Here is a 120,664-nt window from a genome sequence, read left to right as displayed (position 1 = left end):
TTGCTCCTGACCAGTGCAGTGTCCTACCAGGGGAAAAAATATCTCTGCCACCCTTACACCAACCCACCCCTCTGAGCCACACAAGCCATGGGGTGACAGGGGCAGAGCCCCAGCACTCCCCCAGCCATCCTCGCACTGCGACAGCTCAGGCTGGCACGGCGGCCAAGGGCAGAGAAGCCTGATTACACCTCCCGCCGGTCATTAGTCACAGATCACAGCCCTCCCTCCTCCAACAGGACCAGCTATTATCAGCTATTAAGCAGGCATTTCTATACAGCTGGCTAATTTGATAATGCAGCAATTATCTTGGTTTGTTAACAAGATTAAATTGCTAATTGGTTTGATTAAGCACAGAGCTCCAGGCATGGGGTGCCTCTCAGCTGGGAGCACTCATGGCCCCGCACAGCCCGATGGCTGCCATGCTCAGTGCAGCAGCTCCTCCGCAGAGACAAGGGCAAGGCAGCAGCCCAGGAGGGGTTAATTCTCCCCAAAACTGCTGCCTGGGGCCTCCAGATCTCCATGTGGTGGCCTGGAGAGGTCCCTCCTCCTGCCCTGAGACAGAGCCAGCTTTGCCTGTGTCACCACTGTCACCCAGCTGCTGGCCCAGGCAGGCAGGGGGAGATGGCTTTGGGGCCAGAGGATGCTATGGGGACATCTGGTCTGCCTCAGTCCTGCTTCTCTCTGTTTGGGAGTGCTGGAAGTTAGAAATCCCTGAGGCAATGCACCATGTACATACACCTGCAGCTGCATCAACAAATCCTCTGCCCTCCTCTCCCCAGGCACAGGTCCCTACCACCCTGCATTTCCAGCAACACCCAGCTCACCACCGCAGCTGTACTGGGGAGCTCCCGTCACTGTGGATTAGACTCACCTGTACCCCCCCATGCAGTCTGCACCCGCCTGGGAGGAGCTGGGCAATGCACCAAAACACGCACAGGGCAGGATCGCTGATGGCGGGAAGCTCCTGGCAGCACACTTTGACTGAAAATCCTTTGGATCCAGGTCTCTGGGGAGGAAGGGAATTCCCCTCTGCATCCTAGGTACGTGCCAGCAAGACAGCAGGAAAAGCAGCAAGTCCTGTGCCAGAGAGGAGATGTTTCCATGCTGGTTCTTCCCACGTCATCTGCTTCCTCAGGGCTAGAGCAGCCTGGAGATGGAGGGATTTGTTTTCTCTGCCTGGGGGCTTACCAGAGCTCAGGACTTGCTGCTGTAGGACCTTCTCCTGGGATTAGCCCACCAGGTCTGGTGCTGGGAACGTGGGCAAAGGTTGCACTCAAGGACGCAGCTTTGGGTTAGAAACATGCCTTGTGGCATGTCACAGCAGCAGCATCATTGCAGGGCAGAGAGCAATTCAGCTCCTTTTGCATGCGGCAGGTCTGGCTTACTCCATCTTCCCTCAAAACAGGGGGTTTGGAGCCAGTCACTCTTGGACCAATGCCAAAGGAAACATCCAACGTGCCCCATCATCCCAGGGGATGGGGTCCAGAGTGGCTCCCTGGGGAGTCATCAGCATCATGGAGGCAGCCTTGCTCCATACAGAAAGGCACTTTGGTCCGCACTGAGATGGAGACAGGGCAGAGGATGGAGAAGTAAGATCTCACCCACAGCTCACCCCTTGCACACCTGAACATCTTTTTAATATTTTCTTGGAGCCTTCTCCCTGCCTATTTTCTGCTCTGGCTCAGAAGACCGGGTGATCAGGGTCTGAATACAGAACAGTTTGGTGCTCAAGAGTGATGCGAGACCTTTTCAAGAGATGATTCAAACCAGCCTAATAAGAATTACTATAGCTTTGAAAACCTTTGAAAAGGGAGGGTTATTTAACTAGCCTGGCCCAGGAGCGGGAAGCTGTAGTCCCAGCAGGATGCAGCAATCACATCAAATCCAGAGGAGAAAATACCCTGGGCTGAGCAGATCCACTCAGCAGCGGCTCTGCCCATGGCCGGGTGCTACACACAGCCCTCGTCTCCTCTGCAGAGAAGCAGCAGTATTTCAGGTGGGAAAAGGAGTCAATGCCGTTCTGGTCCCCACCATAAAAGAAATATATATATACACCTCTGCAGAAAAATAAACCATCCTCACACTGCTGAAGGTCAACAGATGTATGAATTCACTCTGTGCGTTCTCTGTGGGATGATTTATATAAACTCAGCTCCTCACCTGGACCAAGTCACCCTCCAGCCACAGGGCGAGGGTGCTCAGGGCCAGAGCTGCCTCACACCAGCTGACGCCCCCCCAGCTTTCTCCTTCTGAAGACACAGGGATGCCTTTTTCCTGCTCAGGAGTCTTTCCATGAACATGCCTTGGCTTGCCTGGCCAGGATGCACCAGTAACCCTTCCTGGTGCCCTCTCACCCTCCCCAAACACAGCAAGGGGGAACACACGGCACCAGCTCCCGCTGGGCTGGGAGGGCAGAGCGGGAGCCACATCCCGGGGTTGCGTGGTGGAGGGCGGCTGCGGCTGCCGCCAGGAAGCCTTTGAGACAGCCGGGGGGGAAGCTGTCCCTTCTGTCTGGCTCCAGCACATCACCCCAGCTGCGCACCGCAGCCAGCCCCCTGCGCGGCGGGGAGCCCCGGAGCAGCGGGGTCTGGCAGGGGACGGGACCGTGGTCGAGGGATGCCAGAGCAGCCCTCTGCGATTTCTCTCCTGCCTGAAGCGCTGCCAAGCCTCGCAAGGTGCTTGTGACAAAGTCCTTCAGTCTGGCACAGAAACGGCTCTGCGTGCCCCATGACGGCCAAGAGGCAGCAGAGCTGTGCCGAGCCGCTTGGCTCCATCCCCAGCCTTCATCCCACCAGGAATCATCACCAGGCTGCTCTCTGCTGCAGCCACACAAGGTTGCACACCCAGGAAGCCTGTCAGATGCTGGCAGGACTTCCCTGAGCCAGGGAACCAAAAGGAAAGGAAGGCAAATAAATGAGGCACTGGCAGCACCCTGTAGCTGGGGGTGATCCCTGCACGCCAGCAGTCCCTTGTCCCCATGCAGAAAGAGAGCAGAGGAGACAGAAACCTCCTTCCTCTGCAGGAAGCCGCACTGCACGAAGGCCTGTGTGAGGGCTCAGCAGGAGGCTGGGCAGCAGCGCAGGCAGGGCTGGGGCTGCCGGGCTCCCTCTCCACAGCCCCAGCTCTCGGCTCCAGGGCCAGACCCGCAGTCCCTCAGATGCAGGCTGATGTCTGCATTCAGCCAAGCAGCTGGGACGTTACACAAGTAACAGCTCTGGCAAAGGCTGGTGAAGCACTTGAAGGCTCACGTGAAGCGGTTTGCAGAGAGGAGAGCACCAGCAGTGAGCAAAGCACCTCCCGTAAGTGCCTGCCCTGCAACAGCCCCTGCTCACGCACCAAATTGCAGCAGAGATCCCAGGTCACAGCTCACACATGTGCTCGGGGCAAGGTCAGGGTCATAAACTCACCATCACCCCAAATCCCCCAGCATAGGCCCCAGGGTACCTGCACACCCCCTCCCAAATAGGGCCACACACCTGCAGAGAGACCCTCCCAGCTGAAACCAGTACCTTCCCATAGCAAAGTGCTTTGGAAGAGGAGGATGGGCTATTTATGCTATAGGGCAGCCCAGGCGAGCTCCTGCCACTCCCCAGCTTCAGCTGCGGAGGGGAAGCTGTTTCCCAGCTCCTTCGGGTCCCAGCACCATCTCCCCGTTAGCACCAGCAGCATCGCACGGGGGAATTCCTGCCTCTCCAGCCCTGGCTGTGCCAAGGCGCACACAGATGCTCCTTTCCCCCACAACTATGTAGGTTAATAACATGCAATGTGATTGCAAGACACAGGGAACCGCAAAGCTATGTCAATATTTAGCTTTTACACATTTGGCTAATTAGAGAGCAACCTGTGATTCCCTCCGAACGAGGCATGGCTGCCTCCGAACGAGGCATGGCTCCCTCCCCTTCTGTATGTTCCCATTTCAGATGGGATAAACGTCAGCTCATTATTTCTGGAGTTCGCTGGTCGCAAACGGTCTGTCCCAAAATGCTATTCCCAGGCACTGGATGTCAGAAATCATTATACTAAATAAAGCTTCATGAATGATTCATGAAGCTGGGTTTCACATTAATCAGGGAGAGATGGGCAAAAGCAGCACAGCACCGCAGACTGCTGTGTCGTGTTCTTGCACAGGCAGGCAAACGGAGAGGTTTGGACCTTCAAGGCACAAATCAGAGAGATGGTGCAAATCAGAGAAACAGCCTGGTCCCAACACGATTGGAGCCTGACCGAGCGGAGACCAAAACCAGGCAGTGGGCCGTTGCCCAAATACCTTTCTGCTTCAGGAGCTCCTGTGACTCGATCACGTTAATGAGCCCAGGGCAGCCTGCTGCTGCTCCGAGCATCCTCAGAGATGCACGACTGCTTTTCACATTAGCCCTGGTCTCCAGCACGGGGCTGGGCCAGTGCTTGGGACTCATGTCCTGACTTCCTGGCCCTGTGCACTATGGCCACTAAAAATAGAAAAATGTTTTTCTTAAATGTCATCGGGAGGCTCCTTCCAGGGCCCAGGCAAACAGGGCTTCTGCCTGGATGCCACGCTGCATCCTAGCACGGGCTGTCCACCAACGGGTATTTTCTTGGGACACAAATACTTCTTCCACTGCTCCAATACTTTGGAAAGAAGGTAGATGTGTCTTCTCTTGGTACCTGAATCTACCTAAAAAGGCAAGCCCTGAACTCTGTAAATCAATGAAAGAGTGAGGGGTGTCCTCAACATGGCAATGTTGGTGGAAGGAGGTGATGAAGCATGGGATCCCGTGTGCATTTTGCAGGACCAAGTGCCTGTGCCTCTCCCGACCAGCCAGGCTCAGCCAGCGAGCTCTCATCCTTGGGTCTGCCCCTGCATCCCTGGCTGCTCCTCTGCCGCTTGCTCAAAGATTCCTGGTAAAAAAACCCCTCAAAACTACAAAAATACAGTGACAGGCCAGCGTACGGCAGGGAAAAATCCGTAGCTGGTGTTGCAAACTCTGGGCTCTGACATGAATACAGTGGTGATTCTCCGTGCAGCAGCGGAGGAATATCTATCAGGAGGCCGAGGAGCTGTCAGACACCTCTGCTCCCCCCACCGCGGCTCTGCAGCCTCCCTGGGCCAGCAGTGAGTCACCAGCCCTGAACCACGGCAGGGCTGATCCACCACCGAGGGCACCTGTGCCACGCTGCAGCTCAGGGGTGGCATGCCACCCTGCTCCCCAACACTCCAGCATCTCGCAGGGCGGATGGCCGATGCTGTAGCTCCGTCAGCCCCAAGTCCTCCTCCTTGGACCAAGGCGTCCTGCCCACGCAGGGATGATGTCTGCAGGAGGGAGAGGCAGAGATAGGGTGCTGGAAGCCAGCAAGTCCCCTGGCATCCCTCAGAGCCTTGAGACCCAAAGACCCTCCACCACCAGAGCCCCTCTCACCACCCCCAGCAGTGCCAAAGCCTCCTGCAGGGAGCCCAAAAGACAGCATCCTTCCAGAAATGGGCAAGCCTCTTCCCCTCAGCCCATGCCCCATTAATCTCCAGCTGTAATTGCTTCTGCTCTCACACCCTCACCAGTGCAGAGGTAGCTGGAGGCAGACCTGCAACGGGAGCCAGGGGCTCACCCAGAGCCTCAAACCAGCAGGGCACTTCCACCTGCAAAATAACAATAGTGACAATTCATCAGCAATTTATCGTTTTGGCTTGAAATTTCTACCTGTGTCATCACAGCCGGGCAGGGACCAAAGGGGCCCAAACCCAGCGGCCACTCTTCGTCCCCAGCTCTGGTGGAGAGGCAGAGCCCCAGGGCAGGTTTGCTGCCCCTGCTCCTGCCGGTGCCAGCCCCTCGCCTGTGTTTGCTATGGGATAAAAGTATCTGCAGGATCACCCATCTCAGGGAAACGGCATCTCCCTTTGTCCTGACCCCCTTATCGCACGGAGAGACTGATTTCCAACTTGTCTCCTTGTATCACCACTAAATATTAATTTATAAGGCAGCACTATTTCTGGAGGGCTCTGAGTTGCCAGGATTTTCAGTATGGGTGAAACTTTTGGCTGCTTGGCACCCATGGTGCAAGCAAAGAGCCCAGGCTGGCTGCGTCCCCGCAGCCCTCACCGAGCCGCGCTCAGCCCGGTCCCGGCACAGCTTCCGCCTGCGCGGCGTCACCATGCCCAGGGCTCCCTGCTCCATCCTGCCCGGCCGTGCCTGGTGGGGTCAGAGACCACACGCACTCCCTCCGTGGCCGTGGCCGTGGCCGTGGCCATGGCCATGCACAGCTATGGAAAGCAAAGTGCAGGGCGAGTGTCTGCACTGCACGAGCCTGTGCAGAGCCAAAGGCTCAGTTGCACTCTTGGTTACTTGCACGGTTTGACCTGCAATATTGTAAGATTTAATTACAATGAAATTTGTGCTTCCATCTTCACCTGTTTCTCTCTTGGCGGAGAAAGCAAGCAGTGAGCCTGTGCTGCCTGTGTGATCCTGGGTACGCTGATTAGTCGCTGTGGCTTTGTCTATACTAGTAAATTAAACGTGCCTGGCTTGACTCTGGCACCAAAGCCAGGCAGCACGGAACAGACCAAGTCCTCGCCATTAACCTCTCCTCTGACACCACGCTGCCTGCCCTTCTGGCAGCATCCCTGCCCGCGGCGGCTCCTAGCCCTGCTGGGAATGGTCTGGAGAGGGCTGCCTGGCCCGCGGGAAGCCCTGGACCAAGATGCTCCAGCAGGTTAACGATGAGCCTGGGAATGGCCCTTGGCTTTGTTGAATTCGATTTTGGGGATGTGTCCTGGGCGTTGGAGGGCAGTGAGACAACCCGGGACAGAGACAGAGTGGAGGGAGGGGATGCAGCACACAGGAGATTGCCAGTTGCTATAGGATGGAGGCAATGCATATCTTCGGGGCATATGGAAACCCTCCAGACAGTAAATCATTGCTCTGAAGTGCCTGACCTTACACTGCAGCATGTCCCTGCTCTCTCTCCAGAGGTCCTCCATCTATATAAAAAATAGCCACCACTGCATTACAACTCTCCAAATTTTCTCATGTTTCTGGTTACAGCATCAGAGCCCAACCGCAAGGCAAGGTCTCCAGCAAGTTCAGCGACCATTCATTAATCTTTCCTGGCTTAGGCACCCACTGGGCTCAGTAAAACTCCAAGCCAGAAAAGTTCCAGGCTGTCAGAGCTGTGGGCTGTTGCCAGGCAATACACCAAGAGCCTGTCCCGTGCCTGCCGCAGACAGATGGCAACACAGTCACCTTACTGCAGGGGGCTGGATGCCGCCGGTGCATCCAGGGGCTCCAGAGTCTGAAGGAGGTTGGTTAAATCATTTCCAGCACGGAGCAGGCTGATATCCCCCCATCAGCAGCACCTACAGACACCCTGTGGCTTTGGGAGGAAGATGGGGATTGTAGGGATGGGACTCCCAGAGCTGGTGGTCCCCACTCCCCTCCTCCTGCTCGGAGGATGCTGCCATCATGGCTTGGCTTTCCCTCCCCGCCACCCCATGGGCTGGCTCCAGGGAGAGGCAAGGCTGCATGGGGACAGCTGATGGCATGGGAACAGGGGCAGCCGATGTCACGGGAAGGAGAAGCCCAAACCCCTCCAGGCAGAGCAACCCCCTCCCAGAGCTCGCAGGAGGCCAGGGGCACAAACACACCAGCAAGCCCCGAAACCACCAGGAAAAAACGAGTATTCAGGAAAGCCCAAACGTCTTTGCCACTGAGAAATGCAAGAGCAGGCTTTTGCGTCTGCCCTAATTTAGCTCTTTCCCTCTGGAAAAGACTATTTGTGAAATGCTTTGTGTTCGTGTCCCGGCATTAATCAGCCCCCGTCAGCAGCCGGCTCCGCGAATCCCCCTGCGCTCGCAGGTGCACTAGTGCTCGCCCCGCTCCATCCCACCCTCCCATGTGGCAGGTACCCAGCGGCTCCGGCCTTTCACAATGGATGTCCAAGGGGCTGAAAAGTGCTTGAAGATTTTTCTTTTAATTAAAGGAGCTCTGCCGACATGTTATATTCATATATATTTTAGCCTATTTTTTTAATTTATTGCTACATCAGCTATTAAAAAAAAAAAAGGCAGAAAGAAGAAAGGAAGGGAGCTGCCACAAGCTGAGCGCCTTTCGGGATGACTCACTGCAGTACTGAAATGGCTGCTGGCTTCAGACTCACCCTGCCTCTGCGATTTGCTTCCAGACTGAAGAAGAGACCACGGCAAGAGGTTTCGCCCCCCATCCCCACGCGGAGGATTTGCCATGTGGTTATCGACATAATCCCCCTCGGGCTTCGGCGGGAGGAGACCTTCCTTCCCCAAGAGAGGAAGATGGGGGTAGACATGAAAGGCGAGGCGTTTCCAGCTGACCTGATTTTCTGCCTGTTCCCGTCTCCACATCACTGCCAGTTAGTTCAGGAGTCGTGGCGGAGGCGCGGGGCTGGCCCGTGCCGTGGGGAGCTACGCCCTCCCAGCGCGGCTGCAAACCCGGCTGCACCGAGTAAGGGCCCTTGCACCTCAGTTTGCTGGGAAAGAGCCTAAAATGGGAGTTTCCCTTTCCTGCCACAGCTTGCCAGTGTCAGTGCGAAGTCAGGCCAACAAGCTCTGGTCGGCTAATGGGAGAGTCAGGCCTTTTGCATCTGAGCTTGTGCAGCAAAGGGAAAATTCACCTCGGGTACCATCGATGCTGCAGCCAAGTCCCCTCTGAAGGATGCTGTGATGCCAGCACAAGCCTAAACAGGGCATCTGCAGCCTGGGAGGTGAACTCTGCTCTCCTGCAGCTGCTTCCAGCCAGGGCTTTGAGCTGCAGCAGGACGCATGGGGGTGTCTCTCCTCCCTGTCTCCCCAGCCCCTTCCCAGGGTGACCCCTCCAGCCTGGGGGCATTACGGGCAGAGCCCTGGCACCTCCCTGACTCGCTTCCCACTCACACTTCAGCTCTTCCACACATGGCCCTGAGCAAACCTCCCGGTGCTGGGAGGGCTGGGTTTTGGGGGGGACAGGGCTCAGGTCTACCTTGTGGCAGTGCAGAGACTCTAGTGCAGAGTCTAGTGCAGACTCTAGTGCAGAGACAAAGTGCCAGATGGAGCGGGCGCCCTCGCAGCGCCTGCATGGCTCCCAAGGCATGGCTCCTTCTCTGAAAAATGGCTGGCTGAGAAATACTTTCAGAAGGGAAAATAAAATTTACCCCAGTCACAGGATGTCAGTGACAGGAGGAGAAAACGCCATGCGGGAGCCAGCCCTCCTCCCACCCCGTGGGCTGCACCCCGCTGGGGCTCAGCACCCACTGTGAGCTGGGCTGAAGACATCTGCTGCAAGTGCCTGGAGCAGGCAAAGCTGGGCATCTTTATCTTGCAGCTTCCAGGGATGCTCAGCCATCCCTAATTGCCATAAAAATAAATGCTTTTTGCTTCATATCATGAAACGGAGGAATTTCCCACAGTTTGTGTTTTTTTTTTCTCCTCAGTTTGTTTTTTTTTCTTTTCTGAGGCCTCCCTCAAAGTCATCCCTTCCCCCTCCCTCCACTGCCTCCTTCTCATGTAAACAAGCACACAGAGCACACAGTCTGACACATCACACACATGGAAACACGCTGATGGCCCCGCCGCGGCAAGCGCTGCCTGGTGCAGGGATGGGGCTGGCAGCACACGCGGCCGTGGAAGGCGGGAGTGCGGGCAGGGGCAAGGATGCTCGCCACCAAAAAGAGCTCTCAGCCAGCCGCGTGCAAGCCCAGAGAAGGGTGAGCGCCCAGAGGCTCCAGCCCTTCGGGCTGGAATCAGCAAGCCGAGGGATCCGATGTGGAGGGTGGTGTGAAGTCTCGCCCCGTGCAAGCTGTCTGTCTGACACAGCCGCTCTGTGCTGGCTGCCAGAGCAATGAGGCATTGCTGTGTGGACATGCAGCCCCAGCCATCACCCCGGGAAGGTCTCCCATCCTCTCTTTTCTGTCTCTCTGCTCCAGCAGCTGACTTCTGGGGGAGTTGGTGTGCTTGCAGCAGTCCCTGGGCCGTGCGGGGATGGCCCCGGCTGGCGGTGGCAGCTCACTGACCTGAAACGCAGCGTGTGCCATGCCTGGGACTCTCTGCCTTCACCCACCTCCCGACGAGCCTTTAAAGAGACAGTGGGAAACTCAACGAGCCGGGGGGGGGTCTTCCCTGGGGGGCTGCCCCGGTGCCCTACGCACCCCCTGTCCCAAGGAGGAAAATGGAGCTGGAACGCATGGAGGGTGACTGCGAGGGCAGAGGCACAGCATCTGCCCGGCACAGGGCGGCACCGCTGCTGGGCCCCTGCTCGGCCTGAACACCCGCAGCACGGGACAGCACGCTGCACCCCGCGTAGCTCCGGGGGCTCAGCCCCCAAGGGCAGCGCTCGCCACCGGGGCGGCTTTGCAAAGAGCCGGGGTAGGCCAGGGCCGGACGAGGCCCGTACCCCCACCGCGGCTCCCACCGGCCGTCCCGCAGGCTCTCCCAGCGCCTCAGGGAGCTTCCAGCAGGTAAGGCGACTGGGGCAGGCGTACCCGCGGCTGGGTGGGTGCGTACCCTGGCCCAGCTTTCCCGCCCCGCTGCCAGCCCCGGCTCGGCCTCGCACGGCCGCCGCAGCGCTGCCTTCGCCGGGGAAGCCGCCCGCCTCGCACCGGAGCGGGGCCGACCCGCCCGCCGGATTTCCCAAGATCGGGTACCCCATCTTGTGGCCCCGGTGGGCTTCCGGGGGACGGGGTGGGCTCCCCCCGGGCACCCCCGGGCATCACCAGCCCTCCCCGCTGCGCGGAGCTCGGGGGCCGCCCCGGAGGACGCGGGGTTCTGCGCTGCTCCGGCCCCACCGCGCCGCCGAGGCGCCCGCGGCAGAGGCAGCCGGGGCGGGGGGCCCGGGGCCCGGCCTCGCCTCCCCGCCCCCCCCCGCCCCGCGGCTCCGCGCGGGCGGGCCGGGGGGCGGCACTCCCGGGAGGGGCGGCGGGCGGGACCCCCCTCCGGCCCCGCGGAGCTTCTGCTGCCGCCGCCGGCCCCGCAGCGCTCCGCGGCTCCGCGCCGGGCGCGCACGCTGCGGCGGGGGCGGCGCCGAGGCAGGTGAGCGGCGGCGCGGGGCCGGGCTCCGGCAGCCGGGGTGCGGCAGGCGCCGGCACCGCGGGGACCCGGGGCTCCGGCAGCCGGGGCGCGGCAGGCACCGGCACCGCGGGGACCCGGGGCTCCGGCGCCCGGGGCGCGGCAGGCACAGGCACCGCGGGGACCCGGGGCTCCGGCGCCCGGGGCGCGGCAGGCACAGGCATCCCGGGGCGGGGCGGGGACCCGAGGCACCGGCATCCCGGGGCGCTACAGGCACCGGCATCCCGGGGACCCGGGGCACCGGCACCCCGGGGCGCGGCGGGGACCGTGAGATCGGCAGCGCAGGGAACAGCAGGGACCGGGGCACCGGCATCCCGGGAACCCGGGGTACCGGCATCCCCGGGCATTGCAGGGATCAGCATCCTGGGGCGCGGCAGGCGCCCGGGGCACCGGCATCCCGGGGTGAGAGGGCAACCGGAGCAGCGGCATGCGGGGGTGAGCAGGGATGGGGGCAGCGGCACAGCGGGATGAGCGGGGAAGCGAGGCACCGACATCCCGGGATGGGCAGGGAGCCGCCGTGCCGGCACCCACATCCCGGGATGCTGCTGGGACCCGGGGCACAGGGATACTCCTCCCGGCCCCTCTGCAGGCGGCGTAGGAAGAGTCCCTCTCCCCGGAGCCTGCCCCCCGCGGGGGCTGCATCTCCTCCTCCCCAGGGAGCAGGGCAGGGCGCGGGGTCCCCTCCGGAGAGCTGTGCACCCACTGCCTGGGACCGGGGAGCGGAGGCTGGCACAGGGCAGGGCACCATCTGCAGCAGGCGCTGGGCTGCCCGCTCGCAGTAGAAACCCGAGCTATCGGTAACCAGCCCCTCCCGCACCCCGAAGCAGGCAGGGAGTCCCCCCGTCATCTGCATCCCCAGCCCCGGGCATGTCGGTGGCCTCGCAGCGTACAGCAGCAGCTTACGCCCTGCCTGCAGGCAGCAGCCGGCAGTGGGAATCCCCCTCCCCTGCTCCCCCCTGCCCGCCTGGCAAAGCCCCCGCCGCCAAAGCCAGGGCTCGGTCCTGAGCATCCTCAGGCCGATGGGTACGGGGACGCTCAGCGACGGGGACGGGGCTCTGCAGGGGCACTTTGGGATGACCAGAAAGCAGGCGTCTCCCCAGTCCTGCCCCAGCGCATGGCTGACGGGGTCACCATCCTGCAGGAGCTGGGAGGTCAGCCAGCCCCACTGCCCCCTCAGGTACCCAGCGGGGGACCCCCAGCCCTACCGCAGCCCCATGGGCATCCTGCTCAGGACTTCTCCGGCGGCTTGCAGCCACCAGCCCTGCACACCTGGGACGTGCAGGGTCGCAGGCCTGGGCTGACAGGGCGTTTGGGACTGGGCTGCAGACAAAGGACAAGGGTTTCCTCCTTCTCTATGCATTTCTAACGGCTCCTTTGAGACAAGGCACACAAGTCCCCGCTGGGAAGCCTCTCTGAGCTGTAAGTACAGGGCTTTTTATTTGGACTGTTAATCTAAATCCATTGTACCTGGTTGGAAAAGCCCCTGTGTGCAATACTCCCTGCACTTGCTGCATCCTCGCTTGAATGTCTATTAGCATCTTCCTTCCACTCCCTTGGGTCCCCTCTGCCAGTTAGAATAAATATACATAACTTCCATTTGAAAGCCTTTAAGAAAAAAATATGTTGTCAAGGGAAACTCTTCTAGCATTTCTTACAGATATGCTTGATCTGTTTTTATATTTTTTACTGTCATAAATGCATATATCAGAGATTTTTTTCTCCACAAGATACATATTCATTTGAACGCCCAACACCCAGCTCACACTGGGCTTGTGTAATTCTGATGGTTTTCTCCTTAAAATAGCTTACAATATCTTTCAAAATTTACCAGAAAGAGACTGGCTTTATCTGTTCTATTTTACCAATCATTTATGGAAATTTTGCTTTAACAAAAGGCAAATTTTGCAAATGCACATTATTCCAGACAGACGCATTTGTATTCTCGTCCATTGTGCTTTAAAATAAAAAAACACCCAACCTTCCTAAAGTAAGCTTTTGTTTCCCAGCAGATACCCCTGCAAATGCGAGACGGACGCACGCTTCGATGATCTCCCAACAGGGGAGATCATGCCAGGTCTTAGTTCAAACCTCAGTTTTGTTCTAAAGCTGAGCTTAGCTAGTCGTGAAACGAGTAGGCAAAAGAGTTCTAAAACTATTAATTGCTGCTTTAGATTCCTAGATGAAAGCCGTATGTGGGCAGAAACAATTTGCTCGAATAGAAGCGAACATCAGAAAGGAGAATCTCAGACAGTTCGCGACCCTTCTCTCTCGGCTTCCTGCGCGGGAGGGAGGGAGGGAGAGGTTTCCCTGGGGTACAAAGGCTTGCAGGGTGCTGACACCCACTTTTTTTTTGAGCTGGGAGAGAGGTGGGAGCTGGCTCCCTCCTGGCCCTCAGGGTTTGGCACGTCTGCCCCAGCGCCGCAGCTGCACAGCACAGCCGTGTGCTGGGGATGGTCCTGCTGAGCTGGATCATCGCTTTAGGCTTGTCCTGCCATGCCAGCACAGCCCCCGGTAGCCACCCGGGCTGCCCTGTGCCCAGCCCAGCCCCAAAACCACCTTTCCTTTGATTTCGGTGACATTTGGCCTGGCCTCCTGGAGTGGCTGCTGTATACGGCTGGTGCGGAGAGAGGCTGAGGATGGGTGTGGGATAAGCTGGATCCCACAGACCCACGCCCACGGCCCCGTGTGTGTTTGTAGCCTGAATGCATGAGCATCCTTCTGGAAGGAACCTGGATTAGTCATCCCCACCCCACAGATGGGCTGTGTGATGTCTTCCCTGGAAAAGCTGTCACAGAAATTCCAATTTATCCCTGAAAAGGAGTGTTCACACCCCTTTTTCTCCCTTGCTTTTGTCTTAAGCATTAAAAGAAGTTGATCCTTCTTTTTTTTTCCTCCCCTTTGAAAGGCAAGACAATGAGTCCATTAAGCTCTGAGGCTTATCACAAGCCGGTTGCCTCCTCCAGACACGGTGTAATAAGAACCGCTGGCTTTGTGGTGCAAAGCCTGTGTCTTTAAGGAGCCCTGGCTCTGAGATGCAGTGGAGTTAGCAGATGCCTTTGCCAGGCTATTTCGCACAAATCTGGCATTTGCTGCACCCACAGCCCCGATCAGCCTAAAAACATACCTCTGGGGTTTATTTCTAACCATGACTCCACTACCTGTTCCTCTCCAGCTCTGCTCTGACCTCCAGATTTAGATGTGCAAATGACCCCCAGGTCCCTCCTGGTCTGACAAACCTTTTACGCTGCATTTCTCAGACACTGGAAAACATGCAGAGCCCTTCCCTTGCTTTGGTGTTTGCCCGATGAACCCCATGAGATGTCTGGTGAGCAACGTGGGGCTGCGGTGTAATGGGGTCTGCAGGGGGACCGGGATTCCCTTGGGCAGGGGGGGACCCGCCTTGTGTCACTGGCCTGGCCTGGGCCCTCGGTGGCTGCTGTCGGACCGGACTGTCCTGTGTGGGGTCTGGTGGCACCTCAGCATCACTGCGGGGGCTGCTGCAGCCTTTTCCCTCGTCTCCCACTGCCTGTCCGTGGCCTCTGTCCCTGTGTCACCTAAAAGTTTGAAAACTTCAGCAGGCGAAGGAGGTGAGGAGGTGAGGGATTCTTCTAATAAGCAGCTGGCTGATTAAAACGAGGGAGGGAAGCCTTTGAGATGGGAGACAGGCTAGTCTGGAGGTCACAAATGCCTCAGTGACCGCTGCAGCAAAAGCATCAGCGGCTGCAGAAGTCGTGTCGGTACCAGCAGCGACTGTGGAAGTGTGAGCAGAGCTCAGGAGCAAGTCACACCTAATAGCGGGATTTTTCCAACGTAGCCAGTGCGTGGGGAAAAATGTAATTCCTCAACCAAGAGAGCAAATGCAGTGTCCCTCCTGAGGACACCCAACGCTCCCGTGCCAGGAGCGGGGGGACCGCGTGGGTACAGGGCTGCTCCGCGCGTCCCCAGGCGTCTTGATGAATAAGGTAGGTGGGGGAGTCTGATTTCAAGGTGACACAGGAAGATGACAAACCTTTTTATTTGCCTTTTTATTCTAAGCTTCTGGTCAAGAGGGGTGAATGCATTTGAAGACGTGGGAATGTTTCTCTTTGTGAGATGCTTTAACTGCTTCGCGTTAGAAAATGGAATTTCTGTTGGATGGAAAAGCCCAGCTCCCCGAAACTTCTAAAATCCTGAAACACAACAGAAATCAAAACTTTGATTTTTATTTCCCTACCAATGTACAGGTTTTTAATTCAGAGTCATCAATGATTCTGAATCATGTTTTTGTTATGTTTCAACATTAAAAAAATAATCTTAATATTTTACATGACAGAACACACAAGAGGAAACAAAGCAGGCAGATGAATTGTTTTGACACTTCTTCCACTGAAATTCTCCCTAAAACTGACACTTTCCATGAAAACACTTTGATTTTGGCAAAACTGCCTTTGCTGCTGGGAAGACTGCACCATCTAAGGACTTTTTGACCAGGTCTAATTAGCAACGTAGTAGTTGGGCTACAAAGCTCTTTGGTGGAATCACTGCAGCGGTGATTTGATGAGCACGGGGCAGCGTGAGATCTGTTTTTTCCACAGGGGAGGCTCTTTGGGGGATAAATCCTCTCTTCAGTCACTAATTGCCTGTTTGAACAAGGAAAGCCCCATGGATGAGGTGCCGGAGGTGCAGTAAACTGCCTTCCTTAGGCCATTAGCAAAGGGAGAAACTTTAAGATGTTTAAAAAAAAGCAAGGAAAAGTTTGACTGGGAAAAATCATTGGCGCTTTTTTTTCCCCCCTCTCTTCCATACCACCGAAGAACAACTGCCCAAAGCTGTTTCTCTCCCCTCCCCTCTCCCTGGTCCTCACTTTTCAAAATGCAAACATCCCTCCTCGCTCCCCAGGGTGCTTCTGGCCCTTTCCCCCCGGGGAGCACCCGGAGCAGGGGAGCCCTGTGTCCCCTCCAGCCCCGCTGTGTCTCGCCCGCAGGTGGAACCAGCTCCCGTTCTGCTGATCATGGTCAACAAGACCTTAAATTACTGGGGTCCCGATTTTGAGGAGGACGTTATCAACATCAACGTGGGGGGTCTGAGAAGGCGGCTCAGCTCCAGCGCCCTCTCCAAGTTCCCCGACACCCGCCTGGGACGCCTGCTCTCCTGCGACTCGGAGGAGTCCATCCTGCAGCTCTGCGATGACTACGACGTGAGCGCCAGGGAGTTCTACTTCGACCGAAACCCCGGCTTCTTCCTCTACGTGCTCCACTTCTACCAGACGGGGAAGCTGCATGTCATGGAGGAGCTGTGCGTCTTCTCCTTCTGCCAGGAGATCGAGTACTGGGGCATCAACGAGTTCTTCCTGGACTCCTGCTGCAGCTACCGCTACCACGAGCGCAAGCTGGAGAGCCGGCACCACAACTGGGATGAGGAGAGCGAGGTCAGCAGCGTGGACACGTCCCCTGATGAGATCTCCGACATCAACCACGACCTGCTGCGCTACAGCACGCTGCGCTGCGGCAACGTGCGCAAACGCCTCTGGCTCACCATGGAGAACCCCGGCTACTCCATCCCCAGCAAACTCTTCAGCTTCGTGTCCATCAGTGTGGTGCTGGTTTCCATAGCCACCATGTGCATCCACAGCATGCCCGAGTACCAGGAGGTGGATGAGAATGGCAACGTGCTCGATGAACCCGTCCTGCACAAGCTGGAGTATTTCTGCATCTCCTGGTTCACCTTCGAAGTGTCTTCCCGCCTCCTGCTCTCCCCCAACCCGAGGAAGTTCTTCAAGCACCCGCTGAACCTGATTGACATTGTCTCAGTACTGCCCTTCTACTTCACCCTCTTGGTGGACGTGACCATGGGCAGTGACTCGGAGCTGGGCAACCTGGGCAAGGTCGTGCAGGTATTCCGGCTCATGAGGATATTCCGGGTGCTGAAGCTGGCTCGGCACTCCACCGGACTGAGGTCGTTGGGGGCCACCTTGAAGGTAAACCGGCTCTCTATCTCCTTATCTACTCCTATAGTCTATGGGTGAGAAAGAGACCTCTGGTATGGCTGGGGGATGTGGACATTCCCGTTCCCAGTGAGCTACCATCTCTGGCTAGAGTCTGGCGAGTGTGCTTGGGGTGGTGGGCTGGGTTGTTTGTGTGTCTGCTAAAGCAACCAAGTGTGAGGAGCACTGCATGAGTCCTCTTTGTACACACACTCGGAGCAAACAGCAATTCACCCCATTGCTTGTAGACTTTGCTTCATGCAGAACTGGTGCTTCCAGGGACTCAGCCACCCCTTCGCCACCATGGTGTGCAAGCCCCGTTGCACGGTGTTGGAATGGACTCAGCCATGCATGGGTGGATGGTGATGTCCCACCAGAAGTGGGTCAGTGCCTAGCCGGGCTGCAAGCGACCTGCTGAGCAGGGACCGGGCCAGCCAGCAGCTGCTGGGTATACCAGTGCCGGCGTGTGTGGCTTGGAGCTGCTCCTGTCCCCAGTCTGGGAGAAGGGGGAACCTCCTAAGGTTCCTGGCTGGAGGTCAGCATCCAACCCTTGGTGTCTGCCCATCTAGGGAGACATAGAGATCCCTGTCCAGCTGAGCTGACACTTGGATGCTCCAGGGTATGATGAGGTTGGGACTGGCACATGGTTAACCATGGGTGGCGCAGAGCAGCAATAGAAAAGCAGAAGTTTGGCTGCAGAGCCTGGGACAACCAGCCCAAGGCAGGGTGCGTGTCCCCAGCAGAGCCTGGGCTGCCAGCAGCTGCCCCTCAGTGTGCTGGAGAGGCTCAGGGAAAGCATGACATGCAGGGCTGGGGGAAGCCAGCCCCAGGACCATGCAGTCAGGAGGAAGAGCTGGATGAGGAGAAGCTGAAACAGTAAAGGACCAGGGTCCAGGCATGCTGGGAGGTGGCATCCCTGCAGGTTTGGTGAGAGGAGGTCCTCATCTTCCATGGCATGCCCCAAGGCTGTGTATCTCCAGACCCCCTCTGCAGCACCCCCAGCTTCCTTTGTCAGACCAAGATCAGCTGTGACAAGAGTCAAAGCACGAAGCTATCGTGAAATCCTCACCAGCCTGGTGCTGTGGGCCTGACCTCCGTCGCTGCAGGTCGGCTGCGCAGCATGGACCAGCCACGGTGCCCTGGGCAGCTCTCAGCTGTCCCCCCCTTCCCTCCCTCCTCCATCCCCCTCGTGCTGAGGGCCACGTGCCTGAATCTGGGGAGGGTGAAACTGTCCCCTCACCTCCTGCGCTGACACAGAAAATCCAGCCTGACGCAGAGGCCAGTTAGACTCAGCCTCCAATTGTCTCTGATTCTTGGCAACCACATCAAGAGAAATCCTAAAGCCGATCCTCAAGCCTGCCAAGGCACAGAGTGATACATGCTCCCGATGCCCCACCACACATGGGGCTTGTGCTGGGCACAGGGAGGGGGTCACCAGGGCAAACATCTCCTCGCCTTGTGGGACCACCTCTGGTCCCCACATTTAAACCAGAAGACTGGTTTTCAAGCACTGCTCATGAAATATCCCTGTACTTTTTCCTCCTTCAAACAAAGGCTATGCCAAACAAATGGCCAAGAAAAGCAATCTTCATAACAGAGCTTGAAATTCAACCAAAGGGATGCTCTCCTCCCACTCAGCGCCTGGCAGGGACCAGAGCCGCAGCTCCTGGTGCTGCTCCCACTGAAGGGCCATCGCGGGGATGAAGCGGGCACAGCTGCGCCTGGGGACACCCCGTTTCTCACTGCTGCAGCCACGGCAGGGCCGGCATGGGATGTCCTGGCGTTGGCAGGACTTGACTGCCAGGGTTGGACCTATTCCCGTGGGTGAGCCATGGAGAAAAACAACCAACCCTCAAGCATGGCTGGGGATGAGGATGGGCAGTAGGAAATGTCTTCTGCCAACTTCTGCTGTGAAACAGGACCAGCCCAGCACTAATCCTGCAAATCCCACAGAGCATAAGAAAAAAAATGGGGGATAAAAATTCCTGGCATCCTCAAAGCCTGCTGAAAACGGTGTCCAGGGAGGGTTATTTGAAATGAAGATGCCTGAAGTCCTACCTGCATCATACTTACTTCTGAACACTCACCTTGAAAGAGCAATTAGCAAGTGACAGACCCATGTAACATTGCCTGAGGAATTTAAATAAAATTGTACATGTGGGAAGGGCTCCCTGAACCCTTTCTGTGCTCCATTTAAGCGTGAACAACACGTTGCAGCAGAGCAGGGACTGATGGGCTCATCTGCATGTTATTAAGCAGCAGACGAGATCTGGGGAGCCGGCAGCGTCCCGGCTCTGGCCTCTGCCGAGCCGCTGATTCACCGAGTGACGTGCGGGAAAGTGCCGCTTCCCGGGGACTCCAGAGCCAGCTGTAAATGGGGATGAGCGAAGACACAAATCTGACGCAGCAGCTTGGCATTGTGATTTACTGGGCACATAAATTACAACGTCTTGTTAATCATAATTTACTTCCTATTGCAAGAGCATAAAGCAGCAGCAGAGGAGTAAAGGCTGTTAACAGCCAGGAAGTGGGAGCGATGGCTCTAGCAAGCCAAGTAATTGTTCCCCTGCTACGAAAGTGCTAGCAGAGGGATTTCTGTCATTTGTGCATCGTAAACTCTGAACTGTCTTCAGATTGCCTGGGGCCTGATCCAAGGTCTATTTAATTTGAGGAGAGGCTTCCCAAGCTCTCTGCTCTTCCTCCCTGCCGTGCATGACATCCATTACCGTTACTGCACCTTCCCGGGTGCGGGTTTGGTGCCTGTCTCCCACTGGCAGTCAATAGGTGTTAGGCACTGAGTAATTTAGGCATCTGCAGGGACCTACAGGAGTTGCTGTCTGTCCCCTTAGGAGCCTAAATACACAAATAGGTTGGAAAAGCCGGAGCTGCACGTCCCCAGACAGCAGATGCATCACTCTGCTGTCGCTACCGCGGGCCACCTCTGGGCTCAGTCCCCACACTGGTACCTCCAGCCAGGCTCAAGCTGGGCTCTTCCATTTCATTTGTCTTCTGCTGTACTGGAGGAAAGATGTGCATTGAGCAGGGGAAGGAGCCCATGTACGGCCCACGGCTGTCCCAAGGGCAGGCAGAGCCAAGGCAGGAGCCCAAAGAGACTGCTGCTGGGGTGGCAGTTTCCCTGGAGCCTTTTATTACCCAGCATCGCCTCCCCCAAGGCTGGCTGCTTGCTAAGCCTGCATCCCACCCGAACGCCGGCTAAGCCTGCATCCCACCCAAACCATGGCTGAAACTGCATCCTCACCCAAACCCCAGCTGTGGCTGCCTGCCCCTGGATCAATGGGCAAACCACACGTTTTGAGGATAAATGGCTGCAAATAGGTGGCAGCTGGTGCCTGAGGATCAGCTGGGAGATTCCTGGAGCCTCCCCTCTGCCACAAGCCCTGACCCTGCTTGTAAATTAAAGCAGTAGGAGTTATCAAGCGGCCTGACTTCCCCCTCGCCTTCACCCTCCAACACATCCCAGGGTCATAACTAATACTCTTTAAAAATGTATAAGGTTATTTGGCTCTGCTGCTCCCCAGCTGGGACGTACAGACATGCTGTTAAGCTCCAGCCAGGAGCAAGCTTTTCATGGCCAAGTGATACATCCTTGAGACTCGGTGACTCTGAGTTGTTTGTCCTTCCCAAGGAGCTCCCTCGGAGCTGCTATAGGGCATTTGCAGCCACAGGCAGCGGTGGAGGAGGAGGAGATTATTTCCCCTTGGTATTATTGGCATTAGCTGAGCAGCTTTTGTCAGCAGTCTAAACAAAGTCTTCTCGCTCCCTGCCGTGAATCCACCTCCTTTATGTCTCATCTTGACCGTGGAAGCTCTTTTCCCACGTCTTCTGCTGTTTGCTTTGCTCAAATGTTGTTTCGTTTAGTCATTATGTGGTCTCCAATAAAGCATTCTCTGGCTGTTGGGAGACTGGAGGAAAAAAACCCATGATCAGAGCTCTGCTTTCCTTTCCCCAAAAGATGAAGAGCAAGCTGGCAGATCAGTGGGCAGAAACTTCCAAGAAATTCGCTTGTGACAATCAAAAAGCCAGTGGACTAGCCATGCTGTGAGGACAGCGGTGGCTTTGGCACTGGCAGGTGGTTAGCCCAGCCCTGCCAGAAAACGGGGGCTCTGCGGTCCCCTCCCAGTCTGCGAGGCTTTAAGAGCAGGCTGTGCCGCGGGTCCCCGTCCCCGCTGCGTGCAGGGCTCTCGGCGTGCAGGGGAGGGGTCCCCGTCCCCTCCCGTTGCAGGGCAGGGCCAGGAGCTGCGTGCTGGATTTGGCCCACGTGCCAACGCTGGCCCATGGCAGTTTGCCTGGTCCCAGCTTGTCCTCTGTCAGTCCCCTTCCCGGCGTCACTTGCTGCCTTGTCCCCTAAGTGCCCGCTGCCTTTTCCCACCCCAGGTTTTTGGCACGGGTTTATATTTTGCTCAAAAATTAAGAATATCCAGAGAAAGATTGCAAGAAAAATGTTTTAGTTTGAAACCAGGGAAATGATGGCTTCTTCGAGGAGCATTGCACACCTTTGCTGTCAATCTGTCCCCCTGGGTCCCACGCACCTGCCTGGGAGGTTGGATGTCCCATGGCCCCGTTCCTGCCGGGGGTCCCAGACCCCTTTGGGGGGGGGCTTGGCGAGCTGGGGGGTGCAGCACCCCATGGGGGTGGGTGCTGAGACCAGCCCACGCTGACACTGGATGGATCCCTGGACTGACCTGATGACCAGGGCTGCTTGGATTCATGTCAGCTCAGAGGTTCACTTTGAGTCTCCCCTAGAGAAGCAGCAAAACGTGAAGGGAAATGTAATTCTCTCGGAAATGGCAGTTTCTGCAAGAAAACTCTCCCCCTGGAACAAGCCCCTCTGCCCTTGGGCCGTCCTGCAGACACCGCCAGAGACCTCTCGCCGGGCTCGTTGGGTGCTGCGCAGGTGTCAACAGCCGACCCCTAACCCGTCACCCAGCCCTGGGGCTGGGGTGCTGAGCCAGGAGAAATTTGCTGCCGGGCTGGTGCCTGCCAAGTCAGATCAGCCGGAGTTTTGCCTCTAGTAGCCATGAAACGTCATTTCATTTGGTGGCTGGAACAGAGCGGGCAGGGCTGGCTGCCTCCAACCAGGTTTCTTTCTGCAACAAGGCAGTGCAGAGACACCCCCCCTACTGCATCTGGGTCCTGCACCCATGGGTGCTGGGGGAGGGATGGGAGGCTGACCCTGCTGCGGGGTGCTGCAGGGCCACCGGAGCTGCCACCCAGCCCGGCTGAGCAACAGAGCAGCAGCAGCCGCGCCGCAGCGAGCCCAGCCCGCGGCTGCCTTGTGTTGCGGTAGGATTGTTGGTGGCTTATAGCCAGCTCAAACACAAGTTAAAGTCGCCTAGAACCTCAGGTCAAGTGTCCCCAGGAATGGGACCACAGGGGACAGAAACTGGGGCAGGAGGTAGTTTCTGCCTCCCCTGGAGCTGTGTCCCAGGAGTGCAATATCCCTCCCCGGCGTGTAAGAGCAAAAGCCTCCTGAACTCTGCTAGCTGGAGCACCCCGATCCCTCCTATCCAGGTGTGTCACAAAGGGTTAAATGGACCCTGGGACTGTAGATGGGGTTGGGGTATAGGAGGGAGCAGGTGAGTCCCTGGGGGTCTGGTTGTGGGGTCCCCGGGGCTGAAGAGCTAGAGCTGAGCCTGCAGCAGAGGCGCACGCCCTCCCTGCGAGCACATCGCCAGCGTCTCGGGAAAATACAAATCGCTTCGCTTAGAGGCTGCCTATTAGGTGGTTTCTGGGGACCTGCCAAGATAAAAGGAAAATGTGTCTACATATCGTTAGCCGAGATCAGGTCAGAGCGAGTGCTGGAGGCAGGGGAGCAGCCTCTGCCTGGGAGCCCTGGCTGGGAAGCACCGGTCCCCTTTCCCTCCCGGCATTGCCTCCCCCTCGCAGGCTGGTGGAGGGCAGAGGGGCGGCTGTGGGTGCCAGGGCTGATTTCCCGGCTGCCCACTCGCTCCGGGTGTGGGTCACCCACGCACCCCCCAACCTGCCTCAGCCCAGCCCCACAGCGGGACATCCCATGGCAGAGATGGGTAGAGGCACCGAGATCCCCGACGGAGGCATGCAAGGAATCTGCGTGCAGGGCTGTATTTGCACTGCAGGATCCCAGTGTCCTGGCCGCGACGGGTGCGGTGGCCCCTGCTGACCACTGCTCTGCTTTGCCTTCCAGCACAGCTACCGGGAAGTGGGCATCCTGCTGCTCTACCTGGCCGTGGGGGTCTCCGTCTTCTCCGGCGTGGCCTACACTGCTGAGAAGGAGGAAGATGTTGGCTTTGACACCATCCCGGCGTGCTGGTGGTGGGGCACGGTCAGCATGACTACCGTGGGCTATGGCGACGTGGTGCCCGTCACTGTGGCGGGCAAGCTGGCTGCCTCAGGCTGCATCCTGGGGGGCATCCTGGTCGTGGCACTGCCCATCACCATCATCTTCAACAAGTTCTCCCACTTCTACCGCAAGCAGAAGGCGCTGGAAGCAGCTGTGAGGAACAGCGGGAAGAAAGACCCCGAGGACGTGGAGAGCACCTCCAGCCATGACCGAGACTCGGAGGCTCTGAGCGAGACCTCCCTGGGCAGAGGCAGCCCCGACCGCCGCGGTCTGACCCCCGGCGCCCACCCTGCACCCTGACCCCACTGTGCCGCGGCACCAGGGCGCACGCGGGACCCGCTTGCTCACCGCAAGCACGGCACGGCTGTTGCACTGGGACACGGTGGAGGAGCCAGGCTCTCCCCGTCTCGCACCGTGCCTGGCATCGCCCCTGCCCTGCAAAGGACACGAGGGGTTGGAGGAGATGCCCAGCGGGTGCCGGCTGCTTCCAGCCCCCGGGACGCAGCGGCTGGGTCCACCTGGACGTGTCTCAGCCCTCACCCAGCGACGGCCCTGCTCCCCCGTGGCTGGAAACGGAGGCTGTGGTGCTGGACATACCCCTGCCAGAAAGGGAGTGAGAAAAAAAAGAAATACAGGTGACTCCCAGCTGCGTGAAGGGGGATTTTCCTTTGCCCTGAGGTTTTACGTTGTCCAGGGTGAGGTTAAATAGCTTGAGGGTGAGGCAGCCCCTGACCAGGCTGGCTGCCCTTGCAGGTCCTGTGCCAGGTCGGCATCAGCTCCAGCCCCAACCTCATCCTACCCCCAGCTGGAAACAGCCTCGAAAGGCTCAGCTGCCCCGCTGGCCATGGGGGAAGGGGGGTTGGAGTCTGCATGGGAGGAGATGTGGTGTCCACCTCAGGGTGAGCCCCACTGTCCCCAGCCCCTGCAGCAGGACTGACTGGACCTCACCTTCCTCCCATTGCAGGTGGGGTTTAACCACTCTCCTGCACTGCCACCGCCGGGACCCCCAGGGATCTGGGTCTGGGGGCTGTGCCGGGAGCGTGGCACAGCTGGGAGCACTGTCCGTGCAGCGGGGACGGCAGCCAGAGAAGAGCAGGGAAAAGGGCTACTGTCCTCCGAGGCAGGAGCAGCTGGAGGGGATCAAGCTGGGGGAGCCGAGGGGCCACCCCCGGTGGGGGTCTCCCCACCAAGCCCTTTGCTCCACGGGGTTCCCTTGCTGTGGGGCATTTGTTTCAGAGGGGTGGCTGGTCTCTGTGGCCGCTGGCACCCAGCCCCCAGGGCAGAGAGGAGGCAGAGTCCCTGCAAAGGGCTGTCGGGGAGCAGGCATGGGGGGACGCTCCTGGGCATGGAGAAGCTGCCTCTGCCGTTGCCATATGTTCGTGATTTCCACTGTGGGAAGAGCTGCCAGGGAGCTCAGGGGCTGCAGCAGCCCATGATGGGGTGGAAGAGATGACCAAAGCCAGCTGGGTTCAGTACATGCCCTGGTCCCCCTCGCCACAACCCCCAGCCCGGCTTCGCTCTGCTGCCTCGTCCCTGCCTGCCTTGGGGCCAGGATCGCTGTAAAGAGGGGGGCTCACACTGCCCCGGGCATCACCTCTGTGTCCGCAGGGAGCCGAGCTCCCCGGGTGCCAATGCAGTCCCCTGCCCTCTGCAGGGAGGGAGCACCCCCATGTCCGCGGGAGAGCCGGGGCAGAGGGGACCTTGCTCTGCTCCTTGTCACCGCAGCCTCTGAGCCCCTCACAGCCTGGCAGGGAGGTCCGCCCGGAGTGCCGGGCCCCCTTTCTGCCCGGATCCCCCACCTGGCTGAGCATGTTCGGGGCTGCTCCCAGCACAGCATTAATTCCCTATGGAGTTTTTCCTTGACCCCCAGTTCTCTGTTTGGAAGTGGTGCAGCTCCTTTGTGCACAGGGGAATACACCCAGCAATGCCTGTTCCAGGAGAAACGCGCACCCTGCAATCACCTCATCAGCTCAAAAATATTTCGATGGCTGCAGGATGGCCCCAGGCACCTAGATCGTGGTGTTTGCTGCTGGTTGTCCTGGCTGGCTTTTGGCACAGCCGCAGCTGCCGGTGCTGGCTCTGCCTGTAGCGATCTGCTGATCATGAGGAAGAAAAGACAAACCAAGACCTGTACGGCTCCAGCCTTTCTGAACCCCAGTGGGACTCGGGGAGGGGTCCCCAGGGAACAGCGGTGTGGGATGGGAGGGTGCTCACACTCCTGGTGTCATCAAGTCTTCCGGTGTCGACGGTTTGTGGTCCGCTCTGTGCTCATTCTTACTGCGAGCTGGGACCAGCAAGCTCCATCACCTGCTCCAACCAGCTCCCGCTGCACTGTTACTTGAATAAAAGAAGGATTTTCCCCTTCTCTCCATAAATATTCCAGTAGCAAAATGTATTAAAATGTGAAGACTAAATTACATGTATTAATTAAAAAGCATTATGCAAATAATTAAAAGAGCATGTAAATTAATTTTCTATCTATGCATGGGATGCATACTGTATATTTTATTAAAGACCTAAGTGACCCGCTGTGGAGGCTGGTTTTCTGTTTCGCGGCAGCTCGGCGTGCCTGTGCTGGTACAGCACATCGGCTGGCTGGGGCCGGGTCAGTGGGCCAGTGCAAGCAGCCCCGGGAGCAGGAGCAGCCAGGCTGCTCCCACAGCGACTGCAGGTCCCCGTCAGCCAGCTCCAGGCACTGCCTCGGAGCACGGCGGAGCTCCCACCCAGACAGCCCCCGTGTCATCCCTGCCCCGATGGTCCGTGCCTGGACTGCTGGCGTCATCCTAGCTGGAGCATTTTGGATAACCCATCTGCCGGGAGGCCCAGTGAACCGGGTGTCCCCGGGGTGCGAGGGAATGGGTCGGAGCTGCAGGGCACTGGGAAGAGCCGCACAGGGAGCCAGGCATTGCAGCTGGGAGGGAGGGAAGCACAGAGCAGCTTTCAGAGGGAGAGGAAAGGATTGTAATTAACATAAAAAATGCAGGATGATTCCCAAAGCAAAGAGCTTGCCCCATCCAAGCGTGGTTCGTTCCTCCATCCCATTCATTATGCACCCATGAAATCTGGGAAGCAGGTGGGGGGGAGCAGAATTTGCAGAAACGCACGCACTGCGATCAGCAACACCGAGGGACGCGAGATCTGAGCCACCGGCGTGAGCAAACCCAGCGCTGGGAGCCGAGGAGCAGCAGCCGGCCGTTATTTCCCCTAATAGCCACTCTTGTTTTAAGAAACTAATTTTAACCCCAGGCTTGTGGGCCATGTTTTGGACTAAAAGTAGAAAAGGCTCCGTTTTAAAAGAAAATACAGTTTAGGTAGCAAGTGTTAATTGCTTAACTTGGTTAAACAACGTTTTAGGTACACCTTTGCCAGCAGAAGGCTGGAGAACGTGTGTGCACGTTCCCTGCCGGCTTCCCAGACGCTTTGCTTGCAGCTGTGACTGTTAGCAAGGGCAGGGGATCAGTGCCTGCGATGAGGAGGGGATACAGCACACCGCAGCTCCGGAGACCGAGAGGAGCCGGTCCGTCACACTGACAGCTGTGCTCATCCCCGCTGCATCCCTGCTGCTTTCATTAGCTCCAAGTATTAAAGCCAGAAGTTCAGGCTAGCTTGTGCAGGCCAGCAGCTGCTCAAACACCACACCTGTGTTCAAATCCCATCTCCTGGCATGGAGAACGTCCCCTCGGCTTTAGCGGCCCTAATCACATCCAGCCTCCGCTGCTTTCCTTGCTGCAAAGGCAAAGCTCAGACCGGCTTCCAGCGTCCAGCCAGCAAACTGCCCATGACAGGGGCTGCGGTCATCAGGAGATGAGAGCTATCACTAATTAAGCTACGTTATCACAGGCTGCCTCTGCCCAACACTGCTTGTATTGCTTAGAAAAGGCCAGTAGCCCCTTGGGAGGTTTAGAAGAGCCCTAAGGACAGCACCACACAGCACCAGGCTGCCTAAGGAAATACCTCTGTGCCTGCAGAGGGTTTTAAGCCCCCAAGCAGAGGCCGAGCACACAAGGAGCAGCATCCCTAGCCAAGCTGAGCAAACCCAGCACCAATTTGCTCTCCAGAGAGGAGACATCCCACCAGCGTGTCCGCCTACTTCAAGGGGGTGGCTGCTCTTTGGCAGCTGGCTCTCCTGTGTTTCAGGGGGTGTAGTTTGTGCTCTGGCGCTGCTTGGGCTTTGTCCTCCTTTATCCTGAAGGCAGCATAAAAGGCTGAGCTTGTTCTGATGCTGTTACATGGCCTCTGATGCTCTGAAGCGAGGGGGGTGTCTCCAGGCTGCTTGTCTGCAGGGGACTGGCTGGGGAGGGGAAGGCTTACTGCTGCTCTCCCTGCATCAAGTGCATTCCTCCACTAGATGTGATAGGAGGGGAGGATTAAAAATAGAGTTTAATCTTTATTCCTTTGGGAGTTTTTCCATTAAAAAAAAAACCAACACATGCTGCTAATCTTTCCAAGGCAAAAGCTCCCCCAACTTGGTGGTGAAAAGCAAGGTGGGGGGGATCCTCCTGTGAGCCCCTCTGCCGCGCTGCAAACGGCGGCTGCCCTCGGAGGGGGCTGGTGTGCGAGAGCTTCGGGCTCGGGTTTGGGAAAGCCACGAAAGAAGTTTTCTTTTTTTAGCCTCCTGCTCTCTGTGAAGACATTAGGATTTGTATGGCTATGAGTAACTGCACTAGGAAAATCCTCCCACTGCTGTGCAGGCAGATTGAGCAGAGCTTGAGTTCTGCAGAGCAGGGAAGAACTGGGTGCAGGAAGGTGCCCAGCACCAGAGGAGTGGGTGATCACAGCCCACGTTCATGTTGGCAAGACACTTCTGTGCAGCAATGGGTTGCCAGGACCGGTCTAACTTACTATTTCTAAGGCAAGTAGGAAATTCATGTTCTTTCCCTGATCCCTAATCAGTTTTCCTGAGAGTGACTGCATTTTCATTGGGTACAGCGGGTAAATCAATTAAACACTTTATCAGGTTATTTCTACAAAATCTGCTCTCCACACTCACAAAATGATTGATGGAAGAGTGACTCTTCTGCCTCCAGGGAATGGTGATTAAGGAGTGACCTCATTAAGCTATTTCATGTAGCTGGGAATTAGACAACTCTGCTCAAAGACACAAAATAAACTTCATTACTTTTGTTTAAAACTTCTTTGCCAACTTTCAGATCCGTGATGACCCTGAGCGTGGTCTGTGCACCCGACTGGTTATTGGATAAACTGGGAGATTTTACCAGGCTTGATCTGTAGGAGGAAAGACTCCTCGCTGGCAGCGTTTCTGGGATCTGTCCAGCTCGTAGGCTCCTACAGCTCTGCTGATCTCGGTTCAGAGAGTCAAAAATCAGAGCTAACTGCTTGAGTATGTAAGTGTTAAATCAGCGTTACTTGTAATTCCTGTATTTGCTGAACTATGTATGGAGACATAGTAAAGACAGTGCTGTAATTCAAATTTTTTTTTACAGAATTATGCTAAAACTTTCTCCTTGTAGTAAGAAAGCCCCAAGGTCTGCATACACTCATGAGTTCACTTCAGCCTTTATCTGAACCATAGCTATTAACTTAGATGCAGGAAGCACATAAACTCAAGGCTTTCGTTCTAACCGTTCGAGGTAGCTAGATGAATAGCCATGAAGGCGTGGAATAAAGTTAACCAAGTATGCCTAGACAGGTCACACAATCTCAGGAAATGAAAAGCGCAGGTCAGGCATGCAGGGAAGCACAGCACCAGCCATGCACGTTCACAGCCAGACATCGAATCTGGTGAGAGCAGCAGAGAGGGAAAAGTGCCCCGTACCTTTGTTTCAAGGTCATCCTCTCTATGCTCAACGAGTGATGGTCCAGAGCTTGTGAGCCTCTCGAGGCTGAGGAAAGGCCACCCTACAGCTCAGCCACCTGTTGATGGTGCAGAGGCAGGTCTGCAAGAGGCTATTCTGCTGCTGTGACCACCCTGGATGGGACTCAGGGACTCTGGGATCCCCCCACTTCCAGCACTGTATTGATTTTAATAGTGACAACCTGTAGGGGAGCAGAACAGACTGTGCTTCATAGATGGAATTGAATTGTTTTAAAGTTTTTAAACAAGTTGGCTGTCTTCCTGGACTCTTAAATTAAAGGGTAATTAAGTCACTTTCAGTCTGGAAAGAGCTGATGGGTGTTTCCTGGTTTGACTCTTTAAAATTTTGCCAGAGTGATTAATGCAATGAAAAATTGTCATCTCTCAAGTCAGGGCAGTCAGCCAACGCTCAAAGCATTTATCTAAAGCACATGCTCAGACTCTTTTGGCCTGTGGACAGGAGGAAATGGGACAAAATGAGGGTGTAGGAAAGAGTAGCTGGGCATAAAGGACACTGGCACAGCAACACCTGTACCTTAGTACTGATAATTATTATGGGAGGAGGAGAAAAACTGCTGGTGCTATGGACTTCATGGGAAGTTCCCTTTTCCCCCAATGGGGGAGAAAAACCTGGCTAAACATCAGCCCCAGCTCGTGGCTACTTGTCAGTGCTGGCTTTGTTAGTTATATGCAATTAATATTTGTGCAGCAGGTGCACTGCTCCCAGCATGAAGGGAGCGCACAGGAACACTCCTGGTACAGCTGCAGTGCTGCTGCTGCTGCACTGGGAGGGCAACCTCCCCTTCGTGCTGGGGCTCCACAATATCCTGCTACTGTTGCTGAGAATATGCAAGAGCTCCAGGCTTTCCCAGTTACTAGAAGTGCCCGCAGTCTCCCTCCCTTTGATTTCCACGCTCCTTCCTAACATTTAAAAGCTCAAATCTATTTTGTTTCTTCCGGGATTGCTAACCAAAGCTGACTCCTGAATGAATTCTGTCTCTGCTTCGGTTAGTCATCCCCTCAGGACAGATTTAGTAACTGCTCAGGGAAACCACACAGAAGCCAACAGTTCACCATTGGAAGGCAGCTCCCACTCACTGTCAACTTCATCTTTTTCCGAGCTAGAAAGCTGAAAGTGCAGCAAGTCAGCCAGAATTAGGCGAGCGAGCCTCTAGCCTCCCCTGTTGTGTAGGAAGACGGATAAATTGATACGTACGTAGTCCCAAACCTGACTGCAGGCTCCAGAAAGTTGCTGCAGTGTGAAATAACAGAGCAGAGATAGCAAGTACCTACAGCAGAGCTCACCCTCCCCATCTGCCGGAGCACCCCTTGGGGCAAACGAACCTCCTGTGCTATTGCAGCTCCGGGAATGGGTTTCCACGCTCCTTGGTGTGTGGGGAAACAGCCTGAACTTCCACCGCGCATCCTTCTGAACTGCCAGAGCTGGCAGCACGCCGACCTGCCCCCGAACAGAAGGAAATCTCTCCTTGAGGTGCAGAATTAGTAATGTTTTAAGGCTAAAGAATTGCCTGTTCAAAAATGTATTTCTGACATGTTTACTGCTTGTGTTTATTAAAGCTTGTATGCTCCTCCAGAATTTTGCATAACATTGCTGGACGAGAGGCACGTAATGTTAAAACTTGTCCTGATAAGCAATAATACACCAGAGAGTTAATGCATAAATATGAGTCATGACACTGATGCTTTCAGGTAAGAACAGTTTATTTGCCCCTTTGAACAAATAAGGCAAGTTATTTGAGAAAGATCAAACAAAATCTCCTGTATCAAACTCAGAGGAATGCAATAAAATTTACTATTTCATACATATACAAACTAATGACCCAACACTATTATATACAAACAGCCAGATCTTACAAAATAGCATTTCAAGTCAGCACTTTATGCCAGTGTTGCTAGTTTCTTTGTTACAAAAAAGTTAAAGCTACAAACTTCACATTTTTAAGTCTCACGTGACTGACATCATCAGTATCTCTGGGTTTCAGAAGCAAAGATAATGGTTTGTCCAGAACACTTTCAGCAATGCAGATGGGGACCCAAGGAGCACACAAATGCAGCTTCATAATTAAGCAAGCTTTTTGCTTAAAAACTTTGTTGGAACAGCTTTCCCTTATGGTACAAGCCTTGGTCTTAGCCTGGAGGACTCTGAGAAGTGAGCAAGTACTATGCTCCCAGATACTCTACAAAGGGACCAAAAAGGGAATTATTTTCTCTAAGAGATTGAAAATCAGTGAAGGAGAAAATAATTCCTCTGCATTAGAGCTCCAAGTGCAAGAAACATCATCAAGTCTCAGCCACTGCAAGCATTTAAGAAAGGTTCAAAGACAGTTAAGCCATTGGACCAGTTTTACTTATTTTGGTTCATGTGCTGTATTTTAAGACAATCACATCAGCAAAGCAGAGTATTTCAAGAGTGCTTACATTCAGTTACAGCAGTCACAGGTTGCATATTCCATAAATAGACACCACCCTGTGGTGTTTCACCTAAAACTTGGGTTTTCTAATGCCCTCCCATCACTAGAAAGTTACCTACACAGTGCAGAGGTAAAACTACTCCCAGCAGAATCTGCTTGATCCACAGCACATGCAAGCAGTGCACGGTTTACCATGTCACATATCCATATGTCTATCACACCAGAGGCGTCGGGCCAGATACATCCAAGTGACTAACACAAGATCCAATGCTTGACCAGAGAACTCCCTCCTAAGTTGTGGGAGTTTCTTTGATGGAAAGGACGCTCACAAATATTGCTCATAATAAACACATGTTTAGGGCAAAACGTATTGCACAGATTTCAGACGAGCACTGTATGAGCCCTGATGTTCACACAGCACTTCACTAGAAAGTCTTCATTAGAAAGTCTGGACTAAGGGATTTTAGCCCGTTAACAACAACAAAGCTTTTAATTACTTGGTTTTCCTAATTCAAAACTTTCCCAATACTTGAGGCTATCAAGCAGCTGGTTATCCCAGGATGTACTCTTACTTCAGCACCCTAGATACGCTGCTTACCGCCTCCCTTTTCCCTTAGGGACAGCTGGTTTGCCGATCTCTGGAACAGCTGTGTTCGCACTGCGTATCGAACCGAGAAAAACCGATGCAACCAGATCTGCAGAGGGGGTAAAAATGGCTTGGTTCCTTTCACAGCAATGGAGTATACCTGTTAACAGTAGCCAAGAGTCTGCTCTAAGGGGAAGAAAAGAGCCTACGGAGGCGTGAAATAAACACTTCACCTCTCTAGCAGCATTTGATTCAGGAGACACTGCTATTTAGTTTAATTATCTGGGTGATGTACCAAGGCCTATTTCAGAAGAATGACATGGAAACTGTTCCCTCTATCAGAGCAAAATAAAAATAAATCAGTAGAAGTACTTGCTCTGTCCAAACAGTTCATCATATGCCAGATACAGCTAAAACTATGTAACTCTGCTGCTACAGCCCATGGGACAGAGGCATTACTTGGTCTCTGCCCTGCAACTAGGCTGACCTCTTTGCTGCTTCTGTTTTGTGCTTCTCTCCACTCTACTGGTGTGAGTTAATTGCACCATCCTCACAGCGATTGTACACGCTGGGGCATTTTCATTGATTGAGCTATACTGGGCAGGAATGTCAGGGAAATTTAAAGAAAGAACACAAGAGCATCCAAAGAAACTGGAAGAGAAGAGACTGAATCTCTTCCAGTAGGACATCAGTAATTGTCTTCTCATCCAGATCAACTCCGCCTTTGCTCCACCACCATAAATGCATGTCTTTGTTAATTCAACAAAGTCTTTACTTTCAGTTCAACTTTTCTGATGTGCTAAACCTTGCAGAAATGTGAAGGATTGTGAAATTAAGTTTTTATTCAAGCATCTAAAAATGTAAATTTAAAATGAAGCCTATAAAATATTTCACAAACTGTGGAGATTTTTAAGTCCTCTCAGACACAGAAGATGTACCTAATTCCTGAGAGAGGTTCACACAACTTCCACCCATTCGAATACTGTTTCCTTTTCCTGTACTCCACCGTCAGCAGGGTCTCCCTGAAGGAGATTTCCAAACAGACAGACAAAGGGGAATCAGATCACTGACTGGCTTTTGGTTTTAAGTCGGTGTGGATTTTAAATTACAGAACGTAATTTCTGATGGAGGCACAACATGCTTTATCTACTCGTATTAATTCATAAAGTACACAAAAAGAGGACAAAACTGAGGTCTTGAAGAAACCATACTTGCTTAAAGCACATAGTGTAAGGCATGGGGCTTATTACAGGCTTTTTAAAAAATGAGATTTAAGTTTCTTTCAAAAGGCTGGAACAGTTTGTACATGTGACCTAAAACTTATCAGTACCTTAACAGTAGAAAGATACAGTTAACAGCTTGAAACTGAGTCTGTACATTCACAAAGAAAAAACAAAAAACACAAAAGATGCAGCTGTTAAATACCACAATCCATATTAACTTAAAACAAAATGGACTACTGAAGTTCAGTTGAAAAGAGAGTAAGCCGACTTTCGTTAGCCTATTTCTATCTGTTCCTCTGATTTAAAAACAATCCCTCTAAAAACAGTAACAAAACTCCTTCGGAATAATGTTTTAAATATATGTCTAACATTAAAACATACCATCAGGATTTTCCACTTAATGGCATTCCTGAGTTCACAAAGGTGCTATGGAAAAATAAATGAGCAGAAGTATTGCCCTCTCTTTTGCTAGCGTATTTCAATAGAAATCAATCTGTTTAGTAGTCATAAAAGCAAGGAGCTGATTGTTTGAGGATGGAAGAATTGTCTACCAGTGGCTCAGAAGTTCTGCTGCCGCCGCTTCTTGGCTTCAATGGCATCGAGGATTGGTTGCCGCTTTGACTGGTACTTCTGGCGGATTTCTTCAATCTCCTGCTCCATCATGGGGTCCAGGGCTGAGAGCCTCCTCTGAAGTTCATCGACACTCCAAGTCTTTAGCTAGCAGGGAGACGAAAGAAGAACAGACATTGGCATCAGTACAGCCACCATCCACACAACTACAGGGATTCTGCTGCCCATCTGATGGTCACAGGGCATCTTCCAGCAGAAGGTGGAAGAGTTCTATTCCAGGCTGCCGGGCTCCTCTCTCAATGAGACTGGCATGAGCCTCAGGATACTGGGCTGCTTTTGCTCATTTTACAGCTATATTACATGCTCTGTTTAGTGACAGCGTGAGTGTATAAAACAACCAGTGAAATGTTTCCCCCACTGAGTTGTTTTTCTAACGCTTCATTTTGCAGGCTTAGAACAGAAATACTATATTGAGATAGAATAGAAGTGAAGTTCTCCTTCCCTCCCCTTTCCTTGAAACTAAACTTCCTTCTGCTAAGTGAAACAGGGAGACAGAAGGGAATAGGAAGAAAAAAAAAAAATCACTGACAAAAGTTGCATTTGGGGGGAAAAAAAAAGCATTTATGTACAATCAGGCTGAACCTCAATCACGGTGAGGAATTCAAACTCCTCTAAGTTAGAAATCCCAGAACACACACGACAGGTCACTTTGGGTCAGCCTCATCCTGGTATAATATGCAAGTACAATTTGTCTTTTACTGTACATGTGAAGATGTCAGGCTAGTCTGGACAAGCTTCCCTTCACTGAATTCCCTCTCTGCCTGCCCTTTGTTTAATTGGTTCTCTTGTTCGTGCCAATTTGCTGAGAACTGGCACAGAAAAGTTTTATTCTGTGATTAGAGATGCTGAGTGTGGCCTGGGACAGTTTAGATTGTCCATAGCCACACCCTTATTATAATATTATAACCTGTGGAACAGACAGAATTTTAGGATGATGGTAAAAAAATATGGACACTGGAAGTGCTTCAAATGATCCCCTAAGCACCAGTCCTTTTCCCATCCAAGACCAAGTGACCCCCAGAAACACACGGGAGACACTGTTTCCCAGCCGCTGCAGCAGGATGTGAATGACTATTTGCACCACCTGCTTTCAGTGACCACCTGCTGTGGAAACTAAGAACATGCAAAATAATTTGGGGGTTTTTTTGTGAACAAAGAAGTGTCAATTTTTAGACTTTCAACAAAGAAAGTCAAAGCACTTTTAGAAAGACAAAGCACTTCCTCCACAAAGATATACATTATTTATACACATTAATGCAACTTTACCAGACAGCAGTTTAAGTTGATGCATGGCACCAGTTGCCTTTTCACACTAAATTATTATGGAGCAGGTGATTATTCAACCTTCCCCTTCCTCACAGTCCAGGGAATTGAACAGTCAAATAAAAATGCAAAAAAGAAGAAAACATTAATTCAAGTACTGAACACATATACTAAGCAGCTATATCGGATCAAATGGCTGTCAGCTCTCACAGAGTACCCAGCGCTAGAATACTAAAAGAGTTTTGGAATGGATCTAAACCACCTTGCTCATGGCTTAAGCCAGCTATTAGGTGTCAAGAAATTGTCCCAAGGCTGCAGTCTTCCATGGACACCTTTTGAGCATTCTCCGTCATCCTCCCAAAGTGCTGGGTGCTGCTTAAGGCCAGAGGCAAACTGCCAGAGTCAGGGGACCAGAGAGCAGAGCAGATTTACAGCAATGGTCTCTCCAGACCCCAAGAACATGGTAGTAAGAAGAAAAAACTGCCCTATGAATGTTCTTGAACATGATCTAGCATCATGGGACATCCTCTGTGGATACCAACACGCAAAGTCTTTCTCCTAACTATAAGCAACTGCTTGCCAAGGGACACAATGGCTTTGACAATTCCTGGGTCTGTGTGTCTGTCAGGACAGATGGCTAACAGTATGGAAGATGCTTAGAGTACAGCTAAGTCTGGAGTGGGCAAAAGCCTACAGATACATATTCATATGAGCAAATTGGGAAGTGGGTTACCTGCGCGGTTGCGTGATGCAGAATAAAGTAGCTACTTAAGGAGACTGATCATGGGTTAAACAGAACAGGGATGGTGGGAGAAGGAAGACAGGTGAGTCGACGCAGCGCAAAAATCTAAGAGCACAGAAACACATCCTGTGCGTAATGCTGTGTGTTGATGAGGATGAACTAATTACAGAGTTTTTATCTGCAATAACGTCAGCGTGACTGTGAATGCCATACTATTCCTAAAAGAGGCAGAGAAGCCAAAGGGCAACAGTAGTAAAAGGTCCAGAACGTGACTGTTCACCGCAGATGAGCCGATAAGAGACTGACAGGAGTCCGATTACTAATGAATGAGCGCCAAGCGCCCACGCAGTTGCAGAGGATGCCTAGTCCTCTGCTCCCACTGTGCTTCAGGCCCATGATAACACGGGCCCTGGGACCTGGGCTGGGCTATTACTCAGCTTGTCCTTCCACTTGCACATGCATCTTGAAAAGGAAAAAAAAAAAAAAAAAAAAAGACAACTGCTTAAAACACGATGGCCTCCATTTCACTTTGCTGCGTGGCATTTCACTGTTAGCCAATGCCACAGACAGACTTTCTCCCAGAAATGAAGTTTTTAAACTCTAGCATATCTGTCTCTGCAGTGGTAGACCCCTGGGATACTGACGTTATTCTCTTAGAGAAACACCCGAAGCAAAATAAGAAAAGAAGGACAAGGACAGAGCATCTCATGACAGATGGCTACTGAGGGTAAAGTCTCAGTGCTGAACAGCTGCAATTAGAGCTGGTTTTAGCCACAGGCTCAGTCCCATCCCTCTCCTCACTTCTCCTCAGCGATTCTTCTGTTGTAAGAAGTCTAAGTGTCTTTGTAAAAGCTATCTATTTTTGTCCACAGTGATCAAATAGCTAAAGACAAACTTTTAAAGGAAGGAATCTCATTTCAGATGTAAAGACTGATACAAAATACTTGTTCTAAGGTTGGTCAAACACATCTATCAACAGGGAGAGGCAGCAGGGCAGTGAAACTGTTCAAGCAAGGTTGTATGTGCAGAAAGCTAATTTTTAACTGTTTAATTAACAGTTGTATTTTTATTCAAGGTTTTGAGAATGATCTTAACTCTGTAAAAATGCCCAACTGAAGACAAACGTCAGAGGTGCAAGTCTTCACCTGACAGCCTCTCGCCCACAGTCGTCCGTGCATGCTGTTCATCACTCCTCAGGCTGCGGACACCACTGACAGCAACATCTTGTTTTACTATGCTGATGATTTATACTCCTTAATTCAGAAGGACATATATAATTACGTCCTTCAGAATGATATAACCTACGGCCTTTCCATGCATATGCAGTAATGATGGACAAATCGGGAACAGATCATTTGATATACAATTTATTCCTCAAGGAAAAGATTTGTAAGCTATTCATGACATCCCTTTGCCAGCATTTCAGACAGACTTGTGGATAACTACTCTGCTGAACAATGTTCACCTCAGCAAACTGCTTCTGAGTTGCCATCCTTTCAAATCAGCATTTTAGAAATAGGGAAAAAAAACCCACCTGAATTTGTTACAGTCAGGTAAAGTGTCACTGCAACATGATATTCTACTGAACGTAAATGAATCTAAGCAGCAAAAGGAGAATAAATAAAGGCTCTCTGCAGACACGTAAGACATAGCCACAGGTTCGATATTCAAGGGCACCATGGTCTGAAATTTATACCTATGCGGTTCTGTCCTGAGCAAGAGGCGGTCTAAAAACCTGCCACAGTATTTTTAAACAGACCATGCCAGATTTATATTTCACACAAGATCTACTGTAAACCACAAAGCCTAGAGAATTAGCTCAGCCCCTTCCCTGTCCCCAAGAAAACCAAACAAAAAACCCAAACAGTGAAAACTTTTTGAACCAGAAGCCGATGAAAATTATTTATCACAGTTCTCTTGGTATCCATAGTCCTTACGCTGAAGAGCACCCATGCCTAGTTTTCCTACAGCAGGGTCTGTAGCTTGACCAGTTTGGGACCTAGCACACTCTTCTGGTCCCTGAACGGCGCTTCAGCAGCACAAGGTCACCACTGGCTCGGACCAGTCTGCACTACTGACATAAATACGATGTTGTCCAGGAATCCCCGAGTCACTTCAGCTATCATTCTTATTTACTCCTCTACCAAAAACACTGCCAGCAAAATCCTCTTGCTGCATGAATTATGAGCATCAAATAGAAACGAGCTGTTTCCCAGCAGCTTTCACACATTTCTCCCCCAACAAAGAGTTTCGGCAGAGCACTAACTCACCGGCTGCACAGGAATCAAAAAATATTATCTTGGGGCAAGTGAAAAACATGCTCCTCCTGCAACTTTCTTTTTACTGCTGACACTGAATCTGATCCCTAGATTTAGCACAAAGCCTTTTCTTTGCAACGTTTCATGCTATCTGGGCTTTGTTTTAAAATACTGTCTTAGAAGTCCTGAAGCTTGTGCCAAACACAAACCTTCCATCTCCAGGGAGGGGGTGCAGTTGTTCTACCATCATCTTTCAAACGTGCAGATGGACCCTGATTTCTGGAACAAAATCGGAATATATATGACATTGGTGAGATGGGGTTATTTTCCTCACGGTGAAAGTATTTGAACAGTTTTGCAGGAGGAGGATATTTTCAAGTCTTGTTACTACAGCAAATCCTACAAATAAAATTAGGAAGTTGTTCTCTCCTTCCTTAGCCCTCTACCATAATTTCTGCGAGTCCGAACACTTGTCTTCCACATGCTCACACAGAGTACTTTCTGAATATCCTCCCACCTTGATCACCAATAGCCTGTGGCTTTTTAGAAAGGAAACACCCAGCTGCAGCAATCAGTCTGCCTTTCACCCAGATATTCCAGGTGGCATTTACTGCTCAACATAGCTTGATGTCAAACTTTTAAGTTTTAAATAGCCTTTAGAAAAACTGGCTTTAGCAATTATCACTTCATAAGGGGCAGTGGGAGTTTGAAGACTAAAATACAGAAGTAATAAAATTGCAGCTTCCCACGCTACACAGGGAAGTAAATTCTTAGTGGAAAAGATATGAGCTAGATGGGAACTACAGAAAAAACAAGTTAATTGTCTATTTAGCATAGCTTTTATTGTTATAGCTTCCTTTTCTGACTAGTTTTACACTGCAATCTAACAGTTCTTGACTGCATGCCCAGTGATCAAAGCCCCCCAAAGAAACTCAAGACATCTTGAATCATATTAGTAGGGAGCACAACTCATTTACTTGTGTGTATTCAGACAGGCAAAATCTAAACGTGGCTTGAGAAGGGTTTTTATCCAAACCAAGTTATCCAAGCTACGCTAAACATTAAATGCCAAACAGGAATTTGCTGCTAGAGGGAATGAAAACTGTTACCACTGTAATATAGTAGCAGCAGGCTACTTTGGAAAAACAAAACAAAACCAAAACAACCAACTGGGACTACAACTGTAAGGAAGCACATCAGAGCCCCTCACAGGAGGCTATTGATTATCACACTCAACATCAGAAGTGGCTACATATCAGAGATAAGTAGAAAAGAATTCCTACAAATAGTCTATTAAGTGTTCAGATGTTCTCTGGGAAGGGAGGCTCTTCACAGAAGAGACTAATTAAACTCTTACTTCACTTGACCTTGGCTATCAGCAATGCTATCAAGATGCTTCCCTTCCGATAAAACCAAGGGCACACTTGTACTTCCTCTCCAGGATCCTGCGGATTAGTTTGATGCATACCCACCTAAACTTCTGAACTTTTCTTCTATCACCTCCTCAAGCAGGGTTTTATTTTTGGGAGGCAATCACCCATTGGATGCCACTTGCTGCGACTATTTGTAGCAACCACCTCGGAGTGTAATTCAGCCTGCAGCATGCGAGAGTGCATGGGTGCTATAGAAGTCCATGAGCTAGGGAGAGGTGTCAGATCTCAAGGATTCATGAATGTGAGCTCTGACAAGTGTAAGAACTGAGATTATTCTGGAATTAGCCTTCTGTAACTTGAAAGACTGGTTAAACACAGTATCAATTAAATGCTTGTATCAAATACACTCTGAGGGAACAGATTACTGAATAGTACTATGCACTTTTTTTAAACCAGCAAAAAAAGCATTCGATTTCTGTGGCCAAAATTAAATGAAGAGGGTGATTTCTCATGCTAAGCAGTGCTCCAGACTTTAGGTCTTGAAAACGGTGATATAAATTGGTGTTGGAATAGCATGCCATTTTTTTCCTTAGCATTTTTCCTGAAATGCTGGCTCAATACCATTTGGCATACTTTCAATCACTGATCTAAAAATTAAGTGCCTTGTTCTCATTTATGTTTCTAGCATAAGGAGGCCTGCATGTAACGTATGAGCAGGCATTAACTATTTATTCACTGTAAGTTGTCCAATGCAAGGGACACAAGAATCTAAGAACCTACAGGTACTTACTGTCCACTTTTCATTGAGATTGTCAAGTCCCTACAACTTCACAAATCTGCCAAGCAGCCATGCTACAGAGGGGCTACAGCAAATCAGAACAAACCTCAGTGCCTACACAAACATTCATTATCTTGATTCTCCCCCGTTTTAGCATTAGCATGTCAGTGAAATTTCTCACTGTTATGAAAGCAGTGGATGAAATGCACTCACTGTGGGATTTCATGCAAGATTAAAAATACAGATATTAATCTTTCAAAGGATTTGAAAAATAAGTCTCAGCAGCACAGGCTTCTGCTTTTAATGCATCTTAATTATTTAGGCAATGTGCTAGCAGAACACATCATGGGCTGCAGCATCCAACATAAGTCGAAACAGCACTGCGGCTAGAACTTCCCAAAGAAAGTGAACGGGATCTGTGATCAGTGCACATCTGGAGACAGCTGTTTCAGGCCACCTCATCTGGACAGCAGATGACTTCCCACAAAGCAATAACACTCAACTTTCAACTAGATCATCATATGCTCTAGACACCAGGTCAACTTAAGTCAGTGGAAGTCAGGCAGCTAAATGAGTACAATCACATCATCACGTTCTGTAGAGGAAAGACAGACACTAACACACACTCAGCATTTGATCCCTAGCCAAACTGGAAAAAAGTATTTTAATAGAGAGTTATATCAGAGGAGACCCAGGCCTTCTCAGATGATGTGTTTGGGTTAGCTCTACCTTACTTTCACAAACGTGGAGTTTTATGGCTACTGAAAGTGAAACATCTTACTGCTACAATGCCAGCAAGGATCCTAGTTATTTTCTATGTAGCTCTGCTTATTTGATTAAAATAAAGGTGCGTGATACCAGGCCATTGTATCTGTACTATTCCTTCAGAATTACTAGAAGGCAGTGTGTGCCATTCTCCTTCCTGCCCTGCTCCCTGCCAGACCACGTTGTGAAGATCACGTCTAACCGGAAACTTCCCTCTGTCCGGCATCTGCAGGAAGGACTGCTGCCAAGACCGCTCTTTTCAGCTTAGCATCTTGCTAGCAGCTTAGCAAGGCCTCTCTCAAGCTGCCACACGATCACAGCCTGATGGGCTTCTTGGGAAGCTGCTCCTCCGTTCGAGGCGCTGCTGCTCATGGCATCAGTACCGTTTGACTGATGGAGTCTCACTCACCGGTGCCTGCCGAGGCCGCTGCTCTTCTCTAGCAAGAACTGCCACAGTTTTATTACTCAACTATCTCTTATTTCAGGCTATATTTACACCCATAACGTTCGATCCTGCTGGTTCAGCAAGGACCTTCCTCGACCACACTTTCAGTAGCTAATTCCTGTGACAGCTATGGAAGAGACATACATACATGCTTTAGATATGCAACTGCTCCTTCACCAGCTAAGAGGCATCTTTTCGTTACTTTCTCACCCTCCCCACAGTCTGTAAGTTTTCCCCCATTTCCCAAAAGCCTGTAAGAGCCAGGGGGCAGCTTTGCTCTTGGCAAGATGTCAGAAAATTCCCAATACAGAAACCAATTTCAGAGGATTATAGCAAACACACAGATCTCCCTGGCTACCCAGACATAACTACACAGCGATTATGCAGAGCGGTTACCCACAGAGCAGAGAAGATTGCACAACTGCAGGAACACCGTAGCCTGCATCAATAACTCTGGCATCCCTGAGTTGCTCTTAGCCAAGAATTGCACTTTATCAACCCTTACTGTAATCCCTAAAAGGCTCAAGAAAGTTTTGGTGTTACAGCCAGCACAACCCTAGAACCTCTGCATACTGTTATTACCCTCAGCAATGTACAGAAATTATATTAAGGAAGAAAAGCCATCCAAAGCTCTACTCATTGATGTGAGTGGTCATTAAAAAAAAAAAAAAGTCCTTTTTAAAAAGACCAACGCATTTTAATCTTCTGAGCTCCAAGATTAAATTTCCTTTTTTAGCCTTAGTATCAATTATGAGTATGAATAACTGTATTCACTTCCAGAATCATCCCAAGTACCATACACACTTAATCTAAACAAAGGAAATGCCAAATTGTGTCACTGTTATTCTGCAGCACTGAATTTCAAGAAGTCCAAACCTTAAAATGCTTTAGGAACTTAGAAAGTGGCTGACTAATCCTGTAACCACAAAGACAAGTTATCTCACTGTTTTTTTTCTTTCAGTAACTGACTTAGAAACCAAGCTAAAAGGTCAACCTGTCTGGACAAGCAAAAAAAGAAAAAAGAAAAAAAAACAGAAGAGCAAAAAAGGAGCATCATTTGCTTATAAAACACACTTGCTTGCCAGAGATTTGATTAAGGAAAAACATAGCAGAGGTTTTTTTTCCTTCTCTAAGTGATTATGCTTTAATTTTCTTAAGTAAGAGTACCAAAATACCTCTGGACATGCTAAAATAAATCACGTCATTGGGCTTTGAAGATCCAGCTAGCTGCACAAATCAACTGTAAAGTACACAGCTGACCAACATAGGTTGGGGGTTTCTTGGTTTTGTGTGTGTGTGTTGTTTTTTGTTTTGTTTTGTTTTAAAAAAAAAAGCAATCTGTCAGAAAATGCTGATTCCTTTAAACCAAATGAATTTTTCTACAAATCTGAGAGGTTTAACTAAGTTCTGCCAGGAAGGGTATGTGGGTCTGTAATGGAGCTTCCTTCCAATCCAACATACCCTTTCCTCCTCTCTCCCTTGCTCTGAAGGGCTCTGCTCACTTAAGGATTAACGATTTATTTATTCAGGATCACTTATCCTGAATAAAGCAGAACTCCTGAAGAAGTAGAAGTAAGAATACCTGAAGTAAGAGTGATTCCTTCACACAATATTGCTCGGTGTACTATCACCATGAAACACAAATGTGATGAAGCGGTAATCAATTTGTTAACACTAAATCAGTATGTGAATACAGTCTTCATTAACAATGTGCAGTGAGAAGTTTGCTACTGGAATATTAGTATCATTAACTTATCTGAAGACTTCACACACTTAAATCTGCAATGCACAATGAAGGCTTAAGACATGGTAAGTAGCCATTATAGTTTTAAACAACTTTGGCCTAACACTTAAAAGTATTAACCTTTATTCAACAAATGTTTTTAATTTGTGTCTTAGTCTCCCAATTTATTTCTGACTCCAGGAGAGCTGCTGCAGGGAGTTTGTTCCAGGAAGACCACACCAGTTCCCCTACCTCGTGTACCCAAAAGTGAGGTTCCCGGTCCAATGCTGCTCTGCCTCCCCTCCTTCACTAAGGGAAAGAAAGCAATAGCCTCAATTTGAAGTCAAGGAAGACGGGAGAGAGAATTAAAAGCTTTCTGAGGAAAGACTGAACTATAGAGATTTCCAGGGCATTTTGAAAAATTAATAGCTGCATGACTGTAGGAGAGGCTGTTGTCTTTAAAACCAGGGGCATATGTTTAGTATCGCAGAGACAAATATTTTTTTGGGACAGTCCTCCAGTGAACCATCTCCATAAAACCCATGTCGCATGAACCTGCACGCCTCGCCATGCAAGGCTTTCCCAAGTGTGCACTATTACTTGGGCATCTATTTCTAATGAACCTGCATGATGGCAAGACACAAAACACAAAGGAATTAAGCACTTAATTTCTGAATAATATTCCTTTCAGACTACATCAGTCTTTATGTATTAAGCTAGTCTTTCTCCCTCTTTCTTGAAGGTCAAAGCTTGGGTTCGGAAGCTATCTGGTCACTGAGGTTACTGAAATAAGAGCTAAGGCAAACCTCCCAGGATACCCTGGCCACTGGAAGCAGCCACAGCCAACTGCAAACTCCATTACCTTCTCTGTATAAGCAAGACCTCAAACATGCCTCACACATGATGAAACTCCCCCTGCAAAGTCTCCTGGTGAGGTAAGCAGGGAGACACCCAGTAATTACACGCACCAAGTAACACTGGCAATAAGCAACATCTAGATTTTTCTGCAGGTTTTATAGTACCACAAGAAGAGGGTACACAAAGGCAAATGCACCAGGTCCAGAAGTCAGAGCTGAGATAACTTTGCTCCTCCACAGTACATCATTTCAGGCACTTGTCTGGATGAGACCCTGCCCATTGGAAAGTATTCAGAGAGGCTTGATGGAGACTTTATCCCCAGGCTTTTCCCTTATGGTCCAGAGATACCATCCTCCAAGAGGCAATCCAGAGCAGCTATATTAGGCTCCTGATGCAGAGAGTCCCCGAAAGGAGCCCTTTTTGCTACAGATAAGAAAAACCTGGACAAGCTTGTCTTTTTAAGCTACATTACCCTTTACAAACATTTGTGCTGACAGATGAGTTGCAAGAAGATTTTAGAAGCATTTCAAATAGATCTCATTTGAGCAGCAGTGTTCTTTCTTCAAGGGAAATGCTGTGCCAAGAACACACCCAGCCTTGAAAACAGATCTCAAGGCGTAACAAGGCTCAAACAGGTTTTCTAAAGAATTCAGTATGCTCAGAGACTTTTCCAACATCACACCTTCAATTATTAATTCCTCTTCCCTTTCTCCCAAAGCAGAAATGCACGTTGCAGCCTGACCTTAAACATACAGCAGTAGTGGAACAAATCCCATGATCAAAGACCCTGGCTGAAGTTCCGTTAGTTACTTAATTCATCCACAAAACTTTCAGTCAACGTCTCAGCTGATTAAATACTACAGTAGGAAAGGGGCCTCAAAGGTAGTCCAGGATGTTGAATTTACAAGTCTGAATACTCTCATATAAAGTTGATTTCACCTTTCATTATTTCAGTTTCCACTAAGGACTATGACCTAAGCAATTCAGCACAAACATCAGCAACTCATTTTACTTCCCACTCACCGCAAGTTTCATTTAAAAGCCTTATGTCACAGAAGGCCTGCTATATACAAAAATATAGCAAAAATGAAATTTTGACAGCAAGTTGTGGCAGTAAGTGCTTTGCAATCAATGTCAGTATGCACCAAAGTGAAAGCAGGTGGTGAACAATGACCCTGTTACCAAACATAAGACAGCAGAAATCCATTCTCTTCCACAACAGAGATAAGAGTCAAGCCACTGAACTACCTTTTTCAATTTCAAATATTGCTAACAAATTTTAAAACCAAATGTGGTATCTTCTGGGGTTTTTTGTGTTGTTACAAAGGGAATTTAGAAACGTTTACAAAACCTACATACATAGAGCTTGCTGTAAATCACACTGGTGGTTTGAAGCAGCCATGAATTCAATGAGGTTTGCAGTAAGGTTCAGAGCGTCTTCCTCATGCAAATGTTACAGAAGATTCAAGATCACTTAACAAACAATAAAAGAGATAAACAAGCTGTTCCTGGGTTTATTTTTAAAATGACTGTATGTTTGATTACAAGGTGACAAAATGAACCATTTTTCCTTAATAAAGATGTCACTAGTTAAAAGTATTTGCTGGGAAGAACATACTAAATATGCTGAAAAGGTAATGCTTAGAAGAAACACAACAATTAGCAGAGCTTTAAAAATTCTTGGCAGATGGCTGAAGGAAAAAAAAAGGAAATTCATTTAAGGGACATCAATGTTATGAATCAAGGCAGGTGACATTTAAAACCAATGAATAAAACATCACACAAACCTGTCTCTTTATAAATCATACTTCACAGTGGAAATTACAGCTAGGTACTGCACTTTAAGATCTCCCTCAATTAGCAGGAGATACCATGGGGTTTGGAAATTAATAGCTGTCTATTCTGGACTGTCTTCTGTTGTCAGAAAAATATTCTTTTTAGAATCCGGTTCCCCCCCCCCCCCCCCCAAAAAAAAAAAATTATGGTCTTAATGCTCTCCCATTGAACAAAAGCTTTATTTTAGATTCAGCACAGCACAAACAAGTTTACTTGTTTCCCAACTAGGAATCAGCCCTAGTTCCATAGGACCTACACAGGGTTATCTATCAGCCATCCCAGATCTGGCTTTATCTCTCAAACTGATGAATGCCCTAGCAAATAAATTCGCTTTATGATCAAAGTAAGACTATTGGAAGAAATCAGTGCCTGAGAAGTAATTTTTATTCCAGACACCACTGGGAAAAAGGGGAGTTCAGGACAGATGAAGGGAAGAAACTTTTGGACAGAGAAATCCCTGAAGATTCACTCGAAATGTTTGGTTTAGTCTTGGAAAAAATGTTACTGAAAAAAACTCTACTTTAACCAAACTTTTTTTTCTTCTACACAAAACTATACATATTCAAATGAATTTCTGGAACAGTCAATCTTCATTCATCACACAAGGGTCAGAGTAACTTGCTCTCTTAGAAAAGAAAGAACGTATTGCAAGTTTCATAATAATTCAATAGAAATCTCAAGATTCTCAAATAATCCCATTTAAATGACCTGCAAATGTGCACTCTCTAATAAAGCTTTTTTTGCTCCTGTCCAAGTGGATAGACTTTCTGGAGTCTTAGTAACCAGCTTGGATTATTTACTTGAGTAATTTGGATGGGGGAAAGGAGGAAGAGAAAGATTAGTGTAGAGGCCCATATCTGACACCTTTACCAAGCTGCTTAAAAGACAGAAGTAAAAAGAAGATAAAGCTCAGAGGATCACAGTAGAGTCAGGAAACACTATAAAATGATAAACTATAAAAAGTCACTCAACAGCAGCTTACCCATATAATACAAGTGCTTTTCTTCTAGCATCTGCCTTATTCATGTATCCTCAGCATGCCTTCTTCCTACTGCTAGAAAAGACCCAAATACCAGCTCCAACAAAATGAGGGCCAATTATTTAGCCTGCCATCATTTTCAAAGCCTGCAATTGTACAGAAAATACTCCCAAGTTTTTAATCGATCGAACTTTTACAAGGACAGACAAAAGGCAGTAAAGCTATAAAGCATCAATATTAGATTGCTAATAAATGCTATCCAAATGAATGTTCAAGAGAAACCAAAGACATTGAATGTTCCAGGTACTGGTAGACAACAAGCTGTTCACAAGACAAATGACACCTTCACAGACAGTATACAATAAATTAGAGACTCTGGTCATTGTAAAGCAGAACGTGTTTACTGTTATTGATATGCAATAAATCACCTGCCCTCTAACAGTTCCTCCCTATAAATCACTTCCAGTGAAAGAAACAGATGGTTCCAGTATGCAGCCATTCTTCACCACAGTCCTGAGCTGGGAGAAGAAATACACTGTGCTGAGTGATCTCCATTTTTAACTGTAGTTGTTCTATAGTGGTGCTGGGGAAGCAGCAGAGCAATACAAGAGACGTTCACACTGTGCACCGTGAGGTACCAGCTGCAACGTTTGCAGATTCACGGCAGGGCTGAGCAGCATACAGAGCTGCAGTCTGCATCAGTCACCGCACTTCCCTGGTTTGGACTCCCGCCTGCAGTGATCCATCGCGGTTGGCATCCTCACTGCCTGGACCACACCTGATATGCATAAGTAGACTCTGATCTGCAGGCATTGTCAGGCTGGTGTCTACCACCAGACTCAAGAATACAATATGATCCTAATGCGATTTGACTTGCTTTGAAAGAATTAAGCTTTCTGTAAACTTTTCAGTAAGAACTTCAGTCTCTTGCTATCACACCAATACCTAATTTGTCTAACTAGAAGGAAAAGGATTCACATTCATTATTTCACCGCAAACCAACAGCCATTTGTCCAACTGAACAAGCTGAAGACACCATTGGACTAACACACTTTCCTTCTCTGCTGGTAAAGAGGCCAGAGGTGGTTTTACTTATTTATTTTAAAATCTTTGTTTCCAATGTAATGTTTCAAACTACTAAGTAAAAGCATAGAAATGAGAAATTAATAAAAAACAGTATAGCCCAGGTGAGAGCAGCATAATGAAACATTGTCTCAATAAACAGAAAATTACTACTTCAAGAAAAAGAATTATACTTCCACTCAGGTAAGAGGAAGGCTTGCTTTCATTTACATTATACTTGTAAAAAAGAAAGATCTAAGCAGTAGCTGTTAAAAGCTCTGGATAGAAGCTGCTTATAGACAGACAAAAAAAATATCATGGTTTCCTATCAAGTAAGTACAAATGGACATACAGTTATTCACAGTTATTTAAAGGAGGCTGCAGTTGCGACACCAACTTTTAGAAACTGGACTTTATTAAAATTTAAGTGGTTTCTTGATGTTTTGCTTCAACTGTTTGCCAGACTATTGGTTTATCTCTTATCTGAACAAATTGCAATCGCAAGTGTGAAATATGTTTCTATTGCTCACTCCTTTCTCCCGCTGGCTTGGTGAACCATCTAACTCCTAGAGCTTCCCGCTCCAGGGAACCCCTCTGAGGATTCCGTGTAAGGAAGAGGAATGCTGGCTGGAGCAAGAGCTTCTAAACAAAACCAAAGACCACAGTAAGCAGTCTACAGACACTTCTGAAACAAAGATGCCTCACTGCAAAATTAGTGAATTTTAAGGAGCACAGTCCACGGAGAAGTCAGGTATTGACAGCAAGCTGTGGCCCAAGCACTTTGGAAGCAACAGGCTAGACAACTGGTTACTGGAAAGAGATCTGTAGCTGTGCGATCAAACCCAGCCCTTCTTCCAACCCCTGTAACTCAGAAAGTCCCTTCTCCGCCCGTCTCTGTCTAGCAGATGGTGAGGTGGAGACAAGAACTGTTGCTTGTACATGAGGGCTCTGACTGTACAGCCCTGACAAAAGTGGCAGCTGATCAGCACCTGCATTCTTCCCCCCAGTCAGAGGCAGTAACACCTCCTGCTCAGCCTTCCTTCCTTTTGCCCTGCAAAAATTTCAGAAGCAACAGTTCTACTGCTTGCAGGACAGTCTTCCCCAGCAGTAGAGAAACAGATGACACTGTGCACTGAAAAGTGATAAAGTCTGTTTTGGAACTGGGGGAAATCACACCAATCTTTCCTGTCCAAAGAAATTCCCATCAGCAGCCAACGAGACACTTCTCAAAGGGAGCTAAAAAGATGAACTAGTGCACAGAATAGCACTCACAGCATGGAAACACAAGACCTGAAACACAGGTTTGCTCACGGCAGACTGAAGCGCGGTGAACCTGTGAACAAAGGCCATGACAACAGCCATCTTCCACAGTCCTTCCACAGAAAGCTGAGAAATTTGCTATGTCTACTCTTTCTACTGCAAACCTTGACACTCTCAAGGATATACGTTAATTTTATTTTTGTAAGGAAAAAAGTTCTGCTCCAAAGTTTTTCTGCTTCAATGAGAGAACCTGTGAAGGCAGTCCCCCTTCATTAAGCCAAGGAGTGAGAAGGAAAGACCCAAACTACTGGCTGTTGGCAATTGTAGGAAGAGGAAAGGTCTGTTTCACCAAGACGTAGCAGATGCAAGCAAATCAAGGTCTTCCCAAAGGAAGCAGGATACTTCTTAGGAAAGAGACATAAACCTTGTTTCTGAATGTTAGCTTCCTTCCCAGAGCTGCAGCAGCAGCATGGAGATTGCCAGTGCAGAAAATGACTGCTGATGGTTGCAGTTCTCCACTGAGGTTCTGCAGGTGAATGGCAAAGCTTTCCTTCAAAAGCTCAGCTATCACCTGGTGTTCTTCCAGTGAAGCACAGATAGCTAGAGCAGCTAAAGACAACATAAAAGTGTCTGTACCAATTAAGCTCTTGACAGGCCGCCTTACACAGGCCAGGAATGGTTGGCAGATACACAGGTGCTGGAATCAAAAAAGCCTTGGAGCAAACAGCTTCAACTCCTTGTGTAAAGCCTGCGGAAAGACTTGATGTCCTGCAGTACTCGTGCTGTAGTGTCTGTTAAAAGTTCAGGTCCTATTTGACTCCACATCCAAAACAAGCCCTTAGGGTACTTAATTAGCATAGATTCACTGATATGTGAAAAATTACGAATTAGAGTTACAGTAAAACCTAAGCGCAACACTACAGGTACTAAAAAAACAGCAGTTGCATCATGATGGCAAAATTCAAGATTGACAGGGGCTCTACTGCCACTCATTTTCACCAGTGAAACCACACTCATGAAGAAATAAAACTGAAAAGGTTTCAGTATTGTCATAGCTACCATAAGCTATGAACAGCTGGAACCTGCTAATTTGCTAACAAAATAGGCTTTCAATAAAATGATTAGTGATATAATACACAACATTCATGACTTGATGAAGCACAAATATGTGCTACAATAGGTTTGGCAAGACTGAAGGCCACAATAAAAAAAAAGTGATCCCACTTTAGCCACGAGTGATATTAGAATACTGACCTGCTCAGAGTAGTTAAAAGGCTTTTAAAATAGGAATAAGCAAAGGGTTTGTTGTGTCTAAGGGCAGGAAACTGCACAATTAATTTTGCCATGTGTTACAGTACCACTGAAAGATTAAAGTGAAAAAATGTATGACATTGTCTAAACAAATCTTCTAGCATTATTAATTTAAGTCTGTGCAACAGCATGTGACTAATGTTCACTGGCAAAATTAAATTCAACTACAAAAATTTTGAGATCTGATTATGGCAATTAGGAATTCTACATACAATGCAGCCTGCCCATTAACAGCCTACCCCTGCAGCATTTTTGTATTAGAGTTTGTTATATTCTTCCTCAAAGCAAGAATTTTTGCCCATAATTAGTATTTTTGCCTCCATGTTAAATAGATCATAATGTTCTTGAAAACTTTTTTTGTAATCAAGCAGGGCTTAAATCTTTAGAGATCCTTGTTCAAACATGAGTAGGGATAAACATTAACACCACTGGGCATTGACTAATCAGTTATTAACTTCCACCTCAGAAATCCGAGGCTAGAAATACACTGTTGGAAATACACTGGGTTTATGCCACCTCCAACCACAACCAGGACATAGCCAGAGCATTATGTCTGGGAGGAATGGAGTTCACCACCTTTTAGAACAGGATCTCTGGGTTTTCAGCTCTGCAGTGGCTGACTTGCTCTAACCCTTATCTAACATGACATTGCCATTGTGATATAAATAGTGTCTTAGTTGCCTGCTTCAGAGGAACAAAGTTAGTCAAGAAAAGGTCAAACGGTTTTGCCACAGGGGAAAAGAGCAAAAATCTTTTGTAATTTAATATTGCCTTTTTTTTTTTTTTGGGGGGGGAAGACAGGAAGCTCCAGGTGCTAGTCACATAGGAGGGAGAGGAATACAGAAGAGAAGACAAGGCATATTTATCTAGTCTGCAGTAGCACAAAGCAATAATATTTCAATCATTTCTTAAGGCCCAGGAGGAACTCATATTCACCTAGCATCTCACTGATCTCATCTTTACTTGGAATCCTGCAAACTCTATAGACAAAGTCTGCTCAAACCTGCCTACTTTGGCAATGCAGAAATAAGTCATAGCTGCAGGCAAGTCTAGGACAGATGTACTTGATACACCTACTAGTGAATGCATATTTTCTCATTCCACAACGCTTATTGCATTGATGCTTTCAATTAATAAAGCATTAATAAACATGACTTTTACCCATAGCTAGCCAAATCGATCTATTTTTAGCCAAACAGGAAAAATACCCAGTTTTAAGTCTTTGAATATATTACACAACCTGAGGTTACTGCTACTAACCCTCAGATAAGCACCACAGAAATACACACATGTATTTATTAAGGTTGCTTTCAAGCAGTTTTCTTACCCTACAGAAAAGCAAGCAGCTCTGTTACAAAATTTGCATGCAAGACAGGCTGGTATATTCATACACAGTTGAACTAGAGAAATACATACAGCTGGGAAGCAAAATTTCTACAAATTACTACATGAAGGTGACCCAAAGCCCGATTTATTGCTAGCTTTTATTGCTTGCTTTTATTGCTTCCAGCGCACTGGTAATCTATGCACATGGCAATACTTCAGTACTAATGGCAATCAGTAAACAAGGTCACATGCGTGTCAAACAGTTACTTTGCACATTCTAAAAATACTTGTAGGTCCTGTTTGCTAGAATGGCACTGACCTCTCCTTGTGTCATCCGCGCTGCCTGTGCCCCTCACTGGGTGTAGCCTGCACCTATAGCTCACGGTATGCATGGCAGAATACATCCTACTCAGTGGAAATAAGGGTAACTGCTAAACTTGTTAGCAACCAAATTAGAAAGTAAAATAATTACAGCAAATTTCCCCTTGGGCCATCTTCTGCAGCCTACAAAAGGCTTCTAAGATACTCCAAACCAGCCCATCTTTCCTGGGAAATACCACACATTGAAAAATAATTGTTTATCATTAAATTAAGTTACAGCATGTAAGGTGAATGAGATAAACGGAGTATCTGATTTGACTGGAATCGTGTGTTTGGCCCAGACCCTGTGATACACAGGCAGCTTGCAGGTTATTTTTGCAGAACATGTTTATGCAGTAACTTTAAGCCTTCAGGCTAAACATAATAGTAGTGCAAAGCACTGCAAGAGAGGGAATGCAGCAGGTCCCCTCAGCTAGCCATCCTTTTCAATCTAAATAGGAAAATTTGAGATGCAGCAGCAAAGACAACAAAATACATGTAACAGCAGTAGTCTATACAATCTGTACAAAGAGAATGAAGGGCTCCAGCTATTATTCCAGCCTTAAAGTAAAGCATCTCCTTGAGTCGTGACTAGCAAAGGGATTTCGCTTTCCACGCTGCTTTGTGAAGGTGGAGTGAATCTCACCAACTACTGAATGCAGCATGACAACCTGAACCACGGGCAACACGAACAGACATCATAAGGGCGCACAATGCACTTAAAGTAAAAAGTGCTTGCAGTGAAGTATCATTGAAAGAAAATGCAGCAGATGGAACAGTGTTCAGCAGAGCATGCATCTTCTGGCATTTTGAACTCAAACCAGAAATTTTCCATCCTCACGAAAAGAATTAAATAATAAAATGTATGAACAATAGATCTTTCTTTGGACTTCTGAAAAATTCCTGAAAATTCTGAACATGTGAACTTTAGTCAGGAAGACTGAAATTGAGGATTTGAGAGAGAAATGAAGACAAGCTCGATGTTTACATAATAAAACGAAACCCAGTGCCAAAGCTTGAGAAAAACCAAGGAAATTCAATGGTTCTAACACTGTTCTTTGTCAAACACTACACAGTCAGGATTTGCATTTTCCAACTGCCATCTGGAATTCTATTTTTTTAAATTTTAAATGCATAATGGGGAAGTAAAGCAAGATAGCTTGTACCTTCATGTCCTCAGGCTTTTTTTTTTTTTAATTTTGCTTGTTTTTAAACAAGGAAAGTATACAGATAATGACTGGTTATGATTACCAAGAAATACCTAAAGAAAATGAGTTTTTCAAAATGCCTCATCCAAACGCATTAGCAATTAGAGTCTCCTCAAGTTTCCATTAGTCCGTCAAAACAAGAAATAATCTTATAGCAGCTCTGACTAAAACTCTTAAAGATTGTCACATTGATTGAATTTCAAAGTATAGACTTACAAATTCGTAGTCTCCATCCTGTGGTACTTTCCAATCAGATGAATTTTTTGTCTGGCCAGACACATTCTTCCCAAAGCTATTGATTTGATTCTCCTTCTCCTTCTGCTCAAAATATTCAAGGAATGATGGTTTGGCTGGCTGCATCGTTTCATCCCTCCCTGGAAATATTTAAAAAAACAATTGTTTTGAAAAATATATTTTTGGTTATACTGCCTTACATCATGCCCAGAAGTGATTTTATTTTTTTAGCACACACTAAATCACGTAGTACTGCTGAAGTGCTATTTTTTCAGAAGCTTTTCAAACATAAAACTGACTGTACAGTGAGAAAATTGGAGAAGGGAAGCTTAAAGCCCACCACACAAGTGATTACAATGCTGGAGGCCTTGGCCTCTAGACCTGCAATCCATCCATCAAAGCACACTACCACGTAACTGAGCTTCATGCACTGAATGCTAGAACTAAACTGCTACCAACTAGAGAGGTTGGGTTTTTTTCATCCCAGCCAGGTTGCATGCACTGCAAAATATGCAAAATTCCAAAACTAAACAGTGTTGTTTTACAAGCAGAAACTCATCTTTATATTTATAAATGGAATAGTACGAAAGTGAGGCTTTCAGAGACCATGTCTACCATACAAATATCACATAACTTGCCTTGCATAGAAGTAGTAAAGTTCTACATTTCTTGGGTAGAAAGGATTAATTAGTTTGCAAAGCTTCCTTTTTTCTTTTTATAAACAGTCAGTTAGTAAGTTTTCAAGTTTACTGCCCTAGTTTTCTTTTTGTAAGTTAAATTCCTCTGAACACACTTCCTTATTGGATTACTCAAACAAGTCAGATACATAGATTAAGCATTCATTCTAGACTGCATTTAAGACACTCGAGGTAATAAGAAATGGGCAAGGGTACAAAGAGACAGAGGAGTCAAAATAACCCCCTAAATATGAATACTTTGATTTTTAAGAGCAGGTCTCATAAGCCTCCCAAGCACCATTCTCAATAACAAAGAGTTCACCCATTCTGATGGGTGAACTAAGGATATAGCCAAGAGCACAAAGCTTTAGCACAACTAGATTTACATTATTTTTATTTGTCTAAATTATTCTTTAGAACAAGCAGACGTTAAAAGAAAAGGAAGAACGCTGCTGATCCATTAAGAGCAATGAGCTAGTAAAACATTGTCATAGGGTGCCTAGGTATGTTGGGTAGTTGGTGGGCTTAGGGATACGAGCACTAATGTATCCCTTCTTCCTTCAGCCATCACACTATCCGAATCCCTGCTCATGTGACTTAAGTACCATTACATACAAATAAATCTAGCAACCCATTCAGCAAAAAGGTTTCCATCACTGAAGGAAGAAATGCAAGGTCACAAGTTCCCAGATCAAAGCAGATCCCCAGTGCTGTTTGGAGAGAGAGGAGGTGGGCTCTATGAACAGAGGCAGCTTCAGCTGTAGGGTGACGACAGCGCAATAGGGAAGGAAGTGATGAAAAGCGAGAGGATGAAAATACTGATTCCTAGCACAGACTGCATGAAGGCAAATACAGGAAGAAAACACAAAATTTAACTTCACAGCAAGACCGAAAGACCTTCACTATCTCCAAGGGAGGATTTCTTTACTAGTGCAAGCAGTGCAGCATCAGATGCTGCCCAGACTATTCACACTTAAAACTGGCCTGTCCTTGTCTCACAAGGTATTAGTGCAGCTAATACCTTGTGAAGAGTCTCAATGTAAATGAAGAGGCAGGCTTGCACAGGAAACATGCTTTAACAGGGCTGCACTACAACACCATGACAGCTGCAAACGCAGCTAAAGGCTACTCGCAGCTTAATGCCTTTGTGCTGCTCTTTACGATAAAATGCTTCACAAAAACCTGTGAGCATAATGGAAGTAAGCACTATAACAATACCTAGTAAAATGTTTTTGTTCTGATAAATATGGTTCTCTAGACACTGGAGTAGGTTAATCATACTTGAAACATATGTTTTTAGGCAATGCAGAAACCATCTTTTTCAGAAAGCAGGATTAGGACTAGAGTTAACAGAAAATGGCATCAGAATAGCCTAATTCTGGACTGTGGAAACAAGTTCACTGTCGAATGCTGTACATTTGAAACAAATATAATCTGTCAGGCAAGCAATCAACCAAAAGTTTAGAGCTTCAGACAAGCACACAGGGAATGGAGCCATCCTTTGAGGGGTTTGTGGGGTCTGCATAATGCAGAGACTCTCCTACAAGAGTTTGCACAGAAGGCAGGCTATCACAAGACAGTACTCACTAAGGACATTCAGCAGTGCTTTCCTCTTGAAAAAATATTAGCTACTCTGGAAACCCATTAAGATTTAATCACCAAGTATTATTCTTGCACATAAAATTGCCATCCAGTGATCCAGAACTTCCCTGGCAGACTCTGTCTGATCCTCAGACAAGTGTATGAATTCCGTGGTCAGCTCCGAGATACTTTAGGAAGTTATTTGTCTACAGACATGTTAAATACAGAACAAATTTCCGCAAAGTATGAGAAATCTTGGCAGGATATTTGGGTTGTGATACTGAGAGAACTGTGGTTCTACACAGCCTGAAATGTCATGATGCATTTTGAAAAAGCGCTGCATCGTACTACTGCCTCTCCAGGGTCAGCTAAAAGCTCAAGCATGAACTGAAGTGCTTATACTTTTGCACCATGTCAACTAGAGCAAAGACAAATTATTCTACCCTGGCAGTAGTTCCCCTTTTTTTAAAAAACAAAACCAAAAACCTCATTGTACAGAATTAGATCAAGACAGACACCTTCAGACAGGCTGCGTGAAGGTCAGTCAGGGAACACGTCTGCGAAGTGGAGAACAGATTTGCTGTTGGGAATAATTACTGAAATACAATAGCAATCCAATTACTGCTAAGTGATAAAATATTTATTTAGAATGAAGTAAATACACCCCCCTTGTATTCTGCTGCAGTCCAGCATGCTTGAAGCAGGAGGTAAGTTGTTATGGCCAATCGTGGCAATGTTTAACACAAAGAGATTTTGTAGAAATAGAGGAATTAGTAACTACCTAGGCTAACCTATACACAGCTTACCAACAGCCAGTCTAGGCCTCAGTAATTCAGGCTTCCTAGGAAAAAAAAAGAAAATCTACATCAAGCTTGTACTCTCTGTTTTGAAAACAGCTGTTTGCAGCATAGGAGACTTTGAAAGCAAGTGTTTCACTCCAGTGACACTGGCTTACTAATTTCTTTTCTACTTATTTACTTATTTTTTTAAAGACTGAATTAAGCTCTGGCATGAGCGAACAGAGTGTCACTTAAAGTAACCACGCTCATTTCCCCACATCTTGTATTTTACCAAGAACTGCAACATTTGTAAACAACTAGTTACATCTACTGAACAACAACCTATTGCAGCATCACTGACTTATCAAAAGGCATAGCCAAACCCAAGCTTTATTTAATAAAACGTCTGTTTTCATGCCGCAGTGAAACAGACAAAGAAGGAAGCACATGAAGTGGTGGGGATAGTTTATAATCCTGAGGAGTACAACTGGATTTTCAGCCCCCCAGTACAAGTGACCAAAAAGCTGGGGGGCTGCAGAAGGCTGCCGGGACACCGAAGGGGTCTCTGCCATGCTGAGAGGGTGGGAAGGAAGGGGGTTTGTTCAGCCTGGGGAGGGCAGGAGGGGCTTTAGCTGCAGTCTCCCACCCCAACAGACCATCAGAGCCCCGCTCTCCCCAGCGAAAGGATGAGAGGAACGATCTGAACTGCAGCAAGGGCAACTCGGCTGAACATAAGGAAGAAAGTTTTCACAACAGGGATGGTTGTGCAACGGAGCAGGGCTGCAGCGACTGTGCAAGGCCCTGAGCAACCGGATCTGACATTGCACTTGGTCCCAGCCATCACACAGGGAACTGCGCTGATGACCTCCAGAGGCCCCTGCCAAGCCAAGCTCTGCTGCGACCCTCACTCTTCACACCTGCTGTCAGACACCTCTAACCCTGCAGTCACCCCAGGCCTTTCAAATGCATGCAACATTTAGTCACCAATTTTAGTACCTTTCTACACATCAACATGTAACACTGCATCTTTAGTTAATGTTGTTTTGGGTTTTGTTTGGGCAGGTTTTTTGTGTTTGTTTTTTTTTTTTTCCGGAACTGATTAAAATAGAGGTTGCTAACTGACAAACAAAAAATGGAAAAAAGCTAATATAAAATGAAAAATATCTGGAATAAAGATCTAAAATGTCTGAAATTTTAGTTGCTGCTATGATCTCAGTAGGGGTGCGTATGCAGCAAGACCAACAGAAACGCTCCCAGAGACAGAAAGACATTACACCAAATCAATTATCATCCCAGCATGACTGGATTTCTTTTAGTCAATCCTGGCACTTAACAACAGAGTCGTCTTTCCAAAGATGATCTGCTATTAATTCAACACAAGAATCACACTGCTATATCTTTAAGATTTTGATAACAGGCAGCTGAAGACAAAAATTGATCACTGCTATTTGCAGAAGCAGAGCTGCTGAAAGATGACACTGCACTGAACATGTCTGTGCCAAAAAGCATTTAACTTCCTAGTTTTATAGGGTTAGACTAAAATACGAACATTTGACAGAAAGGGAGATCACAAGCGTGGCAGAGAAGAGCCTTTTATGAGAAGGTCACCCTGCGGTGACAAGAAAGGCTTCACCGTGCATTTATTTTGGAACCTAAAGAGTTGCTTATAAGGATGAGCTGCGAGAGCTCCCTGGAGCCATTAACGGTCTACCATTTAGATACGCAGTCATCATTTTAGGAGCTATATTAATTACACAAATGGAACACCACAGCTCTGCTGGAGCTGGTCCAGCTGACTGCAGAATCGCAGGTTTGGGCTAGCTGTACAGAGCCACAGGCGCTGGGAGGACTGCTCGTCATTCAACCTGCTGTGCGGTGAAGAGCAGAAACCCTCCACGGAAAACTCACCAAGCGCTGCCTGGTATTAAGTCATGTTTAGAAAAGTATAAGAACATCAGTATTGTTGTGTGTGAGAACAGAAAAAGATGTGGAACTGGTGGGTCCAAAGGTAGAGAATGCTGTAAATTGTGAACAACAAATATCCCTTTAGATTTTGATTTTTAAAGAAGCACCATGCTAAGCTTACTACTGGTTTCAGTAATAGTGTTACCCTTTCAGCACTGGAAAGCAAAGTCCAACTGCATCTGGTACCATGCAAGCTGGGACAGTCCCTACTCAAAGCACAAACAGCCCAGACAAGCCAAAAGACGACTGACGGATACAGGCAGGGCACTGCAAGAAGCTAGTGAGGCAACATCAGCGACAGCCTGTGGCCTCAGCATACTGGATCTTCTCCCCTGCTAGGCTGCAGCAAGGGCAAGTTTTAAGAAAAGACTAAACCAATGTGTTCCCTCCCAAAAAATGTCATCTGTCTGAATATTTGAGGGAATGAAAGAGGTCAGTCTTAGTGGCTGACTGCAGCATACAGACCTCCTTACATCAAGCAGAAGATGACAAAGAAGGTGTGGAGAGCCTTCAAGACATTTGTATTTCCATATGATGCTGCAAAGAAAGCAGAATAATAAAGAAGAAACAGCACAGTCAATTAAACCAGCAACAGGTTTACTTTTTTTTTCCCAGCAGTAAAGAATATCTGTGAAACCAGATCATTCAGTATCATCTAGTCCCAGAAATCAAAGCACTCATTTTGCTGATTTTGTCAAAGTAGCTTGCGCAATTGAAAACTTTGAGAAGCTCATGAGCTTCAAAGGACGCCTTCAAAAGGAAAGCAGGATTTACAAAGTCCTTCTATCTATCTGAACAAGCTTGCTGAGTAATGAAACTAGAACTTCTGCTTTTCTCTAAAATTATTCTTCTCTACTCAAACTTGACAGCAGAAGGATCCTTGTTTTGTTATTCTTTCCTCTTGAAAGAGATTGCTATTATCTACCTAGGGTGAATTCTAGAGTCACAAAGCTTGTCATGAGAGAGAAAGATGACCTCAGGAACACATTTTGTCTGCTCGTTACTCAAGTCAGTCAAGTTAATACAGTTAATACTTAAAATACCTATTCTTGAAGCCACGGTGAGAGGTTTCCTCCCTTATATCACAAAAATTGGAGCTAGAGTTGTGGCTGGGAACAGTCAGGAGATCATGCTACAAATTCATCTACAAAGAAGGTAATGTAAATCAACAACAATGAAATGATCAATTCCTACATCAGCAATATAAAACTAAAATGTGATACTTGGTACAGGTATATGTATTTGTCAAGATTTTAGGAGGCTGCAATCTTTAGAAAGACAACTGGCCTCAGCTCTGGAGAACACCTGTGTTTACAAGAATGAGGTGTCAGGAGCTACAAAACCAAAAATTAAGTTGACTTGTGCTAGGAAAGTATCATGAACGCCCTGCACAAAGCTCAGGAAGTTGCACCCCTGTGAGCAGGAGCTCAAAACAGCTCTGCAGAGATGCAGAAGGGCACTCACATTAACTTTAAAGAAAGCAGAGCTACCATTGCCTTTAGTCAGACATAATGCCAGAAAGGATCCCCTGGGACGAGCAGCACAGTCTTCTGCTATCATATACAAGATTATATTGTCCCTTTCACAGAGGGATCAAGATCTATTGTAAAGCAATTGGTTTGCTTTGTTCTTGCTGTTGACAAGCTTGCTGCTCTCCTGGAGTTATAAACCCTCTCATTTCCAGTCTGAAGTTTATGGGTAGCCAGCGTATATGCACTTGTTCTTGAGCAAGCCTCAGCTCTTTGGCATTCAAACCATTATCCTCTACAGTGTTCACCTTCCCTCCTTGCCCTTTTTAAGTTTTTTAGGAGTCCAATGCCATCTTTCATTTTAGTGGTCTAAATAAGCATAGATCTTCCACTGACTTCTCACGTAACAGGCTTAGTCCCCAGTAGTCTCAGTAAGTTTGTCTGCTTTAGATTGAATTATGAAACTTTAAGGCTTAAAATGCACACGTGTTTAGGATGCACAAAACAGCGCCTGATGATTATGTGCAAGCAACACTTCATTAATATTAAATTTCAAATGGAATTGCAGTTTTATTTGCTTTAGGCTATTTCTTAGAGATCACAGATGAACTTTAGCAGCTGGACAGCATAATTTGTACAGTATGAACAGGACTGAGTCATTTTATGCAGCAGAGCAGAGAGATGCCAATTTATTCAACCAGAGCAAAAAGTGCTCCATCATTAACGAATTCACCCCATGGCATCACAAGCTGAGATTTCCTCACATTAAAAGCAGACCACGTAACACTTCATATATATTGAAGCTTATGAGGACAAGTCTTCCCATAATTATGGCCTATCTCAAACTAAATCAAAGCAGAACATACCTGACAGGTCCTGCTATTAAGAAGGAGCTCCTAAATGACCATAAAAATCAACTCTAGGTATCTTAACTAGTCTCTTTTAATGAATATAAAACATCAAAGTAATCTAAGGAGGAGAGTACCAACACTCATCCAAAGCTGTGGTGTATCTAATTGAGGACTCTTTCTGAAAGAGGAGGAAATCCTCACAGTAATGAAAGCTGTTTAAGACCAGGTTACCTCCTTTTGGATCTCTTTCACATAAAAACTCAGAAAATATTATAAATATATAGCAGCTTTCTTCCTCCATCACAAATTTTCAGTGGACACCTTACGTCTTTCACCTCATTAGCCTGAATTGCTAATTTAGTCCAGCAACCACAGTACATGACACAGGCAGTGACATGCAAAGGTGCATCAAGAAAGAAGGGAACATTTCATATCCTGCATCATCTGGCTCAGGTTCTGATGAATCTTAACGAGAAACAACCTCATTGACAGGGATGCAGTCTTCAGGTCCAGCACGCTGTGGGTAACAGCTCAGGCTCCCCAAAGGGCATATAATCAAGTAAGCGTTTGTTAACACCCTTCCTATTCATAACCCGGAAACTTATTTGCTTATCTAGAGAGAACAGAAAACAACACGGCAATGAACATTTTTTTCCTGAAGCTTGAAAATCTGCTGGTAAAAATTAATTTGGTTTTAAGCTTCTGCAATTAAGGAATTTAAGAGTTTACAGAGTTTTCCTCATTCCTGCTCAGGAGGAAAGCTTTCTCCAAAGTTTGTTTTGATCCAGTAGGAAGTGAGTTTATTCTTAGAAGAGACAGGTAGGTTACAGTTTGCCTGTACGTGCAAATATATGCATGCGTATGGGACAGATATCCTTACTAAGTGATTTACTACCACTCTGTCTCTTGGTTGAGTCTCCTGAAATATATTGCCTCCTGTATGCTGTTCAGGACTCTGTTACCCATACTCTCCTTCTTTCTCAAGGCAATGCTTCTGTCCAGAAAAAAAAAAAATCCCCCTACTTTCTATCCCCCACCATCACAAATGCAGGGGTGCTTAATAATCAAGTGTTAGGAACCACAAAAATAGCTGTGTTAAACACGTACATCTCTTTCTCCAATTTCAGTGTCTCTGAAAATATAAATATTAACAGATGATTAACTTTGTCTTAGCATTAAAGCTTTGTCAAATATTCAGGACAACCAAAAGTGAACAAGCATCCAACTTAGATCCTGGACTTAACTTTTCTTCATGCACAGAACCACTATTTCAATTGCTAACACACTGCACAGAACTCCAGTAGCCTACCACTATTCAAACAGAAAACACAAAACTCACAGCAAAAACCCAACAACAAGATGACAGCATATACAACTCCTCCCATTGCTCAAAGATAGTGTCTGCATGTCTGCACAACTTGATATAAACTCTTAAACAAAAGGTGCTGGCCACTGTTTATGTCACGTTTGCCAGCAAGGCTGCTATTAAGATAAAAGTAAAAAAGTAACACAGCTAGAAGACTTATCTATGAAGCTTTGTATTCTCCACACCTCAAGAGTGGCAGTACAATGCTTCTTACAGTTCGAGAAGAATTTAATCAATGTAGGTGTTTCTATAAACAGTGTGTTATTTTAATGCATAACGCTAAGAGTGTTTTATGGTCCAATTATGCCTAGATGGACCAGTTTATTTTAAACATGGAACTGTACCACTGGACATTAATAACACTAAGTAGCGGGAAGCTGCTCTGAAGAGCTATTGTCTATGGAGAAAATCAGAGGCAAAACACAGCCAATATCTTTGACATACACATGATGTAAATCCTGACAAAATGTGGAGCTATTCTCTACAGTACCTGCATCAGCTATTCAGATAACATGCATCCACACATTTTTGGACAACTACTGATATTACACCACCTATAGCTACCTCAGCTACATACCAGTAATACTTTATTCAATTATAATATTAATGCAATCACATAAACCTTCTGCCATCCATATTCATTCTGCTGTTCACATTACAGATTTTACAGTCATTGCTTCACATGAAAAATTACAGGTTAATTAGTGGAGACAGAAAGTTTCCCGAATCTTGGCAGTAACACTTCTCTGGTTTAGGTTTAAGTGTCACCAACTGGATGCTTCACAAAGCCACCAAGACTAACAAGCTTACTTTAAATCATTTTTTCTAATAGGAAAATTGCCAAGTTTGCATCCCAGCTCATTTAATTTGCTAATGAAACCCAATCTCCCCTCAAAAGGGGAAATACCTTTTTAAAAGGACACAACCATGCTTAGCAGCATGGGCATGGTAAAAGCATAACAAGACCCAATCCACCCCTAACTTTATTGTAAGAATTAAGCCTAGAATTGTTTATTTTAAACATTCTCAAACTATTAAGAATTTTTACGTACACATTACATTATCAAGGTAGAGGCAACAGCGTTATTAGAGCTTCTGGTCTACCCCTGCACCAGATGCTCTACTCAACGCGTGCCACATTAACAAAAACCCCACACCCACAATTCTCCCACCCTCTCCAAATCCCTCATTCACCTCGACCCAAAAACCAGACAGTGCAACTCACGCCACTGTTGGCAGTTCTACATTCTCCAGTGTAATTTTATTTGGTGTTTAAACAAGCAAGAGGCACTTTAACATACAAAGTAGGACAGATTATAGTACTAGACAAACTAGATTCTATTTCACTTGGATCTGATCGTATTGCAGAGTCCAAGGAAGGCAATATGTTTATCTGCTTTATCATAAAATTATGTTCCACTCTTTACATCAAAGAGAAACTCATGCCAAGTTTCCACTGTCTAAAAACCTACAACAAATAAAGCAGAAAAAGCAAAAAAATAAAGAGTAAAAAAAAGCTGCACTGTTTACTAGCACTATATATTCTCTCATAGAAAAATCACAAAAAGATTATTTCAGACATATTCACAGTTCAAAAGTTATTCCCGCTCTCAAGCACAGTGGAAAACGTCTCTTATTACAAATGACTGTTCATCTATAGTTCTTCAGCTACTTCCAAAGTTTTCCTGGAACGATTTAACTGCATACATAAGCGATCTGTTAGCAATCAATTTATAAGTAAAATGTGTCGCAGCGCAATTTAGGATCTGCGGTTTCAGGCAATCACTTGAGTGCTTTCACAATGCGTAACAGAATGTGATAGTGACATTTTTAATGCTGCCTGAATATTTATATTGAGTGCCCAGAAAAAAATAATTTAAATGAAAGAATGAAAATGAAAAGAACTGAAAGAATTTAATGAAAGAATGAAAGAATTTAAGCAAACAGAATTACAGCTCAATTGACTACAAAACAAAACTTCCCCTACAATGTAAAATAGTAGAATTTAAGAATGCTTTCCCTCTGAGCCTGAAAAGTCATAAATTGATTTATGCAAGAATCACTTGCAAGGCTATTGGAAGTTGTTTGCTAGAGATTTCTAAGACAATCCGGCCTAAAGCATCATATTTCAATGTCCTCTAAACACTTTTTACATTAAAAAAACCCAAACAAACAAACCAAAAACTGTTGAAGACACAGATTTATTTTTTTTAAATTAGGAGGAAGGGCTAGAACACAAGCTCAGAAGCCTGCAGTTAAAAAGCCCCAGACACCTAGGAAAGCTAAATTCTCTTACTAATGTTGTGCAAGAAAAATCAGATCTTTTTTATTGACTTAAAACAGGTTTTATTGTGAGTCATAACACAAGCTGCCAAGTGAAATATAGACTTCTTCAACAATATGAATCAATGAAGCTTCTTCAAACTCAGTGGTTTCCAAACAGCATTATTACATTTATATTTAAGATTACAAAAAGAACTTGCTCCAGAGAGTTCTGCAGCAGGCTGATGAGCTTTACAGTTAAATCAATTTAACTGAATGTTAAGAGAACATGAATATGGAAATGGCAAGCTGAAAAATGGAGCTACAGGCAATTCACATGAAGGGCAAGCTGCTCAAAGACACTGCCTTGCAGTGCGTCCAAGAAAAACACAGAACTGCTCTGTGCTGTAGCAAGAATTTCAGCATTACACTGCTGGGGAAGGAGGAGAATAAGGTATTAAGGAAAAGTTAAGTTTTAGTCTGGTAGAATCATTTTCATTAACATCAGATTTCTTGGAATCAAGGTACAAGTTATCAAAATGCAGCACACCCTGCAGCAGAGTGCTGAGGGCAGCTGGGTTTCACTAGATACTACTGTGTGAAACCCAAATCGACATGAAAGCAGTACCACTGTCAACTATCACTTGCACCCAGGATCCCAAAATGCTTCCTCCAGAAGGCAGAGCTGCTCAAGCACTTCTGCCGCATACTCAGCTTTGAACACTGTTACACAGCAGCAGGTGAAGAACAGAGTGTTTAAGAAGTCTGAAGTCTAAGAGGGGCTTAAAATAAAAAACCGACTCTCTAGTCACAGAGATCTAGAGCTCTTAGAGCTTGTTCTGGAGCTCCCTCTTGAGGTTAGATACACTATATTAAAGACATTGCTATATCCTCATAACTGATTCTACTCAAAATGAGAGTATGTCCTTGCAAAAGAGATATTATCAAAGGCATCTCCTCAAACCTTTGTACACTACTTCATAGAGAGCATTAGATGCTTTTGAGTTACAAGCACTGCAGTCTTAAAAAGATGGTGAGAAGATAAGCACATGGTAAACGCAGGAAGATAAACTGAAGAGGCACTTTACTTACACACCTTTGGTAGCCAGTGCAGGAGCACCACAGACAGTAAAACCTCTGTCATCAGGAAATGGAACAGTACACACTGATGATGAGAAACTAACAGTGTTGTCTATTTGTACAGAAACCGCAACTTCCCTAGGTTTATTTAAGGCTGTTAACATGTCCCACTCTTTGGGTGACCTTTTAGCTACTCTAAGCATCCATCTGTTTCCTTGCTAGAGCTACCTTGTTCCACAAAACCCGATGGTATTACTCCATTGTCTTTGTTGCCCTAAGCTGCTACATGGGCTGACACCTCTGTCTTTTAATGTGCTGAATCAGTGTTTGACAAAGTTTGGAAGACACTTTAAACGGGTTCTGCTGAAATTTCACTCTCAAAAACAGTATCTTCCCACAAGCTCTAGAGGGCCCCCACATGGAAGAAGCTTTCAACACCAAAATTCCTGAGAAAAGGACTTCTCCAAACTCCTGTTGAGAATTTTTTCTTCTCCCACAATAGCTAAAGGTTCAAAATCAGATGGCCAAGGAAGTCTTTGGAAGCAGTGCAAGGGCCAAAAGAGCAAGCCTCGCCTATGGTGGCCGTATTTTACTACTGCTGAGCCCCCACTCAGCACTTTCTCAGTCCTTGAACAAACATCCATGCTGGCCAACTGAGTCACCTAGGATTATCTCTGCCTCAATATTGTTGAGAGTACCCAGTCAGTGAGAAGGGATTTCTATGAGAATCCATAATTGAGAAAATATTGTTTTTCTTCTAGTCATACTTTTCCAAGGAGGCTCTCCCTGCCATCTCTTTAATAAAAATAAAAAGAGATTTTGAACCCTTTTCCAGGTCAAGCTGTGAGGTCTTCACAGGGATCAAAGTCCCATCATTTTAAATCTTACATCTTATGACAAGGCTTGTAGTTTTAGTAAGCTTTCCTATTTTAGGGCAGAATGGATTTCAACTTGAATGGCTCAGAACAGCAACACACAGTTTATTCAGTTGTCCTTAGTGATTAAAGTAACACTAAAGAAACACACAAGTCTAGAGAGATGCTAGGTCCTCCCACTGCATGCCTTGCTGTGCTTGAAATGTGCAAGATATCTGTCATTTCATAAACGTATCCCTTAATTTGATGCATCAATTCTTAAACAGACTTGCTGTTTTCAGATGCCAGGTTACAGCCAGATCACCTTCTAAAGTAACACAAATTTTTTTTTATTAACCCTATGCTAGAGTCTCCCTCCTCTACATTCTGTGAAAAGAGACAAAACAGACCAAAAAAGAATCAACAAAAAAACCATACAAGCTAGAATCAGATCTTACTCGATCAGCACAGAAGCTTGTGGAAATTGTGCACAACTCATCAGCTATACCAAGTGCAAGACTAAAAAGAATGGCTTGAAACTTGCACCTAGAAAGGGTCTCTTCTCTACTGCCACTGGGCATTGGCCTAAGAGTTTTAGCTCCCTACAACTAAAAGACATCACAATAAGCTACCAAAAATATCAAAGCAGGTTGGGAATACATATCGTAGCCCACATTAGGTCCTAAGTAATTTTCTAGAAGTTAAAGATATTTTCTTACTTTTCATCGTGCCCTCCTCCTCTTCCTCTTCTGTGTTTATGACCATTGTACCCAACTGGGATTCCAAGGTGCCATCATGTTCTATCATTGTGTTGGCTCCATCACTCATCGTGTTGATAGCTCTTATGGTACCAGTTTCATCTCCACTCGCCCTCACCATGGTACCTGAATCAGTTTCATCTTCTTCCTGTACAAGGATGCCATAAATACATTTTTACTGATGGTGGTGAAGTCCTATGAAGAGTGGCTGTATTCAAGGACACTAGCAAGCCTTACTAATTCAGAGATTTTTACAAATACACACGGAAGCAAACGACATTTTGTTTTATGCACTTAGTTCTCTCCCTGTCATCCCCAAGCAGGTAACGAAAAGTCTTCATACTTTTCTGCAAGCGTGATAAATAAGAGAACAGATAAATAATCAACAGAAGCTTCTCAATGCAACATGTATCTCATTTCTGACCTGGTGACCTGTCCGTAAGAGTAGATTAAATACTCATTCAGTCAGTAGGGTTTCTATTCATGCTGCCACTTTTAACAGTTGACCTAAATCCCCTATGTCAAATGGTACAGTTCACTGAGGAGTTATTAGACAGCAACAGGTCTAAGTCTGGAGTGCATGTGGCACACCAAAGAAAAATGGTCACCCTATTTTTTAGGAGTCTGTCTTTAACATTTAGGTAGTTTTACTTGCTATAAACTTCAGAAGCACTGAAGAAAAATGAACTGATTTGCAAATCTTTAAAAAAGAATGAAATAAGTTACCAAAGTCTAGTCATTTTTTCAGAAGAAAATTGTTTCTTATCTTTTCATTTGTTAACAGGTATTAATAGTATAGAAGTTTGAATTTTTGCTGTCAAGGCTCAAGAGACTGACTCTGTAGGAAAACACAAGCTCCTGAAACAAATCCTGGTAGGATAACTTCCTGGCAGATAGTTATGTTAGCTGGTGGTAGTAGTTTCAGTAGGTGGTAGTAGTGTAGTTTCATTAGGTGTTGTGTGCTTCACTAAGTATATATTGCGACTAGGATCTAATGAAGAACAAGGTCAAAATTTCCACAATCTAGTTGCTTGGAAATACGGACCAGCTATCCAACTACAAGAACAGAAATCACTTCCTAGGTTTACTGTAGAGTTTCTAGGCATCTCACCTTGGATGAGATGCTCGTGTTTTGTTGTAAGGATGAAGTTCACAGTTCTTTATGTGTGACCATGGGCTTACTGATCTGTATTAGCATTAGGGGGAAAACACAGGTCTCGCGCATCAAGCTGTAATACCTCCATCTCAATGTCATTGAAAGAAAGAAGTACACCCCTCCACGTTCTGATGTTCCATGCATTTTATCTGTTCTGTCAAGGGTGTCTATATAATTTACTTCCCAACCTCAAAACCAATAGCAAGAGGAGGAGAAAACTACATGAGATGTTAATGGAGGAAAAGTAATTTTATGTGGAGATGAGTGGGTGAGAAGAAGTAATAAATTTGTTAGCTACACATCATTTAACAAAGGACTACAGCAGAGATTTCCACAGCACTTGGGAAGTGCTTGGGAACACTTTTCTGCTAGCAGACACGGAGTAGAGAAGCTTCAGGAAAACACACACACTGACAGAGACCACTCAACTCCGCTACAAAGACACCATCTCTCAGCAATGTGACTCCAGATCAGTCAGAAACAAAGGAGAGAGGGTAGGGACAATACTCTTAGAGTCAACATCATGGCAACATGACCAATGTTACTTCCACACTGAACAAATAGGCAGTCCTAAACTGGAAAACTACATGAACAATGTCTTCAGCATAGATACTGTGGACCATGCTATTCAAGTCTAACCTCTGAAAAGGACTCTGGCATACAATGCCTTTTGTTGCCCATTTCATTTATTCAGGTTGAAGCAGGCAGAGGCTCAAAAAACAGCTTTCAACATGCTTTCCATATCACATGCTGTAACCGCTGAAACAAGGAGCCCGAACTTAAATTCACAGCAATCTCCTGAACACTTGTCATGCCCTCACCTCAGGTTTCTGTCGGTTGTTCTTGTGTAGCAGAAAGTTTCTATAAGGGGGGTTCTAAAGCACAACAATAGTAAAACAACAGAACATACTTATATCATAGTGCATCACAGATGATATTATTATTTTATACTAGGAGAGCAGTCTAAGAACTGAATCTACAATGAAAAATTCTCATTACTGCATAAATAATATAATCCAACTGGGAAAACGTATCAAGTCTTTTGCATACGCTACTTTGTAGACTTATTCAATCACAGGTCTTTAGCTACACTCTAAGCTAAACAGTAAGCCATACATGCTGGCTATCCCACTCAAATATAAAGATTGAGCAGAGAGCAAGCATCGGGTTAAGCAGTCATAAAGTAGAATACTCAAGAACTAAGTCAAATCCACAGGCAATTGGACAAAATACTGCAAAACCAAAAACCAAAGCAGCTACGCCTTATGAAAGGAGCAAGAGTTTGGACTTCATACACTGTTGCTATTAAATACTCACTGAATTTTCTTCATCATCTTGATCTAGTTCACGCTGTTGCGCCTCTTGACGTTTCAGCTTGACATCCATTGCTTCATTAATCAAGTCCCGCAGAATTGACACTCCTTTGGCACTTTTAACAAACGGATGCTGAGAAGTAGTTTAAAAACAAATCAGCACTGCATCCAAACCAAGATATAACAGTAAAACACTGTTACTGTGGCCTACTTCAAATCAAAATTAAGGTTTAACTCAATACATTACTAAAACAAAAATCCAGTACTTCTGTTTGGCACAGGAGGGAGACCTCTCACCCTCCAAACGTGCTCCAAAGGCACTACTGCTGTGAGACCTTGGGCTCATTCCCCTCCCACAACTCTACTTATTTCTCTCCTTAGCAGCTTAGCTGTCAAGAACCAATTACACAGATCATCACCATGCCTACACCGTTTTGAGCAATCACTTTCCTTTAGCCTCCCCTTTTTAGTGTTTTAAGAGGCAGTTTCTTGGCAGTGCTGGTGAGAATTTGAAAGTAAAAGCCAAAATAAACAAAAGCCAAACAAACAAAAAACAACCCAGAGAAGACAAAGATAGGAAGCTGGACTGGTTCTTAGAGAAGAACTGAAAAGTTGAAGTCGAGTGTAAGATTTGTAGAATCAGGTATTAAAAAGTAAAATCTGTAGTGAGCAAGAGCAAGAAATGAAACCAACATCTCAACAGACACACAGCACTGCCTACCCCAGCAAGCCTTCTCTAGAGCTTATGTTCTTGTAAGAAAAGGCAGACCTGCAGAAGCTGTGTTGCAGTGGCACGCTGCTCCGGGCTCTTAACAAGACACTGTTTTACAAAGTCCATAAAATTGTCTGACCAGAGCTCTGGTTTCCGGAATGTTGGAGGCGGATTGGTAGGAATCATGAAAATTGCCTGAAAACAGAAGAATATTCCAGATTTCCAAACAAAGTTTAAAGCTTTCCAACAATACAACATAAATACAAACAAACATACACTGGTACTAAAGAACGACAGACTTTTCAAGTTTGCTGCTTCTGAAGAGTTTGTGCCAATATTATACATAAATTTGCTCAGAGGGATCAAGTAGCAAGAAATCAGACTTTTCTCACCAGGTGCTTACACCTCTGTCTGAGCCATTATATGCCCCAAAAGGTGTGAATCTGCCATTTTTAAGTGTTAAAAATTTGTGCTTGCATAGAAAAAATCGCTTTGGGTAATACAGCTGAAAATATGTTTCTTCACACCCACCATAGGGAGCTTCAGCTATGTCTTAACAGAAGAAGATCGTGATTTTCCTTGCCATGCAGATTCTCCTTCTCAAAGACCTGTTTTTCATTTCATCAGCAGTACAAAGAACTGACAGAAAACAAATCATTTACTCTAAATTAAAAGCAAGATGGTATGTTAACATGTTATTCAGCCAGCTATAACAGCAAATCCTTCCCATACAGCAATATGTTTTAAAAGGCCACAGTCCTTACCCTCATAGGATGAATATCTGCATATGGTGGCTTGCCTTCAGCCATTTCTATTGCAGTGATTCCCAGAGACCAGATGTCTGCAACACAGTTATACCCAATTTCTTGAATCACTTCTGGAGCCATCCAAAATGGAGTACCTATAACTGTGTTCCGCTTTGCCATGGTGTCCTGAGAAGAGGAGCAGGATAAAGATCCAGACAATGGCAACTGTATTAGGCACACACATTCATTAATGAATTATCACCCTAATTATCTTTCACTTGCACACATGCACATTATTAGATTCAGCAAGACTGAGATAAGGAGGTCTGCACAGAGGAATTGAAATATGCTTACAGAAGTTACAAATATCCTGAAGAAAACAGCAAATGCTATTGCCATCCATTACTTGGGTATAGCAACTTACACAGAGGAAGCTCTACTCTAATCTCTGGCTGGTTTAGCATCTCATTATGTTGACGTAAAGCGCTAAAAACCAGTTTAGAACATTTTCTCAAAGTCTTCACAAGCACGTCATACTCACATGCAGGTTAAAAAGATAAACTGAAGTGTACACAACCATCTTGGTTTTACTTACTGTAAGTTGTCCTGCCACTCCAAAATCTGCAAGTTTAGCATGTCCCTCTGTATTTAGCAATATATTTCCAGCTTTGATGTCCCTGTGTATTTTCCTCATAAAATGCAGGTACTCTAGTCCTTTCAGTGTTGATTGCACTATTGTAGCAATTTCCTCCTCTGTGAGCTAAAGAAAAGAAGAGTTACTGCCAACCTAACAGTTGCTGAGACTTAACACTATTGTGTTTCAGTCTATGTTTTCCTGAGATTCACTAATTGCCATTTGACTGCCTTCACTAAAGGTTGCCATACTAATGGGAAATTAGTTAGCAACTTGCAGCATTATGTAGTAGAATTAGATTACAACCAGCATACATATACACACGTACTGTATTTCACATACCATAACCCCTTCTCAACTAGTAATCCTTATCCTGCAATAACCAAAGTAAGGCAAAGTAGAGTCTGTTATTCAGAATCGGTCTGGGTTTTCAGGAAAGCCAACAAAGCAAAATCTGCTCCACCAATTACATTATCCAGATAACCAAAACTCGACAAATGTAATCAGCTTTCCCATTTTCAGAGGAACAAAGGACCTGCATCTCAAGTTATGGCCAATGGATGCGTCAGGCATTGAATACCGTGAGAATTATGCCCAAATGCCAGTGCACGAACTACTTGGCTTCCTCGAGCTGCTGGACACCCCTATTTCCCATTCATACTTTCAAAGGAGAAAGGACGTACAGTTTTATTTCGTAATCGAATAATATCAGACACAGATCCAGCGCCGCAGTATTCCATGACTATCCACAGGTCTGTGTTCTTAAAATAGCTGCCGTAATATTTCACCACATGAGGACTATGAAATGTGAAAAAAGGAGAAGAAAACAAAGGGTCAAATACCAGTAACCAGCATAAGTGAATAACCAAAATACACTGCAGAGTCCCTAAGTATGTTTTAAAAATTCAGAGCTGAAGTGCCACTGAAACTCTGATCAAAAGTATTCCAAAACAATCTGAACTTGCACAGGGCTACTGCCGTCCTGCCAAGCCTCTTCCCCACAGCAGTGCTCGTCTGACCTGCCAATAAGTCAGTTCAGAGAGCTAACCTGTCTGAAAATAAATCCTATAGAAATAAGGAGCGATCAGCCTTCAATCTGGTTTAGCTCCCTGAACCAGATTACAACAAGGTCAGTGCTGTGGCAAGCAAGAAGGCAGGACAAGGGAATGAGAAACAGACCATGGCAGTCCCTGGTAAAGTTGCTGCAGAGCATTTGCAACCAAATGGAAACATTAAATAAGGTCCAAAGTTTGCTGGAAAATAGCTATCATGTCCACTAAGAGGAATGTTCCCCCACTACCACATGCACCTACTTGTTTCTACAATTTAGTCCAGCATGTATTTTAGGAATCCAGTACAACCTAAGACTGTCTCTCACAGTCAGCTATCTGGCTGCCCAAAAAATCAACCAACCTGGTAAAGTGTATTGGTCAGAATAACCATCTGTCCTCGGGAAAAGGTAAAGCAGAAAACAAACAGCAAGACTGTTTCCGATTTTGTGGGAATGGAGCTAAAGAACAAAAGTGCACTTAATCTATTCTCTGCTGAATATTTTCTAATGAAAAACTGTAAAACTAGCAAGTCGGTCACACCGCAGTGTCCCGTAATGCTTGCACAGAAAACGTGATGCTCCAGTGATCCACTCCCTCTGCTGTTCATAACTGTAAGGTCTCATTTTAGGCCTTACAATGTTAATATTTAATTTCGTTTAGGAAAGACACACCTAGTAATGCTTTCCAAGTTACACAGTAAGATTTTTCACTAACAAATTCTTTTAAAGTTACATTTTGCTGTCTGCCACCAGTCACTGTCATTTAAAGATAGTGAGAGTGAAGTGCAATAGAATAAGTGACTGGAACCATCATTTTATATTGCTAATGTAATTTATTTTATATGGTTTTCCATGCCTGAAGTCCATCAAAGTAGTGTTTCGTAAGGCTAAATTCATAATACCAGAAGAAATTAGTGTATTTTAAACTTCCAGTCTAGGACACACTTTGAGAGGAGGTCTTCTGCACCCACGAGCTCTTCATTAGCTAAGTTAGTACATCATCTTTTCCCATAAGAAACATGCAAAGACAATCCAGAGAGCCAACCATCAGCCCGCAGAGCTGCCAGCAAGTTATTCTGGGAATGCTCAGATCAGCAGACAGCTTGTACCGCACTAGAACCTGCGCAGGCAGAAAATGGCCAGGAAGGACAATTCTGCTGCCCAAGCAGATGACAGCACGTAGATTATGCACATGCCTGAGCAGTCATGCATTAGTGGCTCTCATCCGCGTGCCCCTTAAAAACAAACAAAAACCCCTCTTCTAACAGTTTTCTATGTCCATACCAAAACTTGTTTAGAATTCATTACCCCTTTGGACATGGGAACTGCTGTTCTAGCACACAATCAAGTTACCACTGTTCAACAAGTGATGGTGTGTGAGGAGAACTGCAGTAACTGCTCAGACGCTTGGCTCTTTGCTGGCAGCAAGTGCAAGGTTATTCAACTTAGCTTAATGCTCTCTTGTCGCAAGCTGAATTTTTGTTTTCTTACCTTCGCTTGGATTAACACTACCCAAATGGTCAGTTAACATGACTCAGTTGGTACGAAGTAACTTGATCGTACAAGTCCAGCCTTTTAAAAAACATTTAAGGCAACATCATGGCTTTTATTTGATTAAATGCCAGATCATAGACAATACTTTTCTTTGCATACAGATAATGGGTTTTGCAGTTTACATTTACCTGTCGCATTGCTGCATTATGGATATTTCCTTTATAATCTCTTGCAGGTCAGATTCCACAGGAACTTGTTTAATTGCAACAACTTGACCCGTTTCTTTATGAATGGCTTTGAACACACTGCCATAGGAACTATGAAACAAAATATTAAACAAACACTGAATACACTAACATTTTAAAAATGCAAATGTTATGGTTTTGCTTTTTGCAAGCACAGCCATCAGGTAAAAAATTAACTATCCTTCTGCTAAAAATATTTTGTATTTTAATGTAAATAATCAGTCCAGTAGCTTCTAAACACTATAATAATACAAATAAGTCACAGCACACTGAGATGGTCAGAAAGGAGCCAACCATCACTACACTGCCTATAGCTTTGGAAGGGCCTTTTCCACTAATCCACCAAATACAATTCTCTCTTTTTCCAGCACACAGTACCGGCTGAGAATCAGTAAGAACTACAGCTCTGGTCAGAGAGGTTTGCTTGTTCTTGTCAGATATTATCTGTCTTGTTTCCAGCTTCTTTACTTACAGCAGCCAGGCAGATTTACAAATCAGTTTTTTCAACCGAACTGCTTAAGAAGGCAAACATGTCACTCACTGAGCATTCCCATGCTGCTCTGGCTTACCAAGTGGCACAATGCAACAGAAGTTCATTTCCACCATACAGATCTTCCACAAGAGGTACCAGGGATGAACTACAAAACCTCTTGAGTTCCCACAGAGCCCTATCAACTCCAGATTGGCATTTTTCAACAGTGTTTTAACTCCATACTGCTGAGCCATAAGCTACTGTTTGGATTAAGATATCTTACTCTTGGGAAACAAATTCTTTATTCTGTTACTAACCAAACACTGTCACTAGGTTAGTACATACCTTTGCAGTAACAGGATCATAACAGAAGTGAAAAATCAGAGATCACTGAACAGACACCCATTACATAGATTTGTTCTTAGAGAAACGTACATTGGGCACATTGGAACAGAACACATACCCTTCTCCAAGCTTCTCCAATACATCAAATACTTCTTCAGGTTGTTTGGTTAAACTGTCTTCATCTAACTTCTTCAGCTGCCTGTATATGTAAGAAGAGAGAAATTATTAAATTAATTTTACGGCAGTTTGGGCTTTGTCGAAACAGAATAATAAATAGCACTGCTTAAACATACACAAGGCTTAGCATGAAGTAAATTGATTATGAAGTCAGTTTATTTCAAGTTTATTTCCGACCAGGAGACTGAATATTATTAGCATCCAATAGCAAAAGAGGACTGGGAATTACAGAGAACAGAATTTGATCAGGCACACAAATCTACAGTTCCTCTTGGTGGAAATGCATCTCAGGATCTATACGGTCAATTTGACCACGCTGTGGTCAAATCCCAACACAGCACTGCAAATTCTTGCAGCTATTGATATATCTGCTAAAGTTCAATATCTTGAATGGAAAGATATGTACTGAGGCCATGCAAAAGGGAACATAGTCTTCACTGATGCCTTAGGGTATGTGTGGAACACATTTGTTGGGAGGAAGGAGGCAATACTGATCTCACCTGTACATTTTTAACATCAGAAGTTCAGATCTTAACTTTGTGGGCCTGGACATATACTAGGAAAATTCTATCAAGGGAAAAAAACAAAAGGAAAGGAAACTGATATCTGACTCTTTCAGGATCTTAATGCTGCTTGGTCCATCCCTCTTAACTGCATTGCTAATAAGAGTCAGCTGAAATACTTCCTAGGGAAAAAATCCCATGCTATGTACTGTGATTCTTCACTTAGCCCCCCTCGCCCCCAGTACAACTTTCAGGGAGATTTGGTATACAAAGCAACAAGACCAACCACATTTGTTTTGGTCCCCCTCTACCACACCGGAGAGCTGTTCACCAAGAAACCTGCTGAAATAGCTGAGGACTGCATAAAAAAAACCATTCTGAAAACAAACTATCTTACTGTCGAACAAACAGTATCCAATAGCCCACAAACTAGTGTTCCTTCATTTTCACACCAACTAAAAAAAAAAATCTGAAACAACGACAAAAAATTACACAAAACACACCCAAACAAAAAAACCTCCAAACTCCCCAAACCAGCGCATACAAGTTTTTGAAATACAGAAACTTATTAGTCTCGGAGTTTTCAGAACTTACTGGTCTCACAGCAAGTAGCATTTAAAATGAAACACGTGCCGTCGCCTGCAACTGCAAATTACTACTGAAAGCTCTTACTGCTGCTGTTGAAGAGCATGACTCCAGCCACAGGCATGCTAATTTTTATACTAAATATATAATTTTTTTCCCCAATTTCCTCAGAAACAGAGTGAGAAACCACTCGTTGATCCCTGACTATTATGTTTATGCACAAAAGCCATATAGGAAGAGCAGCTCACGCATGGAGTACATACAATGGCTTCCTGAAGCAAAGAAAACATTATAAAGAAGCAGACTCAGGAAGTGGTGAAATACTGAAAGTAGTCACTAGCTTCCCTGCAAAGATAAGCGTTAACCAACAGAATGTTACTTGTCCTTGTGAAAATGGGGAGGGAGGAAGGTGTGGGAAGAGGAGAAAAGGGAAAAAAAAAAAGTATCAGTGACCACACAAACTGCCATTTCCAAGGAGCCCAAAAAGTAGCGATGCAAGAAGCAGATCCTTCTTGCTGAAGTTAAGATGAGGCCTAAATTCTGTTAAAAAAAAAAAAAAGGGGGCTTTTCATATACCCAAACACAATAACCGGACAACTACTGCACTTGCATCAAACTAGCTCATTTCTGCTATAGTCCAGGAGCTCAATTACTTTGCACTGTCCAGTTTGTCCAGAGCACTCGCTGCTGCCAAAGACACACTCTGCCTTTTTACTGCATGTTTATACAACACGGATGGAACAGCAACACAAAACCAATCTCGCCTAAGTTGTTATTCAGATCTAATCTGAATGACCTTCCAGTTAAACACTGGCATAAGCAATTATAGAATAAAAACAGACTTTTTTTTTTTAATAGAAGACACATTGCCGTTTTGTTGTTTAACAAGAAAAGACTATGTCACTGAAGACCAGAGCCGGCAGCTTCCTTTGTTCGCTGCCGAAAGCGCTCCCTGGGACCCAGCTGCAGACCACTGATAGTATTCTGCCAGACCGACACTTCATTCAAACTGCTGCTGATCTCTAAAGTACTCCCTCCGCAGACCCGCTCCGCTGCAGCCTGGCGTTCAGAGATAGGTGGCTCACGGCTTCGTTCGGAGGTCGCCCCGAAACCCCTCGACGAGCCGGGCTCGCACCTCGCCGGTGTGACTGGGCCCAGCGCGGGGCAGCGGAAAGCAGGCAGCGCCCGCGCTGTGCGCCAAGGCCGGGCACGGCACCAGAGGGCGGCCAAACCTGCCCGAAACTCACCCAAAGAGAGACGAGAGGAAAGAGCGAGCTCTTGGGGCTCTGCCACTGCACCGGCACGGGTCAGCACATCCCCCCGTACGGCCACGTTAACCGGTGTGACCTTCCGCAGGCGCCGCAGCCAACGCCTTCTCCGCAGGCCCTGGTATTTCAGTTTTAGCCATTTTTCCAGCACCTGAGCTCGGTGCTGTCTCGGCACGGACCTACCGGCGCTGCCCGGTTCGTCCCGGTGCGAAGCGACTAAGGCCAACGGCCCCGCGGCCCCCGGCACCGCTCCAGCCGCTGCCTGCCAGCTCGGGGCGCCGGCAGGGCCCCGGAGGGGCGAAGGGGCAGGAGCTCAGCGCGGCCGGCTGCCCCGCTCCCGCCGGCGCCAGGCCCCGCGCCGACACCCCTCAGGCCCGGGACGCGGCGGCCACAGGAAGGCCGCGGCCCCCACGCGGGCCGGCCGGACCGCGGCGCCCCCGGTCCCCGCGGGGATACGCGCCCCACGCTTACCGGCGCGGGTTCCGCAGCTGCACCGTCTCCATGGCGCTGCGGGGCGGCGGTCGGTGGGTCGCTCGGTCAGCCGGCCGGTCACTCCCTCACTCCTCCATGACAGCCCGCCGCGCCGCGCCGCCGCTTCCGCCCGCCGCCGGAAGCCAGCGGGGAGCGCCCGCCCCCGCCCCACCGCCCCGGCAGAGGGGTGTGGCCTGCCCAGGCCCCGCCCCGCCGCCCCGGCAGAGAGGGGCGTGGCCTCGCCCAGCCCCGGCCCGGCGCGGCGCGGCGGCAGCGGCGCGATGGCGGCGTCGCCCAGCGCCAGCGCCAGCGCCCTGCGTCGGGCCGGCAACGAGGAGTTCCGCCGCGGGCAGTACGGGCCGGCCGCCGCGCTCTACACCCGCGCGCTGGCGCTGCTGGAGGCCGCAGGTACGGCGCGTCCCGGGCCGGGCCGGGCCGGGCCGGGCGGGGAGCGGGCGGCGGGCGGACCCTGGGCTGAGCCTCTCTCCCGCTTGTGTCCCGGCGCAGGGGAGGCCGCCGCCGAGGAGCGGAGCGTGCTGCTCGCCAACCGCGCCGCCTGCCACCTCAAGGACGGCGCCTGCCGCCTCTGCGTCGCCGACTGCAGCGGGTGAGCGGCGGCGGGGCCGGGGGTGGCGGGGCCGGGGGGGGGGGCCCGTTCGCTTGCTCCCCCGCCGTTAGGTTAGGGCGGGAGGCGAGGCGGGGACGGCGACGGCCCCGGAGCAACGCCGGCCCGGCCCGGCCCGGCCGCGCCGTGCCCGGGGCTGGGCCGTCACAGGGCTCCGCGGCCCTGCCCGAGGCCACCCGGCCCTCCCAAGCCGCCCCGGGCTCACGCCGTGCCGGGCGGCTCTCTCCCCTCTGTCGCAGCGCCCTCGAGCTGGTCCCGTTTGGGATCAAGCCCCTCCTCAGGCGGGCCGCGGCCTACGAGGCCCTGGAGAGCTACCAGCTGGCCTACGTGGACTACAAGACCGTGCTGCAGGTGGACTGCTCCATACAGGCGGCACACGACGGCGTCAACAGGTAACGCTACGCGGTGCTCTCGGCGGATAATACCAAAAGGCTTGGGAACGCGGCGGCTCGCTTAGCCGCTTCTGCGAGTCTTGCTTTGTTTCTGCAGCCGTGCCGGGAGCAAGCTGGGTCCCGAGCACACGGATGAAGCAACCGAGGCCCCTGATGCTTCGCGCAAGACGCAGGCCTGGCCGTGCTCCCTTTGTCTCCTAGCACCCTGAGTTCCTTTCAAGATCCTGGTTGAGGGCTGGGAATAAATTCCCTGGGACCGTTTCTGCTTTGCTCAGTGCCTGTTTTAAAACAACTAATAAACTACAGGCTCCAGTGCCCTGTCCATTAAGCCTCCCCGTGCTGACTGGGCTTACAGGCTGCCATAGTCCTTTTCTCTTCCTGGAGCTGTCTGCTTCGCTTCATCGCTTGCCCAGCCGAGGAGTGGCACGCACATCTCTTGCTGGGCTGAGCGCTGACAGTTCCAGCCCTCGTCCTGAGGTATTTCCAGCCCTGCTGACGTGAAGAAGCTCCTTTCATTAATGTCCTGGAGAGATGCTGTCCTCAATACGTGAGCCAGGTTAAAAAGTGACCCTACTGGCTCCTGCATGGCCCGTCCAGCCAACAGAGGGGGTGACTGCCAGCTGTCTCTTCCAGGATGACTAAAGCCCTGCTGGAGAGGGATGGCGTGAACTGGCGCCAGAAGCTCCCGCCAATCCCCACGGTCCCTGTTTCTGCCCAGACAAGGTGGAGCGTTCCTTCTGCCGGAGCCCGCGGGGCAAACACTCCTCCTGCAACTGCACCACAGGGAGGACCAGGTGAGAGCGTGCGCTTGGGCTGGGCACAGAGCCCTGCAGCTCAGAGGGGTGATGAACAAGGCAGCTGCCATGCTTGCTTAGCATGTCTGCAGCTGGGGCTGAGGCCTGGAGAAACCTGGGCCTGGTTCTGCCACAGCCTTTTTGGTTGATTCGGGATCCTTTGATGTCTCCGTGTCTCACATCTGGTATGGGGATATTTGCTTTCTGAGAGGCTGTGCTGATCTTGTCAGTTTTATAGTGTGTTCTGTATTCTTTCATGCTGTTTCCAGACCAGACTGCTGCTGGCACAGAGAGAGCTCGAACTCTGAAGGAAGAAGGAAATGAACTTGTAAAGAAAGGAAACCATAAAAAAGCAGTTGAGAAGTACAGTGAGAGTTTAAAGCTCAACCAGGAATGCGCAACTTATACCAACAGGTACTACTCGGCTCTTTGCCCAAGTACTTCTTGGCCCTTTATGAAGGCCACCATGGTACTTCTGACAGAGCTGTCTAATGTTTGCTCCCAAATAAATGAATAAAACAAAAACACCCATGTGTGTTCGCCCCAAGTGCAGTCTTCCCTGTAGTTTGTATAACGTTCTTTGATCAGGTATTGCCAAAAACCCTTGGAGACACTCAGCTTAGGGCTAGTAAGGGATTTCTCCCTTTAATGCTTGTCTGCCAGGACTCTGTTATTTTGACTAGTGTCTGCTGCCCCATGAACCACAAATTGCAGACTGCTATACTTAAAGACTCCTAAGGCAACTGCAGCAAGCAGAGCATATTCTGGACTGGTGTAGCTAGGAACCTGCATGCTTGAAGTCCAGGTTTTTAGCTTTAGAGTAGGTTACTCTCAAAATACTCTTTTTCTTTCAGACTGAAAAACTGTTTGCTTTCCCCTCCCCTTTTAACTGAAACAAACTTGAGCTCAAGAAGTAAGATTACATAACATATGAGGCTAAAGACTGCTTCGGAGCCCCCCGCTGCGCAGGGGTTGGCTGAGATCTGTTATGTATGTTGCAGCTTTTAGCCAAAGGTCTCTAACCAGGTAATTGTATTGCAGAGCTCTCTGTTACCTGACCCTGAAGCAATACAAGGAAGCAGTACAGGACTGCACGGAAGCTCTGAGGTTAGATCCTAAAAACGTGAAGGCACTCTACAGGCGTGCTCAAGCACTTAAAGAACTGAAGGTAAGTCAGGAGGTCTTGAACAGTTTTAGGCTAGGACTAGAAGCCTGTAAATGCATGATCAGGGCACGAGATGCTGTTTAGAACTTGTTTCTGTGCTGGACAACATCTGCCATCAGATAGCTGAGACCTGTGTGGACTGGGGGGATTTTCTTTAACACCACTATTTGCTGGTTGGATCTCGTGAGTTTCTCAGCACCAGATCCTCTTTCTGGAGATGCTGGAAGCAGCTACATGTTGTGTTGAGCTTTATCTTTTCATGTCTGGTGAGAGATTCTCTAGGCAGTACTGGAAGACTTATTGCATTGGTGTTGGACTTGGCACCCACTTGAGTGATGAAATTATCTTATCAGCCCTAGTTTAAGCATGTTTTAGAACAGCTACATTGATGCCAGTGCTTAAGCAATTATACAGAGGGAGTCACGGGCTTAGTTGTGTTGCGGGGTAGTAATTCTGCAGCAAGAGCCTTAGACTGCATTTTCAGTCTACTAATACATAAAAAATATTCTCCTTCTAGGATTACAAATCAAGTATTGCCGATATCAAGAGCTTGTTGAAAACTGAACCAAAGAACACAGCTGCACTGAGATTACTGCAAGAACTGAACAGAGCCTAGGGTAACCAAGCAACAAGGAAAGCTTTGTTTTCCACTGCAGAAGAAAGCTTTTTCCCTTCTGATGTTGTTGCAGGGACCAATCTGAAAGCAGGATCAGTACTGAAATCTATCTTCCACTGCTGCTGAGATGTAACAGGTTCTGTGCCAGCACAATGAAATGTTAAGACACACAATCTGCATCAAACTCTATTATCTGGCTCTAAGATCATCCACAGTTTTAGTGCCCCTCCCTGAGAGGCATATAGGTTAACTTCCCTGATTGAAGTCAACTTGCCTGTAACTATTGGCCTCAGGGACTCTTTCCATGTTGGCTAAGATGCATGTGAAGTAGCTGTTCTCTTTCTGAAGAGCTACAAACAGAGGGGTTTTTGTCCTTATTCAGGTGACAGTTTTGCTGCATTTGTGCTGCTATTACTTAAATAAGGTTGCTGCAGGAACTGCTGCAGTTGCTCTAGTACCATTCTTGTAACAGAGGCACAGTTACTTGCACAGGGCTGAGCTTGTTCCCTCTCCCACTTGATGCTTGCTGGCCCTTAGCTGAGTTTCTGCTGCTTAGTGTGGCTGGGCAGATGTTTACAGTAGCAGCTCTCTTATTTTTAATTATTCTGCACATTTAAGAAAACAGCAGCAAGTTAAGCCTGCCTTGTTACACTGTGCACTACTTGTTTCAGATTCTGGGTGCTTGGGAATTTCACAATTAGTTTTTGTGTTGTTTTTTGGTTTGTTTTTTAAAAACCACTTTAGCTCCTCTGTGCCTTTTGGAACAGTTGCTACAGGGTGTTACAGGGAGGAAGATATGCAGTAACATCCCAGCTGAGGTCTGGCTTACTACTTCAATGCATGTTTATACTTTTTGATCTTATCTGGTATTGATGGCACTGACTTAAAATGGTAGGTAAAGAGATATTCTATGAACCATTAAAACCAGTTCTCATTAAAGTCATGTTTATTTTCACTTTAGAGCTGTGTTTTTTACGTGATGGATGGTATAGAGGAACTGGAACACTTTAACCGCATTACTTCATACTGTCCCCCCTTTTTGTCAGAGGACTTCAAACGCTGCTGTATAACACCTTGCTTTGGAAGCCAGCTGTAATGGATAGAGTGCTTTTAACTAGTAAGTCAAGATGCTGGACAACACTAGACCTGAGCCAGCTGCTTACAGTACAGACCAAGAGAGAAGCCAGGCCATATCTGTTTCCCACCTTACTTGCTTCTCCCAGCAGTCAGGGTTTCAGGCAGGTACCCCACTGAACTGAATTTAAAAAGCAGGCATCACTTTAATGCCATTGAAGATGGACAAAGATTTCTTATCTTGGCCTGACACTAAGTAGTTTTTTGTAGGTCCCAGGGCTGTACTCCATCAGCTGTAATGGGCCAGGGCTTGAAACAACTCCTCCCTGAGGGGCACAAATTGCTCCATTCACTACACTCCCACTTCTAAGCACCACAGCTCCATTGATTCTGCAACCAGCGCTTGCCCAAGCTTTTAGCAAGTAAGTGTGATTGATTTCTCAGGGTGGGGAAGCACAGGCCAGCAGTACACAGATAAGCAGAGGAAGGTCACAGAGTACAGGAGGAAGACTGGCTTCACTTAGTTAAGAGCTATCCTTTTAAGAGCCCTGCTGTTATCTGGAGTGGCAGATACCTGCACTGTTCAACTACAATTCATTACAACACTCCAAGCAGCAGCATTCACCATCTCTTTCCCCTCTCAGCAACAGCAGTGTGTTTTTGTACCTTCTAAGACTTTTTCCACCAGGTAGACAAGGATCAAGCACAGCAACAAGACATACCAGTTCAAGCCCAGGGTCACTTCTGCTCCTGTCTTCCCTTCTGTTCCAGCAACGGTGCTGCTGTCTGTGCAGGACGCTTCCCAGGCATGCAAAGGTAGTGCTGTCCACAGGGGCAGCTGGACAGTGCTTGTCAGAGGCACACCTTCATCCACCCCTTTCAAAAGCCACAGCAACTGTTCCAAACTAGAGACTCCAGATTCACATTTGCATTGCTGCTCCTGCCTCAACTCCCTAAAGCCTCAGACTTCCCTGAGGAGTTCAGCCAGGGGGCTACTCTGAAAACTTTCCAGTATCCTCCAGCATACACAGGGATCCAAGCTCCAACTTCACCTTTTCTGACAACCTTTTGAAAGACCCTGGTCCTTGATCATGTCCTTTTTTAGGCTATTCTGATGTCCCTGTGTTCCTTGGCCCCACTCTGCATTCTCTCTAGCTTTACAGCAGTCTTTGCAAGCCAAACCAACTAGCATTATAGGTAGTGTCACAGGCGCATCTGAACTGGCCTGTTACACCTGAAAAAAAGGTTGCAGACAAGCTAGCCAACAGCAGAATGAGGTTTACCTGTACAGTTCAGTTCCAGCTTCTTATATGCATTACTCATGCAGATATACATTTTTCCTCTAGAGACAAAGCATAAAAGCTTCCAGCCAGTTACACTTTGGGAGAACTTAAATGAAGGTCCTGTATATTAAGTGGATGAAAATCCTTTAAGCATCTCACTGAGAAGGAGATATCCAAATAGCACGCAGTTCAAGCATCCACTATGAGGAAAAGAAATATGTAAGGAGGTCAGAGGAAGAACTGGCAAAAAAAAGGCAAGAAAAAGGAATGAGGAAAAGCCCCAGGGAAGAGTCCCAGCTGAGCAGAGCAGACACCATGCAGGAGCAAATGTGTAAGTGATTCTATTAAAATGCTGGAAGGAAAACAAGAGGTAGGAGGGATGACTCAGCAGTGAGCTGAAGTGAGAGTATGATACAGCACAGAAGGAAGATTGAGACAGCAACACTAGCACACAAGTTGGACAGAAAGAAGGTAGGTGGTGCTGATGGACATGTGCTCCTGCCAGCTCAAGGAAGCAGTCAAGTAAGGTCAATACATTGCCAGTCTCAAGTATCAAGGAGCCTCTAGGGACTGAAATTCCTTTCCTAATGGGAAGAGCAAAGCATTAAGGCCAGGATGATGACAGCAACATGCTGTAGGAGAGGCCTAGAGAGCAGAACACAGTAATAACAGGTCCCAGCTACTCCTGTGAGGAGGGAGTATCCCAGTGGGACGCAACACAGTTATGAATGTTTTCAGGCCCATCAGTGACTCTTTGAAACCACTAGTCAGGAACACACATTGGAGAAGCAGCTTTTGATTTACAGCTACTCCGCCATACCTCAAAAGCTAGGTCTTGTGCTCTACAGGCACACAGACAGAGTGTGTTGACCAGCAGAAGACACTTGGTGCCAGTACTCCTGCAGGCGTACAAGGTCCATTACAAAAGGAGAACCACAGGAAGATTATGCCTTTTAAAAGGAAGTTAAAAATGGCTAGCTAGAAAAGAAAATCCATGTAGATGGTATGAGATTTGCTTAAAGCCATCCTCCCAGAGAGTCAGAAAGGATCAGGAGAGCCTGTTGGTTGGCAATTTGTTCATTTAATCCTATATGTCTCTTCCTGTCAGCTCTCAGGACTGCTGCCCCACCAGCATCACAAGCTTTAAACACTAATTACAGCAGCCTGACCTAAGTCCATCCCTCTACCTGCATGAAACAGAGAAAAAGTATTTGCTGTCTTTCTGAAAGGGAACTAACCCATGTTTAGGGGGTGGAAGCATCAGTTCTTTATTAGTGTCAGCTACAGGAACAAATAAAACTACAGAACCCAATAAATTCACTAAAAATGATGATTCATCAGCACTTGTCATTTCCTGGGCAACTGAACCAGGCTGGGTTCCACACTGCATTTCACAAGATGCTTTCAGTAGCAAGAAGAGAATTAATGTGGGTATTTTTTACAGGTGCAGGAAGAAGCAATTCTGCAAGGTTTACAATACACACAAAAAAATAGGATGGGGCATTGAAGACAAGCCAGGGTCACTGTACAGGCACAATTCCAAAAGCATGGTGGGATTGCTGCTGCTGTTCTTCAAAGGCAATGTTCTCAGGGCTCACTCTAAGTCCTGAAGTCTACAAAAAAAAAAAACAACCAAAGAACCCACATATGCAATTTTCAACTGCTAAAGGAACAATTTCATCCAGACAAGAATTCACCTGAACTTGGATTAACACAGTTTCCTTGCTATCACAAAAAAATATTATCTTCAAAGGGGTACGTGAAAGTCCAAACTGCTCGTTAATGGGTCTGTCCCACCCTCAGCAGCAGGGCCAGCTCTCCTGATCAAGCGCACCCAGGGCCACCAACATTTTTAGGTTATCTACTGACAAGGTTCTGCAAAAACCACTGGGAAATCTCAGGAAAGATTGTGCTGGTCCCCACTAGACTACAGAAAAGCAAGGTCCTTTTCTGTCTTCCTTCCTGGTTGCACAGTCATTGCCCTTGTGAACACAGAAAAACCACACAGAACGGTGTCTCTGCAGTACAATTAAGTCTGGAAAATGGACAATGTGATTTAAGAAGTGGAATATTACAGTCAAAGATACTTACATTGCTCATCAAGTCATACTTGCTCTGGACAAGAAACCCACTCCCCAGTTTCAGACTCAGAAACCAGAGACCCTGAGCACACCACGCACATGCCGACACTTGCAACAGCTCCCTGCACCTACCCGGGGTCACTGCAGGAACGCCACAGCACTGCTCTTGTGCGACGTCTCGGTAGCCTGGTGCGCTTGGAGAACAGCAACCGCTTCCTCGATCTTACGACAGAGAGCACAAGGGGAGAAGAAGTTGAGTTGCTCCAGCATAGGAGCACACTGCACAAGAAATGCAATATTCCAGGTCCTGTCCTCCGCACAGACCCACTTCCAAGAGGTAAAGGACTTAATAATCATCATAAAATCCAAGGCTGCTGCTTCTGCAGGAGGCTGCTCAGCTCGTAGATCTCTTCTGTCTCTTCCCTAGGAAGATGCTGGGGCATCTCTCCCTTTCTATAGGAGTCAGAACTGTCCAGAGAGAAATCAAACTTCTCCGTATGTGGAGCTGCCTGACACCACCCAGCAGAGCCCACGCTCCTTCAAAAAAATGTCAGTGAAAGGGTAAAGGTGAATCCTGCCTCCAAGGAGCAACAAGGCGATGCAGTCAATTCACTGCAACTGTTTTGACGGAAACCAATGCTAAATATTCACCAGGATTAAAGAGGAAACTGAAGAAATGCTTCAGAGAGGCAGCATTTATCTGGCTTCTATTCTCAGGAAAGAGCATTTCCCCCTCTCCTTCCAGGGAGTGACACCTGCCCTGCTTTTTCCCCCTCTCACTTCCCAGCCATCTCCAAACTACCCACGGAACTTGGCCCTTTTGCTGAAGGCAGGCAGGTGTTCAGGCACTGGGTGCAGTGCCATCTACCTGGGGCCCTTTCTGCTCATTTTTCTCTTAAAAAAAGCAGCTACTTGCTCTTCCTGCGACTATCGATGTCATTGGCCCATCTTCTGGGCCACGATCACCTTTCCTTGCAGCAGCAGGTGGTTAGCCCCTTGGGATGCTATTTGCTTGGGCACTGAGCGCCTCCTACCTTGGAGTGCAGGGAGTCAGGGGACTCCAGGAGCAGCAGCAGCTCGGAGTTGTCTATCTCCAGCAGCATCCCAGTGATCTTGCCGGCCAGCGAGGGATGCATCGCGTGGATCAGAGGGTAGAGGCGCTCACCTGCTCCAAACACCAGGGAGGACATCACCACTATGCAAGACCTCCAGCATTTTCAAACCCAGTGCAAGCCCTCCTGCCCTCCCAGCTCTGTCCTTTCAACTGAAAAGGGGTACGAGGATGGTGATGGAAAAAAAAAAAAAAAATCACTGCTCACAAGGAAACCTACTCCAGCAGGTCACAGCAACAGTGTTTGTAGGCAGGGAAGCTGCCGGGTGAAGCCGGACAGCAGCAGGCACCTGCCGTGGGAGCAGGGCAGTGGAACGGGGAGCACTGCCCGCCAGCCCACCAGCGTGCACGTGAAGGGGTCTGCTTCTGCAGGAGCAGCTTCCTCCCGGGGAGGGAAGAGCTGGTCCGCGACCTGCTGTGCTTTTGCCGGGCGGAGCAGGGCAGCCTCCCTGCAGCAGGGTGAGCGATCCTCTCCACGCCACAGGCGCTGGCCGCCCCACCAGCAGGATGCCAGACGGCACCCGAAGCCCAAGGACTGTGCGGCAGAGCTGACCCTAACCCCCACGGCCACCAAGCTGTTCATCAGCCCCTGAGAACGGCGATGCAGGATGGCTCAGAGTTCAGGGGAATCGCAAATGCCCTGGTGCGGCCTGGCAGCACGGGCATGATGGAGCTCTGCCGCTCCTGCAGAGCTTTGCCAGATGCTGTCTCACTGCCAGGCAGCCAATACAGACAGGGAGTGGTTTTGCTGCTTCCATACCCTTCCAACACAGCCTGAATTTTTTTTTTTTTTTAAAGCAGCATAATATTAGAGCAATCCCACAAAAGCTTACAGCTTCTCCTAGCAGCTAAGTTTTCCCTGGTGCATGCAAGCCCACATGCCCTCCCATGCATGCACAGCCCCACAGCTGGACCTACTCCAGCAGAGCAGCCGTGACACCCACCTATCATTTGCTTCTGCTCCTGAGGAGGGGCTGCTGCAAGCATGGATGCCGTCAGCGGCTCCTGCCCCTGGACATGCACAGCAGGTTCTCCCAGCTGGAGGAAGAAACCAGAGAAGAGCAGCAATCAAAGGCTGGAAGCGATGTGAGAGCTACCTGGCTTGGAGGAATGGTGCTGGTGGAGCATTTCACCTTTCCGAGATGCTGATGCAGGCTCTGGCATTGCCTGTTTGTATCCAAACGCCAGCTTCCAGGAAAGCCAGAGCCAGGCATCACAGCCGTGTGGCTACTGGATCCGTAGCCCCAGTTACCCCAGCAGCCCCCAGGAAAGGTTCCCATAGCACCAGTCAAACAGAGCCATGGGGCTGCCTGGGGTCAGCAGTCACGTTAGCCCAGAGCAGGACCAGGACTGATGCACGTTGTGGTGGCCATGCCGAAGCTGGGAGCCCGCAGGGTGGTTACCTGCGGGGCCACCACGGGCGGCACATGCCCCATCGGCTGGACATTCCTGATGGCCGAGGAGTACTTGTACTGCGGGGCACCCCGTGGCAGGGTGTTCGAGGAGGGCACCCGAGCGCTGACCGTCTGCGTCCCGATGTTGGCTGCAACGGGGATGGGAACATTTCTAAGGAGGAGCCCATTAAATGCATGCCTGCACTGGGGAGGCTGAAGCCACAAGGGCAGCGTGCTCAGCCAGAGGGCCCGAAAAATCCCCCCCATGGGCTCAAAGCAGCCCCCAGGTCAAAGGCAGCTTTCCCAGGACGGGCAGGGCACTGCCATCCTCCCTGCTCGGCTGGAGTTGCCTGGTTTTGTGCAGAGGGCAGGAGAGCTGGCAAGGGTACCTACGCCTCGTTGTCTCTCCTCCAGAAATGCCCGTCTGCATCAGCAGCTGGCGGACGGGCACAGCACCAAGGAGGGTGGGCTGCAAGAGCACATGCCCTCAGCTCACCCTGGCTCCCCTCCTGCAGGGAGGCGAGGGCAGAGAAACGAGGGGACAAGGGCAAAAGTAGAGGGGACAAACCAGAGACAGCCCTCCTGATCCCCCTGCTCGTTTCACTGATAAGACACTCAACACCGAAGACCACCTTGGGCTAAATCACATGAAGACGTGAGGGTTGTAGGTAGACACTGCCCCACCAGATGGTCCCATGTTTTGGGGGACCTCAGACCTTCACCCGCTCACCAGGTGGGCAACTTCCACCCTGGGCTACTTCTGCCTCTCCTCAAAGCCTGTCCATGGAGGACCCTCAGAGGGGGCTACGCTGCAAGCCCTGGCAAGCATCCTCCTCCTCCTCACTCACACGAAAGGCAGAGGGGTGATGGGACAGACACGAGGTTAAAGCACTCTTGGGGTGAGGAGTGCTCTGGGCACCGCGTGCAGGACAGCAGCTCGGTTACCACCCTGCCAGCCCTGCAGGAGCACAGCCATGTCATGCTGGCAAGGTGGAGGGGACACCCCAGGACACAGGGACAGCCCCAGCACAGGCACTGGGGATGCCAGCAAGGTCTGGTGCTTGGGCCATAGCTCCCAACACCTCTAACATGAGCGTGTTTTACTGGGGGCTTGGCCTGGGCAGCAGTTCAGCTAGAGCCGGTGAGAACCTCCACTTCTGCCCAAGAGGTCCTTTCCCAACTTCCACCTCAGTCTGAGTACTAAGCCTAGGGTGTCATGGCTGCATCATCATCTTTAATGAACGTATTCAAGGAGCAATGCCCAACAAGACCAATCTGCGTATGAGAGACCTGTCCCGTTACCTGAAAGACCACAACCTTCCCCAAAAGTTACACACTTATTTACTACAGACACTGCTCCAGTCCCATCACATCCAAGGGCACCATCCGGACTCCTCCACGGGCAATCCCACAAACCGATCCATCTTCAGAGGCAGACCCAAGCTCGCAGCGAGCACCCTCACCCACGCACAGCCACTATGGCGATGTCCGAGGCGGGTCCTTCCCCCACTCACCCACTCTCTGGGCCTGGGGGGGCACGCGGGGCACCTGGGTGGAAGCCTGTCTCATGGTGCTGATGTTGGACAGCAGGCGCCGGGGCGGCGCGGCGGCCCTCAGGATGGGGGTAGCTGCAGGATACGCTGCTGTAGAGATGGAGCACGATTAATAAAGCTTCTTGGCAGCAAAGGCATGGAAGGAGACATGGAGGGGAAGTGACCACAGCTGGGGAAACCTCAGGAGCACCTCACCTCTGGGGTCGACCCTAACCATCCCCCAGTGCCCATCACCATGACCCCTGCACCAAACCCCCACGCACTTCTCCAGGCAATGGCCCCCCCGTGATTACACGCTTTGTGCTGATTTTAGAGACCCTCAGTCCCTAACCGAGCCCAGCTCGCACCGAGAGCCCGCGGGGAGAGACAGGCTGACTCACGGGGAGGCCGGGAGGGCTGCGCACTCCAGCGAGTGGCAGGACGGACTGGGACAACTGGGCTGGGGCTGTAGAAGGTAGCTCTGGTTTGTGGCTAAGAAAGGAGAACATGTTATCCAAGGTGACTTGGGAGCTGAGCCAGATTTAACGCAGAGCATCTCAGCGGCCACCATGCACAGACAGGCGAGCCAAAACCATACTCTGCAGCATGCCGGAGCGCTTTGAAGATTGACCTCCAGTCCTGCTGCCTGCGTGTCCTCCAGCAGCTCCGCTTACCTCCTCCCCACGAGCTTTTGCTCCTCTGCAACCCTTCTCCCTCCCCTCCTTTCATCAGAGGACTCTTCCTCCATGCTCACACCCTCCCACCAAACTCCTCCTTGGTGACCTCTGAGGAGCAGTCGGTGGCTACTAAACCCCCAGCCCACTGCCTGGAGCACCTGCACCCCACCAGCGCTTTGGCAAGCCCTGCCGCTTATGCAGAAGCCCAGCGCCGATCCCACCGATCCCATGCCAGCGTGCGCTTGGGTCTGCACAAACCGAGATAGGCTCCTCAGCCCAACTGCCTCCCCGCTCCTCCAGCCCCGGGCAAATTCAGGTCCCCGTGCGAGGCTCCCATTCGGGAGCAGGGACTCACCTGGGGGATGGCGGGTAGGAAGTACCCCGGGGGGGGCTGGAAGGAGCCCAGGAGAGGGCCAGGCAGAGCCCTCATGGTGGCTAATCTCTGCATGTACTGGTTGGTGAGGATTGCTTTCCGCTCTTCTTTCCTTTGAGCGAGCGCGACGTAGAGAGGCTTGGTGCTGACGATCCGCCCGTTCATTTCCGTCACGGCCTTGGTAGCCTCTTCTGGGGAGGAAAAACATACAAACCCAAACCCTTTGCTGTGGCCACCCTCTGTCATCACCTAAAATTGGATTAGAACAAGACAGCTAAGTCCACAGATCGCTGCAGCACCCACAAAACACGGCGTGGCGGGGGGGCGCGTGGGACCCGCAGGCACCCCATTGCAGCCCCCACACCTAGGGTGGGACGGATGGGGCTGCGCCCACGGGGCTCCACGGAAAGGTTTCTCCGAGGAAGGGGAGGATTTGCTCAGGCAAGACCAGTAGGTTCGGGAAATGAAGATGGCAGAGTCTGGGCAAGCCCAAGATCTGCAGCCTGTGATCTTCCAAGGGGTCTGTGCCCCAGCCCCGCAGGGCCCACGGGCCAGCAACACTCTGGTGTTTAGTGCCGCAGGGGCCAGCAAGGGCTGGGGATCGGTGGGACACTGCGCCCTGCCCGAGGGCCAGGCAGCATCTGTCCCCAGCCCACGTTACAGGTGTCTGACCTTAAAGCCAGACCATCCCTCTACACCCATATGCACGGCCTTCAGGAGAAGCTTGACACCAGGCTTGGTGGCAAGACCGATACTTTTAATGTTTTTCTAAAGGGCCAAACACCAGCCTGTCAGCCAGGCAAACCCCACTCTCCCCAGAGTGAGGTGGCTTTTGGGTCATTTCCATTTCTATTAGTGTCACATTGGTTCCGAACCGCAGAGCAGCTGTGCAATATTCAGAATGGTGTGGCTTTAAGGTCCCATACCCTGCACCTCACCAGGGCTAGGGTAACTCAGCAAAGCTACAACATATTTGCTGAATCAATAAGCTCCTCAGGACAGCGTGGTAGGTATGAGTGGCATGTCCTTCACACTTGGCTTGCGATACAAGCCATCAGCAGGGAACCATAGCTCAACAGGATGATAATCCCGACCCATTTCCAAGGGCTGAGTGCACCGTCCAGCTGACCCCAGGAGCCCCAGCGACAGCCCCGGTCCCTCACCTTGGCACTGGTGATGGTGCCGTAGGGAGAGAACTCCTTCCTCAGCCTCTCGTCATCTATCCCATCGTCCAGGTTCTTCACGTACAGGTTGACCCCCTGCAAACAAGCAGAAAAGCAGCTTGGCCTCTGGGCTCCAAAGTTTACAGCAGCTTTTCAAGCTGGATGCCTGTTTCACCCGCAGCTCAGCCAGCAGGTGGGACATCGCACAAACGCGTCCTCTCCAGAGCTGCTGCGGGACCAGTGATATGGAGAGGAGCCAGGACCACGCATGTGCTCCACTCATAGGCGAGACACCCTGAGTGAAGAGGATTGCTATGAAGCTGCTCCAAAACCTCAGGAAGCCACCTCATTTCCAGACTAATATTTTAATATCTGGAAGAGAGCAGACCTGTTTGTTCACCTGTCAAGATCATCCTGGGTTTCGATCTCTCTCCTCTTTCCTGATACTGCTTCCCAGGACATTACCAGGCAGTGACTGGACCCCTGTGTGGGTCATTAATTGCAGAAGGGACCCAGGACACTGATCTGCTCTGGAGAGCCCTGTGCTGTCCCCAAGCCGAGATGTCCCAGGATGCCCCGGTGTGGACCTGCAGGACGGCGCACCCCGCTCTCCCCTTACCTGGTACCTGCTCACTCGCTCCTGCTTGATCTGCTCAAATTTCCGCTTCAGCTCGCTCTGGCGCTCCAGCCGCTTCTGGGCTCGGCCCACGTACAACATCCGCCCGTTGATCTCCTTCCCGTTCATGTCGGCCACCGCCTGCCAGCGGAGGGAAGGGCTCTGAGCGCCATGGGAAGCTGACAGCCACAGCCCTGCTCTCCACCCACCGTGAGCAGAGACTCCCGGGCAAGGAAGCAGCTCTGCTCCCCTTTGCCAGGTCCTGCCCATCCAGGCAGCCCTGCCAGTGCCAGCGCCCAGGCAGGCACGGAGCCGGTGAGGTTCCCCCTCCGAGGAGAGGTGGGAACATCAGCAGGGGACAAGCTCGGGGCTGAGACAGCAGATGGGCAGCGAGGAGCCTCTTGCCTTTTGGGCTTCTTCGTGCTTCTCGAAGTTGACAAATCCGAAGCCCTTCGAGCGGCCGGTGTTGTCCATCATGACTTTGACACTTAGCGTCTTTCCTGCAAGAGGAGAGGAAAGTATCGGTCTGAAGAAGGGTGCCCAGCGAGGGGGTGCCGCCGGCACACAGCACCACGCTCAGGAGCCACGACGAGATGCCAGTCCAGCGAGGAGACCAGACGGCTGTGGCAGCACGGAAGAGCCAAACAGGAGGACAGACAGCGGGATCCCCGCTGCAAGGCAGGAATGGGAGGCTGCGCGTGTCGGTGAGGGCAATCCCTCCCACCCTGGATGCTGCTCTCATCGCTGTTGGCTTTTCAGTTTCTCCAGCCAGCGCACCGAGTTCCTTTGGCCAGAAGTTCTCATCTCCTTTACGTATGAACACATGTATTGGGTTCGTATGAAGGGTGTTCACAAATTACCTGCACTAATATTGGCTAAGCATGGACAGTATGGCCCGTGGGTTGGCACAACACTAAAACCCGTCCCAAGAGGCATTCTCCAGTAATGGACTAAACTGAAAAGCCTTTTTTGCTTTAAGTTCAGACTCAGCATCTCTTATTCCCAGGGCTCCTATAAACAGACAGCAGGCTGGTTTCAAGACAATTTAAAAAACTAACAAAACAAAAAACCCCTGCTTTTGTTACCCAAGCAAGTAAAAAACTTCTTTTTTTCAGGAGAGCACCTAATACAAGTTATACTCCATCTTAGCAGGAAAGCACACGTAATGTCCTGATGATTTCAGCCACTGTGGTCCTCTGGTGAGGTGGAGTTTAAGCAAGTCAGATCCCATCGAGAGAACGGGCTCGGTATTTCAATCAAGCCCTCTCTCCAGCTTTCTTTGCAGTTGCCCAAACTCCAGTTTATCAGACATGAGGATACTTTGCTTCAACAAAGCGAACTTCAACTCACCAAACTTGGAGAATATTTCCCGCAGTCTGTCATCATCCATGTCATCCCCAAAGTTTTTGATGTAGACATTGGTGAACTCCATCGCCCTAGCCCCAAACTCTGCCTCGCGCTCCTTGCGGGATTTGAAATGGCCAACAAACCTGCAGGAAGCAAGGAAAGGGACATGAAACCCTCCACGTCCCCTGCAGAGGGAAGATGGACACAGGCACATCTGTCTCGGTACAGGCCAAGGGAGACCCCGTCACCTCAGGCCATGCTTTGCTCGCCTGTAAACCCACCCCGTGTTTCACATCCACCAACTTCAGCATGTCCCACCCGGGTGTTCCCCTACCCAGACCCCACTTGGCACTACTGAAATGGGGAGAGCGGTAACAGAGGGTGCAGGCCCATGCTGAGGGTGTCACCCCAGGGGACCCCAAAAGACCCCAAGGGATGCCACCAAGTGCCAGCTCTCTTCCTCCAAGGTATCCCCAAGCCCTTTGGGCAGCCGCTTGCCTCTGCGGAGACAGGGATGTAGAGAATAAGGTGACGCAATGTAAGTGGAGAGCTGAAGAACAACAAAACCCCTTCCTGCCCAGATTATCTGATGCCGACAGCCAGGATCGAGGACCAGCCCTGCTTTGTGGGCACTCATTACACCGCCTCAGCAACAAAACACAGCCCGGGGTTGGACTTCTTCCCCACGGCCAGGAACAGCTCCAAACCACTATCACACTTCCACCAGCATCGACCACGAGTGACTCACTGCCGCGGAGAGCAGCGGAGCCGCCGTGCCCAGCAGGGAGGGAATGGGAAGCGGGGAGAAAACAGAGAGCAGCAGGAGGTGGCAGCCCAAGCAGGGCAGGTGTTTGCTCCCCAGCGTGCACCAAGGCAAGGGAGGAGCAGAGCCAAGCGCAGAGCTGAGGAGACACTCTCCTCTGCAGCACTTACACCTTCCGGTCGTTGAGCAACATCCCATTCATGGTCTCGATGGCCCGAGTCGCTGCCTCGTGAGTCTCAAAGTGAACAAAGCCATAGCCACGGGATCCATTTTCATCACAAACCACCTACAAACGCAGAGCAAGGAGAGCAGGGGTAGGGGGGAGGGGAAAAAAAAAAGAAAAAAAGGAGGGGGGAAAAAAAAAAAAGAGAGACAGACACTGGTTTTCTCCAGGCTTGCACACAAGCAAGTCGCAGGAAAGCCCACCCTCATTTTCCAGGGGCATTTACCCTCCCTGACATCCAGCTCCCACAAGAGCTGAGCTGCACTGGGGTGCTGGCAGCAGGTCAGGGAGCCAGGCAAGAGCTCTGCCCCGGGCCAGATGCCCTGCTGGGGCCAAGGGTGCCCTCCAGCACCCGGGGCATCATATAAAGCACAAGAGCTTGTGGCTTACTGAGACCCGAGTGCCACTGGTGCACGGAGCTCAGACAGGACAGCAGACAACATCTCTGTGCAGGGACTGGGAAGAAGGGGGGCATGCGGGTGGAAACCCCCCATTCCCAAGAGAAACACAGTGGGGCCTTTTGGCTTCAAAGCAGGTGGGAATTTAGAGGAAACTTTGTAGGAAGCAGAACAAGAAAGTGAATTTCACCTGGCTGGAGCACGCTGCCAAGAATGTGGGAAAGCTCTGCAGCAAGCCCTTTCCTGCAGGGCCCACAGGTGTGCGTACCTTGCACGACAGGATGTTTCCGAAGGCGGAGAACGTGTCGTACAGGGCTTTGTTATCAATGGAGTCGTCCAGGTTCTTGATAAAGATGTTTCCAACGCCCGACTTCCGGAGCCCGGGGTCCCGCTGGGACCACATGATGCGGATGGGACGGCCTTTGATCACTTCAAAGTTCATGGTGTCCAGGGCTCGCTCAGCTGGCAAAGAAGCAAAGACAGGGGGAGAGAGGAGAGTACCACACAGATCCCCTTCACATCGTACAGCAGCTGAGACGGGCGCAGGAATCAGGGATGCTGTTGGACAGGGGCTTGTTAACCTAAATGAGCCAGGCAGCTCTGCCTCCCAGGGCAGCAGGGCCAGGCAGGGGCTGCTCTCCTCTCCTCCCCACCAGCCACACCACTCCTTCCTTCTTAATTTTTTTCCCCCCTCTCCAAAGCATGTCTGACTCCCACGGGATCATTCATTTCATGCAAGCTCCAGTTTGGCAGATGCCCAACTCGTGTACCCAGGAAGGATTTTGGTCTCCAGGGCAACTAACCCAACACCTTCCCATCACCGCTGCCTCGCTCCAGCACGAAACGCCTGTTGGGTACCACGCCATGCAGTGCTGTACCACTGCAATCCCTGCCAGGAGAGGGGCCTCGCTTCACACCGCAAGCCAGTGGGCAGCTGGCTGCCCCGGGGAAGGGCAGAAGGGGTTTTGGTGCCCTTCTCCATCAGCTCATGGGGGGAGGCAACTCTTGCAAGTCACCTTCCTCCCCCGCAAGCCCAAAGCCCAGCTGCCGCATCCTCTCCCAGTCCCTAAGAAGAGATGGGAGTGGGATGGGTCACCCCATTGGGACTGGGATTAGTTACAACCAAAACCCAACAGTAGCAGAAGAATATTGCTGAGCCGTAACAGCTGAGGCATCCACTCAAACAACTGCTCCCCCCTTTTCCACTGCCTGCCCATCCTTCTCTTGCACACCCCGAGTCCCCGTTGCAAGGCAGGTCCTCAGGGCTGCGTTACAGGGAGCGTACCGTCCACAGGCTGCTGGAAGTTTATGTAGGCATAGCCCAGTGATCGGCGCGTGGCAACGTCCCGACAGACTCGGATGGACATGATGGGCCCAGCGGGTGAGAACTTCTCGTAGAGCATGGCTTCAGTCACATCCGGGTGGAGGTCTCCCACGTAGAGAGAGGCTAACGGATAGCCAGGGCCGCTAGCATTCATGGTCAACCACAAAGCTCAGCTGCAGAGGAAGACAGACCCAAGGCTGCAGGACACAGGTTTCGGATTGCATACAGCAACCACGGACGCGCGCTGGGGCTGGCCCCACCACAGCCGTGCAAGCCGTGCCCTTCTCACCAGCAGCGGTAGGACCAGGAACGCCCCAAGGATGCTGCAGTTCCCAAATTTTTCAGGGACATTTCAATGTTGGTGCAAAAGCCAAGCCAGGGCGATCTGCACATCACAGCCCTCGCACGCACCCAGGGAGAGGCCAGAGGGACACAACACACCACACACACCAATTTGCTCCTTTCAACACTCAAAACCCAAGAGAAATAAAACAGAGTTTAATTCCTCAGAAGGTAAAACAGCCCTTCTCCACCACAGACTTCCATTTTAATTCCTCCAGCCGGCTGCTCAGCCAGAGCAAACCCGAGGAGCGCAGGTTTGCTTTGATGCACGGCGCTGCCCTGCCAGGGGAGCAGCTTCCCACGAGCAGCCCTGCAGCCTGCAGCGCTGCAGCCAGCGCTCCCAGCAACCGCCTCCATCTCTAACAAGGCAAACACAGGTTTTTAGCCAGCCCTTCCCAATTTCTCAGCTTGCTGACGAGGCCCCCAAAGCAGGAAAATTGATGCTCAGTCTCTCAGGGGTTTTTGTTGGGTATAAAGTTGTGTGTGAAGATGACGGTCACTGCTTGAGACCCCCCCAGGTACTGCCCAGGAAAACAGAGATGCAGCTCCTGCCCTAAAAGCTTGTAAGCCCATCTTTGAGACTCTTAAAGCTCAAAAGACCCGAGACACTTGTTAAGATACCCTATGGATGCCCAAAATAAATGCACCCACAGAGGAGAGGTGCATTAAGCAATCTCTCAGTCAAAGGCAAGCCACCGCCGAGGGGAGAACACGGAAGAGCCGTGCATCAGCTGCGTGAGACAGCCCCGCTCCTCCTGCACCCAAGATGCTCCTCCCGAGGCCCTCACAGCAACGCCGACAGCAAAATAAGTACAGGCTGACAGAGCAAACACAGCGTCCTCTGCAGCTGGCGGGGCGAAGAGCCAGGGAAGGGAGCTCAGGAAGGAGAGGACCAAGCCAGCGCGGTGAGGACCAAGCAGGGACCCGGCGCAGGGCGAGGCGCGGAGCGGAGCGGCCCCACCACGGCGGCAGGAGCCGCTCGCCCGGCAGCGGCGCGGGGCCGAGCACACGCAGCCGGCGACGGGCCAGAGCCGGGCCGGAGCCGCAGAGCAGCCAGCCGCTCGCCCTGCCCGGCCCGGCCCCGCTCCGCTCCGCTCCGCCGGCGGGGACCACCGGCCGCCCCCGCTCCGCGCCCGGCGACCGAGACCCCGGGAGAAACCGCCCTCGCCGGCCCGGAGCCGGGCGGCGGGACCCCGGCCCCGCACTCACGCCGAGCGCTCCGGCGGGCTCGGCTGGGCTCGCAGCGCAGCTCAGCACCGCTCCGGCCGCGGCTGCCGGCACCGCCCGCCTCTTCCCGCGGCGGCGCCGGGGGCGGGACGGGGCCGGGCCCTCCCCGCCCTCCGCCAGCTGCCGCCCGGCCCGGCCCGGCCCCGCCCCGCCCCGAGCGGCGCCCGGCGCGGCGGCATCCCCCGCCGGCAGGGCCGGGCCGGGCCGGGCCGGGCCGCCGTAGCCCCGCGCCCCGCCGAGCGAAGGGGTTTGGGCAGAGAGCCAGCGCTTGCACCGCCCGATTTCTGCAAGCGGCAGCTCGGGCAGCTGCCCGCCCGCCCGCCTCGTGTCCTTTCCGACGAACGGAAGGGTAACGGTGCTGCGCTTTGCCCTTGAGCGCGGACAGCACTTGCTAACGCTGCGTGTCCCACCCACATATTTTTAGGAAATCACCTGCAAGTTCTGGGAGGTAATTCCCCGAAGTTACGAAATCCAGGCAGGAGCCGGTAAGGTACACACAGCTCGGTACAAACCCCTCATCGTTAGACACTCACGCAAACGCCCTCAACACCCAACGGAGACCCGCGGGATACAGAACCTGGCCTCTGCCATCACCTTTTGTCTGGATGACACACGAGTGTTGCAAGGTCACCTTCATGCACAGACATCACAGCCCAGCTGTGCTGGGCGTACTGGTACGTGTACGAGAGGTGATGAGTTGTCATTAAACAACTCGCTGTGCAGCTGAAACGCTGATGAAAAAGCACAGGAGCCTCGGGCAGCGGGCAGGGCAGCTCCACCAGCAGCTTCCCCAACAGGGCTGTGTTTGCAGGGCTGTGCTGGGCCCGAGCCACCACCATCTCCGTGTTTCAGCCAGACCCGTTCCCCATGGCCACGCTCCCGCTGCTTCCACACTTTTAAGCTGGGAAGCTAGTGCAGCAGGACAAGTGTCTCACATTGACTTCAGCTGAACAGGTCTGCTGGATTTCACGAAAAAAGGCGGTTCCTCTGCTGCCACGGAGTCCTTGAACGCTGCTCAGGAGCCATGCCAGCCTGCTCCAGGCAGCCCACGCCATGCAGCACCATGGTCCCACACCTTAAAGCAAAACCAAGCGTGGTTGCTCGGCTCCACCCCATCCCGTACTCTCGGAAGGGTCAGCTGCAGTGCAGATGAGAAGTCTTAACTTCCCAAAAGCCTTCTGGTGGTTTCCCACACCAAACTGCCTCACCCAGAGGTCAGACGAGCATCAGTGCCAGGAACGAGAAGCCACAGCAGCACCAATTAGGTCAGTTAAAAATGTGGAGTACACCCAGACTCTTACTGTGGCTGGGCCAGCTGGCATGCCCTTTCCCAAAATGATACAATTACTTGAAAAATTAAGATAGTCCCTTAAGTCATCACTGCTGCAGCCCAGTCTCCTAGGCTCATCATTTCCCCCAAAAGAGAAAGTAAGGACAGGAGATGTCATCTGATAGAACTGAGGCAGGACAAGTGCTCTATGAACAGGAGGGGCTAGCAGGACCTGGGATTTTTTTCTTCTTGGAGCTGCCAATGTCATCAGCATGAATCAGACTGGGAGTTAGTGTGCACTATAAAATAATTTAAGAGCAAGTATGCCTATAAAGGCTGAAGAAAATGACAAAGTAGCAGTAATTACAGATACAAACAGAGCGACCACCACATAACACCACGGCACAGAACAGATCAGGGCTTGATCAGCAGCTAGTTAGATTTTGGCCAACGCCTTTGTAGTGGTCAATCAAAAGAAGCCGAGTGACACTACCCACAGAGCACGCTGCGTCGTCCTACTGCAGGAGTGAGAGAGGCTCCGAGAGCAGGAAGGACACTCGCCTCGGCCCCAACCAACCTCCTCGGCGCTTTTAGGCTCGCTGGTATCAACCAGCCTGGCTATTGCTGTCCATCTCTCCAAGCACCTTATTTGCAGGAAGACACCTCCGCTTGCACTGGAACGTGCATTTGCACTCCCAGCAGTGCTTTTGCACAGCACCAGCTGGGCAGAGCGGAGTTACCTGGAGCGTACGCAGGCGAGTTCACTCGTGCAGCTGGGTGTGCAAACAGATGACTGCCAGAGGGCAGCCGAAGAGCTAACCCTGCGTTCAGAAGTGTGCCTTTAAAGGATTCCCCAAGGAAAAAGCTTTAAATGTAACCAACAGACTTTTCTCATGTACGGTGTGTTCAACCATACAATATGCAATGACTTGTGGCAAGTTAAATAGACATTTACAGTTGCATTTCTTTTAAGTCCTGCTATCACAATATATTGTAAGTATGACCTCAACAAAAATGAAGAGAACCGGTGTTCTCTACTACAAATCTGGAGGGGTGTGTAGGGGGAAGTCTCTCTGCAAAGGGATGAGTAATTAAGTATTCACACCATTTGGTAACCATGAATCAATTCACAAAATCCAAGATCTGTACATTTATTAAAGTAAGTGGTGATTTTACTACCACAAGCTTTTTGCCACTAGTATGGCAAAGATAACAGACACAAACAACTGATAAAATTTTTTTTTATTATTCACTTTTGAATTCTTTTACACTTTCCTGATTATTTTGTGTAAGGTGAAACTAGAACTGTTTAAAAGACATACACGAATCTAGTACATCAATAACCAGGTATTTCTTTTTGCTATACTATTCTCACAACCACGTGTGTGCTAGGCAATATAACCGTCACAGAAGCAAACTTTAGGCAGAATACTGGTCAGTAAAAACAAAGCGAAAAGAGCTACCAGATATACAGACAGGCTCGGTTCCACATTCACTACTGCATTTATCAAGCGCCAAGTATTAACTGCACAATTTGTTCAGCTAGTAGAGGGGAGTTTTAAAATCAGTGCATGAAATTCTCTTCAGCAGACAGATGGACAGACAAACAGATGGATCCTATACCTAAGTGGAATGTGAAAGTAAGGGGGATGATACCACGAGACTGATAGGTGACTATTCCTAATCTTCTCCACTGCATTATTCACGCAACTCTTAACTAGGTTTTATTTAATGGGACATGTTTGAAACATAACTAGGTGAGGACGTTTGGAGCTCAAATATTACAAGCGTTACAAATGTGTAGGTCTGCATTCCAGTACAATAAATGGGAAATCCTGAATAGTTGAGCCAGATCCTGGTACTACCAAAAAAACGGCAGACGAGCTGAAGACTGCAACAGCACTGGCAGCTCTCAAACATCCAAGAGAGAAACCTGTCCTCAAGCAGACTCAGGTCTCACCCACCATCCTGACATCATCCATAATCAAAGAAAGGATGACGCGTATGTGGGAGTCCAAAATTGCTTTAATGGAGTTTAAACAGGTGAGAGGGTCAAGGATGAACAGAGTCCAATGGGAGAAAAACTTCTATAAAGCGAACTTAAAGATGGCTCAGTGGATTACTTAAGAAATTTTCAGGAAAATTCAAAATGGGAATACCATGGAGATTTCGATTCACCTAAGAGTAAAGTAATGCAAAAGTGGCAGATCACTTCATGGTATCATCCAAACTAATAAGGCCATTCAAAAAATTGAATCTTCTGCTATTGCAAGTCCATGGTAGTGAACCAAAAATTCTCACTACTGAAAAATATCTAAGGTATAATTAGGTACGTTATTGCTGTGGGAAGGGGCTTAGTCATGCATGTCATATGAGCATGAAAGCACTTTTAGAAGTCAAATCCCAGTTATCTGCCAGTGTAAAGAATTTGGAAATCAAGCTGCTAACTCCCCCGTTACCCTCCCCCCCAAACAAACCCCAATCCCCAGAAAGATAGGATTGACAAAGTGAGCTTTTGACTGAAAGCGGTGCCTCAGACTTGGTTACAAATGTCTACAGAGTGTGCCTGTTAAACTAATTCATAGCCGTGTTACTAACTGGAATGCCATACATCGGATTGTTTTCCTTCCATGCCCCAGTGTCACAATAGAATCTCTATAACTTTCTGTACAACTTTACAACAGAATTGTACTTCGACTATTTTGGTGCCAAATTAAGCTCGCCAGAGTTACATAATTGATGTCTACTTTTCTACCAATAAGAGTTTTGTAAAGTCAATTGCAATCACAAAACCCATAATCACAGTGTTCAGTTAAAAATATAAACACGGTAATCATAACTGTAAATGTTCATAATAGGAAAGTTCAGAATGCCATTATAATAACCGACCTCCGCTTTAAGTACACAGAACACCAACCAACCGATTTTACCCCACAGACAGTTTTTGCTACGTTGAGGTTGTGAAAGTCGATGTACTATTCTTTTTGCTTGTCGCACAAAGGGATATATGTGTAGGATACAGGGTGACATTGAACATATAGTGAAGCGTGACAGCCATTAGTTCTCTCCCTCCCCAGCATCCCCTTCATCTCCCTGGTTTTCCGACGTCCATAGCTGTAAGAAAACACAAACATGTTTATGCTGAAAGCACACAGTTAATTACAATTGTCAGGAAAGGGAAGACAGCATAATTAGCAGTAGCTGTGCAATTTTCTCAGCCAAGAGCAACACAGAACTGAACTTAACAGTAAAGCTAAAGAATAACGAACTAGAAAATGGGCAGAGGATTACAAGTAAAAAGCCAGCAAAAGTTTGCAAGCTCAACGCAAAGACAAGCTGGCTGTTGAGAACAGACAAAGTGGACTTTCTGTTACAAAAAACCTGAGTTTGTTGCAGTGGTTAACAAGTAAATTCTGGTTTAAACAAGCAAGTCTAACTGGTCTGGTTACAAAAAGCAGTGCAGTTAAGCCATGCAGTTAATGTCTCTGAAAAGGCTTTTAATAGCACAGAACCACCTAAGTCTTCAGATGCTGAGTCCCACTTAGTGGAGTCCAGCGGCCTAAAGAAGTACCAGCGCTCGGCGCAGCGGTTTGCCCCGTGATACTTACGGTGAGGTTGTCTCTAAGCAGCTGCATGATGAGAGTGCTGTCTTTGTAAGACTCTTCATTCAGCGTGTCCAGCTCTGCTATCGCTTCATCAAATGCCTAAAAATATGCAAGACAGCACTTTCACATTCTGCACTCTGAATTCACTTCTGCTTACACAGAGCTTACAAATTTGCCACATTACCATGCAAATTCTGTGACAAAAGCTCCCAATATTTTTCTTTTCCACCAAGAGAAGAAACGTAAAACAAAGTGAGCACCAGATCACTAGACAACCAGTGGGAAAATAGAAGTCTTCAGGGGGGTCCAGATTAAAGCTCAGAACAACTTTTCTGCCATGCCAATACCAAGTACCGAAAAGGCAAGCACACTCTCTGTCATACTGAAGAATGATTCACACAGCTTGCAGTCAGGTTTAAGAGGAACACTTAAAAGCAATACTTTCATTAAAAATGAAGGCCTCACTGGTCCAAATTGGCAGTAAAAGACAAAGGTACCATTAAATTGATCTATGTATTGCACGGGAGTAAGTAGGAAAGAAAATGGAAGACAAGGGTTTTTTGACAGTGGGGTGGAAGGTTTTGGATTTCGTTTCAAAAGAGCACAGGAAATCAGCCATTCTTCCTATCGATCTGTTACACATGAAAGCCCAAGCTGCAAGCCTGAGAGCTGAGAGCCATGAGTAAGTGCTATTTCTTCATTCAGGTTTCAAACAGATGCAAGCATGTTAACTAAAAAGCCGGAACAGCAGCTTTGCACAGCAAAACATTACTTGTTACAAAGTATTATTAAAGCACATATTAAGAACACAAAGATTCACCTAATGCCATATATTCAAGTTACTACCAGATAACTTTCACAGATGCAAAAAGCTCCATTTAGAAGGCTCTAATCGTATTTTAAGGAGAAGGCTAAGACAAAAATGACTAGCTATTTGTTTGGCACAACCCATCACACAAGCTTTTTAGTCTCTGGAGAGAGGGGCACACACACACGCAGCTACACAAGGACATTTAGGGCTACGACTGTAGTCACAAAGATGACACTGTGTATTTGCTAAATGTTCAAATTTAAATATTTCACTTTAGAAGTGCTAAATTAATCCAAGTGTTTTCAAATTTGACACAAGCGCATTGTAACAGAATTACATGGAAATAAGAAGAGGCACTTTGTCTCCCCTTTCACTGGATCAACTGCACTAGCAAATTAGCTTTTCTTAAAGCTAAGCTAGTCTAGCTAACTAACTTACCTGAAAATATACTACAATGACAATACTTTAAAGATGACAGCATTTTTAAGGAATTTGATATGAAAAAGCATAGTCATCTACAAAGTGTTATTGCAACCATGTAATTATCTCCTTAGCCTCCACAAAAATTGGTAATATGAAGAGTCTGCTTACCGTCTTTGCCAGATTACAGGCTTTTTCAGGAGAATTTAGTATCTCGTAGTAGAAGACAGAGAAATTTAGAGCCAAACCGAGTCGAATGGGGTGTGTTGGCTGCATCTCTTTCTTACTAATTTCAAATGCCTCCTGGTAAGCTTGCTGAGAGTTTGCTACCGTTGCTGCAAGAAGTAATTACAAGCACATTAATGCACAGTACATCGCTGTACTTCATAGGGGAAGCTATTATATTCTTGGTCCAAACTATCGTGCCACCAGAAATTCATACAATTACATATGCACAGACACTTCTTTCAATGTTTTTAAATGTAAAAGTCTACCACTGGCTGAACTACTAAGGCAGAAATATTTGTTCAGATAAAGCTTTGAGCTACGGAAATTGAATTCAACATTTTAAGAGTCTTAAAATGAAATTTATTCAAAATAAATTCCAACCAATCCGAATGCACATAAGCTCTACCTAAGTCAAAGTGTACTGCGATTAAACACTCACTTCCAGCCTAGCTGAAGAAGCAGTAGTTCTGAATAATAAATCCAGACAAAACCATATGGGGAAGATGACGTATCTAAACTACCTATTTAAACTGAACGAAACATTTAGCAGGTGGGTCACAAACTTTGTATTTCAGTTTGGCGTTTCAGAGGAGAGACAACAGTCCCTTCCTGGCTAATGGGTAACAATAAGCTCCAGAATGGCGTCAAACTAAGTTTGCAAGACATGGACTACATCAGACACTCACCAGGAATTCAGGCACAGTTCAGCATTGCTTTACCATTTCAGGATTAATTGGCTTAGGACCCAGTAACCCAATATCCCATATTTGCACGCAGAAAGCTTGCTAACAGCGAAGACTTGCGAGCTAAATTCATAGTTTAAACAAGAGATGATAGGAACAAAGCATTTTCCATGAGAAAAAACATATTCTCCAGGAAAAGGATTTTACACTGACAAATATGCTTGAAAATCAGTCACTGAGGTCAGGGGCTGCAAGCAGAATTTGACTGGTTTGATGAACATCTGTCAATCACTTTTATTAATTTCAGTGAAGTCTTTCTCTAAAAGTGCCTTGCACTGCACCTGTCTTCAATACTACAGAGCAATAGCAAAAAGAAATAAATACTTCATGTTAGGGGAAAAGAACACAAGTATTTTTTATACTTTATTCTGCTCGGTCCCCAGCAGAATGAGAGATTTCATCTCTACTTACTTTGCTTATTGTCCCCAGATGCCACCTCTGAGAGGTATCTGTAGTAATCGCCTTTCATTTTCAAATAGAAGACCTTGCTTTCTGGCTGTGTGGCATTGACAATAAGGTATTTATCCAGGAGTTCCTGAGAAAGGAAACATCACTTTTTTCCCCCAAGTCATAAAAACGTCTGAAACAGAGCCTTTGTTACAATTGTAAGCATGAACTGTTAAAACATTGACAATGACTTACGTACAACCACATGTTAATCACTTTGCCTACTGTTGTCTAAACTCAGAAAAAAAGAGAAACTACTTGTACCTTAATCCCTGGAAAGCAGAAAACTTGCTGTATTGAGGCCATCCAGAGTTCACTCCTGCAGAACCTAATGGCTAGCAGGGCTTAAGACTGCAAAGATTTTCCTTGAAAGACACTGATTCAAACTTACGTCCACAACCAAGCTAATGAAAAGCAGCAGCTTGATGTTAGCACAAGTCTGGTCACTTTTGCTGCCACAAATTTGAATTCTACACAGAGCAGTGAAATTATCCACAACTGATTCTATCTGCAACTGCAGCTGAAAAGCTGAATAGTAGCACAGTCAGCACACGTGCATTCAGAGAGAGATGCAAAGACTGACAGTACTGACAGCAACTGCTCCTGACAGATCTTTAGCAAACTGAACAGCAAGAAAAAGAATCCCTCTCATCTAAGTGAAAGAAACAGCAAAACCGGTTTGGGGGAAGAAGTACACACCTTCTCCATCCAAAAAAAGTACTAAACAAGCCTCAGGACATCAGCATTCATTAACGAAATAATTTAAATGGTAGGCTTTTTAGCAGGACTCATGCCAGTGCCCCAGATCTACATTTGTTTTCATAACTGCTGGCCAGGGGTCTTCAACATTGCCTAGTCTGCTTTTTTCTATTAAAAAATACTATTTTGTAACAAGTAAGAATCCAGCAAATTCCCTAAGAAACAAACTAGATGACTTAGGAGCTAGAACCGGCTATGCAAAATTTCCTTGCTAAGGTGCTGCAGTGTCTTACAGCCCTACTAAGATTCCTTAAGCCTCTCTGAAGAATGCTGCAGTACTAACTACTGTTATTTTTGCTGTTGGATTATTACCAGAACATCATTGCAGATATCCTGCAATTCAGCCTCAATTTTCTCACGATATTCTCTTCCCATCTGCTGTTTCTTCTCATTCCTCTCTGTTTTCTGTTCAATGCTGGAAATTACACGCCAGGACGAGCGACGGGCACCAACCACATTCTTGTAGGCAACTGAGAGTAGATTCCTTTCTTCATTGGACAGTTCATGTCCTTGCTCAGTGACAGCCTTCATAGCAGCAGCCATGTCATCGTAACGCTCAGCCTGTTCAGCCAGTTTGGCTTTCTGTACCAACTCACTTTTATCCATGTCTCTCCTGTAATTAGTGGGGAATAAAAATAGAGAAAAATGTCTCTTGATTGTCTGCACTGTGGAAGTTAAGGCTGACGGGTGAAGCAGAACTCACAGTCACTAGTAAGTGGGAAATCTATCAACTCTAATAAAGTAACATGAAGGGTTTCTTTTTAAGAATGTATGTGACCTTTTTCCAAATAAGTATAATTTCTATGTGTAAATGACTAATCACAATCCTGAAGATATGTAAGCATTATGCTTCAAAATGCAGGAAAATTCATATTGGCATTAAGCACAGCACATCGATATGTTTCCTGTGTAAATCTCTCCCCTTTTCTATACTGGCCACAGCTCAGTCTGGGAGACACTGCATGTTCTAACCCAGAAACCACCAGTTTTGGTTGTTTTTTGGGTTTTTTGTTTGTTTGTTTTCCCCCCACAATTATACAACAGCAACTACTTAGGAGCATTGAAGCATTGGACAGCTCTCCTCCTGACACGGAAGATTTTTTTGCACAGTACACGAGATGTTTCTGTGGGTTTAAATAAACCATACCCAGTAAAGCTGTAGTTGTTGGCAACTATTGAAAGTACATTTATACTGTTCTGCCAGAATTTTTTTTTTTAATACATGTATCAACATACATATAATGGACAATTTACACACCTAGGGTGGCTGCAGTTTCAGGTTTTCAAGACCTTTCAAATAACACCAGCATTCACAAAAACTGAATGGGACGTGGCCCAAGTGACGGTCACTACTGCAAAACTAATTGCTTATATGGAAACAACTTGTTTATAATTTCTGATAATGCAGTTTAGCAACTGAAGTGAAGAAAAACACATCACATGACCACAAGGTCCCTGAAGAGCTTGAGCAATGAAAAATGAAGTTAGTAAGGAACGTGTCATTGAGGCAGTTTGAGTGTTGCTTAATTCTAAGAGACAAATCTAACATATAGTTAACTCAGCCATTGAGCTACCAACCTTATACTCAACCACCTAGGGCCAGGTTCACAGGAAAACTTAAACAAGTTTCTTGCCTTTATCAAAGTAAGTGGACCTCAATACCTCACAAACTCCCAGATGCCCCAAATCAATCTGTAAAATTTCTCCAGGTGCATAGGTTCATTTTTGGACAGACCGAGAACTGGGTCTGAATTCTTGTCAGTACTGAGCAATAATGTTCCTCTTCTACTCCCTAACTCCAGTCAGGACTCTCACTGTCCAGATAAGAAGTTTTCAGGCTGAGACCTAACAGCCTAAAAACAACTTCTAAAAGAACAATAAAAAGCAAACAAGAAAAATAAGTTTACAATTGTCTTTCATAGGCTTCTGTTCATTAGACAAGCATCTACAGCCCTATTAGAAGAACCAACAGGCTAAAAGCGATTGCTGTAGCCTTTTCCCCGACCCTCTCCTTTGAAGATCCCAGTCTGACAGGCTCTTGATGGAGAATGTCTCGCACACATTGCTCAGTTTGTATTTTAATCCAAGTATCACCTACCATACTATTATACAGGGAAACCAGTCCCCCACACTAAATCCTCAACTAGGACACTGAGATGGAGACCCAAATTCCCATCGTGTGTATGAGCAGTTCCAGCATTTCCTACTGCCAAGGACGGAGTCCTAACTACAAAATTATTTTGGGATAAGTGTATTCAATCCCTCCAGCTGAAGATACTCCACTTTAGCAAAAAAAAAAAAAATCACCCAAGATATCAAGTCAAACATTGTTATTTCACACAAAAGCTCTTGAAGTAAACCCAGCAACCAAATGTCCTACCTGCTATATATCTGCAAGTCACACTCACTCCTGCTTGCATTTGATCCTTTGCAGATCTAGCCTAACGCATCCATCCACGTAAGGCACTCAGTAAGGATATGTAATGCTAAAACCAGCCCCCTGGAAAGAGCCTTCTTGCAGACTTGTAAGTAAAGCTGGGCTGCAGTTCAGTTCCATTTCAAATACTGTGTTTAAACTAGTGGATTCTGGCACCTATTAAAAGGTGACACACAGACTTCAGATCGAAGCCCTCAACAAGACAGACTGACTGTGGGTAGCAGCGTGACAAGTTCTTGTAAGGCATGATTAATTTGGCTCTGTCTTCCCCAAGAGGCTTTTACCATGGGGATATGCTATGTTATCACTGGCTTCTGCAGGCTTATCAAAAGGGTAGCTCCTGAGGATGGAAAAGGATAAGTGGAATTTGTGATGTGCATTTTTTCTCCCTACTCTGAAGCATATCATAGTACCAATGCATAACAAGCCTAAGGAAATCATCAGACCATTTACCACTGAAAGAACCCATGCCACTTTTCACTGTTGAGTCTATCAAACCTCGTAAACCATTCCCTTAACTCAGCACTAAATTTAGACTATGTGCTTAACGCAGGAAGTAATTTGTGAGTGGCATTTCTCTACCCACTCACTAAAATCTGGACATGTAAAAAGTACACCTGAAGAATGCTTTTTATGTTACAAGAGCCAACTTTAAGTAAAAGGGCATTTAAACAAAACAGTTTCAGAGCAGTTCTAGTTTCCTCACAGTCTGCACAGCTTCTAGAAGCATTTCTATTGCAACCGTCTTTTCTTCTTCTTAGGGAATGTGATTATTACGTAGAAAAAGCCTGCTTATTGAAGTCCAGAGGCAAGTAGCTCCAACAGAGTTTACATTTTGCCATTGAAAGGTCAGTTTTATCTTTGATCTGCACTTTGCCAATACTGGTCTAATTTGTAGACAAGTCATCTGTGCAGAATTCCGTTTACAAACAATATAGAGTTTAGTTTAGAGATGGTGCAGAGTTTGTTTTATCAAGCTCACTGACATATTTATCTTTAGATGTAAGTCAGTTCATGGCAGTCAATGGGTTCATATAAGGACACATGAAGGAAATCACACAGGGAACTGAAAGGGCATAAAGACCTAATGGATAAAAGAGATCCAGAAACCAGTTTAACATATCAATTATACAGGCGAAATACCAGCACAAAGCATTAGAATGTTGTTTCTCATCAAACAACTTTCCTCAGTAACATAACTAATTTATGCACATCTTAAATGTAACTCAAACTGATTACTCAAGATGGAGTTCCTCAGAACTTCACTGGCTTAGTTTTGACATAAAAATTCAGTATACAGGGGCTTGAGTTGTTTAGTTAATTTATCTTGCTATCTGTACTGTTAGTAGGTTTGTTATGAAACACAAAGTATTACTGAATAACATGGATTTAACAGAACTTAAATGCAGTAAGGAAATCATTGCCCACACCAAAATATCTGCAATCGACAGTAAGCCTACCATTATTTCGTTCACAGGGTGCTGCATAAAGGAACACTTAAAATCCTTATTTGATTCTCCATTGCTTACCTTGTTAGAAGCTTGGAGAGAGCTTTGCAGAGCTATGCTGGCTTGAGCTCCAAAAGAGGGAAGCGTTTGCCAGAAGGAAAAAAGATACAAGGAAAGGAGTGATGTTTGAAAAGGCAAAGAAGCAACTATCAGTTATAACTGGTCCCTCCCATAGAGGGGATGAAAGCTACACTCTAACAATGGATCAGTGTGCCACAGTCTGAAACAAGCAAAGCCTACAGCTAAAAATACTCCTAGGCCACAAACAGAAGCCATCTAACAAAGGTTACCTGCAGCTAGGAGCAAAACACACAAAGGTGATGAACAGGAGGCCGACAGGAATGATCTATTCTAGCACTAATGAAGCCATGCCATGTCGGCAAGGGGGAAAGAGGGAAGATGGAAAAAGGAGTGGAGACGTGCAGATCACAGCCATGGAGGAGGCCTAACAGTTGCCCATTCTAAGCAGAAGTCTCTCATATTAGATGCGTTAATACATTTCAAATTCTTAAGACTCTGTCTTCTTAAGAATCTGTCAAACCACAACATAGTAGCCCTCCAAAAAGAAGTGGCTGGACACTACTTACAATCAGGAATGCCAACCACTAGCCAGCAGCTGCAGCCAATAGTACCAGCTGCCAGAAATTTGAATCACTAAATCCCACACTCAAATTTTGTTTTTCCCCTCTATCTCCCATACAGCCTAAGTTCTTTCAATCTCTCTTACAAATGCAGAATAGCACCTATACAGGTACTGAAAGTTACAAGTGCTTACTTCCCACCCCCAGAAAAGCTTTATGCCTGTGTAGACAGGACTCTGAAACATATTACAAAGCATCAAAGGTAGAGAATCAAAGGTCAGAACCTGCAAAACACATTAGTTTGTAACTGCCTTGCTACTTTTAGTGGAAGATGCAGTAAGAAGGGGACGGTGCGACCATCCTGGGAACAGCACCTGAGGTCAGTACACCCACAGATCTTTCAAGAGTGGATGGACACACACAACTGGAGGTTTACATCTCAGTAACAGCTGAGGAGTAAAACACACAGATAACATTCTTCAGAAGACTGCAGGAGCTTGAGAACTACATCTTACTGCTCAGCAGTTACTACGCCTGCTTCGTAGCCTTTATTGTTTCCAATCTCGATGAGCTGTTTAGGACAAAGCCAAAACAGATCAGAAGTAACTGTGTTTAAAGTCTGCAGAAATCAAATGAAAACTGACACTGAAAAAATCCAGCTTATATAACATATTGAACTGACAAGACAATACTAATAAGCCTACGTTGGCCTGAAGTCTGCTGCTCTCGATGACCTCTTCTTCTGATGCTAATTAACTCATTGATTTGTGTGTACTGTTTTTCTCTTTATAGCAAGCATTAGAATCTACCAAACACTTCCACTTTGTAAAAAAATTGGTGAGAAAGCAGTGTTGTTACTGGTTTGACATACGGGTCCCTAATGAGTCGAGATGCAGGTTAGCAGACCTGCATGTTTCACTGTGAGAAATGAATGTAAAACCAGATTTGGTGAAATGGGATGCAATCATACTTCTCAGTCACAAACTCCGTAAGTCCATTCAAATTATAACAAGAAAAGCAGCAGACTGGTACAAAATCTGTAGTTCAGTCTTCCACCAATACGTGAACATACCTTATTTGATTTCTGGATAGGCAATTCATTCCGAAATTAAACATTCATATGAGGTAAGTGGTATTTCAAATTACAGTTCTATAATTACAGAGAGTAAAAGCTTTGGAGATAATATTTCTAAAACAAACGGAAAATAATTCAGGTACACACAGGCTGACACAAGTATCTGCATGATGTTGATGGCATTCACTGTCAAGTAGACACCGCTCCCAACAGATATTCTTTACAGGAAAGGAACCAACTCTCTTTAGATGGAGTGCAAGTAACCTTCCTTGCTTTATCGTAGTGTTAGGCATTTGACTTCATTAGTTGTGTTTCTCTATTTTGGTTCCCTCAAAGGCTACCATGTATTCTTAAATAACTGATTAGAAAATTAATGTGTCTGGTAAGATATGAACAGTGAAATCTTCCACAACTGTCAAGAGCTTGGGTATAACAAGTTCAGTAAAATATACTGCAAACATAGTGAGGGGAAAAAGGAAAATGACTTCATAGTTGTGATATTCTTGCTGACCTTGTGCAGCACATAACTTTAGCCTCCTCTGCATCTGCTGATTAACTGTATGCCCTGGCCTTCAGCTCAAATCTTTATGCAAATGTTCAGATAACATTAACATTCTACAAAGCCATGCCTAAACCTGCTCTGGCCATCTTCTGCCATCATTACTTATTGCTTCCTAAAACTGACCAATATAATTTTTGAATAAAATGACATTTAACCGTTTTCAATCTCCACAGACAATTATGAAATTTTTATGACAAGTACCAATAGCGTGTAGGGATACTGATACTGTATGGACAACTCGAATTTAATGACAGTAGCCTTGTTCTTAATGTCATTTAAACGAGGGACTGCAGGCTGAAAAGCACTGCACCACTACATACCGATGGCACTTCGCACAGGACAGCTGCAGGTGGAGACAAGCACGCAGTTCCAAAGTACAATATACTTACATGGTAACACCTTTTTGTTCCAACTAGCAGAATTGGTTTTGGCTAGAGTCCAGGTGGAAATAGTGAGCTATCCCAAAAAATCTTCCCCCAGGCATAAAGTTCATGCCAAACTAATGTATTCATATCACAGGTAAATCGCTTTTGTTAATAATAAACTGGGAGTATTTATATTACAGGGTGGGGCAAAGAGTGCGGCCATATAAAAGACACACTACTATAACGCCTAGTCTTATTGAGACATATTAGAATACCAGACGGATTAGAGTACTAGCTTTTTACCTCATTATTCAAATCATTATTTACTTAACTCCTCCTCATCTGAGTTTATTCACATGCAGCACAAAAAGCTGCATACTGGCAAAGGCCTGCTGAGAAAAAAAAAACCTCAACATCAAAATAGCAGAGATCAGAACATGCGGTACTGACATAATGAGGTTGAGAAAACTGCACTAGGCCCATCTGTGCAACGAGTCTATCACTTTATCGGTACCAATTTAATAAACAAAATATTATACAGGCTATATTTTTGCAGTCCTTTAATACGAAGAGTGAAAAGGCACTAGCATTCTTACTTGTTTTCTTTTCTAGACCAGTTTGTCTTGTTATTATTTTAAAATAAAAGCAAGCTTTTCTTTTCATAAAGAAGTATTAAAATTTCTGACTGAGGTGTCCCACAGCAGTGAACGTATAAAGGCACAAATATTCCTACAGCCACTGAAGTTACAAAACCTTACAAATGTTCTCAAACTCCCTGGTATTTGTATGTAGGAATTTAGCTTTTATGGTGCTGCATGATGTGCAGTTTGTTTTCCTACCACCAGAAAACTTATTTTAAGTATTAACAAGGAATTTAGCTGAAAGCAACCGATTTATATTGTGATCTTTGATTTAGATGCAATTTTGCTCCCATATGCTAACACAGTGACTGTATGCCACTGACATGTGATCATCCCAATTAACATCTGATTACACATACCTCGAATAAAACCTATGGCTGTTAGTTTGGGGTTACTGCCCAGCCTTTTTGCAGACTGGGGCTGGCTTGAAGCAACCTTCTTTCCCTCTGGAGTCCTCCCTAAATGCATCCCTATTCCCAAATGGCAAATAATAATAAAATCATTTTGTCTTCTTCTCAAGTGTTCACGACATTTCTGTGATAGCCCCTGGTCCTCCGTGAGCAGGCTCATACAAACCGGCACAGAAACGGCCCCTCCCCTCTCAGGCGGAAAGGACCCAGCATTTCGGCTGGGCACAGAGCTCCTGCTTCGGTGAAGCTGCGAGGACGCCCCAACCCGGTTTGGGGCCGTGAACGCAGGAGCCTTGGGGCCGAGGAGGGCTGTCACCGATACTGACCCTGGCGTGGCGGGGCTCGCTGTCCTTCCTCCCCCGGCCGCCGGGCAGCGGAGCCCTTCACCGCCGCTGGCCGCTCGGTACAGGTGTGCGCGGCCGGGCCTCGCCCTCCGGGGAGCAAGTGAGTCACTCGGGGCGGGGCAGGGCCGGGCGCTCGGGGAGGAGGCGGCGCCGCCCGCTCGGGCTCCGCTGCGGCAGCCGCGGGAGGGTCACACCGTTACTCGGAGTGGGGAGGAGGGGGGCACGACCCGCCGCCCCCCCCTCCGCGCGGGAACCCTCCCGCAGCCCGCCGGAGGCAGCCCCCCGCGGCCTAGCTGCGGCCTCCGACGCCCCTCCCCGCCGCGGGGCTGCGCCGGCCCAGCCGGCGGGGAGGAGCGGGCCCGGCCGGCGGGGAGGCGGGGGGGGGGGGGGGAGGGCAGGTCGGGGAGGCCTCCCCCGCACCCTCCCGCGGGCGCCAGCAGGGCCGGCGCGGCCCAACCCCAGCGGCGGGGGAAGGGCGGGGTGGGGAGCCCGGGCGGCGGGCAGGGCCGCGGGGCCGGCGGGGAGGGGCCCGGGACCCTCACCTGGCGGGGGCGGCGGCACCGCGGCCTGGATCCCGGCGGGCGAGGCGACTCGGAGCGCGGCGGCCGCTCGGCGCACGCACACACACCCTGCGGCGCTGCGGCCCCGCTTCCGGCGCCGCCGACACGCCCCTTCCGGCGCCAGGGGGCGCCACCGCCCCTCCCGCCTCCCCATTGGGCCGGCGGGCGCCAGCCGGCTCTCGGTTGCTATAGTGACGGGGGGGGGGGCTGAGCCCCCCCCCGCCCCCCGCTCTGCCCGGCCCACCCGCCTCCGTGGGGGAACCCTGCGCGTGCTCCCACCCCCCCCGCGCGCGCTCCCGCCCAGGCGCGCGCCGCCGCCCTCCCCTTCAGCCCCCTCAGCCGCCGCGGGCGGGCCCGGCTCCGTCGCCCCGGGGCCGGCGGAGGGAGCCGGGCCAGGCCGCGGGGCGGGCGCCTCTCCTCGGCGCGGCGCTCCCTCAGAGAAGCTGAGGTGGCCGAGGGCTTGGCGGCCCCCGCCTGCTGCGTGAGCCCACCCCGGGCTCCAGAGGCGGCAGGGCCTGCTTATCTGTCACACCTTGGTACCCTTTAGACTGGGAGCTCTTTGTCGTGTCTGAGCTCGTTTCACACGCGGAGGGCGATCCCTGCTGCGTCTCTAGTCAATGCCAACCTCAACGAAGAGGTGGGGTGGGTATCTAGGGGAGAGAGCTGCTCCGGCTGGGAAGCGCAGCAACTTCTCAAGCAAGAGGAAGACAACATTTTTGGTTTTCTTGCCATTTCTCACTGCTGTTCTCTGGCTGAACCTCACAATAAGGGACATCTCCGCAGACCACCACGGACAGTGGGTCCCATTCTGTGCACCGCCATATAAGTGAAAGTTCACAAATGCTTTTAACTGCAAGGTCACCTTTAAACACTGTTCTAGTCGTGGCTCCTCCCTACAATTTAAATCGCATGTTTTCACTGAAAAAAACAAGATCCTTATTGGCTAGATAAGTTTTATGCAACTGCAATAAATGACATTTACTAGATAAATGAAGAGAGAGCGAGCATTTTTGGGGCATGAGGAAAAGTCTAGCTTGGTCTCCAAGAAGGAATCCAAGGAAAAGAGTTCAAATTTTATAATGCATGTAATCCTTTTGGGTAGAAGTGACTGAACACACAACCCCCCCCCTCCCAGGTCTCAAGTTTATAGCAGCACCACTTGTCAAAGCATTGGTATTGGGGCTGAAAGGGAGTCTGTTCAATTACAGTATCCTGGAGCCCCATTTTCTCTTATGCTTTCAAATATAATCCTGGTCTTGTCAAAATCACTGTCAGATTCCTTTTCAGTGATGGAAGGACTTCATTAGTTTCCTGATTAGTCTTGGTCCAAAGGTTAATTACTTTGGAAAGTCAGGAGGAAAATTACTTGGCACCCGCGAGTTATCTTAAGCTGCAAACACTGATTCAGCTAGATGAGTTATTGTCATCTCTCTCTCTTGTTCTTCTAGGCTAAACTTGTTTTTCCCCTGATCTTCTCCATAGCCCCTATTTTCCAGGTTTCTGTCTGGGCCATTCCCAGTGTTCTTGCCGAGGCCTTGGGAGTGCTGATTCACGGCAGAATTGTACTCAACACTCCTTTCACGTATATCCCCATAGAATACTTGGTTTGTAGAAGCGTACTGTCGACGCCTGTTCATTTAGTCGCCTGCTGTACCGCCCTCAACCTTCTCACCTTGCTGCCTACTCTAGCTCGTCACTGCCCTGCCCAGGTTGTCACAGCTCATGCCTCCTCCTTCCAGCAAGGTGCACCCAGCTCCCTTCACGCTGCTCCTGCAATTTGTCCAGATCAAATTCCCATCATCACCTCTGAAGTGCTTGCAATCCTTCTTAGCTGGTACTTTTGCACCGTGCATTCTCCACTGCACTATCCAGGTAGAGCAGTTCAGCACTGTGTAGTCACAGAGGTGAAAATACCACCTTCTGCTTTTACAGGGCGTGCTGCTGCTCCTGCAGCTGGGTCCCTGTTGGGCCAGAGGCCATTGAGAGACAACCGTTTTAATAATACAGTTCATTACTCCGTGAGCTCTTCTTACCCTGCAGTCTTCCTGGTCCCTGTATGCCTGGTTCGGTGGAAGGGATAAGCAACGCATCCCCCAGTTTCTCCAGGCACAGAAGGGTGAAGGCTGGAACTAACACCAAACCTCAGCTCTGCAACATGTTGCAACAGCAGCAAGTCTTTCAAAGTGTCACCTTTCAGAGGAGGAAGTGCCCATCAGCTCGATGTGGCTCAAAGGACCTGAGACAGGAGATCCAAAACTTCGTGAAAGAACAGCTTTTATCTCAGGGACAGGCTCGATCCATGAATAAACAAGCTCAACACAGAGCCCAGCCTGCCTGGCTCGCCAGTAGAAAACACACTCCTCTGCGTTTTCCCAGAGAGACACATTTCAGGTAAATAAGCGTGAAGAAGTACAGATGGTATTTGGCTTTAGCAGCTGGTCAGCGTTAACCCTGCCGTTGCTCTGTGGAGGGCAGAATGGCTGCGCTGAGAGCACGCTTCTTGACGTGCTCATGATGAGTTGCAGGCAGGCTTAGAGTAAAACTGAAAGGGAGGAAATCACAGGATTCTGCTCCGAGAAAGGAGACAGCCCATGGCTGAGATGGAGTCCCCTCGTTAGAGGAGCAGTTCATTACAAGAACTGTGAGACCCGCGCTCTTCCCTGGCTACATAATAGGCTTCCCCATTAGAAGAAGCCTCTCTGCGGACAGCTGAGGTGTGCAAGGAGAGTTTGTTCCCGTCTTTTGCAGCTGCTTTCGCTACAGAGAGAGGATTTCAGTCTTCAAAATGCTTCTCTGTTGCCCAACGAGGAGGGCTGGGTCTGCTCCCTGTGCAAGCAGCAACACTTCAGTTGTTCCCAGCAGGTGGCACAAGTGCTTGAGCTGCTTCAATTGCTGCTCTCAACAGCAAGGTACCTGCCCTCGGGTGTCCAGCTTCTTGCACAAGAGAAGCGAACCTGAGATTTGTATCAAAATGTTGTATTTAAATTGATAAACTTTCAGAAATAAAATCCTGATGAGTTGCTCAATTTTTGTAATTTTTTGGGGTCATTTTTGTTGACAGCAATAGGTCTCAGATGATGTGGATACCAGAAGCAAACAGTTGATGGCACTGCATGATCACTGTCCCTGCAATTTATGTCTCCCTGGCTACCCAGCAGCCTTCCTCTGAATGAAAAGGGAAGGTGTTACACTGTCATGCTGTAGGAAAAACGCTCACAAAATGTAATCGTTGCCTACTAAGTATATTTTATTTCTTGATTCTTCTGTTACTCATTTTCTCCACCTTCTGCTCTATGTATGACAGTCTACAGCCTGGACGTTTCGGTTGTTCTACAGCTGGATCTCACAGATCACTAAAAAATGTATTAGGTGATGGATCCCAAATGGAATTAGCGTAGTGGTTTCTGACAGCTATCATGGCTGCCTTGCTGGAACTGATGGCTGGGATGTCCAGCAGAACTCTGGTCAGTATATTAAGAATTTTGTCATTTGTCAGTGCTGGTTGTGGTGCTGCTTTGAGCCGTACGTGGCGGAGATAAGAAGGAGGCTTGTAAGGAAGCAACATGGAACACAAAAAAGGAAAAGAATCAGTATTTTTTTTCATGAATATTTCTGCAATAGGAAATTTAAAAAAGCCCCAAGGGAAGAATTTCTACATTTCATGTCTGTCTTGTATTTTCTCTGTACATATACTGCTTGTGACATTACAGACAGCTGTGATGAAGTTAAAACTAGAATTAGGTTAGTTAGAATTAAATTTACAACCAAACTGGGATCAGGGATAAACGTCTTGCATAGGATAGAATTAATATTAGCATTATTAACTTTAATTAAAGCAACATTTAAAGCAATGAGCAGCAGGTTTTCCTCATGGTCCCTGCCAGCTAAATGCTAGACTAAATAATACTTTGTTTGGGCATCTTTCAGTTCTTCCTTCTGTCCAAGGAATGCAAGCGGTTTCGTACCGCTTCTCTATTAAATGCAATTTGGACTGAAGTCAAATGGCTATTTTAATTTGAAGGTGTTTAAAGGCCTGAAGGTGACTTTGGAGAACACAGTTAAGAGCATAATTGCAAAGCAACAAAGCAACATATAAGTAACCGTGAGAGCATGAAAATATAAATGACCTAAATAGTATAAAATAGTATGATGGGAAATATGGGTAGAACAAATGTCTTGGATGGGATAGGAGTTCAGTTCCAGGAATGCAATTTTGGCAGTAGTGTCCCAAACAGAGAACGCTATTTCTGGGGAAATGCACTGAACTCTGGGTCATGATTTAAACTCAGGTAATTTATGTTCGGCTCATAAATAGTGGCAGTGCAAAAAACCAAGCAGAAATGGAACAGAATATATTGCTGTAAATTTTGTAGCTGTTGAGACCTGTAGAGTTGTCGTGTACATCTGATGCCAGGTAATGCCTAAAAAAAATTCAAGCCAAGGAACACATAGCAAGCTCTTCAGAGCTGCCAACTTGATGACCTTAAGGAAATCCAGTCTCAAAGCAGCATGTTAAGAGAGGTTTGAAGAGGTAACTTCCCAAGCCCTGATCTTTACCCATTAGCTGTTTCTGACAAGCCCTAAAGAAAGGCAAATGTCTTGATATTTTGAAATTGCCTGGCAAGCCTTTGCTTTATAGGAAACTCTGATCTTTAGGAAATACCAATGCTATTCCATTTCTTGATTTCTCATTCTTTTTCTCTCTTGGTATTTAATACCAGTCTGCTGTGCAGATCTTCCAAGCCAGTGTCATTTCC

At 47.9% G+C, this 120,664-nt stretch overlaps 5 protein-coding genes across 9 annotated transcripts; 2 read left to right on the top strand and 3 right to left on the bottom strand.

Moving 5' to 3' along the window:
* The first annotated feature begins 10,358 nt into the window (after positions 1-10,358).
* KCNS1 (potassium voltage-gated channel modifier subfamily S member 1) lies at positions 10,359-23,987 on the top strand. Of its 2 annotated transcripts, none has more exons than XM_072879195.1 (3): positions 10,359-10,431; positions 16,002-16,994; positions 23,185-23,987. In XM_072879195.1, the coding sequence occupies exons 2-3, from the start codon at positions 16,029-16,031 to the stop codon at positions 23,638-23,640; spliced, it is 1,422 nt and encodes a 473-aa protein (XP_072735296.1). In that variant the 5' UTR covers positions 10,359-10,431; positions 16,002-16,028; the 3' UTR covers positions 23,641-23,987. The 2 variants fall into 2 exon arrangements, with proteins under 2 accessions (XP_072735296.1, XP_072735295.1); XM_072879194.1 differs by lacking the exon at positions 10,359-10,431 and adding an exon at positions 14,230-14,363.
* A 6,878-nt stretch (positions 23,988-30,865) lies between these two features.
* On the bottom strand, positions 30,866-78,759 carry STK4 (serine/threonine kinase 4). Its single transcript, XM_072879144.1, has 11 exons — positions 78,622-78,759; positions 75,736-75,816; positions 74,744-74,872; positions 72,694-72,808; positions 71,972-72,136; positions 71,395-71,562; positions 70,688-70,825; positions 69,923-70,051; positions 67,411-67,597; positions 53,790-53,947; positions 30,866-34,113 (listed from the first exon to the last, which is right to left on the bottom strand). Exons 1-11 carry the CDS (start codon positions 78,651-78,653, stop codon positions 33,955-33,957), a joined length of 1,461 nt encoding a protein of 486 aa, XP_072735245.1. The 5' UTR covers positions 78,654-78,759; the 3' UTR covers positions 30,866-33,954.
* Positions 78,760-78,848: 89 nt separating this feature from the next.
* On the top strand, positions 78,849-83,168 carry TOMM34 (translocase of outer mitochondrial membrane 34). Its single transcript, XM_072879405.1, has 7 exons — positions 78,849-79,029; positions 79,129-79,228; positions 79,486-79,638; positions 80,272-80,432; positions 80,702-80,846; positions 81,474-81,600; positions 82,115-83,168. The coding sequence occupies exons 1-7, from the start codon at positions 78,903-78,905 to the stop codon at positions 82,211-82,213; spliced, it is 912 nt and encodes a 303-aa protein (XP_072735506.1). The 5' UTR covers positions 78,849-78,902; the 3' UTR covers positions 82,214-83,168.
* A 2,748-nt stretch (positions 83,169-85,916) lies between these two features.
* Positions 85,917-99,190, bottom strand: PABPC1L (poly(A) binding protein cytoplasmic 1 like). 3 transcript variants are annotated; one of them, XM_072879021.1, is made up of 16 exons: positions 99,124-99,190; positions 97,534-97,745; positions 96,517-96,710; positions 95,798-95,913; positions 94,868-95,007; positions 93,923-94,017; positions 93,521-93,658; positions 92,902-92,997; positions 91,721-91,987; positions 91,090-91,180; positions 90,671-90,796; positions 89,166-89,305; positions 88,707-88,800; positions 87,686-87,816; positions 86,784-86,873; positions 85,917-86,183 (listed from the first exon to the last, which is right to left on the bottom strand). In XM_072879021.1, the coding sequence occupies exons 2-15, from the start codon at positions 97,724-97,726 to the stop codon at positions 86,790-86,792; spliced, it is 1,905 nt and encodes a 634-aa protein (XP_072735122.1). In that variant the 5' UTR covers positions 97,727-97,745; positions 99,124-99,190; the 3' UTR covers positions 85,917-86,183; positions 86,784-86,789. The 3 variants fall into 3 exon arrangements, with proteins under 3 accessions (XP_072735122.1, XP_072735120.1, XP_072735121.1); XM_072879019.1 differs by lacking the exons at positions 85,917-86,183; positions 86,784-86,873; positions 87,686-87,816; ... (1 more) ...; positions 89,166-89,305; positions 91,090-91,180 and having other exon boundaries at positions 90,379-90,799; XM_072879020.1 differs by lacking the exons at positions 85,917-86,183; positions 86,784-86,873; positions 87,686-87,816; ... (2 more) ...; positions 91,090-91,180; positions 99,124-99,190 and having other exon boundaries at positions 90,379-90,799; positions 97,534-97,928.
* Positions 99,191-101,638: 2,448 nt separating this feature from the next.
* Positions 101,639-116,020, bottom strand: YWHAB (tyrosine 3-monooxygenase/tryptophan 5-monooxygenase activation protein beta). 2 transcript variants are annotated; one of them, XM_072879036.1, is made up of 6 exons: positions 115,890-116,020; positions 107,737-108,037; positions 106,630-106,753; positions 105,419-105,582; positions 104,020-104,115; positions 101,639-103,525 (listed from the first exon to the last, which is right to left on the bottom strand). In XM_072879036.1, the coding sequence occupies exons 2-6, from the start codon at positions 108,028-108,030 to the stop codon at positions 103,469-103,471; spliced, it is 735 nt and encodes a 244-aa protein (XP_072735137.1). In that variant the 5' UTR covers positions 108,031-108,037; positions 115,890-116,020; the 3' UTR covers positions 101,639-103,468. The 2 variants fall into 2 exon arrangements, with proteins under 2 accessions (XP_072735137.1, XP_072735138.1); XM_072879037.1 differs by lacking the exon at positions 115,890-116,020 and adding an exon at positions 115,330-115,493.
* Positions 116,021-120,664: the final 4,644 nt, after the last annotated feature.

Source organism: Ciconia boyciana, chromosome 14, assembly GCF_034638445.1.
Source record: "Ciconia boyciana chromosome 14, ASM3463844v1, whole genome shotgun sequence".
In the NCBI taxonomy this organism is placed as follows: domain Eukaryota; kingdom Metazoa; phylum Chordata; class Aves; order Ciconiiformes; family Ciconiidae; genus Ciconia; species Ciconia boyciana.
Note: the sequence above shows the minus strand (reverse complement) of the source record. Positions and strands in the feature narration are given on the sequence as shown.

Bases quoted from the DNA above. Each gene is read 5' to 3' on its own strand.
- KCNS1 (XM_072879194.1), top strand. From the start codon at position 14,343: ATGAACCCCATGAGATGTCTG. The intron at 14,364-16,001 runs GTGAGCAACGTG...TCTCGCCCGCAG, and splicing joins TGAACCCCATGAGATGTCTG to GTGGAACCAGCTCCCGTTCT. The intron at 16,995-23,184 runs GTAAACCGGCTC...TTTGCCTTCCAG, and splicing joins CGTTGGGGGCCACCTTGAAG to CACAGCTACCGGGAAGTGGG.
- STK4 (XM_072879144.1), bottom strand. From the start codon at position 78,653: ATGGAGACGGTGCAGCTGCGGAACCCGCGCCG. The intron at 75,817-78,621 runs GTAAGCGTGGGG...TTACATATACAG, and splicing joins CAGCTGCGGAACCCGCGCCG to GCAGCTGAAGAAGTTAGATG. The intron at 70,052-70,687 runs GTCTGCCTTTTC...ACTACTTCTCAG, and splicing joins CTGCAACACAGCTTCTGCAG to CATCCGTTTGTTAAAAGTGC.
- TOMM34 (XM_072879405.1), top strand. From the start codon at position 78,903: ATGGCGGCGTCGCCCAGCGCCAGCGCCAGCGCCCTGCGTCGGGCCGGC. The intron at 79,229-79,485 runs GTGAGCGGCGGC...CCTCTGTCGCAG, and splicing joins TGCGTCGCCGACTGCAGCGG to CGCCCTCGAGCTGGTCCCGT. The intron at 80,433-80,701 runs GTGAGAGCGTGC...TGCTGTTTCCAG, and splicing joins TGCACCACAGGGAGGACCAG to ACCAGACTGCTGCTGGCACA.
- PABPC1L (XM_072879021.1), bottom strand. From the start codon at position 97,726: ATGAATGCTAGCGGCCCTGGCTATCCGTTAGCCTCTCTCTACGTGGGA. The intron at 96,711-97,533 runs GTACGCTCCCTG...CTTCTTTGCCAG, and splicing joins CTTCCAGCAGCCTGTGGACG to CTGAGCGAGCCCTGGACACC. The intron at 95,008-95,797 runs GTAAGTGCTGCA...TGCTTCCTGCAG, and splicing joins TTGCTCAACGACCGGAAGGT to GTTTGTTGGCCATTTCAAAT.
- YWHAB (XM_072879036.1), bottom strand. From the start codon at position 108,030: ATGGATAAAAGTGAGTTGGTACAGAAAGCCAAACTGGCTGAACAGGCT. The intron at 105,583-106,629 runs GTAAGTAGAGAT...TACTTCTTGCAG, and splicing joins ATCTGGGGACAATAAGCAAA to CAACGGTAGCAAACTCTCAG. The intron at 104,116-105,418 runs GTAAGCAGACTC...GCATATTTTTAG, and splicing joins CCTGTAATCTGGCAAAGACG to GCATTTGATGAAGCGATAGC.